This window comes from Phycodurus eques, chromosome 7, assembly GCF_024500275.1.
Source record: "Phycodurus eques isolate BA_2022a chromosome 7, UOR_Pequ_1.1, whole genome shotgun sequence".
NCBI classification, from domain to species: domain Eukaryota; kingdom Metazoa; phylum Chordata; class Actinopteri; order Syngnathiformes; family Syngnathidae; genus Phycodurus; species Phycodurus eques.
In genome coordinates, this window is record NC_084531.1 from 10,815,716 (window position 1) to 10,930,263 (window position 114,548).

At 41.5% G+C, this 114,548-nt stretch overlaps 3 protein-coding genes across 15 annotated transcripts in view; all 3 read right to left on the reverse strand.

Annotated features, from left to right (window-relative positions):
• Nucleotides 1-18,018, reverse strand: part of ankk1 (ankyrin repeat and kinase domain containing 1) — an 18,172-nt gene extending 154 nt beyond the window's left edge. Inside the window, exons 1-9 of one of the 2 annotated variants that reach the window (XM_061681210.1) lie at nt 17,695-18,018; nt 15,573-15,645; nt 11,954-12,105; nt 11,698-11,747; nt 11,096-11,251; nt 8,729-8,853; nt 7,050-7,083; nt 6,489-6,729; nt 1-926 (exon numbers count right to left, since the gene is read on the reverse strand). The exon at nt 1-926 is cut by the window's left edge and continues 154 nt beyond it. In XM_061681210.1, the coding sequence (XP_061537194.1) occupies nt 1-926; nt 6,489-6,729; nt 7,050-7,083; nt 8,729-8,853; nt 11,096-11,251; nt 11,698-11,747; nt 11,954-12,105; nt 15,573-15,645; nt 17,695-17,888 (1,951 nt within the window). In that variant the 5' untranslated portion in view covers nt 17,889-18,018. Of the gene's footprint in view, nt 927-6,488; nt 6,730-7,049; nt 7,084-8,728; nt 8,854-11,095; nt 11,252-11,697; nt 11,748-11,953; nt 12,106-15,572; nt 15,856-17,694 lie in introns of both variants that reach the window. The other variant, XM_061681209.1, reaches the window with a different exon arrangement.
• Nucleotides 18,019-45,564: 27,546 nt separating this feature from the next.
• Nucleotides 45,565-76,002, reverse strand: ttc12 (tetratricopeptide repeat domain 12). Of its 3 annotated transcripts, none has more exons than XM_061682050.1 (21): nt 75,761-76,002; nt 75,322-75,476; nt 75,200-75,221; nt 74,965-75,042; nt 74,729-74,850; nt 74,062-74,121; nt 71,752-71,823; nt 69,495-69,555; nt 67,692-67,880; nt 64,625-64,694; nt 62,364-62,452; nt 61,751-61,919; nt 59,882-59,977; nt 57,721-57,784; nt 57,495-57,629; nt 53,929-54,021; nt 53,727-53,795; nt 51,964-52,065; nt 50,383-50,482; nt 49,984-50,212; nt 45,565-46,489 (listed from the first exon to the last, which is right to left on the reverse strand). In XM_061682050.1, the coding sequence occupies exons 2-21, from the start codon at nt 75,421-75,423 to the stop codon at nt 46,420-46,422; spliced, it is 1,992 nt and encodes a 663-aa protein (XP_061538034.1). In that variant the 5' UTR covers nt 75,424-75,476; nt 75,761-76,002; the 3' UTR covers nt 45,565-46,419. The 3 variants fall into 3 exon arrangements, with proteins under 3 accessions (XP_061538034.1, XP_061538032.1, XP_061538033.1); XM_061682048.1 differs by having other exon boundaries at nt 75,757-76,002; XM_061682049.1 differs by having other exon boundaries at nt 46,418-46,489; nt 49,949-50,212; nt 75,757-76,002.
• An 815-nt stretch (nt 76,003-76,817) lies between these two features.
• Nucleotides 76,818-113,426, reverse strand: si:dkey-103g5.4 (uncharacterized). Of its 10 annotated transcripts, none has more exons than XM_061682042.1 (27): nt 113,191-113,426; nt 112,955-113,117; nt 112,561-112,749; nt 111,047-111,221; nt 110,029-110,159; nt 108,366-108,542; nt 107,259-107,380; nt 107,036-107,193; nt 106,588-106,815; nt 104,796-105,134; nt 103,649-103,797; nt 103,321-103,561; nt 100,528-100,698; nt 99,443-99,600; nt 99,235-99,351; nt 97,975-98,116; nt 96,614-96,768; nt 96,398-96,523; nt 95,099-95,315; nt 93,542-93,580; nt 93,393-93,467; nt 91,614-91,768; nt 91,406-91,492; nt 87,823-87,969; nt 84,977-85,165; nt 84,732-84,839; nt 76,818-77,147 (listed from the first exon to the last, which is right to left on the reverse strand). In XM_061682042.1, exons 1-26 carry the CDS (start codon nt 113,424-113,426, stop codon nt 84,765-84,767), a joined length of 4,161 nt encoding a protein of 1,386 aa, XP_061538026.1. In that variant the 3' UTR covers nt 76,818-77,147; nt 84,732-84,764. The 10 variants fall into 10 exon arrangements, 8 of the variants coding, with proteins under 8 accessions (XP_061538026.1, XP_061538024.1, XP_061538031.1 ...); XM_061682040.1 differs by having other exon boundaries at nt 93,542-93,583; XM_061682041.1 differs by lacking the exon at nt 76,818-77,147 and adding an exon at nt 78,061-78,339 and having other exon boundaries at nt 93,542-93,583.
• Between the last annotated feature and the right edge of the window lie 1,122 nt (nt 113,427-114,548).

Sequence of the window (114,548 nt, forward strand, 5' to 3'; positions counted from 1 at the left end):
GTGCCTTAACAATGGGTATGTTGCCATGCTGGGCAGCAAGGTGTAAAGGTGTCGCTTTTTCTGCGCTCGCAGCGTTCACATCTGCGTGATGAGAAATCAAGTGCAGGACACTTGGGAAGCTGAGGCTGGCACAGGCGACGTGTAACGGCGTCCACCGTTCGCTGTCCTCGATCACGTTCGGGTTGGCTTGGGCGGCCAGGAGCTTGGCCACCATTTCGGCCTCGCTCTGGTGGCAGGCAAGATGCAGCGGAGTCCAATTGCTCTCTCCAGGAGCATTGACGCTAGCACCCAGACTTTTTAGTTCCTCCATGGTGGTTTTGTGTCGCTTTATGGCAGCCAAGTGCATGGCAGTCCAGCCCTGGTGGGTCCTCGCGTCCGGGTTGGCCCCATTCGACAGCAGCTGCCTGCATATGCCTTTGTGGCCATTAAGAGCCGCGAGGTGAAGCGGAGTGTGTCCTCTTTTGTCTGCACCATCGACCACAGCCCCGCTCTTCACCAACTGTCGTACAATTCTGTTATGCCCTGCCTCGGCTGACAAGTGAAGAGGAGTGGACAGGGAGCCGTCAGTAGCGTTGAGATCGGCTCCCTGAGAGAGGAGCAATTTGGTAATATCGGTGTGTCCGTAAACAGCAGCCAGGTGAAGCGGCGTCCTCTTCTGCACCTCCTCCCCCTCCCCTATCACCTTGATGGACAGCCGAGTTAGCAGCAGGCGGACGACCGTTTCGTGGCCGTTCTGGCAGGCCAGGTGCAGGGGCATCCAGCCCAACTTTTCACGGGGATCCGCGAGGGCTCCGTTGTCCAACAGGAGTCGTACGGCCCTGTCATCACCGTTCTGCGCCGCAAAATGAATGGCCGTCCAGTGGTCCTCGTCTCCCTGCGTGGGATTAGCGCCATGCTCCAGCAGCAAAACCATGATATTGTGAAGCCTGCAGAAATTAATCTCCCGTGAGCTTAAGCAAAATTTATGCCTTGTTGTTAAGGTTATTAATTTTCACAATGCAGTGAAAACAATGTAAAAGAAAAAAATCCCATAAAAACAACCTTGCTATAGCCAGTAAAATAATGAGTATAATTATTGTGAAAGATCTGGATCAACAAATGAAACGACCAGCATTTTTTAAAAAGTGGCAGTTTTTTTTTTTTCAATTGGCAGCACAGTTACTGAGTGGTTAGTCTGGCTGGCTCACAGATAAAAGGTTCAACTTTGAATCTGTTGGCTCGGGTCTTTCTGTGTGGCCTTTGTATATATTGAGTATGTAAAGTGCCATGGAGTCACTGATGGTGTAGTGGTACACTCGCCTGACTGTGGTGCAGGCAGCGTGGGTTCAGTTCCCACTCAGTGACGGTATGAATGTGAGTGCGAATGCTTGTCCGTGTCTATATGTTCCCTGTGACTGACTGGCGACCAGTTCAGGGTGTAGTCTGCCTTTCGCCCGAAGTCAGCTGGGATAGACTCCAGTGCCATGTGACCCTAACCAGGATAAGCTGTGTTGAAAATGGATGGATAGAGTGCCATAAAAAAAGTCCCCTCAAATTATTTTTTCCAGTTTCCCTACTTCAAGATCATTAAACAAATGTAAATATCAGCCAAACATAATTCAAGTAAAAATAAAATGCAGTTTTTAAATTATTATTTTCTTTATTAAAGAAAAAATAACTATTCAAAGCTACCTCACCCTGTGTGAAAAAGTAATGCCCCCCCTTGTTAAATTATGAATTAACTATGGCTAATCACTATTTCTGGACAGCTGAGCTCATTTTCACAGACCCCACCCAAGCCTGATTGCCTCCAGACCTCTTCAATCAAGTAATCACTTAAAGGTCAGAGGACAAAGATTTAAAAAATGTTCTTGACAACTCTAGAGTCCCTTTACAAACCACCGCTGGCATTTCAAAGTGATTATGTAGCAGTTATACAGCAGTTAAATCGATATGATGCAGAATGCGCCTTCCGGTCTTCGTCTCTTTCCGGCGCTGTGACGTCACACAAGCCAAACATCCTGTTCATTCAGCGTTGTGTGCTATTGTTCCATGCTGTTGTTCCCGGGGAAGAAATGTGGTCAGCTATGGGTGCCTAGCAAACATTCCAAACTGTGCTGAGCACTTCGAACTGGCATGTTTTGAGTAAGACTTAGCAGAAAGCATTGGATAAAGAGGCAGAAGCTGAAACCAGCTGCGGTGCCAACTATTTTTCCTACAGCCATTTCTAAAGCTTTAGGACTCCAGCGAACGACGGTGTGAGCCATTATCCACAAATGGAGAAAACATGAAACAGTGGTTGAACCTTCCTAAGAATGGATGGCCTACAAAAATTTGCCCAAGAACTCTTTCAGGCGGTCACAACGGAACTCAAGGCAACATCTAAAGAACTGCAGGCATCTCTTGCCACAGTTAAGGTCAGTGGTTATCAATAAAGAAGAGACTGGACCTAAACTGGTGACCAGGTCCAAGGTGTAGCCCTGCCTATCTCCAAAAGTCAGCTACAAAATGCTTCAACTCACCCATGACCCTAATAAAGACAAGTGGTGTGGAAAATGGATAGCTACCTTATCCACTTCCTAGTTCTCAACCAATCGCCAGCCATTTTCATACACCACATTCACAGAGAAGGAAACATTGACAACGGGCCAAATATTCAATAACCTCCTAACGACGACTGTAAACATCCAACAAGTCTTTAAAACATTTTTCTTATTAGGGTGTATCCAGGAAAGTCCTTTGATCTGCTTGATTGACTCGAAAATGCGCACTACATTTCTGTTCTGCAAATTTGCACTCCTATTAAAGCTGGAAAATACAGTGGGTACGGAAAGTATTCAGACCCTCTTAAACCGGAGACAAATTCCTTGTGTGTTTTTTGGACATACTTGGCAAATAAAGATGATTCTGATTCTGATTTGCTAAAATCATTTTTCCTCATTAATGGACTCGCAGCACCCCATACTGACAGAAGAAAACAGAATTGTTGAGATGGTTCTACATCTTCATTGGACTCCAGCTGTGTTTGATTTTACTGATTGGACTTGATTAGGAAACCCACACACCTGTCTATATGAGACCTTACAGCTCACAGTGCATTGTCAGCACAAAGGAGAATCATGAGGTCAAAGGAACCGCCTGAAGAGCTCAGAGACAGATTTGCGGCAAGGCACAGATCTGGGCAATGTTACAAAAAGATTTCTGCTGCACTTCAGGTTCCTAACAGCACAGTGGCCTCCATAATCCTTAAATGGAAGACATTTGGGATGACCAGAACTCTTCCTAGAGTTGGCTGTCCGGCCAAACTGAGCAATTGGGGGAGAAGAGCCTTGGTGAGAGAGGTAAAGAAGAACCCAAAGATCACTGTGGCTGCGCTCCAGAGATGCAGTCAGGAGATGGGAGAAATTTCTGCAGCCGCCCTTCGCCAGTTGGGGCTTTATGGCAGAGTGGCCCGACGGAAGCCTCTCCTCAGTGCAAGACACATGAAAGCCCGCATGGAGTTTGCTAAAAAAAAAAAAACACCTGAAAGACTCCAAATGGTGAGACATAAGATTCTCTGGTCTGATGAGACCAAAATAGAACTTTTTGGCCTTCATTCTAAGCGGTATGTGTGGAGAAAGCCAGGCACTGTTCATCACCTGTCCAATACAGTCCCAACAGTGAAGCATGGTGGTGGCAGCATCATGCTGTGGGGGTGTCTCTGTGACTGTTCAGCCAGACCCCTGACTTAAACCCAATTGAGCATCTCTGGAGAGACCTGAAAATGCCTGTCCACCAATGTTCACCATCCAAACTGACAGAACTGGAGAGGATCTGCTAGGAGGAATGCCAGAGGATCCCCAAATTCAGGTGTGAAAAACTTGTTGCATCATTCCCAAAAGGACTCATGGCTGTATTAGCTTAAAAGGGCGCTTCTACTAAATACTGAGCAAATGGTCTGAATACCAATGGCTGTATGATATTTCAGTTTTTATTTTTTAATAAATGTGCAAAAATTTCAACAATTCGGTTTTTTTTTCTGTCAGTATGGGGTGCTGTGTGTACATTAATGAGGGGGAAATAAATGAAGTCAAAATGATTTTAGCAAATGGCTGCAATTTAACAGTGTAAAATGTAAGGGGCTCTGAATACTTTCCATACCCACTGTGAGTAACCTGACATGCAGCATCTGTCATTGCTGTGTTGAGCCTCCAGTTAACATAATACAGGCAGACTCACTAACATAACAAAGAGGAGCTCATTCAATGAAAATTCTGTGACTCATTTTGGAATGCCGTCGGCAAATGCATGATCCAAACAAAAGGAGCACACAGTATATCGCCCTGAGCCACAACATGCATGGATAGCGTTGCTAAGAAGATGTCCACCATCTTCAGTTATGCCGTACAACATTCACTATCATTACACACTATGGGATATTGACTTCTTGGGTTGGATTGAGGCCGGTTCGTATTCACACACCAAACAAATGGCACCGAGTCCGTTTGGAAGTTGACCAAGACCACCTCAAAAAGGAGGTCTCAAAGCAGTTGTTTGGTGCACATCAGGATTCGCTTGTGTGTATTCACACCAAGGTTATTGTCCATCCATCCATTCATCCATTTTCTTCACCGCTTCTCCTCACTAGGGTCACGGGCGTGCTGGAGCCTATCCCAGCTATCTTCGGGCGAGAGGTGGGGTACACCCTGAACTGGTCGTGAGCAAATCCCAGGGCACATGCATATAAACAAACAACCATCCCCACTCACATTCACACCTACGGGCAATTTAGAGTATTCAATTAATCTACTATACATGTTTTTGGGATGTGGGAGGAAACCGGAGTACCCGGAGAAAACCCACATAGGCACGGGGAGAACATGCAAACTCCACACAGGCGAAGCCGGGATTTGAACCCCAGTCCTCAGAACTGTGAAACAGATGTGCTAACCAGTCGCCCACAGTGCCCCAAGGTTATTATGGTAAACAAAAACTAACAAAATAACTAAAACTGAAATTGGAAAAAAAACAACATTTAATTAATGAAATAAAATGTAACAAAAAAAATTTTTTTAAAATGATACCTAAATGAAACAACATATTATGTTTACGAAACTAACTAAAACTAACTATAATTATAGCAAAAATGTCTTTAGTTTTCGTCTTAGTTTGATATTTCATACGTGAGCCTTTGGGGTTGATTGAGTTAGTAATTTCAGTATGGCTGTACTGAACAAGGAAGGTCAAGCAGTGGTTTGAGAAGTGTAGTTCTTTTACTCTGTGTCACCGAGAAATGACGTCATTGGGTAGCAGCCAATAAAAAGGCAGTGATTAAAATTTTGTGGAATGTTATGTATGTAGTTGATTTGTGGGTGGTTGTTCATCTATTAGTAAGTTAATACATTATTAAAATGGTATTTTTTTTTTATCTCTCACACTTGACAAATACCCTGTGTAAAAAACTGATACTGAAACTAAGAAAAACTAAACTAAAACAAAGCATTTTTTAAAAACAAATAACTAATAAAAACTAAACCTGCTCTAAAAACTTATTAAAACTAACTGAATTAAAAAAAAACTAAATAAAAATATAATTATATAATTGAATATATAATTGAAAATCCCAAATTTTTGTAACCCTGATTCACACCTGCACAAAAGGTCCAGACCAAGGGGGAAACGAACTCAGGTTCGTTTAAAGCAGACCAAATGTGGCAGGTGTGAATACACCTTTAATTTCACTGTTGTTATTTTAGTCTTAGTATTAATCGCAGTGAATTCACCGGGGATACATTCAGTGTGCTTTGTTCCTTCGAAATAAAACAACCACAGTTCCACTTTTTTTTCCCCCCTCCAACTCGAAATTGCCTTAGGTAAGAATGTGAGTGCTAAGGATTGTCAGTCTCTTCAGTATATGTCAATCCTGTCTACCTGACTGCACTCATCATGCCGTCTGTTAAGAGACAGATCGTCAATCTCTATTTAGCAACAACAAAAAATCCCCTTCAACCACAAGTACTGCATAATGTGTAGTTTCTGGGAATTAATCAAATGCCACCCATCTAACCATTAGACACATATTGAGATGAAATTTTTGCCACAGATTTAATTGTTTTTAAGACTACATCATTTCAATTTGGTATTCCTACATTTCATTGAATAACAGTGCGACATCTGGAATTGTGAGAAAGCAGCATGCAATGCAGAACCAGAAAGTATACCTTCAAAGGTTGAAGCATATGTTGTTTTCAAGATTCTGTTTCAAGGATTCAAAGAATGTATTTGCCATACCAACACATATTGAGATATCGGGGCTATAGAGCACTGTTCAAGTTTAATAGTCTAACAACTTCCAGAAAACTGTTCCTCAGCCTGGTGGTCCTGCACCGGATGCTCCGTAGCCTCCTTCCCAAGGTTTTCTACGCACTGACTTGAATGTTTCCCTTAATAAGTGTCTGCCGCTTTTTAAAAAGTAAAGTTTTTTTTTTAAACACATTTTATAGTGTGTACAAATGCGTGTCAGTACAGACCTGTTGAGGACAGCCACAATCAATGGCGTGTACCCTTTAGCCATCACACAGTTGACTTCAGCGCCCAGAGTCAGGACGTGTTCCACGCTCTTTGCATCCCCGCTGGCCACCGTGTAGTGCAGGAGACTCTTTTTACCGTTAAACTGTGTGCTGATGTGCTCCCGTTTCACCGACGATCGGAAACTACCGAAGTCCTTCTTCAGGAGGAGAGAGAGCACGCTGTCCTTGCTGCATTGTTCGTCTGTCAAATGAGAGCAAAGGACGTAGTGGTTACAGGAATGTGATGCACTTCCAGTCAAGTTGTTCTGGTATGTTGTGCACAATGTAAACACTGGTAAAAGCTAAACTCAGTGTTGTAGAGTGGAATGTTTCACCGTGTGTACAGAAGCATTTTATTACTGAGTCGAGGTTTGTGGATCATTGCAGCGATACTTGGGATAAGAGCTCATTTTATTTTCTTCCATGCACTGATTGTTGACTCTACAGTCATGTAGATGTGACACACTTTTTAAATAGCAGCCCAGCTGGCTGAGGATCCATCATGCTTTGTTCTGTGTTTACCTGCAGGAAGGTTAGGCAACTGAGGAGAAGAAATCTAAGAGGGAAATGACAAGAAAAGATATGATCACAAACATCATTTTGTCTGTGGTAAAGTTCAGCAGCTAGCTACTCATTAAAGTTAAGACAACACAAAAATAAAACACACATTTATGCAGTAGCTGGTAGACCTTGATGTGTTACTTTTTGTCCCCCCGAAGCAATAAAGGCTACAGTTGGCTTGTTATGGCTCTAAAACAAAAATAGCAAACAAAATAAAAATAATATGCTGTCCTACAGTATATCTGTGGAGGAACACTTTTGTGCATTTCATCTCACCTCTGCATTCCCAAAGAACTATGGTTGCGCTAAAGTGCAAAAATCTTGTGCACTAGACTGCTGAATGCAAGGAGCTTTAAGAGCACACAGGTAGGCCAAGGTACTGAAGGTACATAATTCCTGGCCATTTAAAATTGGTGTTTTTTTTGTTTTGTTTTTTTTTTAAAGCATTTTCATGTTACAATCAATAACAATACTGCTTCCAAAGGGTATCTGACACAAGATGAAATTTTTTTTAGTTTAGCTACTATAAACTATTCCTGTGAAAAATTGTCAGGAATGCTGCGGGAAATGACCTAATATCCATTAAAGTCCCTGTAAAGTGAAACCTCGCTTCTAAATTTGACACACCGCATAGAAGAGTGTTGTTAACAACTCTGCCAAATTTGAATTAAATTAGATTTTTTTTTAAAATCACCAAGTATATAAAATGAGATTTCAAAATTGTGAAAAATCAAACCGCTCTCAAACGCTGTGAGCATGTCTGCTGAATGCACAGAAACCATGCGGCGCTCATCTGTCAATCAAATATTACTACTAGTCCTGGAAATATGGATGGTATTTCATCATGCATTTCTCTAATGCCTACACATAACTACATGTTTGAGCCACGAAAATATATCTGCTTAAATCATCCGGTGGCTGGAATAAATTCCACCGGGTTATCTATCGCAGGGCTTTTCCATCCCACGCAACAACGAGGCACTCTAAATGCCCATGCCAGCCCGAAGCCCATTTCAACGCTGGCTCTCTACACCTCGAACTGGTCGCCAGTCAGTCGCAGGGCACATATAGACACGGACACCCATTCACACTCATATCCACACCGTCGCTGAGTGGGAACTGAACCCACGCTGCCCGCACCAAAGTCAGGCGAGTGTATCACTACACCATCACAATTATCTAACATGTATAATGTATTTAGAAACAATTCCGAATTCAGTTTACAGGGTATTTAATTAATTTGAAAATTGTTAGGAATCAATTCCAACGATATCTTTGTTCAACTTTCTATGCCAGTGACATATAGTGACAAGCAGAACAATGAAATCCTCTTTCAATAGAATGCAGAAGCTACCGGTACAATAAACCTGTGGAACCACCTGTTGGCATTCATACAATAGAATAAGGCATGGCTTCCTGCGAGTACATCAGCTTTGTATTCAATGAAACACACTCAGATTTCACATTGAGTAAGTCAATTTGGAAGTACATTGAAATGGAATCATCATCAATACTCTTGTTATGGAGATTTTTAATCTCAATGAGACACTATATGGCTTGGCTCAATAAAGGTGGGAAACACTGTACTAGACAGTATTGCATGCTATGTACTGTATTTACACTTATCAAACTAAATTTACTTCATAGGTGGGAAAAAATGGACTTCGAGATTCCAAACTGTATTGGTTTGCGCTGCTGTTGTGACAATCGATTGGTCCTGGGATCTTCAAGACTTCACTTAGGGCCTCCGTTTTCCTCACAGTTTCTGCAACAACACAACAGCAGTCAAGAACGAGCATGAATTTGCATAATTAAACCAAATTATTCATTTGCATGTGGCTCTAAAACCCCATAGGGATCTTTTCATCAGTGTAGCCCTATCATAGAACATACCTTCACGCATGACTTGCAGGTTAATGCTTACATAGAGTCAATGTTATTAGCTGCTGTTTATGAATGAAGATGACTTCTTAAGGTGTAAGAGCTTGTCTGAGCTAAAACGGCCCAGATGTGTCATCTGATTCCCTTTAAAAACACACATTTTACTCATGCATAACATGCACTGACAAAAAAAATGTTTAGCTTAGGGGAAAGCAATTAAGCACTGTTGACGGAGCCAAGTGCATGTTATTCGTGCTTCTCACGAGTCTTTTGTCTCATCTTGGCAACTGACTCCTACTAATACAAATACACTGTATTGGTGTCTTGCACAGACTTGTAAAAACTTTTCAGAATGCCACACACAGAAACCATTTTTCTAATGAATACATTTGACACAAAAATTTAATGTTGTATCTTTTGTATTAGCAATTGTCTGTGTGTCTACATAGATAATAGTCGTCCTTAAAATACCCTTGAGTTTTTGGGAATTTAGCTTCTTTTCAGTTGCAGCCACAAATAATTACCAATGCTGAAAATAGAGGACACTTTACCTGGAGTATTTACAAAACACAATACACTATATGAACCAAAGTACTAGGACGTTACATCAGTGGGAACTGTAAATATGAAAATGTGTGGTTTCTTTTCTTTAAAATTTCTCTGAGGTCCACATTTTGTCATGTTTTGTGTGTGTGAATGTGAATGAGCATACTGATTTTCTGTTGTACTGTATGTAAATGGGAGAGACTGACATATAGTGCATATGTGAAAAGAGACTGACGCTTACATTACGTACAGGTATGTGAATGGACAGACTGGTGTTTATAAATCACGCATGTGGACAGACTGACGTACAGTACACTGTCATAATTGTTTGTTTGTGAATTGACAGACTGGTGTTTCTACTGCATGTATGTGGATAAACAGATTTATACCTATTGTGGAAATGTAAATGGTTAGCAGTATTGTACCTGAACAAGTACTAGTTCATATTTTGGGCGAACGTGAACTGAACTGCGTTTATTTCTGCCTAATGAACGTGATTGAGAAGGAGCTTTTTCTGGTGCCTGTGAACGGTTCGGAAGGTCATTTTCATTCAAGACCGCCAGGATTTGTTTCGGGACTTCCAGGACAAAATCTATATCCACAAGCCTCCATATGTCGCTGGAGAAACGCCATATCAGGCAACAAATTCAGTGCGGCCGCCATTCATGTTTACATGCGCAAGGTGCGCTCAGTGACAATCCGTAAATGGGAGCGAAAGTGTTTTGATTGTGTGCATTTTGACCGACTGAAGGTAACATGATGCATGTATGTGAATGGACAGACCAGTGTTAATATTAAGTGTAAATGTGAGTGAATGACAAATTGATATTTACATTGTTTGTATTTATGAATGGGTGTGTTCTAGAAATGCAAATACGTGTGTCATTGAACAGTTTTACAGCATATGTACGGTATGTGAGTGAACAGATGGATGAATGACAAATGCATGTACAGTACTGTATGTGAATCAACATTACATGAAATGTATAGGCACCACTACTACAGTAGAAACTGCACATTTTTGAGTGGCCTTTTACTCTGGGCAGCCTAAGGCACACCTGTGCAATAAAGGTGTTGCACAGTGTGAAGAAAATGGTGGTAACACCAGATACTGACTGGTTTTCTGCCCTCCCCCACCCCACCCCCAATACAGTAAAAGTGCATTTTTTAATTGCTTTTTATTATGGGCAGCCTTAGACACACCTGTGCAATCATCATTCTGTCTAATCACGCTTCTAAGGTGAATGGATTACTTCGGCAAAGGAGAGGTGCTCAATAACAAAGATTTCGACAGATTTGTGAGCAATATTTGAGAGACATAGGCCTTTTTTTGTATAATAGGAAAAGTCTTATATCTTTGTAATCAGCTCATGAAAATTGGAGCAAAAACAAAAGTGATGGATATGATATTTTTGTTCTGTTTACATATGAATGGACCAAGTGATGGAAACCGAGTGTATGGACAGATTGCTCACTTGATGTAAACAGACAGATGGATTCATGATGTGACCAATTTTTGCCACATTCTACTGTTATTTTGAGGATTTTTTCTTTTTTTTTTTCCAATCAGTGTTTCGTACCTGAGAAGGGTGGCCTCTTATTTTGCTCCTGATCCCAGCACTGCTTCATGATGCTGATCATCTGATCGCACTCACGTGGCCTCTGCTCATTGATGAGCGCCACGCAGGGTCTCCTGCCATGTGACACATTTAAGAGCACGGTGGTCATGCTGCACCCTGCATCCACAAAATAGATGTCAGCCAAGACGGTGAAGATGGTGCAAATGTAATTGATCATGCATGTCCACACTGACCTCAAACTCTCAAGAACCCATTTGTGTGACGGTGGAAGGCAGCACTATCTCAAAATGGGATTAAATACTGCCTTTTTGGCACAGAATCCAATTTACATGGCGTTTATGAGAGATGCTGCCTCCTTTTATAAAAATGAGCAATGCATTTGTAATGCAATGCTCAGACTGTATTTGCAAAAGGTTAGGCTGACAATTGAAAGTTTGGTGAGTGTGTGTTTTTTTTCTTTTAAGACGGTGACATTAAAGTGTGTACTTGTTTTATCTGGTATTGTTTGAAATGATAAACATGAGGGAGTTCAAATCTTTTCTTTTTCTGTTTTTTGTTTTTTTTAAATTTTTTCACATTTATTCAGTTGAATCATTTCCTACCTGTGTAAGGTTTCCGTTGAGTCAGAATCTCCCAGATTACAATTCCAAAACTATAGATGAAAGGAGTGAAAGAAAATGGAGCTTTAAATTACCGGTGTCATCTGCTGTGCGTGTAATATAAATCAAATCCCACGTGAGGTCATTTAGATACATCACACTGAAATATGAAATTAGTTTCTGTCTGTAAAAGAGTACTTGGTGAATCAGGCATGCTGTACAATATTGAGTTACTATGGCTGTGTGATTTGAAAGTCACCTATAAACATCGAAGGAAAGTCCAGGAGGATCACAGTACTGAGAGAAGATCTCAGGAGGAATGTAGTTTATGTTCCCTCTTGCTGTCAGATGCTCCATGAACAACTTCTTCTTTATCCCCTCTTCCCAGTGGATCAGACCAAAGTCTGAAATCTAAACAGAATGTTTGGAAATGTCTTTTTGCTGGAGGAGTTCTCTGTGGGGATAATGATTCTTGCCAATACATTTTATATTGTTGTGATGTAACGTGCCAAATCTTCACTGCCTATGCCAGACAGTTTATTCACCTGTTGAGTGACCAGGTGCACGTCCAACTGTTCAATGTTTTAGTCCTTTTTAGTCATGGAATTGTACCAATTTATTCTTACATCTTCTCTTTGAGGTGACAATGGCGTGGCCACTTTAGAGCGCCTAGTTGTCGGCCGTCAGTGCGTACGTCACCCAGAGAAAAGGTGGAACAGCGAGGTGAAAAATGTTTGGTTTAAAGTCTGACTTGAAAACCAACATAGACCGGGGCTTCAAGCTGGTGTAGCTGCTTTAGTGCGCTTCGTTGTTGATCGTGATTGCTCACATGTCACGGAGAGAAGGGACAGAAGAGCGATTTTGAAGCCTCATTTTATCTACTTCTTTTTTTTTTTTTTTTTTTTTTTTAAACTGTCCAAATTGGTTAGCAACACTCTTCTCTGTGGTGTGTCATATTTACAAGAGATATTCATTTTCATTTTACAGGGACTTTAACCAATCAGATTTCACATTTTTTTTCATGGATTGGTCTGAGCAAGCCAACTTTGACAAGCAAAACACATCCGGAGTGATCTGCACACATTAATACATTTAATAATCAGCATCTCTGGTGAGTATGATGTATCTTTTTTTATTTGCAATTTTAACACTGCTGATAGATATTAATTCTGAACTGTTCCAGATGTACGTGGCACAGTTGCTGTTATATTGCGGATTTGCTTCGTATTGATGGTTTCACTATTTCTGATGTGATAGTGGAGGCAATTTGAAAAAATAAAACACTTTTCGTCCTATTTGTTGAAAGTCCCCTTCCATCAGAATAAATTTTTTTGATACTGTTCTATGCATAACATATGTCAAAATGAGTTTAAGGTTGACATTTATGCGGTTTGTCGATTGAATGCAAAAGTCAATACACGACATAAGGCTTGCAAAACGGGTGGATTTCAAATCACAAACTTTGTGTGACAAAGTTTTGTCAATTAATATTCAAGTACCTGCCTACTTCGTGGAAGGTACCCACCCATTCAACTCAGCTGAACTGCAACATGGCATTTTCAGGTTTTCCAGAGTCTCAGTCACTGCTGAGCCATATAAATACAGTATACATATGGTGTTTTACAACCCCAATTCCAATGACGTTGGGACATTGTGTTAAACATAAATAAAAACAGAATACAATGAGTTGCACCTCATGTTCGACCTATATTTAATTGAATAAACTACAAAGACAAGATATTTAATGTTCAAACTGATAAACTTGATTGTTTTTAGCAAATAATCATTAACTTAGAATTTTATGGCTGCAACACGTTCCAAAAAAGCTGGGACAGGTGGCAAAAAAGACTGAGAAAGTTGAGAAATGCTCATCAAACACCTGTTTGGAACATCCCACAGGTGAACAGGCTAATTGGGAACAGGTGGGTGCCATGATTGGGTATAAAAGGAGCTTCCCTGAATTACTCAGTCATTCACAAGCAAAGTTGGGGCGAGGTTCACCTCTTTGTGAACAAGTGCGTGAGAAAATAACAGTTTAAGGACAATGTTCCTCAACGTACAATTGCAAGGAATTTAGGGATTTCATCATCTACGGTCCATAATATCACCAAAAGGTGCAGAGAATCTGGAGAAATCACTGCATGTAAGCGGCAAGGCCGAAAACCAACATTGAATGCCCTTGACCTTCGATCCTCAGGCGGCACTGCATCAAAAACCGACATCAAAGTGTAAAGAATATCACCACATGGGCTCAGGAACACTTCAGAAAATGTCATGAACGGAACAGAGGATAGGACCCAAAAATGCACGACTCCAAAACAAATGGACAGTTTCAAAAAAGAGAGGTTTAATATACGGGCATAGGTCGGTACACAGGCAGGCAATCCAAAAAAGGCAACAGTATCCAAAAACATGAGGCAAAAAGGCAAGGTCGATAATCGGAACAGGGTCAATTCTTACTGTGAGTCTGTGACGTAGAAACAAGGAATGCTGGAACGCGACGACAAGGTACAACGAACTGGCGACGAGAGCGAATGAGACACGAGGTTAAATACAAGGGGTAATTAGGGTGAACAAGGCACAGGTGGTGAAGATGCTCTCAGGAGCAGGTGTGTGTGAAACAGGGGGAAGACAAAAACCGAAACACACACCCATGACAGAAAACCAATGTCAGTAAATACAGTTCGGCGCTACATCCATAAGTGCAACTTGAAACTCTACTGTGCAAAGCAAAAGCCATTTATCAACAAGACCCAAAAACGCCGTGGGCTTCTCTGGGCCAGAGCTCATCTAAGATGAACTGATGCAAAGTGGAAAAGTGTTCAGTGGTCCGATGAGTCTACATTTCAAATTGTTTTTGGAAATTGTCGACGTCGTCTCCTCTGGAACAAAGAGGAAAAGAACCATCTGGACTGTTATAGACGCAAAGTTCAAAAGCCAGCATCTGTGATGGTATGGGGCTGTGTTAGTGCCAATGGCATGGGTAACTTACGCATCAGTGAAGGCACCATTAATGCTGAAAGGTACATACAGGTTTTGGAGAAACATATGCTGCCATCCAAGCAACGTCTTTTTCATGGATGCCCTTGCTTATTTCAGCAAGACAACGCCAAACCACATTCTGCACGTTTTACAACAGCGTGGCTTCGTAGTAAAAGAGTGTGGGTACTAGACTGGCCTGCCTGCAGTCCAGACCTGACTCCCATTGAAAATGTGTGGCGCATTATGAAGCCTAAAATACGACAACGGAACTGTTGAACAGCTGAAGCTGTACATCAAGCAAGAATGGGAAAGAATTCCACCTACAAAGCTTCAACAATTAGTGTCCTCAGTTCCCAAACCTTTATTGTTGTTAAAAGAAAAGGTGATGCAACACAGTGGTAAACATGACCCTGTCCCAGCTTTTTTGGAACGTGTTGCAGCCATAAAATTCTAAGTTAATGATTATTTGCTAAAAATGATAAAGTTGATCACTTTGAACATTAAATATCTTGTCTTTGTAGTGTATTCAATTAAATACAGGTTGAACATGATTTTCAAATCATTGTATTCTGTTTTTATTTATGTTTAACACAACGTCCCAACTTCATTGGAATTGGGGTTGTACAACAATAGCTAACCATATTTATAATTTATGATGTAACAGTGGATGAAAACGCAAAGCTTGCATTTATTGTAGCCAGCAATGATTATGTTGGCAGGTTCATCTCCAATGAATGGGAGTGGATGACGAGAATAAAGCTCCAAATAGATATATATTTGAAGCTTTATTCTCCATTCTTTATGCCAAAGTACTAACAAAACCGCCACTGTTCCACACCCAAGGATGATTGGGTATCGCCACAATTGTCACAATGTTATCTCTGCACGCAACTGACCTTGACATGAAGATGGTCATCCAGTAGGATGTTGGATGGCTTCAGGTTAAGATGGAGGAGCGGGGGTCGCAGGCTGTGGAGAAAATTCATGCCCATGGAGGCCTCATGAATCATCTGGAACTTTTTGGGCCACATCAGACTGTGACTATTTAGGAGATTGCTCAGCGATCCATTACTCATGAACTCCATTACAATGGCAGGCACGTCATCGCACAGTCCATATACAGACACTAAGTACTTGAATTTCACTTTGGCTATGTTGGACGCCACCTCCATTAGGTTCCTGAAACAAAATAATGGTCTTCAAAGAGCACTTTGTGGTACAACACATACCGTATTTCAACGACAATAAGGCGCGCTTAAAAGTCTTAGATTTTCTCTCAAATGGACGGGGCGCCTTATAATGCGGCGCGCCTTATGTGTGCACCGAGTTCCAAAATCTGTAAATGTTGTTGTGTGACTTTAATGGGTGCTCCGCTTGACTGACTGGGAGCATTTCCTGGCGGCACGCTGGTTATCTAGAAGGCGGACGTGACTGAGGACAGCATGCGGACGTAAAGGGGGAAGGGTGCGCATGACAGAGGATGCTAAAGACACACCCCCAGTAATATATAGTTCCGGTATGTGCATCGGTTTGGCTAAGGACCCCCGAAAAAGACACCTACGAAGAGACACGCTTACGAAGCACAGTTTAAAATTTCGTTTAAATTTAAACTGTGCTTTGTAAGCGTGTCTATTAGTTACGTGGAGGAACATGGTAATCGAGCAGCCGCGAGAGAATTCAAGATCAACGAATCAATGGTTCACAAGTGGAGGAAGCAGGAAAACGAGCTTCGCCAAGTCAAGAAGCTGAGTTTCGACGGAAACAAGGCGAGGTGGCCCGAGTTGGAAGACCAACTCGAGCAATGGATTAATGAGCAAAGAACAGCCGGGAGAAGCGTCTCTACCACCTCCACCATTCGACTGAGGGCAATAACGCTTGCAGAAGAAATGTAAATCGAACATTTTCAAGGAGGTCCGTCTTGGTGCTTTCGTTTTATGAAACGGCGCCATCTATCCATCCGCGTAAGGACTACCGTGGCGCAGCAATTTACGGCAGATTACAAGGAAAAGCTGGCCATCTTCCGCTCCTACTGCAGTAAAAAGATTGCCGACAAACACATCCAGCCCAATCACATCACCAACATGGATGAGGTGCCACTCACTTTCGGTTACTTTCGACATCCCGGTGAACCACACTGTAGAGAAGAAGGGGACCACCACGGTAGCGATACGCACAACGGGGCACAAGAAGTCGGCTTTTACTGTTGTGCTTGGTTGTCATGGTAATGGACAGAAACTGCCACCTGTGGTGATTTTTAAGAGGAAGACGCTGCCTAAAGAAAAAGTTTCCAGCCGAAGTCATCGTTAAGGCCAATCAAAAGGGCTGAATGGACGAGGAGAAAATGAGAGAGTGGCTGAGTGAGGTGTACGTAAAGAGACCAGATGGTTTTTTCCACGCGTCACCGTCCCTGTTGATCAGTGACTCCATGCGCAGCCATCTCACAGTCGCTGTAAAAAAAACAGGTACAACAAAGACTGGGAGGCAACACCGGGCGAGTTACGCGACCATATGTGAATGGATTGTGGATGCTTGGGCTAAGGCATCTGCTTTGACTGTTGTCCGAGCTTTCGCGAAAGCCGGCATCATTGCTGAACAGCCCAACGGCAACGAGACTGACTCTGACAATGACGAGCGGGAACCCGGCGTGTTTGTTGGAGAACTTTCCCAGCTGTTCATTTCGGATACAGAAGATGAGGACTTTGATGGATTTGTGGATGAGGATTGATAAAAAAATAACGTAAGTACATTGTTAAATACTTCAATAAAGTACAACCGAACTTAGTTTTGCTCCCGCTGCCTTTTTAAAAACATTGTTTTCACGTGCATGCATGCTACCGTATGTTTTAAGATAGCGTATGTTTTACCATGCCTGCGCCCAATAATACGGTGCGCCTTATGTATGTGTTAAATGCAGAAATAGACCCGTAACTGAGACTGCGCCTTTTCATACGGTGCGCCCTACGGTCGTGAAAATACGGTATTTGCAACTCTCTGCAACATAACATTATAGCTACCAACCTGTAAAGGTTGTCGTTACCCACGGTTGTGTCAAAGACTTTCAGGGCACACGTTTCCCGCCACAGCTTCATCTTGACTTGGTACACTTGGCCAAATTTGCCTTCCGCCAATTTAGTCCAGTCTGTCTCAAAGTCGTTCTTCTTGAAGTTCCTGCGCTGTCCAGGAGACGCGTCCAGATAATCCAGATAATCCATGAGTGCTGTCCTCCACTTCACACAAACCCAACTAGCTCTCTAATCCCGACCATCAACAGGGTTCCTCCTCATAGTCCCATCGATCGGCGTCACGGGTGCAAGGTGCAAAACATCAATGCACAATCAACTGTATGGCTGAAAGGCGCATCAAGTCAACTACTGTTGAGATATGGGAGGAGCCGAGCCGTGAAAACTGGTTTGCACTGAATGTTGCACAGCCGGTTTCTGACTAACAACAGATCTCCTTTTCGGTCTTGCGGAAGTAGCAACACATATTTGCACAAATCACTCATATTCTGTGATATTTTAAAGTGGTATATTGTATTAAACCATGACACCAACAAATCTGGCCTCTTGGAAAAGTAATTTCGGCCCTCTGCATGTTCCACATATATTGAGGAATGACAACAAATAAATGCTACCATACCATAACCTATACCATACCATAAACTTTGGCAAATGGTGAACAATTCTTCAAAAAAAGAGGGTATATTTGGCATACCAGGGAGCAGCATAATGGCCATTCAGTTGATGCAGTGTGACAAAACCTGTTTAATTCTTTTAAATTATATTTAATGGTGTCATTACTGTATGTTTTTATAAAGTACAACATTTTGACGTGCTATTGTTTCCTCATTAAAATACACATTTTGAAGTCTTTTTTGGGGTGGAAGGCAGGAATGCCATTCATCTCAATGGGAAAAGATGAATTGAGGTACGGGTGTTTTGAGTTACGAGCATGGAGATGGAACGAATTGAACTCATATCTCAAGGCACCACTGTATACAGTATGTCACCGAAAACAAATACTATATATTTTTTACGTTCAATTTGCGTACTGTGAATGGTGAGGGTCATATTTGTTCCATGAAATTACTTTGTTACGGACTATTTTTCTTCATTTCTTGGCTGCACTGCTCCAGTACGTGTACGTTACGTGGATGTTGGATTCTTTTGTCCAATCCTATTTCTGCCTCTATCTGTTGCCATCTCAATATAATCTGCCCAGGGCCTTCTGATTCAGTAGTGTTGGCTCATGTAATTTCAAGTATTAGCAATGGGAGATGTTGCTTTAACCAATCAGATTTCAAATACATACTCCTCAGGCAGGCAAACTGGCCCTGATGATGTACGTAGCGCAGTTGTGTGTTGTTCTATTGGTTTTTTTTAAATAGTATTAATGGTTTCGATAATTCGCCATTGCATACTATAGAATTGTTTTCACTTTTTTATCTTGTTGGACAATTTGAGCCCCCCAAAGCTAAATGAATAAGTGTTGCATATCATTAAACTCAAATGATATGTTCATACTATATTTACATATTACATTTTGTTTAATGTCTTCTCTGTATTGCTATATTTTTTTCACAATGCTATTTGTCGAATCTGGAAGGGGACTGGCCCACTTGCTTCTGATCCAAAATCATTATTGCTTATATCCATCATGTTTCATCTAAAGAAACCTATCAGCACCGACACTCGTCATCAATTGTTCCAATTCCCTTTATCATAAGTGTGCATACGCAGGATACATTTATAGGAAATGATGTGCTTAATGGACCAACCAAACTGCACTTTAACAAGGCACTTCACCCCGACTGCTCCGAGTAAATGCCTCACTGGTCTACACTTCGACTATTTCACATTGAAACCATTCAGGGTGTGTGTTTTCGTGTGTGTGTAACGACTTGCGCCAACATTGTTGCTCTGAACAGCCAAAATTGCATAACTTACAATTTCCATCCATCCATCCATTTTCAAGAAAAATGTCATAATGTCATACTTTTTAATGCTGAGAACATTGGCACCTATTTTATTGTTTGTGGATTTAAAAACTTTGGGAATAAATCCCCCCAAAACAGACTCAGTAGTTATTTTAGGCTTGTATTCTGATGGTTTCCAGCAGATTTTGACCAGCCAAAACTGCGTGATTGGCACACCGGCCTGGTGTCATCAGCAGCAGAACAATGCCAGAACATTGCAATGTGTTCGTGGTTACTTTGGCTACATGTTCTTGGTTATATTCTCATGAAATTTGAAGAATTAAGCAAGATAAAACTAAATGCGACTGACCAACCGAGAGGAGTGTAAATTGCAGCGATCATTTCAATGATTCTGATTCGGTTTTGGTCAGAGTTTGGAATTAAATGGCTCCTGGTTGAAGTACCAGGATCCATTAATGTACCGTGGCTAATGGTAGAAGCCAGGTTGGTTTACAAGTGTCTCTGTGTCGGTGCTATAAATCCTCGCTGACTAGGACCAGCTGCCTCCTTTCCAGCTAGCTATCTGGCTGGCGCAGTTCTCATCATCTGCCACACTTTTTTGGCTCCTGCTCAACATTCTCCCATTGATTCTGCCGCAGTCAGCGTCCACTTTCACCGATGGTTCATTTCCGACTTTGGTTGCGGCGCTGCCGTGAACGTCCGTACGGCTCCTCGGGCTCGGCTGTCGAATGCCTCCTTCCGCGGAGATCATTGTCTTGGTGGAGGGCTGTAGACCTCTTCACCGTAAACACTGCAGCCACAGAGGCTCCCACACCCAATGCTCAACACTGTAAAGCATTCTTGGGTGTCTTGAAAGGCGCTGTGTAAATCGACTTTATTATTGTTGAAGAAAAACAGACCCATGAGCGCTCAATAAATGAGAGAAAATGAAGGTAAGCCCCTCACTTCCTCATTCGCTATAGTGAGCACCTATGGAGAGAGCTATCGTTATGATATTTTCAGAGGTTGAAAGGCGCATAAGTATAGTTGTAGTATTCATCACAGTTTTCGGACATCAAGCGAGATACTTTAAGCATTCTAGACCATCCCAGTTGTCTCCATTTTATTTTTATTTTTAATGACATCACACCAAGACATGGCGGCATCTCTATTTTTGGGTTGCAAAAGGGTCATTCCTACAAAGGGGCATTCAATTAGTTATTCACTGATTGCTTCAAAACAGATTGAAATTATTGGAAATGACAGGCAGTTTAATTTTCTTGAGCAAAAAATACATAAATTGAACTTCTGGGTGAAATTTAGGCCATCTGGATGCTAACGCTCCTTTAATGAAGAAGATAACCGACTCTGTGCAATGAATTTGACTGTGTCTTTCTTTGAAGTGTTGGGATGAATGGTTAATTTAGGTTAAGATTAAGGGTTAGTTCAAGAGGCTGTAATTCTAGTACAGTCACCTGTCAGTATTTATTTGCAAAGGATGATACCTACCATTGTAGTGTAAAATGTATGTGAGCATTTAGGACTTGTCTGCTTTTGACAAAAAAAAAAAGTAATTTGTTGGAGTTGTCTGGTTTTGCGATGAAATGACATCATAGACATCTTTAAAAGACTTTTCGATAAATGTTAGATTTTTTTCCAAATCATCCTCTTAATTGCCTAATTTATATTAAACAACAATACATTAAATTATTAGCTTTAACGTGAAAACCAAAAAAAAAAGAATGATTTTGCTAAATTCACAAAACAATGGAGACGTCTGCTTTTGCATTTGATCACTTCACTTACCGTATTTAAACTTGGTGACTGTTGGTGCACTATCAGTGATTAATTTGCCTGACTTCCATGCAGGCAGTATAGGTTCAATTCTCACTCAGTGCTGGAGTGAATGTGGAAGTGAATGGTTGTCTGTGTCAATGTGCCTTGTGACTGACTGGTGACCAGTCCAGGGTGTAGTCAGCCTTTCACCTCTGGTAAGAATGTGTATCATTCAATTCCTTTTTTTTTTTACAATTTAAAGTCAAATGGAAGACAACCAGTATCACAGAACAGATTGTGTTTGAAATTGGAGGTTTCACTGTACAGAAAGGTCATTTTTCCAAGCAGTAACCCGGTTTCTCTTGGAACAGTCAACTCTACCTCTATACGCATGTGCTGCAATTGAGTGAATTTAATACACACTGGCGGGCGGAGTTTCTTGCTCTAAAAACTCACACAGACTTGTGGATTGATGGTCCAGTGCAAACCAGCCACTCGTGATGGGATTCCTGATGGGCTACCTGAGGGAAAGAAGTCTTTCTTCATGGATGGAAGCTGCACGTTGCGAGGTGGCCAATCACATTAGCAGGCTCCACCATCCAAGAGCGAGCTGACCGGCTTTCCCACTCGCCCCCCTATTAACTAACCAGTGTCCTTGACTCGTCTTGTGTCAGCTTTGCGGGTGCAAAGTACACCCAAACAACATTGAAGAGTGGCGGACACTGAAGAGACACTGCACTGTAGTACAGTGAATGCTTGGCGTATGCGAGTCACTCCATTAATGGGTTTCTGAAGAGCTTCAAATATGCTTTAATGAAATCAGTGTCCAGTACCAACATTTTTCCATGAGGATTTCTGAAGACTAATTAATATATGAGAGAACACTGTAAGGAATGTACAGGACATCAATATTCGTGAATGAAAATTGCTTCCTCGCCGTAAATCCCCTATTTCAGAGAGACTGATGGGTGGGTGGAGATTTGCAGGATGTTGAAAACTCATCTTGCAGTCTAAAATGGTCATGTTCCTATTTGTCCTTGCTGGTGCTGCTGGTTTCTGTACGTTTCCAGTCCTCATTGTGACCTTTGGGTGGGGGGGGGAGGGGGGGGGTGGAGCCTACGGCACCGCAACTGCCGCCTATTGTCATCAGCTGGGTACTTAGGAACGGAGGAAGCTGCAGAAAGGTGTCGGATCAAGGGTCACGCCCCCTTGCTTGCCACCACTGTGTCGACATTCCTTCTATTTCAGTATTTCTAGTCAGTAGTAGCTTTTTTTGCCAGTGTACACGCCGTTAGGTTCAACCGTTTGTTGAATGTAAGTACTTGTACATCTGTTTGCCTCTTGTGTTGTTTTGTTTTTAGGCCTTGTGAGTTTTGATTTCGGTTTGTAATATTTAGTACTTTGGTTTCACCACCTCTTTGTGTTTCTAGTTATTCACGTGTACATAGTCGCGGTGACCTTGTGTCCTCGTCGTTTTCTGTTATATGCTCTTTTTGATAGTTGTGTATGCTTTTTATGGTCCACATTGCAGCGCATTGCGCCCATCATAACAGAAATGTATTATGCAGACACATACTGTTTTACCATTAGTACACTTAGTCTCACACCAGTGTGCATGGTAATGGATAATTAGTCTTTAAGAAAAATATTAGATTGTTATCACGATGTCTACTCCCTATCTGTGGTTATTTTGCTGGTTCTTTGTTAGTCCAAGGGAGAATTTTTATGAGTTTTTAAATGAGGAGAGATCTGTTTTGATGATTGAAATTATATAATTAATCCCAACAGGAAATTGAATTTTCCTATTAACAGACTGTAACCAAAGGGATACCATTTACAGGGTAGGCGGAGTGGGGGAGAGGGGTTTCCTTACTTAAGGGCACCGGCATCTCTTTAGCCCAAATCTGAAACATTATACAAGCAACCAAGTCCCGTAGTGATTCACATATACGACACAGGATCAATCCCACCTCAATGTCCTATTCCTTCATTACCCTGGCACTCACTGGCGACCAATCCAGTGTATATTGGGCATCGACTATACAGTGGTGGTTTGAGATACAAGTGACCCCACTCACAAGATTTTCAAGATTTGAGCTGTCATTCAGACAGTTTTTTTTTTGTTTGGTTGTTTGTTTTGTTTTGTTTTTGCTTTGACTGGTGAGCAAAAACTTTACATACAAGCGCTCTACGGTACCGGTGAAGGCAACTCAAATCATTTCAAGCTGTTTCATGCCACTCCCAGTTTGAAGTTTACTGTCAGACTAAACATGAAACAGAATTACTCATTGTGTATTTAAGCCAACCACATAAAGTCCGCTAGCTTAATGCTAACACAAAATGGGAAACGTCATAAATGGGATAACAAATAGCAATAGAATGTGGACGAAAAATATGTTCTCATTATCTCTATTTTGTAATCGTTTCTCTTATAATTGGTGGAGTGATAGAATATTAATACAATTAAATACATATACATTTAACAATGTTTTGTTTATTTTAATTGATTAAGTTAATTTGCTTGATTCTAAATAATTTGATTTTAAAATGAGAATAAATGTTATATTCTTAATAAACCATTTTATATTTTTTTATTCATCATTATTTACTTTTTATTCATTTAATTAAATAATTGGTAACTGAGTTATTGTCAGTCAAACAATTGCTTGATTAATTATCAATGAAATAATTCTTAATAGCATTTAAAATGGGAATTAACAATTTTATTGGTTTAAAATTGGTCATTTTTATTGTGTTATTCATCTAATTGAATAACTGGTTAATAGAGTTATTGTAACTAAAATAAAACAATATGTTAAAAGAACACAATATTATTGTATTGTTAGAGGAAATAATTTTTTGATACACCGATTATTTCTTTTGACCGTATCTACAAATGACCTGGCCTATTTGTCAATTTTAAAAACCCAATGTAGCCCTTGAGAACAAATGTTTGCTCCCCCAATGTAGTCAAATTGGATATCATTTTTGTCATTGAATTGTAGAGCCAAATGTAACATCTTGTATAAATATACGCTAAATTAAAAAAGAAATAGTTAATTTGTAGTCAGCCAACTGAAATTTTTTTTCTCATCAGCGGAGACAAAATTTGACTGACTTTATTTTGGAGTGAGACCGAATAACTTTGTTTTAACCTGGGACTCATTGTGTGTTTGGCTTTCTCATTTTACTACAATGAGTGGCTCCAGAAAAACAAAAAAAAACAAAAAACTTTCAGGCAAAGGTTCTCAACCTCTCAATGAAATCCGAGGCCATGTACAACAACTAAGATTGTGTTATTATTGTCAATTGTTATTCAATGTTATTGTTGTTTTTACTGATGTTATTGTATTAGGTTTGTTTGATACATTTCATACAACTTGAATAATGTACCAGACCATAATAACAGCTTATCGTTGCCAGATACGTATCATGAGTATTGTGTTGCCTGAATTGGATTAATTAAAAATATATATATTGTTCTCAGGAAAATCTCTAATTAAGTAGTTCAAAAAATGTGTTTATGTTATGTTTAGCTTACGATCAACATAGAATGTTGGTCAATGCAGGTTGACATACAACTAGGCCAGTCTGAGATCTGGTTGAACAGGTGTCACCAGCTATGAGCATGCTGCTGTTGCCCCACCACTGTTAGTTGGTGACACCAGCAAAACGGGCATACTGGTTGCTGGTCTATTGGATGGTTTTCACCAGCAAGCAAGACCAGCAGCAAAACGCAACAAAAAACAGCATAGTCTGGTTTTTGCTGGTTTTCAACTTGCTGGTCTATGCTGGATTTTTTAGCAGGGCGGTAGAACTTGCAGGGGAATTTTCAGCATCAACAGGGGAAATGTGTGTTACATGAGCAAACTGTAGGTGTGAGATACAACTGTGACGGACGCGGTGTCGAAAATATGAACAAAAAGGATTGTAGGCAGCGTGAGAAAAGGGTGGGGGGCTGACAGGGTGAAACTAAGCAGATGAGGCACGTGGCGACGCGACGAGCGGCTCACGTGTTCCATGTGACCGTTTCCATGCTCACTTTGTATGTATGAACACGGCATGTACAAATATCTAGAAGTAAAGTCAATGTCATGTGTGAGCTACTCATCCAGTACTTCTGTTAAAAAGATTAATTCAAACCAAAACCGATGCGATGCACATAAGGCATATAAGACTCCAGACACCGACCCCTCGGGACAGTCAAGCTATCGTCTGAAACTTCTGTTGTTTTCATTATTACAAAGATGGCATCTGTCTCTGACTGGTTTGTTCCTATTGCTATTTACTGGTGCTACTGCTGCGTGCTACTGCTGCTGCTTACTTTACTTTTAATCTTCTGTATATTTGCCAAAATAATAGTGGTACTGTGTCTTTGACTCAGCAATGATCCTCTAAAGGTGCAATATTAGCCCAGCAAGCAAGTATTGCTTGTCAATGTACCATTTCTGGTTATACGTAATAGCTTCAGTCTAAGTTTTGTTTATTTTCTGTCAAAACGTTATAGTTATAGTTATAGTTATAGTTCCACCTCAAGAGTGTCACAGGTCTCCTGCTGGACCCACTGCAGTTTGCCTACCAAGCGAACAGGTCTGCGGATGATGCAGTCAACATGGGACTGCACTTCATCCTAGAACACCTCGACAGTGCAGGGACCTACGCGAGGATCCTGTTCGTGGACTTCAGCTCAGTGTTCAACACCATCATCCCTGAAATCCTTTCATCCAAGCTTCTCCAGCTCAGCGTCTCACCTGCCATCTGGCAGTGGATTTACAGCTTTCTGACAGGCAGGACACAGCAGGTCAGGCTGGGGGAGGCCACCTCATCCACACGCAGCATCAGCACTGGGGCGCCCCAAGGTTGTGTCCTCTCTCCGCTGCTCTTCTCTCTCTACACGAACGACTGCACCTCAGCGAACCCGACTGTCAAACTCCTGAAGTTTGCAGATGACACCACTGTCATCGGCCTCATCAAGGACGGTGACGAGTCTCCGTATCGACAGGAAGCGGAGCGGCTGGAGCTGTGGTGCGACCGACACAACCTGGAGCTGAACACGCTCAAGACTGTAGAGATGATCGTGGACTTCAGGAGGCATCCTTCGTCACAGCTGCCCCTCACGTTGTCCAGTGCCTTGTGTCAACCGTCAAGACCTTCAAGTTCCTGGGAATTACAGTCTCTCAGGAACTGAAGTGGGCGACCAACATCAACTCCGTCCTCAAAAAGGCCCAGCAGAGGATGTACTTCCTGTGGCTTCTGAGAAAGCACGACCTGCCACCGGAGCTGCTGAGACAGTTCTTCACAGCGGTCATCGAATCAGTCCTGTGTTCTTCCATCACAGTCTGGTTTGGTGCTGCTACAAAAAAGGACAAACTCTGATTGCAACGGACAAACAAAACTGCTGAAAGGATTGTCGGTACCCCCCTACCCACCATTGAGGACTTGCACGCTGCCAGAACTAAGACAAGAGCGTGCAAAATCCTCTCGGACCCTCCGCATCCCGGTCACCAGCTCTTCCAGCTCCTTCCCTCAGTTAGGCGCTACCGATCAATGTAAACTAGCAGACATTCCAACAGCTTCTTCCCTCTTGCGATCAACTTCTTAAACACCTAACCTACAATTCCATTACAACATGCTGGCAATTTTTTGACTTGAGTTCATTGTCACATTTCTGTGGGGCCAATTATGTATTACTCGTGCACTCACTGTAGTTGTCTCGCCATGTTGCACTATTTTCATATACTGGCCACTCATGCCAGAGAAGCATCTGCTCCATTGGCACACTGATTGAGGAGTATCTGCAACATTTGCACAACCAACATTGTCCCAGATTATCGCACTACTCGTCACTTTATACAGCATACACTCCTTGAAGTCTCTGCACCCTTTGCACAATGGTCATTGCACCGGACTATTGCAATATTAGTCATTCGAACTGCTCTAAGTGCAAGAGGACTCTGCATCTTTTTGCACAATTGTCAAAAAAAAAAAAAAAAAAGGTACCGGCATTACCAGATAACTAGCAACCCTTTACTGCTCAGTGACTGTTTTTTTGTCAATGTCTTTATGTCTCCAAAGTGTTCTCTGCCAATTGACTGTCTGTTGTCATACTAGAGCGGCTCCAACTACCGGAGACAAATTCCTTGTGTGTTTTTGGATATACTTGGCAAATAAAGATGATTCTGATTCTGATTCAGAGTGAGTGGTAGAAATGAAAAGCACACAAAAGTTCTTATGTATTGTTACATTTTGCTCAAATCCTTTTAAAGAAATGTATGAAATATGAAATTATCAATTAATAATGTATTAGTTGTAATAAAGCCTTAACAATAAAATACATGAAAATTTTAATTATACAATGTTAAAAAGCCCATTTCAAGAAAAATATAAAGATATTCATAAATCTCTCATCTGAATGACTACTTGGCCTGTCGCCCTGACATCTGTGGTCATGAAGTCCTTTGAATGCCTCATACTGGACCACCTAAAGAGCGTCACGGGTCCCCTGCTGGACCCCCTGCAGTTTGCATACCAAGCAAACATTTCTGCGCATGACGCAGTCAACATGGGACTGCACTTCCTCCGAGAGCACCTCGACGGTGCGGGGGCCTACTACGCGAGGATCCTGTTCGTGGACTTCAGCTCTGCGTTCAACACCATTATCCTTGAACTCCTCTCCTCCAAGCTTCACCAGCTCAACGTTTCACCTACCATCTACCAGTGGATTTATAGCTTCCTGACGAGCAGGACACAGCAGGTGAGGCTGGGGGACACCACCTCATCCACATGGACCGCCAGCAGCAGGGCGCCCCAAGGATATGTCCTCTTCCTACACAAACAACTGCACCTCAACGCACCCGGCTGTCAAACTTCTGAAGTTTGCAGACGACACCACAGTCATCGGCCTCATCAATGACGGTGACAAGTCTGCATATTGACAGGAAATCGAGCGGCTGGAGCTGTGATGTGGGTGACATAACCTGGAGCTGAACACGCTCAAAACTGTAGAGATGATCGTGGACTTCAGGAGGCATCCTTCGCCACAGCTGCCCCTCACGCTGTCTCACTGCCGTGCCCACCGTCGAGAACAAGTTCCTTGGAATTACAATGTCTCAGGACCTGAAGTGGGAGCCCAACATCAACTCCATTCTCAAAAAGGCCAAGCAGAAGATGTACTTCCTGCGGCTTCTGTTGAGGCAGTTCTACACAGCAGTCATCGAATCAGTCCTGTGTTCATCCATCACAGTCTGATTTGGTGCTGCTACAAAAAAAGGACACACTCTGACTGCAACGGACAATCAAAGAAAAAAAATAAAATAATTGTCGATACCCCCCTACCTGCCCTTGAGAACTTGTACGTTGCCAGAACTAAGACAGGAGCATGCAAAATCCTCTTGGACCCTCCACACCCTGGTCACCACCTCTTCCAGCTCCTTCCCTCAGGTAGGCACCATCAAACATCCATCCATCCATTGTCTTCCGCTTATCCGAGGTCGGGTCGCTGGGGCAGCAGCCTCAGCAGGGAAGCTCAGACTTCCCTCTCCCCAGCCATTTCCTCTCGCTCTTCCGAGGGGATCTTGAGGCGTTCCCAGGCAAGCCGAGAGACGTAGTCTCTCCAGCGTATCTTGGGTCATCCCAGGGGTTTCCTCCCGGTGGGACGTACCCGGAACACCTCACCAGGGAGACATCCAGGAGGCATCCTAAACAGATGCCCGAGCCACCTCATCTGGCTCCTCTCAATGCGGAGGAGCAGCGGCTCTACTTTGAGTCCCTCCCGGATGATCGAGCTTCTCACTCTATCTCTAAGGGAGAGCTCGGACACCGTGCGACCCACAGCTCGTGACCATAGGTGACGGTAGGAACGTAGATCGACCAGTAAATAGAGAGCTTCGCCTTTCGGCTTAGCTCCTTCTTCACCACAACGGACCGATGCAAAGTCTGCATTACTGCAGACGCTGCACCGATCTGCCTGTCGATCTCCTGTTCCATTCTTCCCTCACTCGTGAACAAGATCCCAAGATATTTGAACTCCTCCACTTGGGGCAGGATCTCATCCCCGACCTGGAGAGGGCACTCCACCCTTTTCCGACAAAGGACCATGGTCTCTACGCCTCGCTTGCACCTAGAAATTCTGTCCATAAAAGTTATGAACAGAATCTGTGACAAAGGGCAGCCTTGGCGGAGTACAACCCTCACTGGAAACAAGTCCGACTTACTGCAAGCAATGCGGACCAAACTTTCACTCTGGTCGTACAGGGACCGAACAGCCCGTATCAGGTGGTTCGGTAGCCCATACTCCAGAAGCATCCCCCAAAGGACTCCCCAAGGGACACGGTCGAACGCCTTCTCCAAGTCCACAAAACACAGACTAGACTGGTTGGGCGAACTCACATGCACCCTCAAGGACCCTGCCGTGGGTAAAGAGCTGGTCCACTGTTCCACGGCCAGGACGAAAACCACACTGCTCCTCCTGAATCCGACATTCGACTTCCCGATGGGTCCTCCTCTCCAGCACCCCTGAATAGACCTTACCAGGGAGGCTGAGGAGTGTGATCCCCCTTCAGTTGGAACACACCCACCGGTCCACCTTCTTAAAAAGGGGGACCACCACCCCAGTCTGCCAATCCAGAGGCACTGTCCCCGATGTCCACGCGATGTTGCATAGGTGTGTCAACAAGGACAGCCCCACAACATCCAGAGCCTTTAGGAACTCCGGGCGTATCTCATCCACCCCCGGGGCCTTGCCACCGAGGAGCTTTTTAACCACCTCGGTGACCTCAACCCCAGAGATAGGAGAGCCCACTTCAGAGAACCCAAACTCTGCTTCCTCATGGGAAGGCGTGTTAGTGGAATTGAGGAGGTCTTCGAAGTATTCTCCCCACCGATTCACAACGTCCCAAGTCGAGGTCAGCAGCGCCACATCCACACTATACACAGTGTTGATGGTGCACTGCTTCCCCCTCCTGAGACGCCGGATGGTGGACCAGAATTTCCTCAAAGCCGCCTGGAAGTCATTCTCCATGCCCTCACCGAACTCCTCCCACGCCCAGGTTTTTATCTCAGCGACCACCAAAGCCGCATTCCGCTTGGCCAGCTGGTACCCATCAGCTGCCTCAGAAGTCCCACACGCCAAAAAGGCCCGATATGACTCCTTCAGCTTGAAGGCATCCCTCACCGCTGGTCTCCACCAACAGGTCCGGGGATTTCCACCACGACAGGTACCGACTACCTTACGGCCACAGCTCCGGTCAATAGAGGCGCAGAACATGGTCCACTTGGACTCAATGTCACCCGCCTCCCCTGCGACATGGGTGAAGTTCTGCCGGAGGTGGGAGTTGAAACTCCTTCTGACAAGGGATTCTGCCAGACGTTCCCAGCAGACCCTCACAATATGTTTGGGCCTGCCACATCGGACCGGCATCTTCCCCCACCATCGGAGCTAACTCACCAACCAGGTGGTGATCAGTTGACAGCTCCGCCCCTGTCTTCACTCGAGTGTCCAAGACATGCGGCCGCAAGTCCGATGACACGACCACAAAGTCGATCATCGAACAGCGACCTAGGGTGTCCTGGTGCCTAGTGCACGTGTGGAAACCCTTATGCTTGAACATGGTGTTCGTTATGGACAAACCATGGTGAGCACAGAAGTCTAATAACACCACTCGGGTTCTGATCGGGGAGGGGTCAGGGGGGGGGGAGGGGGCGTTCCTCCCAATCACGCCCTTCCAGGTCTCACTGGCATTGCCCACGTGAGCATTGAAGTCCCCCAGCAGAACAATGGAGTCCCCAGCGGGAGCGCTCTCCAGCACCCCCTCTAAGGACTCCAAAAAGGGTGGGTACTCTGAACTGCTGTTTGGTGCATAGGCACAAACAACAGTCAGGACCCGTCCCCCCACCCGAAGGCGGAGGAGGCTTCCCTCTCGTCCACAGGGGTAAACCCCAATTTACAGGAGCCGAGCCGGGGGGCAATAAGTATACCCACACCTGCTCGGCACCTCTCACCGTGGGCAACTCCAGAGTGGAAAAGAGTCCAACCCCTCTCAAGAGGACTGGTACCAGAGCCCAAGCCGTGCGTGGAGGCGAACCCGACTATATCTAGTCTGAACTTCTCTACCTCACACACCAGCTCGGGCTCCTTCCTTGCTAGAGAGGTGACATTCCAAATCCCTAGAGCCAGTTTCCCTAAAGACACAGTCCCCCTGAACCCACGTTACCCTTTCAGGCAGGCCCGGCCACCAAGCGCTCGCCTTCGAGCCCCACCTCCAGGCCTGGCTCCAGAGAGGGGCCCCGGTGACTCGCGTCCGGGCAAGGGAAACCTTGATCCATTTAATGTATTCTTCATAGGGGTTTTGGGAGCCGTGCTTTGTCTGGTCCCTCACCAAGAACCTGTTTGGCATGGGTGACCCTACCAGGGGCGTGAAGCCCCAGACAACTTAGCTCCTAGGATCAATGGGACACACAAACCCTTCCACCATGACAAGGTGACGGCTCAAGGAGGGGTAGTGTTTTTTGTTTACATTTTGTTTACATGTTTGGAAGTTGTAATTTTTTATCTATATATTATGCTACAGTATTGTCATGTATATACAATTAGCCAAGGAATATGAGGTAGTTCAGCATTCAAAATAGTTTCAAAATAGTAATTGGGACACACAAACCCCTCCACCACGATAAGGTGACGCCGAAAGGAGAGGCATTACTAAATAATAATTTTTTTTTAAAATTATTCCTTCCTGAAGAAGTACTGTAAATCTACGGCCACAATTACTGAAGTTACTTATTTTCTTTGACTTGGCACTTCATTGGTTTTAGCTTTGTGTTAACAATTTCAATTTCTCTCATCGACTTCTCCCCTTAGTTTGTGTTTTATGCCCACGACTGCAGTCTTGAGTCCAAGGGTAACACGGAGCATTTATCTGTTCTAATTAGCACCAGAGTAAATACACTTGCATCTTGCCTTTACAAAACGTAGGTGCTTAATATTCTGCATTTTCTGAACTCTGTGAATCTCGAAAAACACTGAATTAGGGCCAGTATTGAGTTATTTCATTATTTGTAATGACTAAATTACTTACAATATGATGGTCATGATCCTGGGATCTAAAATCTAAAGATCAATATTGGACAGCATTCTTATTTTCTAGCAGTGATGAATTTCCTCTTACCCAGACACCCTTGCTGACCTGTTGATCAAAATGGCTCAATAGCAAGCCACAAATGGATACATATATGATATTAAAACCGACTGTATATCAACAAACTACCAATCTCAAAGTGCGCTTTCATTAAGTATTGATTTGTTTGGTCTGGGAACAGAAGAGCTTTACTTATTTTGGCAAGGGGTCGGGCAGTTCAGAAATTGTTAATTGTCCATTTGTGATTATGTATGAAATTTGACTGTAGCAGCTGTGTCACTTCCAAGGAGACGTATGAATTGGATCGCTTCTCATCATCCAGTCTGCTCTATATGGCTGTGCGTCGTATAGGGCTAATACGATTGACTACACCACTGTATGTGGACTAATGTAATTGTCTGCTGCTATTTTAGTAAAGGACATGATCTTCACAATTGGCGGTCGACCTTCCTTGGCTTTGGGAAGCTAGAGTATCCTTTTTGATAAGTAGAAAAAGAACAGGCTGAAAGTGAAGGTTGTCCAAGTCTCATTGAATTGAAGGTAGGTCAGCTACTACTATGACACAAAAGGAGCTCCCACTGGTCTAAAAATGCCAAAACCAAGTCCAGCTGTGATTAGGTTTGAAAATATATAACAAGAGAAGTGGTGTTGTTTAACCGTTGCTGTTAAAACAGTTTGGGAAGAATGTTGAACTCCAGTTTTTAATAGTAAATGGGCTTTCACTTCGAGGTGCTCAAAGCACTCCTCATTCACCTACTGATGACACAGCATCAGGAATACTGTAACTGGGGGTTCAGTATCTTTGGCATGGTCACAGGGGCTCCACAACACAACCTTCGAGTTAGAAGGTGACCATCTCTTTAAATGGACTCTTATGCCATCTTAATTAACATTGTACAGTACCATAGTATGTGATAATTGTTGTCCATTCGACATCCATTACAGCCTGGTCATCCTGAAAGGGGGATCCCTTCATCTGTGGTTCCTTCTCAAGGTTTCTTCTTCTCTCCCTAAATTGGGTTTTGAGGTTTCCCTTGCCCGATTAAGGGAATGTCATCAATCTTTGTCAACTATGGCCCTGTGAAACCTTTTGAGACTCTTTTGTGATTAAGGGCTGTAGTTTTTTTTTTTTTGTTAGGTCAAGCAGAATGGAAAATCTGTATCCCTTGTATGCCGGAACAGTTTTACTGTGTCACAGTGGATTTTTTAAGCTTCCGCTGTGGTTTCTTCGTATTATAATTAAGGGTTATTGAGAATCAGAGTCAATCAGTCGAACAGAGCAAAGTTTCTAGAGGGGAGAAAGAAACAGAGACAAAAGACAAAGCACTAATTCGAAACAGGATGAGAGAAGTAAATCATTACATTGTCTACAACATCCATCCATCCATCCATCCATTTTCTGAGCCACTTCTCCTCACTAGGGTCGCGGGCGTCCCAGAGCCTATCCCAGCTATCATCGGGCAGGAGGCGGGGTCCACCCTGAACTGGTTGCCAGCCAATCGCAGGGCACATACAAACAAACAACCATTCACACTCACATTCACATCTACGGGCAATTTAGGGTTGTCAATTAACCTACCACGCATGTTTTTGGGATGTGGGAGGAAACCGGAGTGCCCGGAGAAAACCCACGCAACAATGAAACATTAAATATGAGTGTTGCATGAGGCTGTAGTGCTACACCCTGTGAGGGAAGGACAGGACAAGATAGAACAGGACAAAGACAGTAGAAGAAGCATGCAGGAAAAGGTTTGTGATAACCCGGCCGTACAATTTAAGTGTGGTGGGATTAATTATGTAAATTATAAAAGTCTACAGGACAAGCGTGTGAGTGAGGGGATACACAAGCGATTTGCATATTCATGAGTTATTGGTCGCAGTAAGTGCGTGACCCCACACCCAGTGAAAGAGTTCCAGGGGTGTTGCCTACGGATACATGCAAGTGAGTTGACACTGTTTTACATGGACAAAGACTGACCGAAGTTTATTAGTAAATAGAAAATAGGTGTTTTCCTTTGCATAATTTTTCATGTGCTTATATAAATTTGTGTTTTTACTACTGTATCTTACAGCCTTTGTGTCATTTTTCGCCCGAAAATATAGCCATACAGACATACTCTATTTATTTTGTAAAGTTTGGTCACGAGTAACCTATGCTAATTTTGCTCAGATAGGAAAGGAAAGTTCATCCATCCATTTTCTGTACCGGTTATCCTCAGTACCGTCGCGGTCATGTTGGAGCCTATCCCAGCTATCTTCAGGCGAGAGGCGGGGTACACCCTGAACTGGTCGCCAGCCAATCGCTGGACACATATAAACATATAATTTAGAGTCTGCAATCAACCTTAACATGCATAATTTTGGGATGTGGGAGGAAACTGGAGTACCCGGAGAACTGTTCAAGATGCAAAATTAATAATTAATATTGAAAGAGAAGTGAGTAGCCCATCACCTAATTAACTGATTAATTATTTCAGCGATACACCATATTGCCAAAAGTATTCACTCACCTGCTTTGAGTCAGATATGAATTTAAGTGACATTCCATTCTTAATCCATAAGGTTTAATATGACATTGATCCCCCCTCTGCAGCTATAAAATTTTAAACTCTTCTGGGAAGGTTTTACACAAGGTTTAGGAGTGTGTTTATGGAAATGTATGACCATTTTTCCAGAAGCGCATTTGTGAGATTACACACTGATGTTGGACGAGAAGGCCTGGTTCTCGATCGCTGCTGTAATTCATCCAAAAGTGTTCTATAAAGTTGAGGTCAGGATTGTGCAGGCCAGTCAAGTTCATCTACATCCAACTCTCTCATCCGTGTCTTTATGGACCTTGATTTGTGCACTGATGCACAGTCACGTTGGGACAGGAACGGGTCATCTCCAAACTTTCCACAAAGTTGGAAATGTCCAAAATATTAGCCCCTGAGCTCCAGTGAAAATAACTTTGAATGCTTCAGCATACTAAGAGATTTTGGACAGTCAAACAGTTTGGGGATTACCCCTTCCTGTTCATGTCTGTGCACCAGTGCACAAAGCAAAGTCCATAAAGACATGGATGAAAGAAGTTGGTATGGATGAACTTGACTGGCCTGAGCAGAATCCTGACCTCAACCCGATAGAACACCTTTGGGTTGATTACGAGTGGACAGTGAGCCATGCCTTCTAAGCCAACATCAGTGTGTCACCCCACAAATATGCTCCTGGAAGAATCAGCGAAAATTCCTATAAACTCACTCCTAAACCTTGTTGAAAGGTGTTACAGCTGCAAAGGGCAGACCAACATCATATTAAACCATATGCATTTAGAATGGGATAACACTTCAAATCAAATGAGTCAAGGCAGGTGAGTGAATACCTTTGGCAACACAGTGTATGTTACTAAGACTTTTGGCCATTGTCCCCCTTAGGTGCAAATGCCTTTGAACATTTCATTATAAACCCATTAAACTCTCCTGTATTTTCCCACTGAAGGTTATAAGGCAAAGTGGTTGTTTCTCTCACATACACAGATGCCCATCTCGCAATTTCCTTTGCTGTAGCATTTTCCCATGCTTGGCTTGTTATGTCAGATAGATCATTTTGGTTTTAAGGCAGTTTTAATAATTGCTTCTCTCCCCTGGCAAAGCAGAATTCTTTACTTTTTTTTAAACATGGGACCAATGTCTATGTGACTCCTGAGATTGGAGAAAATAGCCTATGGTGAAAACAGTCCTACTGAAGACAGTGGTAGGAAAAGACAATAGAATAATGTAGTGTGTGAGTATGGAAAATGTCAGGGTGGCAAATGGGTAATTAACTTTTTGGAAGAAGGATGGGGGTCCTGTTTTTGTCTCAAAGATAGCAGGAGCAATGCAGACACATGGTGAATGCAATAATACAGATGCAGCTTTATGATGAATGTCAGAATGTTTACTTTGGGGTTTCAAGTGCAGTAAAATACTTTTCAAATGAGAACTGCAAAAGACAGATTTGGTCTTAAAAGGGACACTGTCTTTTAACCCACACATCCATCTGTTCCGTGATTTGTAATATAGAGCTTTTTGTTAGTGATATGTCTGAGAGAGTGGCATGTAGGCTTAAGATGGATTTGTTTGTTATGGGAAAATAAATCAAAAGAAGCTCAAGAAAGCTGAATGTCAGCACTCTTCTTGATGTGTTATTGTGCACCTTGTTTAAATAACCCAATGAAAAATAACTACAATAGTGCCACCTATAAGGTCACACTTACATCTAATTGCAGATCACTTTCCTAGTGGAATCGGTTTAACTGAATTGTGTGGTTTTTGTGCTAGGTTGCTTTATTTTCTATTTCTATGGTCATCATCATGACAAACACACGTGTAGTTAATACTTAAGTTGCTCATGGAGGATTGTAAGATATACAGCAGTTTCTTGAATAGGTGACGGGGAAAGTGACTGTGTTTATGCAACGTCGTGTTTTTTACAACAGTTGGCCGAATTTTGTTCAAATTCATCTTAGACGTGTTTGACTTGGCTACTTGGACAAAGATCTTGCATTTTATTTTCTCTCAAGCAACAGCCAGAGTCCAGACTACACGGAACTACTATCAAAACCAAAGTAGAGTTGCAGTTTTGTTCAATGCACAGATCAGCGTCTGCCTTACGCTACGGGTCACCCACATGAGTAGCCTGCTGGCCTGTTCTAAAAATAGCTCACCAAAGAGGGGACACTTTGATTTCCTAGAAGAGGTTTATAAAAATAAGGTTTTGCATATTGCTATTTATCTGTTTCTTACCTTGTTAAATCCATCCATCCATTTTCTTTACCGCTTAACCTCACTAGGGTCGTGGACTGCTGGAGCCTATCCCAGCTATCATCGGGCCGGAGGCGGGGTACACCCTGAACTGGTCGCCAGCCAATCGCAGGCCACACAGAAACAAACAGTCATTCACACTCACATTCACACCTACGGGCAATTTAGAGTCTTCAATCAACCTACAATGCATGTTTTTGGGATGTGGGAGGAAACCGGACTGCCTGGAGAAAACCCACCCAGGCACGGGGAGAACACGCAAACTCCACACAGGCGGGGCTGGGATTTGAACCTCAGTCCCCAGAACTGTGAGGCAGATGTGCTAACCAGTCGGACCACCATTTACTGTACAGTCCTGGCATCGTCAACTCTTTTATGGCTCTGACAATATTTCCAAAGGTAAAAAAATTACCAGGTCGACTAAATCCCCCCATTCTGTTCATACAGAGACAACCCAATTATACATAATTGTATATTATTGCATATAGTGTAAAGTTGTTTTAATAGAAATACTTTTATTGGGCTCACCACTGGGCTTCACAAAGACACACATGAAAATAATTCGAAAGCATTTGTTACATGACGTTCCCACATCATCAGCAGATAGCAGTTAATATCGGAACATCAACATCCCTTTTCTGCACTGCTGGCGTTTTACTATAACTTTGAAGCCCATATTCAGAGTGTATAATGACATGACAGATGTGTAAAGCTGCTTTTCTGAGCCAGTACATCACACCCCAAAACACTTAAGAGCGCTACCGCGATCGATGCGTCTATTATTCATTCTTTGCCCACTTTAAGAATAGCTCTTATCCCTTTTTCGAACTGAACTCGTCATTTTTTAATAACATCCTCCCTTTTTTGACGTTTCATACAGCAAAATATGTATGCCTCACTTGCAAGTAATACTCCTTCCGTATTGTTTCATCATATAATCTCCCATTTACACTACAGTATATCCCCGCAGTTACTCCCCTGACTATCATCCTCCTCTTTGCCGACTCCCTGTTTTCACAGCGTCGCACCCTGTGCCACTAAATTCAAATCACTCTTTCATCAACTCCCATTCAGTTCACCCACTCGCTACTGTCTTACCCTCTTACAGCTTCCTCAGGCAGGCCCTAAGAGCACAGTGAACCTATACTACATAGTCATTAATCATTTGCAGGAGACCAATGATGAAGCTGGCACCACTTGACAGGGCAGCAGCCAGCGCTGCGATCCCCGCCAGCTCCACGGCCAACCAAAGAGACCAACATAATCCCACAATACACCCTTACAATAGACAAAGGAAGGAAATTGTGATGCTGACCAAATCCCGCTGAAGGCACTGAAAAGGCAGGCTGGCTTGTAATCAATATCTTAAATTGAATTGAATTGAAAGGTTAAGAAAGAAGAAATCCTGTTAGATAAAGGTCGTCTTTTTGTGTTTTGTTTTCACGGCTGACGGTGCGTGTTCAGTTATCAAATATTTTTTTTATTTCCATTTCCATTTATTAGCTCTTTTTGAAGTTTGCAGATTTTAAGGGATATTTCTTAATTTGATTTCATTAATTGCATAATTTTACATCCACCTATAATCTGGTCAATGTTGCCTCACAGAAACACAGCAGCAGTCCTCCGTGTACCTGAAAGCGTCCGATTGAAATTGCTTGTTTCAGACATGTTTTATGACTATTCATAAATTTGAATATGTGATATCTATTTTCCACCATAATTTGCTGATAAATTCTTTAAAAATCAGTGTGATTTTCTGGATTTTTTTTTCTTCTCATTTTGTCTCTCATAGGTGAGGTATGCCTATGATGAAAATTACAGGCCTGTCTCATCTTTTTAAGTGGCAGAACTTGCACAATTGGTGGCTGACTAAATACGTTTTTGGCCCACTGAATTTAACTAAGAGGAGAGAATTGGAAAGTCAGGGCCAGTCGGGAGCGGGGCAAGATCATTACTTTTGACAAAACAGGGCGGCAGGAGTTGCAGGTGTCAAACTTCACACCCCTGTCCCAAAACTCTGGCTCGCACTACCTCTGAAGAAGGAATTTTGGCAGTCAAACTTTGTCCCCCGATTCAGTGTCTGTCCCATTTATGTATTAATTATCTAGCAAATAGTATGCTGCGGTTGCGGGTTTATGGGCTTTAATATTTTTCTGTGATTATTGCGTTGTTCTAAAAGCTATTATGAAAGCGATAGAAGATAAGATTTCACAGGTAGATTAAGATGATGTAGTTCTTCTCCTGTCTGTGTCGATTCCTGCTCCAGCTTGCGCTCCGCAGGCTCATGAACTGCTATCTCTCCTTTATCCACAACATGAGATGACCTGGTGGCATTTTGTCCTTCTAAAGTCTCAGCATCGGCTACGCTTTGATATAATTGTAGTTTTTGTTTGAGTTTTCCTTTTTTTTTTTATGGTCAAGAGTGGGTGCCTGGTAGACTTTTCGATTGTCTGTGCAGTTGTTCTTCAGGTTCGCTTAAAGTGACCTCTGCTGCAATAGCCTCCTGACTCCTGACTGTCAAAGGTCTCTTGAATTTCTTTCTGTTGTGTCCTGCACAAACAGACTCTATGCAATTCGCACACAAAATCCATTTGACCTCACAATACAAAAACTCCAGCTAAGGTTAAGACTTTCCAAAACAAGTCAAGGGCTCAGCACCCTTTAGAAGATGCAGCCTATACAGTCTTTGGTGGTCGTTCTTTCAAAGCATCTTTAAAAGTTGTGTAAAACCTTGTTAAAAATAGATTGAATAGTCTAGATTTCCTTGTTGTGCCACCATTTCTATTATAACACACAATACAGTACCTTCTTCTTTTCCTTTCGGCTTATCCCTTTAGGGGTCGCCACAGCGCGTCATCCTTTTCCATGTAAGCCTATCTCCTGCATCCTTCTCTTGAACACCAACTGCCCTCATGTCTTCCCTCACGACATCCATCAACCTTCTCTTTGGTCTTCCTCTAGCTCTCTTGGCTGTCAGCTCCATCCTCATCACCCTTCTACCAATATATTCACTATTTCTGCTCTGGACGTGTCCAAACCATCGAAGTCTGCTCTCTCTAACTTTGTGTCTCTAAAACATCGAACCCTGGCTGTCCCTCTGATGAGCTCATTTCTAATTTTATCCAACCCGGTCAATCCCAGAGCGAACCTCAACATCTTCATTTCCGCCACCTCCAGCTCTGCTTCCTGTTGTCTCTTCAGTGCCACTGTCTCTAATCCGTACATCGTGGCTGGCCTCACCACAGTTTTATAAACTTTGCCCTTCATCCTAGCAGAGACTCTTCTGTCACATAACACACCTGACACCTTCCTCCACCCGTTCCAACCTGCTTGGACCCGTTTCATCACTTCGTGACCACACTCGCCATTGCTCTGGACGGTTGACCCCAAGTATTTCAAGTCCTCCACCCTTGCTCTCTCTTCTCCCTGTAGCCTCACTCTTCCCCCACCACCCCTCTCATTCATGCACATATATTCTTTCTTACTTCGGCTAATCTTCATTCCTCGTTTCCAGTGCATCCCTCCATCTTTCTAACTGTTCCTCCAGTGAGGATTGAGGGCAAGAGTCATGTGTATAGGAACGGTGAAGTTTGCCAACTAGCACAGAATCAGCATCAGAATCAGAATCATCTTTATTTCTAGCAGTGCTAGTGGGCTTTAGCCTTCTTGCTTCCCATGTTTGTCAAGTCTTGCTAAAACTTTATTTACATGTAGTTGTTCCCTGTATGAAAAAGTAACATTGTACCTTGTTTTGATGCAAATAAGAGGCGAATCCTTGTGGAAGAGGTGCAAAACACATCATCCAGCACAGAGTTGTGAAATCAATATTTAATTATTTCAGAAAGGGTGGTCTAAGACACAAACACAATCTTGTGTTGTTACAACAGTGGCAGATGATTATTCTGAGGGTTGTTTCCACTCTATTGTATATTCATTATTGACACCACATTTAACTGGTCATTCTGGCTGGCCTCATCAGTGTTTGTTTTTGTGAACAAAGATTTGTAGACAAGGAATTCAAGTCATCAGGTTTATATACACTTGTTTGTATTATAAAAGCTAATCTGTTCATTGAATCACTGTTCTTTGCTATTTGCTGCCTAATTGCAAAGGAGCACTTCACACCAGAGGTCTCTTTAGTTTGCTCGCTGTCGCTCTCAATTTGGCTCATCAGCTATGCCTAACAATTACCCAGCATGGCCACTCACACTTTACATATTCAAGTTTGATTAAATATACATGCCTGGTATAAGATGTGCCACTTGGTCTTTGTCAAGGGTGGCCTGTAAAAAAATCCTTGTGATATGGCTATGAATACAATTACGTTTGTACACTGCGAGAAGTATTTGCTTTGACTTTTGAACACTCGGAACCTGAATTTGAGTGCCGCCGGGGAGGCAGTGGGTGACAAATTTTGACTGATGGCATTCAATTCAAAGAGCTGATTTAGTCGCACTAAAGTGAGGAAATTGATGCTCTAAGCTTTCATGAACGCGCCACTCTAACCTTTAAATGGCATACCCGAGTTCCAGGGATCGTTATTGGACTGAGTTTTTTTTTTGTTTTGTTTTGCAAGACAAGGCATAACTGCGCTGACATGAACAGCCAGGCCTGTGGGGAACTTTTAGGAGATGTGTTTGGGTTTAGATATATCAGAATACTGGTATGAAATAAGTTTTTATCAGTTCAACAGTGTTTTAGCCCAGATGGCTGCTCCTTGGCGCAGTGGTTCAACTATTTAATCAGATGGAGTCAGGAAGGAATAACGTGCCCTTAGTTAAATTCTAGAGAATTAGTAGTGCAGGCCACATCCTGTCCCTAGTTTACCAGCAGTGTTTCATGCCTTTATTTGCTATTACTTGGGTTTCAACATTAATTAGCACTTGACTTCTTGTCATTTGTTTATCTTTAACTTTTCTCAGAGAATGACGTAGGAATCCTAATGCAAACATTCAGTTTTAGTCATCAGTGAAAATGCATGCTTTGGTGTTGATTCTAATCAGGACCTGTGAACGAGGATTAGTATGCAGGACGGCTGTTTCACTAACCACACTGGGCAACAACAACAACAACCTATTGTTTACCACCCCCAAGGAACACATCCACCAAAGAATAAATAGGGAGACTCCACACCTGAAATGTTAGAACTGAAGAATCCTTTTGGGTTCAACGTCTTCAACAAACAAGAACAGTCCAATTGCCTTGATTCAACTCCTGCGGATTGGTTACAAATTCATGGACTGATTCAGACCAAAAAAGCGAACTATGGGTGTGAAAGCACCCATTTGTCTTGTCTTTAATATTACATTGGAATCTTTTTGAAGCTGAATATCCCTGAAGTCATATAATTGCGATGTGTACAGTACAGTATTTGGAAATGCAGCATACACTGTTCCAAATGGAACTATAATGAATATTGTATCATATGTTATAGTAATTCAAAGGTTTTTAGGAACTACTGTATACTATGGCATGTGATATATGAGACAGTACTTTTAGAAGTGCAGTCAGTCAGAAATGCAAATCTTTACTTCAGTCCATAGTACAAAGGATTAGCTGTGGCTGTGTTGTTTCTTCCAAACTTATTCCAAAAGATGAACTGACATCATGCAGGATGTCATCCAATAAAATCCCAACAATTCAGAAGTAGAAATCTTGGATCCTGAGGTGGTGTGTTTACCAATCCTGTAGGAACTAAAGATATTCCGTAAAAAAACAACTTTTTTAGTTTTAACTGTCCTTGTTTATCTGTCAGGCGTCTTACTTCAGGGAAGATTCCCAAGGTGCCAAAGCCAACATGGGTCCTTTTTGTCAGAACATGCCTTCTGACTGCAGTGCCTGATCTTCTTCTCTCGTCTTGACACATCATCCCTTTTTTTTTCTCATTTTTTGTTTGTTTAAAGTGCTGTTAGTCTCTCACTTTAGTCATGCATTCACCAAAGAAAAATTAGTGTCTCCTGCACAGTAATCTTTTAGTGACGTATCGCTCCCCCTACAAAAGGTCTTCTTGTTCTTGAAGAGACTAGTGACATAAACCCAATAGTGAGATTGGGGATTGTTTGAAACGTGAAAGGGAATAGCCTCTTCCCATCTATTAGCTGAATTAAACTTTGGATTATATATATATACATACATACACATACACATATATATATATATACATACACATACACATATATATATATATACATACACATATATATATATATACATATATACATATATATATACATATATATATACATATATATATACATATATATATACATATATATATACACATACACATATATATATATATCCATCCATCCATTTTCTGAGCCGCTTCTCCTCACTAGGGTCGCGGGCCTGCTGGAGCCTATCCCAGCTATATATATGTTTTTTTTTTTTAATGGCCTAAAACATGCAGTACAGTACAAAGTTATTATGAAGAAATATTTTTAAAAAAGCTTGAAAATTTTTGAAAGTTTCACATTTTATCAAAACTTACCATGCCGGTGTACTTGGTCATGGGGACATTGTTGACGTACAGTACTGATCATAGGCGAGTCGTTTTCATGAGCCGCAGGGAATTAGCGTGCTTCCTTGTTCCAAATCTGTTGTCAAAGGCGAACGGCTTGACAAAAAAAATCTGTTACTGTACCAAAAATAGCATGTTCCAGACTTGTGTTTTGTACTCCTCAGCGCTGTAGTCATGATGCTCTCTCTCTGCTCTATGTACATTAGATATACCATCGTTACATGGCCACCACGTCAATGCCCGACATTCAAAATGGCCACCACGTAGACACGAGAGGATAGTATTATTGTATGTCTGTGACCTAGAAATACATCAGTCCCTTTTTCTGCCAAACGTCTCGGAGCACATCTGATTCCCTAATTCAGTGATTTCCAACCTTCATGGAGCCAAGGGACATATTTTACAATTGAAAAATATCACGGCACAACCACACACAAAAATGTCACAGAAAGTGAATACATTAATTACTGTATGCAGTTCCTGCCATCTAATAGAAGAGCATTTATTTGTTCTGTCTGTCAGTATGACTCACTGGCATAAATAGATGAATAAAGATACATTATTTCTTGGAAATAAATAATTTTTCGAGCAATTAAGTAAAATTTTATAATTTCCCACGGCATACCTGAAGAGCGCTCATGGCACACTGGTTGGGAATAACTGCCCTAATTAACCAGGGATTAGGGATAGAGTCCTTTGTAACTCTGAATATTATTTCTTTTTTTTTTCCAAAACAGTTTGCACAACTGTGTGCTTCACAGTCTGGCGAAGGTCCTTTTTCCATGCCGCAATGCACTAAGAAAGTAGAGTAGCATAAAAGCATGAGAGGGTGATTTGGTGTAGAAAAAGTGACATCAACCCCTTCAAACGCCTTTGAGATAAATTATACCCCCACATATGCCATTCTGAATAAATCGTGATAAAGTCCCATGGACATACTTCACCATCTTGAAGATCATAATACAACCATGCCGTTATCAAAGAAAAACTTGGCATACAAGTCTGAAAGATGTCTTATTTTAATTTGAGAAAACTGTAGTCGGAACTGCAAAATAATCAGCCCTCCTGAGATTCATCTTTGCTGCACAGATGAGAAGTGGAACAAAGTTTTCTTTGATTTGCACCAGGATGCCTTAGTGATGGCTTTATATATATATATATATATATATATATATATATATATATATACACACAAATTCCTTGTGTGTTTTGGACATACTTGGCAAATAAAGATGATTCTGATATATATATACACACATACACATCCATTATCTTTACCACTTATCCTCACTAGGGTCGCGGGCTGGTGGAGCCTATCCCAGTTATCTTTGGGCAGGAGGCGGGGTACACCCTGAACTGGTCGCCAGCCAATCGCAGGGCACATAGAAACAAACAACCATTCGCACTCACATCTACGGGCAATTTAGAGTCTTCAATCAACCTATCACGCATGTTTTTGGGATGTGGGAGGAAACCGGAGTACCCAGAGAAAACCCACCCAGGCACGGGGAGAACATGCAAACTCCACACAGGCCGGGATTTGAATCCCGGTCCCAGAACTGTGAGCCAGATGTGTATGTATGTGTGTGTGTGTGTGTGTGTGTGTGTAAAAATAAAAAAATAAAATAAAACTGAAATATTATTTTACCTAAAAAATAAATGGAAGAAAATACAAATACATTAAAATATGATTAAATAAACAGAGGATGTTTTTCACAGATTTTTCCAAATTTTCCAAAATGTCTTTTATTTCAGACCACCTAATCTCACATCCAATTCATGCATCTACCGTTCACAATATTGATATTATGGGGAGGAAAAAAAACAAATATTTATCCCGAGAACAGTTGTCCAAATCCAAACAGGGTGTGCAAACATTATTCGTACAGGGACCGAACAGTCTCGTACAGGGACCGAACAGTCTACTTCTGACCACGCCCCCCCCGCCCCCCGTTTTTTTTGCAATATTCAAATAGTTCTTCTTTCATCTGACCCAATAAGTCCTTTAATAAAATGTTTACAATTTTTTTTTATCTGTTCATGATTAGTCCTCAGTTTTCAATTACATGCACATATGGCAAAGACATTTGTTTAATTTAAGAACAATTGTCCATCCTTTACCACCATCTACACCACTCAAACACCGGCAAACAAATAGTAGTAAAGGACTCAATTATTCTTAATATAGGCAGGACATAACTGTCAAATGATAGAACATCCTCAGAATATTAAAGATTGCCACAAACTTTAAAAAATATTATCGATCGATCCATCTATATCCCCTTGAAACTAGCAGCATTGGGTATGTTAAGCAAAAGGATGTACATTGTAATATTCCTTCTGTTTCTTGCAGCTTGGCTAATATCACTCACTCATATAGATATGCTACTGAAGTATTTGGGACAAACATCTTCCTGGATTAATGTATCATACCCATCATAATTAATAACATTAAGGCCTGTATGATTTTGGAATGTATCAATCACGTTAATATGGCAAAGCTGACTGAACTGGCACCACCGTCACTGCATCTTGGTGTTCATGAGTGTAGATTCCATGTGGACTTAAAAAACAAGGTCAGTCAAGAACACTGACACAAGTTGTAAAAAGAAAAAATCCTTATTTGATGAGCTTCATGCAGGAGTGCAGGATCTCAAAGCCGTGTAGCTCTCGAAGTTTGCTCACGAATCTGGATAAATAAAATCAGCATGGTGACAGGTGTGTTGTTTTATAAAGAAAGGTCAACATATTATTTGGTCTTGAGGGGGGGGGAAAAAAGCTAAAACAAAGAGACTCAGTGAAGGTGTTTCTCAGGTCGATCACATCCAACATGTGCTTGACTTTGGTTTTACGCAACATCGGGGTCCAATCAGCAGGGAAAATAACTGGCGATGAGGAGACTAATTGACAAGTTCTGCCTTGGACTGAATATAACAAGCAGCCATGTTTTATACATAAATACATTTAAGAACTTCTTTATTCCACTGTTCTGTCTGTCTTACTCTCGCCCATTACAGACTGGCACAGACTGAATCAGGGGCGAATTTAGGTCGATTAGTTTGGGTGGGCTGAGCCCATGCCCTAATTTTGGAAAGTATCCTTCTGAAATTTGATCGAACTTTTTAGACCTTGAAAAAGACCATTTGGTAGATGACCCATCGACCCCAACAAGGGTAGCCTTGCCATTAATATGTAATAATAATAATAATAATAATAATAGCGGTACGGTGAACGACTGGTTAGCATATCTGCCTCACAGTTCTGAGGACCTGAGTTCAAATCCGGCCTCGCCTGCGTGGGTTTTCTCTGGGTACTTGAGTTTCCTCCCACATCCCAAAAACATGCATGGTAGGTTAATTGAAGACTCTAAATTGCCCGTAGGTGTGAATGTGAGTGCTCATGTTTGTTTGTTTATATGTGCCCTGCGATTGGCTGGCGACCAGTTCAGAGTGTGCCCCCCTTCTCGCTCAGAGTCTGTTGGGATAGGCTCCAGTACGCCCGCAAGCCTAGTGAGGATAAGCGGTACAGAAAATAAATTAATGATTAATAATCCATCCATCCATCCATTTTCTGTACCGCTTTATCCTCACCAGGGTCGCGGGCGTGCTGGAGCCTATCCCAGGTATCTTCGGGCGGGAGGCGGGATACACCCTGAACTGGTCGCCAGCCAATCGCAGATGATTTAAAATATTAATAATAATAATAATTGGGTTAGCTTGGGCCCACCCAAAGTAAGGCTGGCCTCGCCACTGGGCTGAATCAAGGCCGGGCCTGCACCCATGGGGCCCGGCCGGGCACAGCCCGAAAGGGTAACGTGGGTCCCCCTTCCCATGACCTCACCACCTGTGGGAGGGGCCATAGGGGACAGGTGCAGTGTGAGCTGGGCTGTGGCCAAAGGCAGGGACCTTGGCGATCCGATCCCCGGCTATAGAAGCTGGCTCTAGGGACGTGGAATGTCACCTCTCTGGCAGGAAGGAGCCCGAGCTGGTGTGTGAGGTCGAGAAGTTCCAAATAGACATAGTCGGGCTCGGCTTGGGCTCTGGTACCAGTCCTCTTGAGAGGGGTTGGAGAGAGGTATAGTTCTTGCCCCCTGGCTCGGCGCTTGTACATTGGGATTCACCCCGGGGGACGGGTCCTTACTGTTGTTTGTGCCTATGCACCAAACAGCAGTTCCGAGTACCCACCCGTTTTGGAGTCCTTAGAGGGGGGGCTGCAAAGCGCTCCCGTTGGGGACTCCATCGTTCTGCTGGGGGACTTCAATGCTCACGTAGGCAATGGCAGTGAGACCTGGAAGGGCGTGATTGGGAGGAACGGCCCTCCCTATCAGAACCCGAGCAGTTTTCTGTTATTGGACTTCTGTGCTCATCACGGATTGTCCATAACAAACACCATAAGGGTGTCCACATGTGCACATGGCACCAGGACACATTAGGTCGCAGATTGATGATCGACTTTGTGGTCGTGTCTTGGACACTCGGGTGAAGAGAGGGGCGGGGCTGTCAACTGATCACCACCTGGTGGGGAGTTGGCTCCGATAGTGGGGTAAGATGACGGTCCGACGTGGCAGGCCCAAACGTATTGTGAGGGTCTGCTGGGAACATCTGTCAGAATGCACTGTCAGAAGGAGTTTCCACTCCCACCTCCGACAGAACTTTGCTCATGTTCCGGGGGCCTCCTCGGGGGACATCGAGTCCGAGTAGACCATGTTCCGCGGCTCCATTGCTGAGGCGGCCGACCGCAGCTGTGGCCGTAAGGTCGGTGCCTGTCATGGCGGCAATCCCCGAACCCGTTGGTGGACACCAACGGTGAGGGATGCCGTCAAGCTGAAGAAGGAGTCCTATCGGGCCTTTTTGGCCTGTGGGGCATGGATGAGATACGCCCGGAGTTCCTAAAGGCTCTGGATGTTGTGGTGCTGTCCTGGTTGACACGCCTCTGCAACATTGCGTGGACATCGGGGACAGTGCCTCTGGATTGGCAGACTGGGGTGGTGGTTCCCCCTTTTTAAGAAGGGGGACCGGAGGGTGTGTTCCAACAACAGGGGGATCACACTCCTCAGCCTCCCTGGTAAGGTCTATTCAAGGGTGCTGAAGAGGAGGGTCCGTCGGGAAGTCGAATCTCAGATTTAGGAGGAGCAGTGTGGTTTTCATCCTGGCCGTGGAACAGTGGACCGGCTCTACACACTCGGCAGGGTTCTCAAGGGTGCATGGGAGTTCGCCCGACCAGTCTACATGTGTTTTGTGGATTTGGAGAAGGCGTTCGACCGTGTCCCTTGGGGAGTCCTGTGGGGGGTGCTTCGGGCTGATATGTGCTGTACGGTCCCTGTACGATCGGAGTGAGAGTTTGGTCCGCATTGCCTGCAGTAGGTCGGACTCGTTTCCAGTGAGGGTTGTACTCCGCCAAGGCTGCCCTTTGTCACAGATTCTGTTCATAACTTTTATGGACAGAATTTCTAGGCGCAAGCGAGGCGTAGAGACCATGGTCCTTTGTCGGAAAAGGGTGGCGTGCCCTCTCCAGGTTGGGGATGAGATCCTGCCCAAGTGGAGGAGTTCAAGTATCTTGGGGTCTTGTTCACGAGTGAGGGAAGAATGGAACGGGAGATCGACAGGCGGATCCTCCCAGGTGAGGTGTTCCGGGCACGTCCCACCAGGTGGAGACCCCGGGAACGACTCAGGACACACTGGAGAGACTACGTCTCTCGGCTGGCCTGGGAACGCCTCGGAATCCCCCCGGAAGAGCTGGATGGCTGAGAAGAGGGAAGTCTGGGCGTCCCTGCTAAAGCTACTGCCCCCGCGACCCGACATCGGATAAGCGGTCGAAAATGGATGGGTGGATGGATGGCAAATTTGGATATAAACACATTTTTGTAGCGTTCTTTATGTTGTTGACAGTACACCGAGAATTTCAGTAGATGGCAGCAATATCAATATTTAATGCTCCTGCACTGAGACTGTACCACAAGACATTCTTCAATGAAGTCCACAGGGATGTGTTTGGAATGTGGGCTTTTGGTCTGTTTTGTTGTTTCTCATTACTTAATGTACGAAATACGTCAATGTAATGGAAAAAAATTAGCTAAACAATTATCATTTTTCTCATTATCATCTCGTCAATGAATGCTGCTTCAGAGCTCTTTATGTAACATAATCACCAGCATGTGCTCTGTAGAGTGAGGTGATGGGGCACCTGGGCTCGGATTGACACAGCTTCCCCAGAGCAACGGCTGCATTTTGCTGCACAGCTGTCTTCTTTGCGTCTCCGGCAGCATGACGTAGCAGCTGAAGCACAATATCAGTGCCCAGCAGGTTGCTGGCAATACCCTTCAACTCAAGGCAATGGGCCAGGCACAGGGCAGCATTTCCTGACACCATTTCATCACAGCTGGAGCTCAGCAAACGACGTAGAACAGACAGTTCTGTGTTAAACGATAAACAGAGAGCAAATTGGAAGAGAATACGAGCGTTCAAATATGTGATCCGTCATTTGTGAAATGACATGAACATCAACAGGCTTGCGAACAAACATGGATTTTGCATATTATTCATGCTTGGAAAAAGTAAAGGGATTCTGTCAGTCATCTCTTACTTTTGTCAGACTTTACCAGCTCCTCCCGAGCCAACTGGCTGGCAGTCGTGCACACCGTCAGAATCTTTAAGGCGTACTTAGTGGCAACCAAGTCTGCTCGCTGGCAGACGGTCAAAAAGACATGTTATTTGGCAAATACTGAAAGACATGTTTTTAAGTTATCCCAGAGAATAAGAAGAAGAATACGAAAATAGGAAATAGTGGTCAGAGGCACTGATATGAGCAAGGCAATGAATAAAAAAATCTCACCATCTGGTCAAAAAAGCCATTACCTGTAATTAAACAAATACAGTAGTGTAGCGTTTTTTGGGGGGACATTAAATTTGAGCTTAATTTAGAAGAAAACGATGAGTTGGAACCGGCGCCTACGTCACTTCCGGGTTATTGTAATTTTACATTAAAGCGTTATAAATCAAGACCTTTGATAGATATGAGGGGCACTACGTGATATTTTTACAAGTTTAACGAAATGACGACAAACCTTTATAATCTCTTAACGGAAGGTGGCTACATTTTAGGAATATTGAGTTCTCGACCGGCGGCACGGTGGACAACTGGTTAGAGCTTCAGCCTCACAGTTCTGAGGACCCGGGTTCAATCCCCGGCCCCGCCTGTGTGGAGTTTGCATGTTCTCCCCGTGCCTGCGTGGGTTTTCTCCGGGCACTCCGGTTTCCTCCCACATCCCAAAAACATGCATGAATTGGAGACTCTAAATTGCCAGTAGGTGTGAATCTGAGTGCTAACTTATTGTAATTAAATTACTTCACACAAACCGAAACTTTAGAGCATGATTCGAGAGAACGCCGCCATGTTTACGTACCACCATTAGTGCTAGCACTAGCTTGCTAGGCTATATAAAGTTTCTGTTGCCTGCTTGTGAGCCGTATCGTATTAAAAGTATGTGAACATACCTCAAGCAATCCTTGAATTAAAGTCCTCTCACGAGCACCGTTGACCACCAGCGCACATTTTCCCCCATTTTGTTCTTATAATACAAACGACGCGATCCATTGTTGTTGTCGTCGCCATGGTAACAAGTGTATCCGGTCGCGTTTGAGTTGACAAGATGAAGCCCAGTGATCGTAAAAGACGGGATGCGGTGGTATCGGAATACAAGATTTTATTGCAGTCGTCTGACATAGTGCAATCGTGAAAGACCACATTTGTCTTGTAGTCTGATCCACGCATGATGTGTTGTCTGTCTCAGATGTGGTGTCTGCCCCACACCGCTGATATTTTTTTTTTTTCTAAATAACTTTATTGATTGTCAGATATTTACAGTACTACGTCAAAAGACACGGGACAAGGCTAAAAATAAACTAGCTTTTGGATTCAAATATACTGTACTCGATGGCGATGGAGTAAATGGGATTGGCGAATTATGACATTAAAGCCGATCAGCATAAAATGCTAATTATCAGCCGATACCGATCAGATCGGTGTAAAGTCTAATATTCAGTATACTGTACTATAAATCAAACCTTTATAGCCTATACTAAATACAGTATGTTCTATTTCGGGCATCAGTAACCCTTGCCGTTTTACGACAAACTGATCCTGGTTGTGTGTACAGTCGGGTACCTTGAGCAGTCGCTGCACCATCTTCACCACATCTCGCTGAACAACATGATTAACAGCGTCGGAGGACTGAGGGAGGACGCCGCTCAACACACCCATGGCTCTCTGGAGGACAAAGACAAATGTTGGCATTATAGAGTCAATGGCTGTTCAGACAATAGGTAGAAAGAATAGAAAGTGAAGGTGATAAGAGTTTCAGACTGTGGAGAGTATCATGAAATGAGTCCTGTGTTAGGTGGGGGAAAAAAGCTACCAGGGAGCGAGAGTAATCAAAGAAAAAGACCTCTTGCAGGAGGACTGACTCATACGAAAATAGGTTACAAATTGATAAAAGATAACAGCTGTAAACTTCAATACATGGAATCAATAAGCATTCGAGAATAATTTAAAACAATCGAGAACCAAAAAGGTATTGTACAGATGGTGAGAGTTTAATGTTGTCGTGGCCATAAAACAATAAAGGCCAGGACAATGAAAAGAGAAAATCAAGTATTTAAGAAAGGCCCCAGGGACTCATTAAATTTGGAAGGCAATTTGTAGATTAGGGGCCAACCGTTGATGCAGCATCTCAAGATTGCTTTTGTATCACACAGCTTAAAGATCAGACTTTTTTTCTAACCTAGTTCTAACCTAGCCCATCCAAAACATTTTTAATCCACACACCCCTCTTCCGTATCCCACACAAACCCTCAACAACAAGGTCAAAACAAAGCAGTGTATGCATAGTGTTTGGTCTTTCAACCCCACAACAAGGTTTCACAAGGTCAGTAAAAAGTTATGGAAAATAGAATGCCAGTAATTTCAAATTTAGGGTTATTGGTTTACTGTTATGGTTAGTGGCATGTGTTAAGATTTGGGGGTTAGGATTAGTTAGGGTGAAGCGTTACGGTTTAGTATCAGAACTTGTCCAAACACCTACAGAAAGTGAAACTACAATAAATTATGCAGTTGGCCACATCTTTGCAGCTATAAGTGTCTTCCGGGAAGATTTTGTTGGCTCTCTGTGGGAATTTTTGTCCATTGATCAAGCTTGTGGGGCCTTGCCCAAGTGCTCCCATACCGTAAGAAGCATAGAAGCATATTAGATTCTGGGGGCCTAGGGCTTTAACATCACACTTGTTGGACAAATCCATCAATTTAAAAGGTGTGTCTCAAAAAGTTTGTTCGTAAAGTGTCTCTAAATCATGTTTCAACGCTTGGTGAAGCAATGTAAAAATGGGCATCGGTAATTGCTTCTAAGGGGACAATACTTGGTATTTATTCTTGAGGGATTTTAGCAAACCGAACAATGTGTTTAAAAGGCAGCTAGAGAAGATTGCACAAGGAGAGCGAACAATGTCAAAAAAAGGATGTTGACATGAGGCAGCAGGGGGGAAAAAAATAAGCCTGCCAGGCAGCCGGTGCACACTAACAATGAGTGACGAGACAGAAGTGTGGGACACTAAGGCGCCTGTTGAGGCAGAGTGGAACTGTTGAAGCAGCCATTAGCGCAGACAACAGCACCTGGAGCTGGAGCTTTTAATCAAATACAATGACATATATACAACACCCCCAGAACATTGAGAAATACAGTTTCTACACTAGGGCTTTGTTGCTAAGAGAGTTTACAAGCCAGGAAATGACCCACAAATGTCATGTGGTTTTTGCTTTGGAAAATTTAACCTTTCTGACTGTTAAAAAAAGAAAACCTAAAGGAATTTGGGCACTTTTTATGTATTTTTTGTCTCTTATTGTGTTTTTAGAATGCTATAAAAAAGATTACTCACAGTTACAACACCTCTGTCATCATCCTTCAGCAGGTCCAGGCAGCAGTCACATAGTGAGACAGCATTTCCCTACAAATTAACCTCTCACCTCTTAATACAAGAAACCACGCATCACAATCAACAAATACATTTATGGCGCTTTTTTTTAAAAAAAATTTTTAATGTAACTCTCAAAAAGGGTGACATATGAGGATGACCTTACCTTTATGACAGGTGAGGTCAGAGTTGAAAGGTTGATGATCAGTCCAAGGAGAGGGTAAAGTATCTCATTATAACTGCTTGCAATGCATTGCTTCTGTAAGGACATTCAACAAAGTCAGACAGCCAGCAAAAAAACAACAGCAGGCTGAAATAAATAACAATAATAATAAATGGGTGCTTTTTAAAACTATATTTTTATGTTTTAATCTGTGTAATCTAGTTTGATATAATTATATGTTTCTATTAGTTACTATAGTAAAATATGTTATATATATTTATATACTTGTGATGTTTATGTGCAGTATTTATAGCAACACACATAGATACTGTATTTAAACATTTGAAATATGTGCAATATTTATAGCAACACACATATACTGTATTTAAACATTTGAAATAATAGTTATTTTAACATTATTTATTTTTAATTAAGCTTCAATTGGGGTTGCAAAATTATAAACACTCCATGGAATTAACAGGAAGTTATAGAAATCAAAGTGAAATCTGCTAACTTAAATCTATCCGTTTTTGTGGGGGGTGGGGGGACTAAAACACCTTGGAATAGAGCCTCACGGGAAATGTTTTTTTGTATTTGCCATTCCGCTGTTTGTTGAAAGAGCTTGATTTAAAGTACTATTCAAAAACAAAACAATGAAAATTAATGGAGTTAATTAAGTGTACAACTACCAACTTGGAATCTTGGGATCTAAAACGTTTTGAACATATAAAGTATGCGGCACGGTGACCGACTGGTTAGCACATCTGCCTCACAGTCTTGAGGACACGGGTTCAAATCCGGCCTCGCCTGTGTGGAGTTTGCATGTTCTCCCCCTGCCTGGGTGGGTTTTCTCCGGGCACTCCGGTTTCCTCCCACAACCCAAAAACATGCATGGTAGGTTGATTGAAGACTCTAAATTGCCCGTAGGTGTGAATGTGGGTGCGAACGGCTGTTTGTTTATATGTGCCCTGCGTTTGGCAGGCGACCGGCTCAGGGTGAAGTAGATTCTGTTCATAACTTTTATGGACAGAATTTGTAGGCGCAGCCAAGGCTTAGAGGGGGTCCGGTTTGGTGGCCTCAGTATTGCATCTCTGCTTTTTGCAGATGATTTGGTTCTGTTGGTTTCATCAAGCCGTGATCTCCAACTCTCACTGGAGCATTTCGCAGCAGTGTGTGAAGCGGCTGGGATGGGAATCAGCACCTCGACATCTGAGACCATGGTCCTCAGTCGGAAAAGGGTGCCGTGCCCTCTCCAGGTCAGGGATGAGATCCTGCCCCAAGTGGAGGAGTTCAAGTATCATGGGGTCTTGTTCGCGAGTAAGCGAAGAATGGAATGGGAAATTGACAGGCGGATCGGTGCAGGTGGAGCCTGTATAGGCGTTTGATGCTGTGTATATACTATATATATATATACTTGATCACATTTCTTAAACCATAAAAAGATAGATTAAGAGTTAAGGAAGAAGCAGGTTGCTAAAAAGAGAGGATGCTGGTGAAAATTAAAGGGAACGCGTGGATATTAGCAAGGAAGCTGCCGGCTTCATTAATTTTTGAACGTACCGAGCGAGGGATCTACCTTGCATACATTCTGGTCACAAGCTATGCTTTTTCATTGACAGGCACATTATACATTATGAATATAGTTTAGCATTGATGTTAAACAACATTTGATGCTTTACGTACTATTTATATGGCTTGACCCGAGGTGACGCGGCGGCACGGCTCGCAAACCCTTTAGCAACCTGCTTCTTCCATAACTCTTAATCTATCTTTTTATGGTTTAAGAAATGTGATCAAGTACAATATATTGTATACACAGCATCAAACACCTATACAGGCTCGATGTTCAGGGCGTCCGTATATACAATCGCTATTTGGGATGGACATCACGTTCCATCTGTGTAGCCTACCCTTGCCGCGATGCAGGAGCCAATCATGTTGAAGCAGGGCGGATCTTGCCGAGAAAGGCCGTGGGATTTCCAAGAATGTCTGTGTAATGGGCCCCTCCCTTTCCAGGGTTCCGCAATTGTAATTTGTTTCGTCTACAACCCCAATTCCAATGAAGTTGGGACGTTGTTTTAAACAAACAAAAACAGAATACAATGATTTGCAAATCATATTCAACCTATATTTAATTGAATACACTACAAAGACAAGATATGTAATGGTCAAACTGATTAGCTTTATTGTTTTTAGCAAATAATCATTAACTTAGAATTTTATGGCTGCAACTCATTCCAAAAAAGCTGGGACAGGTGGCAAAAAAGACTGCAAAAATGCTCATCAAACACCTGTTTGGAACATCCCACAGGTGAACAGGCTAATTGGGAACAGGTGGGTGCCATGATTGGGTATAAAAGGAGCTTCCCTGAATTGCTCAGTCATTCACAAGCAAAGATGGGGCGAGGTTCACCTCTTTGTGAACAAGTGCGTGAGAAAATAGTCGAACAGTTTAAGGGCAATGTTCCTCAATGTACAATTGCAAGGAATTTAGGGATTTCGTCATCTTCGGTCCATAATATCATCAAAAGTTTCAGAGAATCTGGGGAAATCACTGCATGTAAGCGGCAAGGCCCGAAAACCAACATTGAATGCCCGTGACCTTCGATCCCCCAGGTGGCACTGCATCAAAAACCGACATCAATGTGTCAAGGATATCACCACATGGGCTCGGGAACACTTCAGAAAACCAATGTCAGTAAATTCATCAACAACACCCAGAAATGCCGCTGGCTTCTCTGAGCTCTGAGCTTAATCTAAGATGGACTGATGCAAAGTGTAAAAGTGTTCTGTGGTCCGAGGAGTCCACATTTCAAATTGTTTTTGGAAATTGTGGACGTCGTGTCCTCCGGGCCAAAGAGGAAAAGAACCATCCGGACAGTTCAAAAGCCAGCATCTGTGATGGTATGGGGCTGTGTTTGTGCCAATGGCATGGGTAATTTACGCATCTGTCAAGGCACCATTAATGCTGAAAGGTACATGCAGGTTTTGCAGCAACATATGCTGCCACCCAAGCGACGTCTTTTTCATGGACGCACCTGCTTATTTCAGCAAGCCAATGCCAAACCACATTCTGCACGTGTTACAACAGCGTGGCTTTGTAGTGAAAGAGTGCCGGTTCTAGACTGGCCTGCCTGCAGTCCAGACCCATCTCCCATTGAAAATGTGTGGCGCATTATGAAGCGTAAAATACGACAACGGAGACCCCGGACTGTTGAACAGCTGAAGCTGTACATCAAGCAAGAATGGGAAAGAATTCCACCTACAAAGCTTCAACAAGTAGTTCCCAAATGTTTATTGAATGTTCTTAAAAGAAAAGGTGAGGTAACACAGCGGTAAACGCGTTGTGTTTTGTTTTTGTGGTTCCTGAAATGTTAGTGTTTCGTGTTTTGTTTTTGTGTTTTCTGAAATGTTAAAGTGTTTCACAATTAGTTATACTGTTTTGCACTTCCAGGCCACCGTAGTTACCGCTCCAACTTTCTTGACTTCACTAAGCGGCATCTTAAAACATAAATTTCTTGCAGTTGGGTCGTTTTCAACACACGTCCATATTATGTGATGGTACTCACGATGCCAAGCAGGAAGCCTTTCCAACACTCTGCATCATGTGCAAGTGTGTGACGGATGACGTCATCTCCTATCAGATTGTCTACAGCTGATAAAAGTGAAGGGACGACATGCCGATTGTCCGTGCTGATATTACTCTGGAAAGTGAAGCAATTTGTGAACGTGATATACAGGCACAAATGTAAATGCTGCATGATTTTCTTTTTTGTTTTGTTTTTTTAATCTCACTATTATTGTTGTGAATGGCTCAGCGACAGAGTCCGTCAGCACATTCGTTAGCTGGCGGCAAAATCTGCAAAACATTTTAACACCCAAGTAAGATAGACATATTGATCATGTCACTGTATGTTATGGGTAAAAATTGACAATGAATGTGTGATTGAGTGCAAGATGCACATGACCTTGAACGCACCATATGTTTTACAATGAGGAAATCTAACCTTGCAAGACGACAAATAGGTGCATTAAAGGACCATCTTGTATTCCCTAATTTACAACAAATGTCAGACCAATTAGGAAACATATCTCTTATTGTATATTTAGTTATTGCCTTCGAAGATTAGCCTTGGCATCCACACAGTGAAGTAGATGAAGAATACATTTTATCCATTTCAATCAATTTTCTGAGGTGCTTTTGCTCATTAGAATCTCGGATTAGCTGGAGACTGCCCAACTGGTTTTGGGCACGAGGCGGAGTACGCCCTGGACTTTTCGTCAGCCAATCAGAGGGCACTATGTATCTATATTGAACACATATTTTGTCAGTATATTCTCACCGAATACTTGAGTAGGAACACCTGCAAAATCTAGACCAGAGTTTGAACACTGTGCTTAAATATAGGAAAATAAAACAAAACTTCAATAATGATTAAACTGTTAGGCACATAAGTTTTTTTTACATTACATAAATATAAGTTTTAAAAAAAGTTCTTAGATGTATTGTGCTAAAAAGCTCAATATAAGAGAGTTGTACTTGGGTGGTGATTCTTTTGCATACCACTGAAGGGAGCCCGTATACTGCTAATGGCACAATACTTTGTGAATCACTGATCGATTCTAGACACTCCCCTAATACAGCATATGTGAATTTGAGCACTTTCATCCTCAGCGGTTGTCCAACGTAATTAATTAACTAGCTATCTATGCCTACACCACAAAAATGTATCTTCCCTTCAGATAATTCATTGGCATGGCCACTTTTTTAAAAGTACGATTTGACAGCAAATGTGTGGACCCGGGGGCTTCACGCTGGTGTGGCCGCTTTAGAGCGCCTCGTTGTTGCGATGTGGAAAAGCCCCGCGACAACCCGCTGGGATCAATTCCCACCACTGGAGGCTTTAAGCGGGCATGTTTTCGTGGTTCAAACATGTTGAGATGTGTATGCGTAAGAAAGATGCTCGACGAAGTTGCATCCATTGTCCAGGTCATAACATTTGATTGACAATTGACAGCTGAGTGAGGAGTGGTTTCAGTGCATTCAGTGGACACACCCACAGCGTCCAGGGGGGAGACAACAGCTTGTTTTTGAAGCCTCATTTTAGATACTTGATTTTTTTGTAATGATTCAAATTTGGGAAGGTTGTTTTAACAACACTCTTCTCTATGGTGTGTCATATTAAGAAGACATTCGTTTTCACTTTACAGGGGCTTTAAGATCATAATGTTCATGCTTGTGGTAATCTAAGCACTGCACTGCATCATATTGAGAGGTAGTAATAATTTAGAAACATCTTTTAGGAGTATACCAAGCAGTTCTACAACATTTCAAAGTTCACCAGTAATGAACATTGTGGAATGAATACCTGTGTCAGTCTTTACTGAGCATTCTTATTATTTTAAAGGCAGATTTTTTAAAAAGTTAATTTCTATTGGAAAGCAATAGTTTTTGTGTGTCTGATATTTATGGCCGGTAAGTCCGCAAGTAAAAAAAAAAAATAAAACTAAATCATGATTTTTATTCTGCTGAACTCTGTGTCACATAACACTCAGAGGAAAGGACTGCGGAAATTGATCACCCCATTTCAGTGCCTGGCACGTCAACTTATTTCCTGCTGTGTTCAAGAGCCCCAGTTGTCCTTTCATGTCTGTTTCCATGAGGCTTCAAAAAGGTGAACAGCTTGAAAACAGGCTTTTACCTTGAAGAGACATTCACAATTGGGCCGCACATTGATTTATTAAAGATGCTACCTTTTCCATTTCTCTGAGCACCTTTCCTTAATGGAGCCAGAATCTCAAGTGCTTTTAATATAGATATGATACATGGAAGTATAATAGAGTGGCCTATGGGTCACAGTCAGACTTCTAGGTTGGTGTATTTCCTTGTTCGGAAATAGGAATAATTCATTAGGATGTGAGGAGAATCGTGTTTTTTATAGTGCGGTGCTCGTACTTTTTTTCTCCCGCCAACTTCTGCAAAATGAGGAGGGCTCTGTTCTCCCTTTGCTGCCCTGACCTCAAGATGCACGCCATGAGACTTCTCGTCAACCTTTAGAGCCAGAATAAGGAATGAGGGATAGGAAAGAAAGTAAAAAGAAGGGAAACAAAAGGGAGAAATAATAAACCGTTTCAGCAAATGACACCTTAACTTGAAATTGCATTCCCTCAGAACTGCACGGAAATGCTAAGAGGTTGTGCTGAGGCAAAATGCCAGAGAAATACAACCCCAATTCCAATGAAGTTGGGACGTTACACATAAATAAAGACAGCATACAATGATTTGTAAACCATGTTAAACCTATATTTAATAAGACAGAATACAATGATTTGCAAATCATGTTAAACCTACATTTAATAGAATACGCTACAAAGACAAGATATTTAATGTTCAAACTGATAAACTTGATTGTTTTTAGCTAATAATCATTAACTTAGTATTTTATGGCTTCAACACTTTCCAAAAAAGATGGGACAGGGGGCAAAAAAGACGGAGAAAGTTGAGGAATGCTCATCAAACACCTGTTTGGAACATCCCACAGGTGAACAGGCTAATTGGGGACCGAGCTCTTCTAAGATGGACTGATGCAAAGTGGGAAAGTGTTCTGTGGTCCGACGAGTCCACATTTCAAATTGTTTTTGGAAATTGTGGACGTCGTGTCCTCCGGGCCAAAGAGGAAAAGAACCATCCGGACAGTTCAAAATCCAGCATCTGTGATGGTATGGGGCTGTGTTCGTGCCAATGGCATGGGTAACTTACACATCTGTGAAGGCACCATTATTGCTGAAAGGTACATGCAGGTTTTGGAGAAACACATCCTGCCATCCAAGCAACATCTTTTTCATGGACGCCCCTGCTTATTTCAGCAAGACAATGCCAAGCCACATTCTGCACGTGTTACAACAGCATGGCTTCGTAGTAAAAGACTGCGGGTACTAGACTGGCCTGCCTGCAGTCCAGACCTCTCTCCCATTGAAAATGTGTGGCGCATTATGAAGCCTAAAATACGACAACGGAGATCCCGGACTGTTGAACAGCTGAAGCTGTACATCAAGCAAGAATGGGAAAGAATTCCACCTACAAAGCTTCAACAATTAGTATCCTCAGTTCCCAAACGTTTATTGAATGTCGGTAAAAGAAAAGGTGCTGTAAACCAGTGGTAAACATGACCCTGTCCCAGCTTTTTTGGAACATGTTGCAGCCATAAAATTCAAAGTTAATGACTATTTGCTAAAAACAATAAAGTTTATTAGCCTGAACATTAAATATCTTGTCTTTGTAGTGTTCAATTAAATATAGGTTGAAAAATGATTTGCAAATCATTGTATTCTGTTATTATTTATGTTAAACACAACTTCATTGGAATTGGAGTTTTAGATCAATAACGTGAAGACTGCAATATTTCATAGCATATCATACCTATCTCCAGATAACCTACCATGCTAATATGCCCAACATTAAAATTGTATCACAAACCTATGCTAAGTTATTAAGATTTTAATTAGGCCAGACTGGAACTGCATTAAAACAAATACTAATTGTTTTGGAATTAAATTTAGCAGTCACACATCCATCCATCCATCCATTTTCTGAGCCGCTTCTCCTCACTCGGGTCGCGGGCGTGCTGGAGCCTATCCCAGCTGTCATCGGGCAGGAGGCGGGGTACACCCTGAACTGGTTGCCAGCCAATCGCAGAACTGTGAGGCTGACGCTCTAACCAGTCGGCCACCGTGCCGCAGCAGTCACACATTGACGATAAAATAAATAATTCAATCACATTTGAAACAGCGCACCAAAAGTTTCATAAATTGAAAAATATCATACATGGGAACATCCAAGTTGTCAAAGAGAAGATTTCTGCCATGTGCAGTATGCGAGTAGAGACATAAAAATTCCAGGCACTCCTTCTGCACTGCGTCATGTTCAGATGAGATCATGGGAACAATGGACTTTTTGGACGCTGGACATGTCAACAATGTTTTCAGGTTTTCCTCTGTAAAACACACAAAGAGATGTTTATATCAATACCAGTACATGGAACTATACGGACAAAAGTATTGGCACACAAGGCGGCAGTGAAAATGGGGACTATATAAAAGTTGGTTCGTATGCAAATACTTTCTATGACTTTGGAATGAATTTGTGTGAATGTGTGTGTTCTTCCAGTGTCTAAAGTAAGAGCTACATCGAAAGGTAGACACAAATAGATGACTCAGTGTAGCATTCGGGATTTTGAGCCAACTTTGCAAAAGAGAGGTTAGGTGGCAGCATAGCAGTTGTGCAGTAATGACACAATGTAATATTTACAGATTACATTTGCATTACGATTGTTTTTTTCTTTTTCTTTCTGTTTGCCTGGCATCAAGGACAGCAGGAGTCCCACAAAAGCAAAGGCAGAACACTGGGTCGTCTCAGGGTAATTTCCTTATCGACATACCGTTTCCTCTGCAAGTGATCGTCCAAACATTGAGAATGGAAACGCACAAGTCTTGGCTGCACTGGTCATTTGCTTCCTGCAACAGGCAACTGTGGAAAAAAGATAAATACATTTGTTTTCATCTAATTCATTTAATTTGACTTTTGAAATGTTTATTTTGGGGCTCTTTGAGATGTTTGCCCACCCGTTAAAGTGTGAATTTACACAACCAATAGACATTTTCTGGCATTTCCTATGCCAGAAAATGTGTCTTTAGGCAAACCGCTAATCTTTTGGCCCTATTGTGATGTCACAATCATGCTCATTTCATTAATAATATCCCCATGCAGTTTCTCCATCGATGACTTGGCAGCTACCTGGTAAAATATCCATCACCTTGTTTTCCTGCAATAAAGTGGACTATACGAAACCACTAATCATGTCGAAATTAAAAACCAAGCAGAGCTGTAGTGTTGTTGGATGCACAGCTGTTAAGTTAGCGTTCAGCATTATTAGTGTTAGCTTCTAACCACCACATAACTTGGCATGGTAGCAGTCACAGGCGTCGCTGCCTCAGCCAGAAAAACCTAGATGAACTTTGTGTGTCCACATACATACATAAAGAAACGCAAACAGATATTAAGTTCACAAAAAGAACATTCAGTTTTGTTTAATAAACAAATGATGAATAAGATCAAAGTGGGGAGTCGCGGGGTTGCATGTGGTTAGTGCATCTGCCTTACAGTCAAAAGGTTGAGCATTTGAATCTCGGCTCGGGCCTATCTGTGAGGATCTTGCATGTTCTCTCTGTGTTCGCATGGGTGTTTTCTGGGTACTATGACTCCCTGTCACATTCCAAAAACATGCATGTTAGGTTCAATGACTCTAAATTGTTCATAGGTTTAAATGTGATTGTGACTAGTTGTCTGTCAGTATGAGCTGTGTGATTGACTGACTGTCCATCGTGTACTCTGCCTCTCACCCACAGACTGCTAGGGTAGGCCCCAGCTAAAAATAGCACTATATAGTAAATTATACAGTATATTTTAAAAAAACAACGGCAACAACATATTATCACTGTTGGGCTGAAACCTTCGATCTCCAAATTTGTTCAAGTTAATATTTTACCAATTTCTAGTTGCATCTCCCTGACACTCAGTGTTCCCACTTTTATAACGGCAGTGCTAATAATGGATGCGGATGCGACAAGTTACCGTAATTTCTCGTGTATAATATGCATTTTCCCCCAAAGAATTGTCAAGTCAATAGTACGCATTATACATAGGTATAGGGGAAAATGAAAAAAAACTTTCACATTTTATAAATGTATGCCGCCATCTAGAGGTTATGAAAAAGCGGTACAATTTCATTCCAATATGTCACCGCCACCTAGAGGTGATAAAAACGCTGTAGCCTCCACTTTCATTCCAATAGGACAGAGCTACATATGAATGCATATATGTAGAATTGTGCTCATAAGTTTACATACCCATGCTGTATTTATGAAACATTGTTTTTGTTTTCTTAAATATGACTAATGACTGAACAACAACCATCATTAATTTCTTTATGGTTATGTTAAATGATAATGCTTTTCTGAAATACTTGACAGTTTAATTTGAATCCCATTAAAATAGAATTAAATGTGTTTTGCCTGGCCCTTCATGTTTTCTTTAAAGAATTGTAACCATCTTGCAAATTCTGCCTGGGTAATCAAACATATGAGCGCAACTGTGTGTTTTCTTATTTATTAAATACAAGTAGGGCTGTGAATTTCAAAATAAGAGCAACTAAATAAAAATTACTTGTTAAAATAAAGTGCTTAGCTTCAGAATAATTATTTGAAAAAAATAACAAAATACAGATAATACTTCCTGTTTTGATCATATGGGTAGAAGCAAAATCATGCATTGTAAAAATGCATGATACATAGGTTGAAGGGTTTTCCAGAATTTTTGGGTCAACTTTGGGGGTGCGTATTATACTTGGGTGCGCGTTATACACCAGAAATTACGGTAATTAATAACCTTACTGACATGACATGAGGGGGTCAAGATTTGCAGTTTCTGAGAGAAAAGATGGAAAAAAAAAAAAAACTCTTAACTTATTTCAATCTCCTGATTATAATCTTGTCCTCTTTGTCACACAACAGGAGCGAAGTCGGGTCAGGAAGAGATCTCGCTACACTTGGCCATCATTGTCTGCGAATGTGCCTATCTGCTGCTCCATCTGTCAAAGCTCTGCTGAAAACTGACAGTGAACTCTCCCTCCAGTCTCCTTACCTCCTTGTTGTGTCATTGCTATCGATGATACTGAAGCCATTGTGCAGCCTGAAAAGTGTCTGTCCGCTGCCTGTTAGGGAGAAAGCAGTAAATGACATGAAGTGACAGAGTGCCATATTTCATGACAGTATGTATATGGAAGCTATAGAGGGTGAGGGGACATGGCAGCTCTAGACTTTAGTTGCATTTACCTTGTTGGCCGCGAAGAACATGAGGGAAAAGAGTGAGATTTTAGGAACAACGGTGTGATTCCTCGCTAACAATGAGGTGCATTACACAGAAAATTAAACCAGGAGTCGAGCCATTATTATACAGTACATAGAGTAAAGTCAACCTTGATGAGATACTTTCAGTGGTGAGATATGTAAGTCTTGCCCTTTTCTACTGAATGGCACCGTGAGACAGGTAATATATCATTAGGCAGTCATCAGAATGAAGAAAAATAAATATTGGATGAGAAACATTAGCCAGTACAAAGGAAAATATACTACAGTAAAGTACAGATGTATAAAAAAAATAATAATTATTATTATGTGAAAGGAATCAAGTTCCATCATTATTGTTGTTCATGGCTGTGTTTATCATCTGTATTTATACTGGGGAAGGATTGCAAAAGAGTGTCAAAATTACCATTTAGAATAAATAAAAGTTAACATGATGCATATGCAAACTACAAAGTCTGCCTTTTAGCAATGGGTTAGGGTTAACCCTAACCCTAATGAAAATGAGTGGGTGTAAGTGGTGCAGACTTTTAAGTAAATTGTTGGGTCACAAAAACGGGGGTGGTGGTTGCTTTATGAGGGGAAACCTCGGGCTGAAGGTTATAGAAACAGCGTCACACAATAATAAGTCAACCAAACCTTACCCTTAAACATGTATAATCTATTTACAAACAAATCTCTGAATTTGCTTACAGGGTCTTTAATGTGTAATTTTGTACAGGCATGTTAGCATGGTGCTGATCGAAATTTTCCATTCCTGAAAAAGCTTATTGTGGACCCTTCATCGTATAGTGTGTGGCCGGGAGATATTATTTGTGAGGTAACACATTATTAATAGAGCACATCACACAAATAGGGGTACACAGGATAAAAAGTGTGAGGGGTCACGTAAACGTAATCATTACACAAAGTGGAGGTTAATCAATCCCCAGGCATTGCAACATTTTAGCTGACTTTTTCTTTAATGAGAATACAGAATAAGCATTAATCACACAGGTGTGCAGAAATATTGTGTCCTGTTCATTTCATGAATTCTTGTTATTTATAATCTCGTTTGTTTCATCGATTAAGAGTTGATGAGTTATTGCCTGGACAGATTGTGTCATGGCCCTGTGTTTCAAGTTGTTTTTCTTTGTGTTGCAGTGTCTGGGTTAGCGAATGTGGGCGTTGACATCGGTGACGCACCTGTCATGCATTGTAATCATCAGCCTTTTTAGGGGGCTGTTGATTACAATGCATGACAGGTGCGTCACCGAGCAGAATGGAGGATCTGTATCTCTTTTATGACGGAACACTTTTACTGTGTCACAGTGGAGTTTTTAAGATTCCGCTGTGGTTTCTTAGTATTATAATTGATGTTTATTGTGAATCAGAATCGATCAGTCGAACATAAAAAAAAGTATCTAGAGGGGAGAGAGAAACGAAGGCAAGACAAAGCACTAATTGTAAACAGGATGAGAAAAGTAAATCATTACATATCTACAACAATGAAACCTTAGGTATGAGTGTTGCATAGGGCTGTAGTGCTACACCCTGTGAGGGAAGGACAGGACAAGATAGAACAGGACAAGGACAGGGGAAGAAGCATGCAGGACAAGGGTCATGAACCCGGCTGTACAACTGAAGTGTGGTGGGATTGACTAGGTAAATTATAAAAGTCTATAAAACGAGAGTGTGAGTGAGGGGCTAACCAATCAATTTGCATATTCATGAGTGATTTGTCGCGATAAGTGGGTGGCCCCAAACCCAGCGAAAGAGTCCCAGGGGTGTGTGCCTGCCGACACATGTAAGTGAATTGACATCGTTTTGCATGCACAAAGACTTACAGAAGTGTCCTATAATTGCTGTGCCTGCACCACGCAGGCTGAGGACCCACCCAATCAATCGAGGGGCGGGAGCCAGGCCAGAGGTCCACCCTAGAGCAGCCCGGTGGACGGAACATGTCCCACACCGAGGCGCCCGACAACAGGCCACCCGGTGGAGGCCGAAGGGACCCAATGCCATCACCCCCCCCCCCCCCCCCCACCCACCCCCAGGAGAGCCAGACGCCCCCCCCAACCTGCAGGGCCCACGATGCAGCCAGTCACCGCCCAGCACGAGGGCGGGCGAGTGTCGCTTGTTTGTTGGCAAGGAGGGGGGATAGAGGCACCCAACAAGGGAACGATAAGGGGGGGGAACCCAGGGAGCAACCGCGGGTCATAAGAGGGGAGCCCCAATGCCAAGCAGTCATCCACACCGCCATGAAGCTGAGTGGGAACCCACCTCCTCCCCTGTTACTATAACTGACAGGTCCCCGACTGGCAGTCATTGGCCCTACCCTGTGTACCAGTGCCCCCCCCCCCCCCCCCCGAGTGGTGTGGTGCATTAAAATCTGTCGAGGTCAGTGAGCCGAGGGGGGCAGGGCTGCCAGACACTGCTGGCTCACAGCCAAATCCCCCCCCACCCAAGACCCACCATCCCCCAGAGATGGGTGTATGTGGTCCATTCAAACGTGGGGATGACTGTGTTTGATGCATTTAAAATCCAGGGGGGCAGGCAGGGCGAAGGGGCAGGGCGCACAGACCGGGAAATAGCACAGACGTGCTGAAACCCGGTCCGACACCCACACCTTCCTTACCCCATACCAGTCGCCCAGGAACCCTTGGATATGTATATGTGCCCAGATTTGACTAATGAGAAAAATATATACAGTGAGTGGCATGAGTGTGTGCTAAGTGAGTGATTAAGAGGCATGGCTCCATCAGGCCGGACAACCACAGACAAAGAAGGCTGCCCCACCCAGCCCCTGAAATTGATTCAGAGGAGAGAGCTACTTGTTCTAAGATTTTTTTAAAAGGAACACTCACAGTCGGTCATTGCTTGGGAGAGAATCTCCAATATTCCGCAGTAGTAGAGAAGCATCTGCCCAGGCTCTATCAGCTTCTCCAAAAGCTGAGGGATTAGTTTGGCCTTCTCCACTCCCTTGTCAAAATCTTGCCTTGCATTGAATTCTTGACTCTCCTTTTTCTCATCCAGCTCCATCCTGGTCAGGTATTCTGTGTTACAGGAATGCAAGAGTTATATCCTCACAAAGACCTCTTGTCTTCATGTGGAGATTACACAGATTTGAAGAATATTTGTTTCTTTAATTATTTTTCCATATATACTGTTGCTTGAAATGAGGCTACATTCAAATATTGCGAGCAAATTTGCATATTTCCCCTTTAAGATTGGCCCATGCTCTACTGAGTGCCATTTGATGTTATCTTTGCAAAGATTGAATTTCATTTCATTTACTCTTTAATTGCATCTTATTGGAGCTTATTCTTCCTTCCTTTTAGTTGCCATACAAGTCAAACAGGTCCACAGAGGATGCCACCTCTGCTGCTCTTCATCCAATTCTCACCCACCTGGATTCTAAAAACTAGCGTGTGAGTCGGCAGCAGCTCCTCCAGGACCATCACGCTGAGCACAGGGGCCCCACAATAGCCCATGCTCAGCCTGCTGCTCTTTATGCTTCTGACCTACAACGGTTGTAAACTACAGCACCAATAACATTATAAAGTTCATGGACAACATGACGGTGGTGGGCCTCATTACCAATAATGATGAGCCAACTACAGGACGGAGGTGAGCCTAAAGGTGCAGTGGTGTAAAAACAACGATCTCTTCTTCAATGGAGGGAAAACGGACCATTGACGGTGCTGCTGTGGAGAGGGTGAGCCGTAAGATTGTAACGATTAATCGGATAACTTGAATAATTTGATTACAAAAAAAAATCTCTGCCTCGAAGCTTCGCAGTAATAATTTTTCCACATGGACTAATGTTATTACTGCAGACTTAGCCACCACTCTGGGTAAAAATGTATTAGTGCAATGGCGGTGAGCAAGGAGGAAAGAGTGTACAGAAGACAATGTTGAAAGTTTGTTATAATTTCACAGTTAAAAAAGAAGACAAGGTTCAATGTGTCTCCTGCAAAGCAGAATTACAACTAACATACCACAACAACACATCTACGATCGCCAACACAAGGTATCGATGTTGGACAAGAACAGACACAATATTCTACATCAGCTGTTATTTCTATTTGCACAACTCATGTATTTTGCATATCCGTCTATCTTTAACTGCAGATATGCTGCTAATACATTGCACTACACGCCATATCCACAGTACCTGTACTATATAAGCTAAAAAATACAGAACAAATGCACTGTCTACATAACGTATTTCTCCTTTAAATTTTTTATATAGTATTTATTATTAGTGTATAGAGTATAATATAGTTACTTGTTACTAGAGAAAGAGAGAAACTGCATTCCGATTCTCTGTATGTGCTGGATATACGTAGCATTGACAATAAAAAATCACTGAATCTTTTAATTTGATTTCTTAAGGTTAAAATCTTCGTCAACCAACAGCAGTCAAAATACTGCTTTGGAAAGAAAGAAAGAAAGAAAGACCACTGCATAATAACTAGTTTCTCAGATTTTTCTATTTATAGGTAGGTAAAATGAACAGTTTTGTTTTATTCTTTTGGCTACTGATAATAATGCTGTAACTCCCAAACATTCACTTATAAATGTCATTGAAAGCATTTATTTGCAAAAAAATGAATTCTGGTCAAAATCAGCTTAAGAAGAGCAATGGGACATGACTCATCCTTTACCTTTGGCCATCTTCTCCATCTGGGGTTCAAGTTGAGCTATCTTTTCAAAGCACGTCCTGGACTGATAAAAACAATAAAATTAATAAATGAATAAATAAATAAGGAGAAGCATTTGTCTTATGCACATCGGAAAAATAATGTGATTATTTTCAGTGTGCATCTACACTCACAAAATTATGATCTTATTGTCTACCGCAATGTCAAAGAATGCCATGAAAGGCTTTATCCAGAAAAAGTGAGGAGTCAAAAGTCAATGAAATGTTTTTGCAATGTTTAATGAGGTTTTCAAGTACTTTTTTGCATTATTAATTTCCAACATTTCCCATCCTCACATCTCTTAATATTCCAAAATAACTTCACTTCCAAACGATATTGTTTGAACAGCTCCACAGTGCCTTCATAAATATGTTACCGATACAGAAATATGGATCACTGTTTCATCACTGAAAGCAAAGATCCAATAAGTTTCACATGAAGGCTGAAGAAAAATCAACACTTTCATATGGATGGACATCAAGTTAGACAGCTTACTCGTAAGCATTCAAAGCCTTGAAATCTTTTTCCTTGCTACTGTCTTGCTGGAAAAGTATAAAAGTGTCATCATGAAACATGTGTCCATCATAATTATACAACCCCAATTCCTATAAAGTCGGGACGTTGTGTTAAACATAAATAAAAACAGAATACAATGATTTGCAAATCATGATCAACCTATATTTAATTGAATACACGACAAAGACAAGATATTTAATGTTCAAACTGATAAACTTTATCGTTTTGAGCAAATATTCATTAACTTGGAATTTTATGGCTGCAACACGTTCCAAAAAAGCCTGGACAGGGTCATGTTTACATCATTCAATAAACGTTTGGGCACTGAGGACACTAATTGTTGAAGCTTTTGTAGGTGGAATTTTTTCCCATTCTTGCTTGATGTACAGCTTCAGCTGTTCAACAGTCCGGTGTCTCCGTTGTTGTATTTTACGCTTCATAATGCGCCACGTATTATCAATGGGAGACAGGTCTGGACTGTAGGCAGGCCAGTCTAGTACCCTCACTCTTTTACTATGAAGCCACGCTGTTGTAAAACGTGCAGAATGTGGTTTGGCGTTGTCTTGCTGAAATAAGCAAGGGCGTCCATGAAAAAGACGTTGTTTGGATGGCAGCATATGTTTCTCCAAAACCTCTATGTACCTTTCAGCATACATGGTGCCTTCACAGATGTGTAAGTTACCCATGCCATTGGCACTAACACAGCCCCATACCATCGCAGATGCTGGCTTTTGAACTTTGCGTCCATAACAGTCCGGATGTTTTTTTTCCTCTTTGGTCCGGAGGACACGACCTCCACAGTTTCCAAAAACAATTTGAAATGTTGACTCGTCGGACCATAGAACACTTTTCCACTTTGCGTCAGTCCATCTTAGATGAGCTTGGGCCCAGAGAAGCCGGCGGCGTTTCTGGGTGTTATTGATAAATGGCTATTGTTTTGCATAGTAGAATTTCAAGTTGCACTTACGGATGTAGCGCCGAACTGTATTTTCTGACATTGGTTCCTGAGCCCAATTTACACATTGATGTCAGTTTTTGATGCAGTGCCGCCTGAGGGATCGAAGATCACGGGCATTGAATGTTGGTTTTGTGCCTTGCCGCTTACATGCAGTAATTTCTCCAGATTCTCTGAACCTTTTGATGATATTATGGCGCGTAGATGATGAAATCCCTAAATTCCTTGCAATTGTACGTTGAGGAACATTGTCCTTAAATTGTTCGACTATTTTCTCACGCACTTGTTCACAAAGAGGTGAACCTCGCCCCCTCTTTGCTTGTGAATGACTGACCAATTCAGGGAATCTCCTTTTATACCCAATCATGGCACCCACCTGTTCCCAATTAGCCTGTTCACCTGTGGAATGTTCCAAACAGGTGTTTGATGAGCATTCCTCAACTTTCTCAGTCTTTTTTGCCACCAGTCCCAGCTTTTTTGGAATGAGTTGCAGCCGTAAAATTCTAAGTTAATGATTGTTTGCTAAAAACAATAAAGTTTATCAGTTTGAACATTAAATGTCTTGTATTTGTAGTGTATTCAATTAAATATAGGTTGAACATGATTTGCAAATCATTGTATTCTGTTTTTATTCATGTTTAAAACAACATCCCAACTTCATTGGAATTGGGGTTGTAGATGAGATGCTGAGCATGCCGTGGTTGCGCAAAAGCAATGTGATTAGATATAATGAGCGCTACTTATACTCACCTCACTATACTTCTTCAACCCAAGGTATGCCTTTCCCATGTGAAGGTAGGCCTTTATGCAGTTCTCATTACACTGATACAAAAGGAAAAGTACAGTATTAGTAAGGGCATGCCGCACAGATATCTTGCATTTTGATACAGTGAGATATGAGGCGTTGCCTATTTTACACCCGTTTGCCAACTTCTACACTCATCAGAATTAACATACAGTGGAGCCTTGAGATACGAGTTTAATTTGTTCCATGACCATGCTTGTGACTTAAAACACTTGTATCTCAAATCATATTTTCCCCTTGAAATGACTGGAAACCATTACAGCCTCCTGAAAAAAAGGTGTTTTTATTAAGAAAAATAGCACTCTATACTATTGTACTTTATAAAAGCAAAGCATAAATCTATTGTGCATTTTATGTCAAATGTAACAGTTGAGATGCTACTTGATGTTGATGAATTTGCTATTTTGTGTAAATTCTTTGTATGAGCTGTCCATTGTTTGTGACTATAGCTCATCGAAAATCATTCTTTTTTCCCCCCTCTTCCTGTTATTTTTTTTTTTTTTAAATTATCATGCTGTACTCAAAAAAAATATCAATTACATCATCAGTGACTGGTCGACGTAGACACAACTTTAATCCCGTTTTACACCGAGTACAACCTAATAAAACACTACTACCATCATCATGACCAACAATAAAATACAGTTGCATAGAAGGCCTAAAGGGACAACATGCAGTTTTCAAACTGATAGCAAGATTTGAATGTAGCCTCACTTCACAGCATCTCGGACTAAAGCCACGCGCAAGACTGCTGCTGGGTGTACAGACAGCGAGGGTGCAGTGTGTACCCGTGTGTGCAAATGATTGACAGACTATTTGGTCCCGTCTTCTGTCTCTACCAGTCTGTGATAATTTGTGAAAATTATAATCAAAATTAAATTAGAGGCATTAGATCAGGCAATCGAGAGATGATTTTTCAAAAGATAATGAAAGTGATATTCTACTGTCAGGTCAGTTTTTTGGAAAAATGCTAATCCTACATTTTTTTAATCAAAACCAAGGCAGAGGCTTTATTCTTTAAAATATCTAATAGTAAGTCATTTGTACGCCAGTGCAACTTTCTGCTGTTTGAACCTTGATACTGCATTGACAGGAAAATGAAAAACATCAAAAAAGAGTAATTAAAATATAGATGGGAAAAAAATTGCAACTAAATAAATATTTGAAAACCAACAGTTCTAAAAGATTTAATGTGACAGTTAAATACAACTGAACAGTACTTAAAAATTTACTGAACTGTAAGATGATGCAGTTTGAACATTTAATTCTGGGACTCTTTCACATACCACTAGAGGGAGCCTATGTACCACTAGCACCCCTTATGCCAAGGATGAGTTTTGGTGTGGAAGTACTGACCACACTCTAAAGTCTTATAACTAGAAAGTTGTTGAAAGTCTTCCAAGAACAGTGAAAGCTCTCACAGCAGCAAAATGGAAGACCGACTCTACTTCATCCTTGTGTCCCAACAGAAATAGTGCAGGGCTGATGCCCACATGAACACTGAGGTAGCCAACAAGAAACATTACAATTTCCTTCAGCCTTTGGCAAGCTTCCACTTCTACTTTACTGATGGGAGTAAAATCAGCTTGATTATGAAGGGAATATAGAATACTTTATATTCTAATATGTAACTCTAACTAGTTTGGAAGAGAATGTGTATTGGAGTATAGGAGTATATTGCAGGAAGGCCCCCATCGGGGGGGTATGTGGCCCCCATCAGGGGGTATTTGGAGACAGATGGCAAAGAAGAAAGGAACTGCGGGGAGCCACTATAAACATTGAATGCAGGCGACGTCTGGACCCAGATCAGATAGTCATCATTTGGCCGAACAACGATGACGTCAGATTACGGACCAATCAGACGACAGCGATTCCACACCGGCCTGTTTGAAACATTGTATAAGTCTGGGGGAGAGTCAGATAGTTTTGTTCGACTACGGTATCTGCTAAGGATAAGATAGGGTAGTTACAAACCCAGAGCTCTGCAAAATGTATAGACTCCTCTGTCAGGAATAAATTGGTTGTTTTTTATACATTGTTGTGAACGAAGTTCTTTCACGAAAAAGAGCACGCTTGGAACCACGGAAGTTAGGAGATTTTAAAACACAGGTTCCTTCAATTATCAATGCTAGCTGAAGTTAAATTCCACTTTTCCCAACAGCCCTCATTGTTTTTATACGACTGCTCCAGCTGACCAAAGGGTGGGATTGTATGACAAATGAGGCTGCAAATGACAACATCCAGCAGGACCTTACCTTCAAAGCCCATTCACAGTCACTGATGGCCTCCTCATACTTCTCCAGAATGATGTAAGCCTATGGAGATGCAAACATTAAGACCAGTAGGACATGATTGTCAAAAATACATCTGACATCACAATATAAAGATGAAATTACAACTACCTAATGTAACATTTGGTATACCTTCACAATCTTATATGAGTAATACAAGAACCAACAATTCCATTGTTACCATTGTTGACACAATGCCTCAATTAATAGCCAAATAATAATCACTTATATTATCATATTTATAATATTGAAATAATTATACTTTACCACCGATTTTTAAAAAAATGGTTTACATCATACACTCAAAATCCCACGATATGCATTAGGTAACCAGCAATATAGCAAGGGAACACTGTACGGTGTATATATAATATAAAGCAGGCACTGTATTAAATTTCATTCAATTGTGGAGGACTACCCCATGAAGTGTCCAATGAGTATGTATTTATGTATTATTTAATTTTGTACTTGGAAATCTGTACCAGGTTCCAACAATATCTGAAATATGAAGGTATTCTTACAGGGTAAGCAATGAAAAAAAGGCGGTCATTTTGCAGGTTATTATGTCATTTAATTTTATCTATTTTCTTTCCCATCACACAAAATTTAAAGGGTTTATAAAAGTATTCACTTGCGCTCTGTTGGTATACAACTGCTGCATGTCACGCAATTCAGCCAAGCCTTCACTGTAATATTTCACAGCAGTCTCATAATCTCCTCGGCCATAGGCTTGATTCCCTTTGTCCTTAAACGCTGTGCGGACAGAAAGCATACAACATTAAACAGGAAATACAGCTGGCCCCACAGACGGTACAGCAACCTGTCCACCTCCCGACAGCAGATTGAAGTGGCAGGGAACAAACACACCAGTGGCCTTTTCCTCTTGAGCGAGCCTCTTCTTCCTCCTGTCTTCCGCATCCCTCTCCATTAACCTCATGAAATTCTCTGGCCATAAAAAGAAAAACACTTCTATCGGCATTTATGTCTCCGACGTAGGGTCCCCGGTGGCATAAACAGTCAACAATAAAAAGAAAAATAAATAATCTGTTGCCCTTCATTACATGGGACATCAAGTGCAACTTTTCTTTTCTTTGGGCCTTACCTGCACTTTCAGTCTGTGCATTCTGCAAAACATGAAAAGGAATTTTAAAGATATTCTTGACAATGTATAGATTTTTAAAGGGGGAAATGTTGTTTATGTGCGAACAGTGACAATATTTTTACCACAGGAGTCTTGGGTGGTAGGCTTGTGTTGATTGTGGTCTTGTTGACTTTTGTCCTACAGGATCCATTCAAGGCAGCAATTTTGCTATCTGCTTTCTTCATAGCTTCCTGCTGGACTTCCACATCTGGTGAGTTTAGGTCCTTCACAAGCTTGCCTGAATAAAAAAGAAAAAAGAAAAAAAACTCCTATTTAAATATCGTATAATATATTTATACAATAAGAAACTAGTTACTAGTAATGTTGTCATACAGATGAAAATAGCACACAAAATTAAAACTATACACATCTACAGCACAATATTTACAAAGCGGTTGAGATTGGCAGGCAGTACGCAACTGTAGCTAACTCAGCCAAAACCTCAATTCTGCTATTACTTATTCTTTTTGACTGCCACAATTGTCGGAATTAGATGACCACATATTGTGGATACTTACTTACATCGTCGATATTCTTCAAGAAAACGTCCAAGTCTTCGGGCGAGTCCATGTTTATTGTTTGGCTTCACTTGTATTTTAAAGAATAAGTGACGTAGATCACACAGGGAACCTTTTCACCTTAACGAACTTTTTTTTTTTTTTTTAATATTATTTTCACACTAACGCTGTCAATTTCTTGTGAGTGGGGTGATAAAATCCCACCTTGTGTGTTTTTAATGTGACGCCAGCATCGATTCGTGGCGAGTTGTGACCAACCGCGTTGTGCTGTAAACACTCTGGGTTACCATGACGACGACATGCCTTCAAAGATAATTTAAAATTCCTCAATATCCGTACATAGTTGACGTTGTTCACGTAAAATTAAAGTTCGAAAATGACTTTGTGCTGATTTATAACGACGAGGCTTTTCGTAAGACATCCTTGTCAAATCAAATGCCAACCATATCCATTCCATATATCCTCGTGTGTGTATGTGTATATATATATATATATATATATATATATATATATAAACATATAAAAATGTATATATATATATATATATATATATATATATATATATATATATATATATATATACATTTTTGTACTTTACTACACATTTTACTTCCTGATTCCTTGTAGGAATTATTTTCAACTAGTTCTTACTCGTTCTTAATTCTTCTCGAATTATTTTCAACTAGCTCTTACTTGCACTTCAAATGATTACCAAGCTGTAGATCACACGCAGTGTTGACTTTGAAAGTGTGTGGTTGGTTAAATATATATTTAAACGCATACCTTTTCATTGTTCACATCGCTTGATCAACACTGCCCCCCAGTGTTTGTTTAAATATTATCATACAGTACTACTGTACACTATACTAGGCTCTACTACCTAAAATAAATTTGAAAAAAAGATGAAGTACCAACATTATGATTAACATTAGAATACAATAGTGTATTAGGCCCAAGTACTCATTAACCGAGACACAGGTTTTATTCTTAAAGATATACATTTAATACTATTGCATGCCACTCCAAAATGATGCAGTTTGAAAATTAGCACAGCACTTAAATATAAGACAATAAAAACTGCACTTAAATAAGAAGAAGAGTCACCTTTACTGTCATGAACATACATGCATGCACATGAAATTTGTTCTCTGCGCTTTACCCATCATAGTGAGCACATACACATGTTAGGGGAACACACTGGAGCAGGGGGCCGCTGAAGCGCCCGGGGAGCATTTCAGGGTATCAGTGTCTTGCTCAAGGACACCACAACTGTGAGCCCAGGGGATGTTGGTGGATGGTCCAGTCGGGGTCTTGAACCTAGGTCCCCGACGGTGGCAGGCGATGATCTTAACCATTGGGACACGGCTGCCCAATGATGCTATTCAAATGTACTGCACATAAAAGTAAAAAAAAAAAAAAAACGTCCCTAAGTATTTTAAAAACAAACTGTTATTAATGATTAAATGCAAATGTATTGTACTAAAATGTTCAATTACAACTGAACTGTACTTAGGCAGCAAGTACCACACTTTGACTGCACGACACAGTATATTATGTTGCACAACCCAGTGGTAAGAGACGAGGACAGGAACAAAGCTTAATGAGTTTTAATAAAAGCAAGTGTATTTTAAAAAAAATACTTACTTCCCTTTACTGTCACCTAAAATTGCTAATACTGTATGGATGAAAAGAAACCACAAATATAATTTAGACATCGTCTAAATTATATTTCCTTTTCAGCATACAGGAAGTCCTCAATTTACGAACGAGTTCAGTTCCTACGCTGGCGACATAACACGAATTTCCGCATAAGTCGGATTTCAACGTTAAAGTCGAAATTTACTTCTACTTCTACTACTACTTCTACTTCTGTTACGGGTATTGTCCCACGTGATTGTACATTAAGCTGCTGCACTTCTCCTTGTTCAGTCAAATATGAAGTTTGAATTTGATCAGGGACTTTTTAAAGGGAACTTTAGTGTTCCTGTTGTGGGAAAGTACATATTAATATGACAAGCTGTGGGCCTCTGTCAGTAAATCTGAGCACAACCAACATTGTCACAGATTTTCGCACTACTCGTCACTTTAAACCGCATACACTCCTTGAACTCTCAGCGCCCTTTGCACAGTGGTCATTGCACCGGACTATTGCAATATTAGTCTTTCGAACTTCTCTAAATGCTAGAGGACTTTGCATCTTTTTGCACAATTGTTTTTTGTCAATGTCTTTATGTCTCCAAAGTGTTCTGTAAATTGACTTTCTGTTGTACTAGAGCGGCTCCAACTACCGGAGACAAATTCCTTGTGTGTTTTGGACATACTTGGCAAATAAAGATGATTCTGATTCTGATTCTGATCTGATCTGATTCTGAATGGTATGTACAGTTTGCGAAATCAGGATGAACCAGAAATGAACCATTATGACTCCAGGGTGGGGGGAAAGTTCCATTAAGACTTAATATAGTGACTCATCCACCCATCCATTTTCGATAGCTCTTGTCCTCATTCAGGTGAAATGGATTCTCGTCCAGCTGACTTTGGGTGAGAGACAGGGTACAACCTGAAAAGGTCGCCAGCCAATCGCTGGGCGGAAATAGATAATGAAACTAACATGCATGTTTTTGGAATGTGGGAGCAAGCTGGAGTACCCGCAGAAAACCCAGGCAAGCATGGGAGGAACATGCAAACTCCACACAGGGCAACGGAGCCCAGCTCAAAATCACTGCTATGGACTTGAGTTCCCCCCCCCCCCCATACACCAAATTCATACCATACACTCAGTCATATGCAGTTTGAGGATACAAGTCTATCCCTCATAAATGAGAATAAAACGCATGTTAGTAGTGAAAACAAACAAAAAAATCTCAGTAATAGTAGTGAGGGTGATTTTTCTTGATTTTTGGATCAATAATCAATAGGAGAATCTATTCTTAAAAAGATTCGCTCGTGACAGCGCCTTATTACTGGGTGACTCAAATTCAGAAAATAAATTCCTCTATCTAGTTTTGTAGATGATAATGTTGACAACTGTAAGTGTCCTAGTTACGGCTTTTACTGTCTCCGTGTCTGCTGTAAAAAAGGTCAGAAAACAATGAAGCTGCCGTGAAACCTTTGTACATTATTGCTGATATCTTTAAAAGTTATTAAACTTGTACTGTTAGCGAAATGGGAAAGTACATTTGTTACTGCCATTTATGCTTTCTTGTCATGAACAGTGGTTTAATATTATTGTGGCATTGTAAATTCAAGATATGGGAAGTATGTGTGTTTATTGAATTCAGTTGAAAACGGACATTAAACACAATGATATCAGATGTGTAACTGTTGTTACCATTACAACCAGTGATAACTTCTGTATTTATTGTTAACGACTCATATAAAGTGTCTTGAAAAAAAGAAGTGGAGCTTGGAAGTCATCCTCGCTCTCATTTGCCCTCATTTGACAGTGCCAATGAGGATTAAATCATCCTCCCAGGGGGGGTGCAACACTAGGTATCCCAGAGCAGCTTTTCCACGACTTTGTCGTGAATTGCACCGTTCAATTTAATTGCTGTTTACACACCTCATTGCTCTTGCCTCAAACACATTCCATAGTGGCAGGCTTTAAAAGTCTTTGAATAGCAAGGCTGATATTTTTCCACAAGCATGACTTGAGAGGTCAAGAGATACTCAACAAGCACAAGGATGTTATGTAACCTGAAGACTTCCTGTAGTCTGGCTGCTATGTACAGTATATGGTTGTGTGTGAAAGAAGAATTTTGGGAGGAGCAAAAGAAAGTTAACAAAAGCAGCTATTTATTTCAGTGATGTCTCATTTTTCCGTGGTCACTCTGCAATGGCTGTGGACGCCATAGAGTTATGTCTCAGAGGACAGCAGCTCCTTTCATTGATTAAATCCTCCGCTTGCTCTTTATCTGCCCTTCCACAGAATCAATACAACCGAGGCTCTGAGTCATTTCTGAGGGGTTATCTCCAAAGATGCTCCCCCAGTCACTTCTGAGTCTGAGCCAGCGTACGAAGCGTTTCAACTGGGCCAAGGAGAAGAAGGACTGGACTGTTGGCCAGTGGTCCAAGGTCCTCTTTTCCAATGAAAGCAAAGTGTGCCTTTCATTTGGGACTCAAGGGCCACGGGTTTGGAAAAAGATGGGGGAAGAACAGAACCCAAGCTGCTTGAGGTCCAGTGAAATATATCCACAGTTAATCATTATTTGGGGTGCAATGTCCAGTGCAGGTGTTGGTAAACTCTGCTTTCTTAAATCCAAGGTCACCGCAACAGTTTTCCAGAATGTTTTAGGGGACTTCATGATTCCTTCTGCGTAGGATCTGTATGGAGATGCAGATTTCATCTTCCAGCAGGACCTGGCCCGTGGCCAAACCACCAGAAGCACCAAAAACTGGTTTGATGCCCATGCCATCACAGTGCTTGACTGGCCAGCCAAATTGCCGGATCTAAACCCCATTGAGAATCTATGGGGTATTATCAAGAGGAAAAAGAGGGACACCAGACCCCAAAACAGAGAAGAAATGACAGCAAGCATCAAGGAAATCTGGGCCTCCATAACTCCAAGGCAATGCCACAGGCTGATTGCCTCAATGCCAAAGCCCAAAGGGATTCCAAACCAAGTATTGAATATTAACAATCGTTCTGAAAGTACCGTATTTTGATTGATTTAATGTGACCCTAATTTCTTTCCACCATTTACTTCAAAAACTGAGAAGTAAATGGTGATTCCTTCACTATTCAATTTTTTTTAATTCCTAATTTTGTGGGTTTTATGAGCTGGAAGCCCAAATTATGTAAAAATAAACAAATAAATACTTGAAATTGTTTAAATTGTGGGCCCTGAATCTATAATCTATGAAAGTTTAGCTTTTTGTACGGAATTATGGAACTAAATAAACTTTTCCATGATATTCAATTTTTTTGGAAAGGGTCTATATTTTTACTTATATTTTAAAGCTTTATGCATAATACCAATACAAAGTATGCATGTGAGGTGCAGGTATTATTTTTGTCCACTTAGGGTCGCCATCCTCACTTTTGAAAGTGTAGTATCTGTGACTTTGAATGTGTGTGGCTTCAAAAGGCAGGGCATGGTCAGTTGAGAGACATGAGAGTCACCGAATGACAGTGTAGTGTTGGATGGCTGTTAACCAGGTAACCATTTTGTGTGTTGAGGTACTCGGTGTGAGTTGTGGCCATCTGCAGATCTGGAATAAATGTACTTATTAAGTGTTTGTTTTATGATAGTTTGTTCAAAAAAGCAATTGAAAGTGCACCAGCGGCTAAGAACACTTTGAAAACAATACAAACAAATATTGCAAGAGACTGGGCTCTGTATCGGTCAGACGTGGTGAATCAAGAGCTGAGCTGAAAGCCAAAGCTCTTGATTTATCGGTCAATTTCCGTTCCTACCCTCACCTATGGTCATGAGCTGAGGGTTGTGACCGAAAGAAAAAGATCGCAGATACAAGCGGCCGAAATGAGTTTCTGCCGCAGGCAGTCCAGACTCTCCCTTAGAGATAGGGTGAGAAGCCAGATGAGGTGGCTGGGCATCTGGTGAGGTGTTCCTCACACGTCCCACTGGGAGGAGGCCCCAAGGACGACCCAGGGCACGCTGGAGAGATTACGTCTTCTGGTTGGCCTGGGAACGCCTTGGGATCCCCCAGAAGAGCTGGACGAAGTGGCTGGGGAGAGGGAAGTCTGGGCTTCCCTGCTTAAACTGCTGCTCCCGCGACCCGACCCCGGATTAGCAAAAGAAATGCATGAATTCATTGATGGATATTGAGAGAGAGCAAGAGCAATGGATAACACAAAATATTGTATAAAAAATATTTTAAAAAATATCAGCAACTGCAATAACACAAAAAAGATTTGATATACCGGGACCGCAAAAACCGAACCGTGATATATTTTTTGCAATATGAACAAGATACTTTGTCAATAGCGAAAATCTGCGATATAAGATTTGATTTGCACGATTTAAAAATCCACGACACAGCAAAAAGCGCAACGTGATATGGCGAGGGATGACTGTATATAATGTATGTACAGTATATAAAAAATACATTGAAAAAAAATAGCATAGTTCCAAGATCAATATTGTAGCGCATGAATAAACCATAGCATTCATGGAGATCTGGCTGGCGAGCATACTGGTAGCCCTTAGCGTTAATCAGTACCCTAGAAGTAGCTCTCAGTTTCAAAAAGGTTGGTGAACCCTGCTGTATAAGGTATAACATAGAGGATATAATAGTCACAGTATATAATAATTCACAGTCACATTAACACCTATGGAAAATTTAAAGTCTTGAATCAAACATGCACGTTTCTGGAATGTGGGAGGAAGCTGGAGTACTCGCAGAAACCCCAGCCAACCACGTGGCAGGATCGAACCCAGAGGCATATGTGCTACTGTATGTGCATTAGTCTGAACTATTGACAATTTTAGTCTTCAATGAACCTAAAATCCATGTCCTTGGAATATAGGACAAAGCCAGAGTACCCGTAAAAAAGTCACGCAAACTACACAGAAAGGCCTCGGCCAAAATTCAAACCAGAACCTCTCAACTATGAGCCAGATGTGCTAACCACTACCCCACCGTACATACAATAGTTTTTACAGTGGAGTCTTGAGATACGAGTCACTTATTTGTTTTTTGTCATTCGAGTAATGTTTTGCTTTGAATTGTGAGTGCGAACTTGAGATATGTGCGCTGTAAGGTGGCAGTGAACGCAACTCAATTCACTTCCCAATAAGCAGCACTTTGACAAACAGTGAACAATCCTTCAAAAAAGAGGCTTCAAGCTGTTTAATACCACGCCAATCTGAAGTGTCAAAGTAAACATAAAACAAAGAGAATTACATGATGTGCATTTTCTAAGCGTTAAAATGCGCCCCCCCCACACGCCAACCGAAAGCCCATCGGACGCACTCTGGCGCCGACACTGATTTTTATTAGTATCTTACAGCCGCTTTCTTTGAAATGGTGCCATTGAGTGAGCTAATCGTGCAGAAATGTGAGAAACACAAATATGAGTCCTTTGAACATGGATTTATTGAGAGAGTTGTTGTAGTTTCTGCAAATGTTGAAAAATTTAAGTGTAATTCTATTTATTTTTTTAAGTTACTCGCCTGTTAAGTTGTGACTCAAAATTTCCCTTTCTTTCTTTAAAAAATTAATTTACATTATTATATTTTTTATTAAACAAGGTGGATTACATTTACAAGGGAAATAAACATAACAGGACGGTTAATGTCTAACTTCTTTGCAAAAGCTCTTACAGTCTTTTGTCAAAATACATCTGTCCCGCAAATAACAATGAATTTTATTATTCATAGCCTTGTTTTATGAATAATTTGGAGCTTTATTTTACGTACAAAGTAAAAGGATGCACCAGCGTCAAACGAGTGTGATGCTCTTGAAAGTGAAATGAAGCCGCTTCGGGGACTCCACCCATTCCATATAAATGGTGGCAGCTGTCACCCCGCAGCCACTTGAGCACTGAGTACGAGGCAGTATGGAGAGAGGACAGACCCATTCTGTGGCGCCCTCCTATTTGGCGTGGTCCATTTTCAACACTTTATGTTGTTGTCTGCCAATTGGCATTGCAGCTATTGTCTTCTCCTCCAAGGTAGGCCTTGTTTTCCTCTACTCACTCACTCTGCAACTCCAAAAATGAGACATTGTTCAAGTTGTTTCAACTGTAAATTCACTGCCGTAAATAAAAAGGCTTTGGTCCTAGTGATGACTAAATTCCCTGATTGGAGCTCTTGTTTAATTGAAGGTACAAAATGCCAACTCTACTGGGAACTCGGTCGCAGCTGCAGATGCGTCGAAGAAAGCCAAGATCCTTAATATCGTGGCGCTGGTGTGCGGCTTAATTTTCATCTCCATCTTCATCGCTCTCAAAATAATTGAAGTCAATGAAAGGAAGCATTAAAGGAAGGCACTCAATGGATGAGTCTGTGCACAAAGTATTTTGCTTCAATGACTTTTGTCTCTGAAACATACTTAAAACTTACTCTGAGTGTTTTTGTGTGTTCAAGTTTATGCAACTTTTTTATTTGTATTCCAATAAAAAAGAATAAAATGCAATTGAAGAATTCCAAGAAATTAAAGCAACTGCGATGAGAAACTTGACTTGACTTTTTCACTGAACACAAAAATTGTATTGAGCATTTACTGAAAGATTTCAGACCATAATAAACCATTTCACAAAAAAAAAAACACATACCATGTCGCAACATTTCAATTGATGCTAAATGATCAAGAAAAAAACCGAGGGATTCTTGATTTTGATTCTCATATTGATTAAGACTGAAAAAAAACTTTTAAAAAAACTGTTCGCCAAATAGTATAATTGCCCAAATCATTTTAATATAAAAAAAAATGTAAAAAATAAAAAGCTAAAGTTTTTTTTTTTCTTATTTCGATGTAGATTCTCAGTCATCCAGGTCTAGTAGTATGAAAAGTCTGAATCGAGGCAACTGGAGTCTTTTTTGTTGTTGTTGTTTTGCAACAACGTTCAGAAATTATGCTATTAGGCTTACGAAATGCAATTTTTGTAAACCCCAGAAGTACATTTTTTCGACATTTTTTGTCCAAATTAGCATTAAAGACTGAGGGAAGGGTGGCACGGTGTCCAACTGGTTAGCACATCTGCATCACAGTTCTGAGGACTGGGGTTCAAATCCTGGCCCCGCCTATGTGGAGTTTGCATGTTCTACCCGTACCTGCGTGGGTTTTCTCCGGGCATTCCGGTTTCCTCTCACATCCCCAAAACATGCATGGTAGGTTAATTGAAAACTCTAAATTGCCTGTAGGTGTGAATGTGAGTGCGAATGGTTGTTGAGTTGCATCCATTTTTTTAGTGGGGCGTGGTTTCACAGATTTAGCGGACACACCCACATTGTTTGAGAGCAAAGAGAACGGCATGATTTTTCATGGAATTAAAGCTTTATTTTATTTACTTGGTGCTTTCGGTCTTCTTCTGTCGATGTGTTTCATTTTCTTAAAACTCCTTCGAGTTGGGAGACCAGAGATGTTTCTCTGTGTTTCCTCCCAAGATCCTCCATGTCCTATTCCCCAAAGAAATTTTGTTACTTTTTACATGGCTGACATAATGCAGACAGTGTCAAACATTTTGACAAGAAAGGAGGCGTTAACACATGTGGCGAGCAAGTGGCGACACGGGCTTCCATGTTTCTGTACTCACGTGTTGAGAGAGTGGCGCTCTGCTTGCCTCCGTTAGATAAGCAGAGCGATCCCCACAGTCGAGCAGACTGAAAGACTTCGAGTGACCCCAAGAGGATTTGTCATCTCGAAACGACCAATGGGCTTCGTGTGCTGAGGAATCCAAGCTGAGTTTAGCCTGGAATAGCTCCCCAAGAGATGCCTGCAGTACCTACGGTGGCACACAACAACAGTTACAAGAGAGCTACTGACAAGTTCTAACATGACCAAAAGTTGTAGAATTGAGAAATTATGCCTCAAAGTTCAAACTAATTTGGGAGTTTGACCGATCATATTATGTAAGCCATCATCTCACCTCAGTAGACCTAATTTTATCCAGCATCTAATGATTTATCTATGTGTTTATATATATATATACACACACACATATATATAAATGGTGCTTGAACGCGCCATGCTCCTCCTTGTGGACATTCTTCAAGTGCCCGATCAAATTTGTTGTGTTGAAGCATTTAGATAACATTTCCCATGACGTACTTTAGTTGTGCACAGACTGCAAATAACTTACGTGTTGTTTATCTGAGACACCACAAAATAGTGCCACACCTACGACGTACTACCGTAGTGACCCAGCTACGGCCTCCGCCGGGTGGCCAGTTGTCAGGGCACCTCGCTGGGGCCGGCGGACTGCCCTGGGTCCCTCGATGTGGGACGTGTCCCGTCCACCGGGCTGCTCTCGGTTGGACCCCTGGGCCCGATCCCGCCCCTCAATTGATTGGGTGGGGTCCTCAGCCTCCGCGGTGCAGGCACGGCAATTACGGGACACTTCTGTCAGTCTTTTTGTATGCAAAACGGTGTCAATTCACTTACATGTGTCCGCAGGGACACACCCCTGGGACTATTTCGCTGGGTGTGGGGACACTCACTTATTGCGACAAAAAAATGTATGAACATGCAAATTGCTTGTGTCCTTGTCCCGTTCTATCTTGTCCTGTCCTTCCCTCACAGGGTGTAGCACTACAGCCGCATGCAACACTCATATTTCATGCTTCATTGTGTTAGCTATGTAATGATTTACTTTTCTCATCCTGTTTACAATTAGTGCTTTGTCTTTTGTCTTCGTTTCTCTCGCCCCTCTAGAAACTTTGTTCTGTTAGACTGATCGACTCTGATTTTCAATAAACTTCAATTATAATACTAAGAAACCACAGCGGAAGCTTAAAAACTCCACTGTGACACAGTAAAACTAAACATAAAAGGGACACAGATCCTCCATTCTGCTTGACATATGTTTGTATGGCAGTGTGAATAACATTAAAAACATTGTTGAACAAAGGTCTAGAGCAAGATACTGATGCTGCGTCAACAGTAGATGAATGAGGAGACAGTGTTAATGTGAGTTTAGAGTACCTTGAAGGTATAAAAGTGCTATAGGGGTGAAAACCCATTTACCATTTACCAACAGGTTAGTTGGAAGCAGGTAAGTGTCATGATTGGGTATAAAAGGAGCATCCCCGAAAGACTCAGTTGTTCATAAGCAAGGATGGTGCGAGGTTCACCACTTTGTAAACAACTGCGTGAGCAAATAGTCCAACAGTTTAAGAACATTTCTCATTTTAAAATTGCAAGGAATTTCGGGATTTCATCTTCTACGGTCCATAACATCATCAAAAGATTCAAAGAATCTAGAGAAATCTATGCATGTAAGCGGCAAGGCCGAAAACCAACGTTGAGAAACGTTGATTCTTCAGGAGGCCCTGCATTAAAAACGGGAAACATAATGTAGCCACATGGGCTCAGGAGCACTTCATAAAACCATTGTCAGTTAACACGATTTGTCGCTACATCTACAAATGCAAGTTAAAACCGTACCATTCAAAGCAAAAGCCAAATATCAATATCACACAGAAACGCCGACGGCTTCTCTGGACCCAAGCTCAACCGAGATGGACTGAGACAAAGTGGAAAAGTGTGCTTTGGTCTGATAAGTCCACATTTCAATTAATATTTTTTTTTTAAATCATGTACGTCGTGTCCTCGGGGCCAAAGAGGAAAAGGACCCTTCGAATTGTTATCAGCACAGAGTTCAAAAGCCAGCATCTGTGACGGTATGAGGGTGTGTTAGTGTACATGGCATAGGTAACTAGCACATTTGTGAAGGCAGTATTAATGCTGAAAGGTATGTACAGGTTTTGGAGAAACATATGCTGCCATCCAAGCAATGTATTTTTCAGGGATGCCCTTGCTTATTTCAGCAAGACAATGCGAAGCCACATTCTGCACGTTACAAATGCGTGGCTTCGTAATAAAAGAGTGTACTGTAAGTACTAGACTGGCCTGCCAGCAGTCCAGACCTGTCCAGCAAGATGTTAGAGGAGCTGATAGGCTTAATCAGCATTGTGTCATCTCCTGTCATAGTAGCTTGGGTAAAAAAGTGACGGACTCTAGCTGCAAATAATAATTCTTATTGAACCAGGAAATGTATTGGTCTACTCATGGATCAAATAATCTGTATTTTTTTTTCCTTCAGCTCCTTCTTCGAGAACAGCAAGTTGTGCAAAAAGTACTGAAACACTGAACAATTGGACCTCCATTCAAATATTTAGAGAAGGCCAAATTAAGCTCACTTGTAAAGGTTATAATGAATTTGGGGGTCATCCTGAAAATTCTTCAGAAAGCCAATTATCCATAACGTTTTGAAATTAATCCTGATGGATTTAACAAGCACCACGGAAAAAAACTGGGGGCTACCTTTGTGATACCTTTGAGATATAATGAAAGTCCTAACACACCTATTCACCAAAACAGTCAAACGTGGCCAAAAATAGAAAAGCAGGACTCATTTGCAAGATGCTTATTTCTTTGTACCTTACAGAAGAGTCTCCCAAAGGCAGGGGCGGAATCGTTGCTCATGTCTTTGGTTGCGACATGGGACAAACAGTGCAGCAGAAGCAGGGAAAAGCCCCCAACAGACTGGAGCCTCTGGCGTCGAACAAAGAGTGTCTCATCTGCTTCCTGTCAACATGGAAAAGTCTTAAACATGAAAGTGAGGACCATTATTCATTCATTCATTCATTTTCAGTTTTTTTTCAGCTGTTAGGTCAAACAGAAAGGAATACAGCCCTATGGGGGGGCACAAGCCAGTGCAAACTTTAGGCCAATCCCAAGCCCAAATAAATGCAGAGGGTTGCGTCATCAGGAAGGGCATCCATCGTAAAACCTTTCCAATCAAATATGAGTGTTCATCCAATGAATTCCATACCGGATCGGGCGTGGACTGGGTTAACAACGTCCGCCCCCGGCACCGTTAATCTGCAGGACGGCAGTGGAAATTCAGCTACTGTGGGTCGAAGACGAAGGAGAGGTGGAAAGTTGGTTCTTAGGCAGAAAGAGAAGAGGAGAGCACAGAGCCTAGAATTGAATGTGGGGACTTTGAATGTTGGGACTATGACAGGAAAATCTCAGGAGTTGGTTGACATGATGATTAGGAGAAAGGTTGATATATTCTGTGTCCGGGAGACCAGGTGGAAAGGCAGTAAGGCTAGAAGTTTTAAATTATTTTAAATGTTAAAATATTTTACCATGGTGTCGATGGGAAGAGAAATGGGGTAGGGGTTATTTTAAAGGAAGAGTTAGCTAAGAATGTCTTGGAGGTGAAAAGAGTATCAGATCGAGTGATGAGGCTGAAACTTGAAATTGAGGGTGTTATGTATAATGTTATTAGTGGCTATGCCCCACAGGTAGAATGTGACCTAGCAGTGAAAGAGAAATTCTGGCAGGAGCTAGATGAAGTAGTTTTGAGCATCCCAGACAGAGAGGCCAGTCACCCGCCTTGGTGCAGATTGTAAAGGACATGTTGGTAAAGGAAACAGGGGTGATGTAGAAGTGATGGGTAAGTTTGGCATCCAGGAAAGGAACTTGGAGGGAAAGATGGTGGTAGACTTTGCCAAAAGGAGGGAAATGGCTGAAGAGAACACTTTTTTCCAGAAGAGGCAGGAACACAGGGTGACTTACAAGAGCGGAGGTAGAAGCACGAAGGTGGATTACATCTTGTGCAGACGATGTAATCTGAAGGTTACTGATTGTAAGGTAGTGGTAGAGGACAGTTTGGATTGACAGCATAGGACGGTGGTGTGTAAAATGACTCTGGTGGTGGGGAGGAAGATTAAGAAGACCAAGGCAGGGCAGAGAACCATGTGGTGGAAGCTGAGAAAGGAAGAGTGTTGTGCATCTTATTGTTTTTAGCAAATAATCATTAACTTAGAATTTTATGGCTGTAACACGTTGCAAAAAAGCTGGGACAGGGTCATGTTTACCAACATTCAATAAATGTTTGGGAACTGAGGACACTAATTGTTGGAAGTTTTGTAGGTGGAATTCTTTCCCATTCTTACTTGATGTACAGCTTCAGCTGTTCAACAGTCCGGGGTCTCCGTTGTCGTATTTTACGCTTCATAATGCGCCACACATTTTCAATGGGAGACAGGTCTGGACTGCAGGCAGGCCAGTCTAGTACCCGCCTTGTTTTACTACGAAGCCACGCTGTTGTTACACGTGCAGAATGTGGTTTGGCATTGTCTTGCTGAAATAAGCAGGGGCGCCCATGAAAAAGATGTTGCTTGGATGGCAGCATATGTTTCTCCAAAACCTGTATGTACTTTTCAGCATTAATGGTGCCTTCACAGATGTGTAAGTTACCCGTGCCGTTGGCACTAACACAGCCCCATACCATCACAGATGCTGGCTGTTGAACTTTGCATCCATAACAATCCGGATGGTTCTTTTCCTCTTTGGCCCGGAGGACACGACGTCCACAATTTCCAAAAACAATTTTTTGAATACTTTGAAAGATGTATAAGAGGGTTTGACAAAAGAGGAAGATGGTGGTTGGCTCTGTGGTCAGAGTTCCAGCTCAAAAGTCATACTACTTGTGGTGGTTTTTTACTTCTGATTGTTTTGTTACACCCACACAGCAAGCCATATGAGCTGCATTTATGTGTTTGTTAAGTAATGCAAAAATACCCACATTTCCACTAAACCTGGTGGAAATGTGCCATGGGGCACAGAAGATTGATTCAATTTATGAGATCCAGAAATTTGTTGATTAACATTCTGAAAACTCAGATTCAGAGAGTGGCTCCAAAGTCCCTATTTTGTTTTGACCAAATTCTCAAATGAAGACCTTAGTGACATCGATGACGTATTTAATTTGCACACCCCTGTTTTATCATCGGCACGGTGACCGACTGGTTAGCACATCTGCCTCACAGTTCTGGGGACCGGGGATCAAATCCCGGCCCTGCCTGTGTGGAGTTTGCATGTTCTCCCTGTGCCTGAGTGGGTTTTCCCCTGGCATTCCGGTTTCCTCCCACATCCCAAAAACATGCGTGGTAGGTTGATTGAAGACTCTAAATTGCCCGTAGGTGTGAATGTGAGTGTGAATGGTTGTTTGTGTCAATGTGCCCTTCGATTGGCGGGAGACCGGTTCAGGTTGTACCCACCTCCCGCCCGAAGATAGCTGGGATAGGCTCCAGCACGCCCATGACCCGAGTGAGGGTAAGCGGTAAAGAAAATGGATGGATGTTTTATCATTACTACTACGTTTGTCCCTGTAGCATTAAAACTGCCACAATTTTACACATCCGTGTTGCGTTATAGATGGAGTCCCAAAAGTCACTATAAACTTCCTTTTTTAATTTCATGTCAGGTATCATTCAGATTGACGTGAGGCCATTAGTATTTGGAAGCTTAGGCTTTGCAGTTTGCCCAATGCTCACCAAGTGTCATTGGCGCAGTGTTGCAAAATTGCAGACTGGCAAGAAGTTGTTCTTTCCCAGACTGAAGTTCAGTGCCAGTTTGAGAAGCTTTATGGACGTCACACTGCTGCAACGCATAGTACAATTTAGGCCTACTAACACCACTGATGAAAACACAGCTCAAAAAGAGACAACTGTCCATGGCCCTGAGCATTTAGGGGGCCCCTGGCTTTCCGCACCCCCCACCCCTTTGACAAATAATATCTGGAATGAAAAGTAAATCACCTCCCCTGCTCACAAAAAAATGTAGGAAGTAAGTCAATTTGACAGTCAATTTGACAGTTAGTGCTTTGGAATTGCAAGAAAGTGACATGATAAACGTCTGTGTCTAATGTATATGAGTATGTTTAGTAATTTGCAAATCACTGTGTGTATTGTTTTGCAAAATGTGCGAGGCTGACATTGTGCTTATTGAGGTGCAAATCTGAGCCGATGTTTTGCTCCTTGAGAGTAAGGTTTTGATGATTGTGTAATGCTTTTGTGTTTATGCAGTCCTAAAAAACGGTAAAAAAAAAAAAAAAAAAAACATTACAAAAATACATCTTGCAGAATTAAGAAAAAAGTTTATGAAAGTAAAAATGGTAACATATTCCATATTCAACATGTATTTTGATGTAAATGAGAACTAAATTTACCTGATAAAAGAAGGAATTCCTGAAGGCATTGTTGTGGTAGTTGTTATCGGGAAGACTCGCAGCTAATTGGAGCGAAACAGTTGGAGTCTGTAGAGGAAAGCACAACACAACCATGTTAGTTACTGTAACATGTGCATACTCTATATGCAAATATAGGCACAATGTACTGCAAAATTATTTTAATGATAAGGAGTGAACTGTTACAAACCAGTTGCAGACCATGCAAGGTATGAATGAGGAAAAGTCCATGCTGGTACACTAAGAATTCTCTGGGGTTGAGGCCTGATGGGTTTAATGGGATCAATTCTCCCTCACATTTCCACTGACATTCCAGGACGTCCACAAAACTGTTGGCGCGCTTGTCTGAGCAAAACACAGAGGTGACTTATAAGTGTATAGAAATGTGTATTCATGTGTATTAGATGAAAAGATATAATGTATAGAAATGTGTATTCATGTGTATTAGATGAAAAGATATGAGGGCGTTCTGCCAAGTCTCAAGGGGTTTATGAAATAAGCAAACACTATTCATATCATTTCATTATCATTTAAAAAAAATCCTCAATCCATTTTTTTTGTTTGTAGGATTTGTCCCAAAATGTAAAAGGTTCTCACTCGGCTCATCCGTAACACTGCCACAAAGTTTCAGAGAAATCTGTAGTGTAATTTTATTCTAGCTCTGATAATTAACGAACCACCCCACTAGAAAGAAAGCGCTTTCTTTGATTTACAGCACTTATTGTTTTTGTGTAATTTCCTGCGCTTAAAAAAGAAAATCTAAATCTAAATGTTTAATCTGTCATGATTGTTTCTCATGTAATGGACCAATCTGTCTTCTTACTGCACATGTGCAAACTTGATTCAGAAACAGGATTACAAACTTGTTGTCACAATATGAGGAAAATAATGCGAAAAGAGTTATCCTTGTGGAGTGGAGAAGAGGAGAAGGCAAGAGTTATGAAAACTACCAAAGGTTTCAACTAGCAATTATTTTAATCGATTCATTTGCCGTTATGTTTTCTCAAATAATCAGATTTAAAAATTACATTTTTAAATTTTCATCCCTCTACTGAAAGACAGGACATTATTTCAAATTGACAGAGCAGAAAATGAAAAAAAAAAAAAAGAGATTATCATTCAGTTACTCTTTGGTCCGTAACGTCAGAAAACTGGCAAAAATGTTTAGCATTCCTTTCCAAAGTTTTTTTTTAATAATCATTCAGATTTCAAGGAGATCTACAGAAATTTAAAGGCTGAAATCCTGAGGATTTCAAATGATTTAAGTTAAACAATGTCTCTAAATGATTAATCGTTTATCAAAATTAATGCTTTAATTGTTGCACTTCTAGTTTCAACCTTTTTCAAGGTGACGCCGAATGTCTGTAACCACCAACAGCAAGAGCTATACACTGTTACCAGTTGCTGTAGCACTGCTGTCAGTGTCAGCCAAGGATGATGCAGTAGAGATGAAGTGGAGAGTGATATGAGTGATGCTTTTCATCAAGAAGATGTGAGTTTTAAAACAGTAAAACACTTTATTAAAAGTTGATCAATGTTCTTATGAATTACACTAGTAGAGTTGAGATGATTCACTTGTTAGATAATCCTCAAGAAGGATTTTAAGGACTTTATCTCGCTCAGAAAACAAGAGACGTTTCTCAAATTCACGTGAATGAACTTGTGACTAGTTGATGATAAACATTAATAATCAAACTCTTTGCCGTACATGACAAATGTTTTTTTGCATACGTAATCCTGTTAACTAACAAACAAACCAATGAGCAATACATCTCGCTTTTGCGCTTTTTGTAATAATTACAAATTCAAGTTTGAAAGGAGTCTTAAAAACAACATATTGTAATGTTCTAAAATAGACAGTAAAGAACTTATAATAGAGAGTGTCATAGACTTTGCTAGTCAAGTATTGTACAGTATGTGTATTTTATATGATGGGTGTGTGTGATGTACCAGTGATTTCTCCTCCCACCTTTCAGCTCTTGCTCCACTCCTTTCAAGACCTGGAATAGAGGAGAAACTTCCAGCAGCGTTGTCCATTCGTCCTCTGGGAATAAAGTCAACAGCGTATTGGTATTGAAATCCAGAATTATATATTTGGTTTTGCACTAAAAAGGCTACCTGGAATTGTCGGGACAGCAATTTTACTTGGTGGAGCACCTGCTATCAAGAAATGCAAACATAATTTTTACTGTTTTGAGCATTTGTCTGCTGTGACTATGGTGGAAACCCAAGCAAGCTCTTTGAGAGGACCGGCCGGGAAATAGCTAGAACATTCTATTCTATATTCAGCATTGAATTGAACTGCCCCACTCCCCCACCTCTTTCAAAGAGCAACACTACAGTAATAAACTGGATTGCATACTGTATGTAGTCATGAAAATCACGATGGTCAAAATTAACTGCAAAAGAAAGGGTGTGAAACTCCAAGTAGCTTAGGTGAATACAGAATAGAACATGCTGGGCAAGATGAGAAAGCACATGAATGCTGCCTTTATTGTATTTTGGCCAAAAAAGAACAAAGAACCATTTTGATTATATGGGCCATACTGGAGTGAAAACAATGTCTGCTTTTCCAACTACATACTGCAAAGCATGAAAATTAATAAATTACATCCTAATTTTTCAAGAATGAAGTGGTGCAGTCTTAACAACAGTCTTAACAACAGTCTGCATATTAGGAGAATTAGGCCAAGTTGTAATTGTAATTAAGTGGGAATATTAGGTGGAAAAAGGTTAAAAGATTATGACAGAAAAAACATAAAGTTTTTCATAAAGTGGTACTATAAGGAAGGAAAAGTAATAATTTCACATGAAAAAAACTTGTGATATTAATTCAAAAAAGGAATATTTAATTGATCAGGTCGAGCATTCCTCCAACAAGCTTGTTCTTCAAAATTGTATTAAGCTTAGATGGATTTTGAGGTCAGTGGCTCTTCTCCCTAAAGCTACAACATAACTCCTATATTTGGCTTCACCTAATCTTTGTCAAAAAAAATTCAAACTATCTTTTTAGAAACAGACTCTCTAATCATCCTACGTCTCACACAAGGATAGATGGGAGAATGAAAGCTTCGATAGTACCTCAAATGCTGGAGGAGGGGAGGCAAAGAGCGCTAAAAGCCGACGTTTTTGACTTATATAGGACTGTCGTCCAAGGGCCGTTATCCGCCCTCTTGGCTTCCCTTTTGACCCATAGGAGTATTACAGAACCAGTCAGGACCAATTCACTCTACTGCTCTTTTGAATATCTCTGTTTTTTAGTTAAAGGTGACTCAAAGGTTATTGTTTGAATAATTTATAGACCTCCAAGATACAATAGAACATTTATGGAGGATTTTTTCAGAACTGCTGTCAGTTATTTACAAGAATAAAGTGGTAGGATAATGGGGGAGGGGGGGCGGAGATGCTATGACCAAAAAAAAAGTTATTTTTATGAGAATAAAGTGGTCAGTCATACTGCACGTTTATGACGGTGATGACAATACACAGTATTTGTTCTCATTTCTGAAAAGGCCACAATCCTTAGTTGACAACAACAACAACAACAAAAATACACAAGTGGGTTTTAGATTCACGGTTATGAGAACGGGAAAAAAACAGATACTAAATCTCATGTTGCTTGAAGTCCCTTAATGTTTTTGACAAATGTATAATGATATGTAGGATGTTTATTACCTCTATCTGGCTGCAGATCAGTCCCAAAAGCGCACTGATGACTGGTGTTAGCCTTGAGAGTGACTTGCTGTTTATCACCCACAAATTGTTGGTTCATTCTTTCCAAAAGGGGTAAGATCTTCCATTGGAGCAAACTCACAATGTTCCCAGTCGGTCTGGGCTGACAAAACCGGATCAGGCCATATTCCCTGTACCAGAAGTTTCCACACAAGACTGCCTATACCAAAAAAAAATGCAACTGATGTTCAATTTTCCATCATTGTTTTCATTCAAATGCATTCTTATTCTAAAAAGTGGAAAACGTATTATCATAAGACAAATTATATTGTTCAAAGTTTAAAGTTCAAAGTCTAGGTCCCACCCCCCAAAATGTTTCCAGAGACATGATGACCAGCATTTTGTCTTGCTTCAACAGAGGCTAAAGATTCTTATGTCTATACATCTCTACATGCTTGAGCAGTGAAAATACTGTATATTCACTTAAAGCCTCCAGTGGCCCCGATATATATCCCACTGGGTCGTTGCGGGGCTTTCCACACACAATGAGAAACGCTAGACAACAGCTAGCTTGCAAGCTAACAGGCTTCCGTGGCTCCTGTCGGCCGGTGGACGGGCGGCAGGCTCGTCCGCGAGATCACCACCTTGCTTGGGAATTTAAATAATGACACCAAACTCTTATGTAAATTGAGGCATCCAGGAAAGATGTATTTTCGGGTTGTAGGCGAAGCTAGCTAGCAAACCGCACACTGTATTGGAAGAGATGGGAGTAGTAATAATTAAGTAACTTGCAGTTGTGCCGCATAACCACTGATGGAAATAAAGGCACTCAATTTTTATACAGCGGGGAGGGAGGGACTCATGCCGGAGGCCCAAGTGCATCTTTGGGCATGGTTTTAGCTCCTGCATAAAACTTTGAAAAGCTGAAATGGTGAAAAAACAGCTTAACGCCACACTCTATCGCCACAATTCACAATTGCGTATTTCTCAGTCTTTTCACGTTTTCATCAATTATCTTCAAATGTACGATCTATTTCGAAACAAATCTCTGAATTCACTTGACAGTGTCTTTAAAAGGGCAGAGTAGTACACTCACTATTTGGTTAGCAGTTGGTTATTCTGGTTGTTGAGCAGTTTATTACGGGTTTATGAGATTAAAAAAGAAAATGAATGCTCAATGCATATCAGATACCCTTATTGTAAGGTGAAAAAAATTGCTATAGTTTCCTATTCATAGTGCATTTTCTTTTTTACAAAATCCATCAAAATGCACTCATAACATGTGAGTGGATGTCCGCTGACCTGAGCTGTGTCACCACGCAGGTTGGAAAGGTGTCGAACAAAATGCAGCTTAATGAGTGCAACATCCAAATCTAACAATCTGGAAGAACATCGCTCCCAAATTTCTCCCAGCCTCGGCTCCCTGTCCTGCGGTGACAAATGGAATGCAACACTAAGAACTGTTAAGGCATAATAAACTCTTTTAGTTCCAAAAATATTTCACACAAAATTTCCAACCATAACATGGGCACTCGTTGTCCTCTCGTCTCCTTTTTGCATGCTCCATTTGTCCTGGTCTTGTTGGAGCTGCTGCATGCACACATCCACCATGTCGAGGCCTGACACCAACTCAGTGTACCAAACGCAGTGCTGATCCCATTCTTCTTCATCGACTACACAAACAGAACCAAAAATGGATGCCAGCTGTCAATAAGAGGTGTTTGTTTGTTTTTTATTTAAATCATGGGAGATTTAAGCAGAATTTATACCAGGGGTGTCCAAACTTTTTCTTCCAAGGGTCGCGTACAGAAAAATCTAAGTATGCAGTGGACACTTTGACTTTCTTCATAATCAATGTAATTAACATACTAAAATCAATTAATCAATCTAAATAAAGATATTCCAAGCAACTGCCCATCCATCCATTTTCCGAACCGCTAATCCTCAAGTGGGTTGCGGGAGTGCTGGAGCCTATCCCAGCTAACTTTGGGCAGGAGGCGGGGTACAACCTGAACTGATCGCCAGTCAATCGCAGGGCACATATAAACAAACAACCATTTGCACTGACATTTTGGGATGTGGGAGGAAACCGGAGTACCCGAAGAAAACCCACGCAGGAACAGGGAGAACACGCGAGGCTGGATTTGGACCCGGATCCTCAGAACTGTGAGACAGATGTATTAACCAGTTGACTACCGTGCCGCCCCAAGCAACTGTATTTTTTAAAATACATATTACATATATTCCTTTTGAAAACCAGCTAGTTGATGAAGCAAAAAGTCAAGGATTCACGCCATCTGTTACTAACTGAATTATGTTATTCATTGGAACATTATGTATAAAAAAATACAGTGGCGCCTTGCCCTACGACGATGAAGATTTCATTGGATTTAGTGATTTGGAGTGACACTGATGGTTTGGTAAACTTGTTAGCATGTTCTTTATGCTATATTAATCTGAATAACTGTTAATATGTTACGTTAACATACCAGGCACGTTTTCAGTTCGTTGTTTATGCGTCATGTAACTTTAGCTGAATGTGTTACGTTAGCATTCCGTACACCTATTCAGCCTGTTGTTCTCTATTCTATTTTTATTTTAAATTGCCTTTCAAGATTAAATGCCTGTTCTTGGTGTTGGATTTTATCAAATAAATTCCCCCCCAAAAATGTGATTTATAATCCTTATATGTGTTTTTTTCCTTCTTTATTATGCATTTTTTGGCTGGTGCGGTTGGCGACTGCCTCATAGTTCTGAAGAGCGGGGTTCAATCCCTGGCCCCGCCTGTGTGGAGTTTACATGTTGCATGTGGATTTGGTAGACCACATTCTCCAAATTTCCTCTATAAAATCATGACTGATGATGATGTAGCGTCATACCGAGGCTGAGGATGTTCACTAAATGCGGAGGAAGAATCAGAGCCAAAGTGGCACGCTGGGCCGCTCTCCTCTGGGCCTCAGCCTGCGCTAAGTCGTGCATTTCCACAGCGGCCTCCCTCAACGGCTTGCCTGACAACTGCACCTACAGCAAGGTGAACACACAATTAAGAAAGAAAGAAAAAGTAGAGTATACAAGACATTCAAGAAAGAAAGAAAGAATCTAGCTAGCCATCTTGATAGCTAGTTTGCGATCTAGCTAGCAATACATGAGGGTATGTGCTTAAATGTTTTCAAAGTGTAATTGAGTGACATGCGACCAGCAACATTGGACTTTTAAAAACGCTTTCAGTGATATAAGTATCATTTTCCTGAGACAAATATTAAGAAAGTTATGACTCTTTAAAACCAGTGAAAATGCATCAATTTATGATCAACCTCTTAATGCAAAGTCAATGGGGCTTGGGATTTTAGGTGTAACCTTTTTGGTTGAATTAGAGTTTCAAACTTTCAGAATTTTCTTAATCTTTATCTTAATTTCAAAAGACTATGTGTACATACTGTATAGTTCATAAAATATACGAAATTGCTTCAAATTAGCGTTAGAAGTGACAGAAAATATGAGCCGTCATACCGGTCACAGTAACCTCACAATGGACCTGGCTAATTGTATGAACAAAAAGTAAGACGACCGATTTACTTCAAATTTGGCAGAAACAAAGAAACGTATCCAACAAATTCTGTGTGTGAATTTGAAAAACTGGGCTACTCATGTAAAAGTTTTTTTTTTTTTTTCTTCAGAATCTGAATCATCTTTATTTGCCAAGTTCGACAAAAACACACAAGGAATTTGTCTCCGGTAGTTGGAGCGGCTCTAACACAACAACAGCCAGCCATTTGATAGAAAATACCTTTGAGACATAAAATCATAAAAACACAGTACAGAGAGTCACTGAGCAATGAAAGTTTAAATTTAATTCGGCTTTGCACACCGCTCCCAGGATCCGCACCATTATCTGGATGCGGACAAAAACTGAAATGGACTATTCCTTGTGCCAAAAGATTTATAAAATTCCCACAAAATTAATCATTTCAGAACCATGCAAACTAACCAGTGGTGACATATTCATGTAAAATGGTGAGAGGAATTTTTTTAAAATAATGATAAATTACAAACAATGACAAAGATTCCATTGTGGATGAATCTTTTACACGTTAAACCAGTTTCCCTCCCACCTCCTGATGGCAGACAGCTTCCGTTACCCTGAGAAAACACTGGAACACAGTTGAGTCCGCATCAGAGAGGATGTCCTCTTCCCGTCGTCTCTGCTGCTGCCAATAAGTATTCCGTGCACACATCTCTCTCTCTAGAGTCTCCACCTGGCATCAACACCAAGGACGATAATCAGAAACACAAAGCCTTGATTGGATGTGTGTGAAGTACTCCCTTTCCTGATCCCCCATACCCCACCTGCATGCTGTCAGTTTGATCCGCCACAGCCAACCAGTAGGAGGCTGTGATGGGTACAACTGTGTTGGTGAACACATCCAGCCTGGCACCAACCACTGGTGCCACCGCAGCTGTTACAGGATCAACAGCCTGAGAGCCATAACGGATCGCCACCAGACCTGCAGTGTAGATTCTATGAATGCTTCATTCAACTTTGTAGTGGTTCTTAAACATTTTACACCATGAACTCATAATTTACCAAGTAAATATACTTAGCTTTTACAGTAGTAGCATAGTAGGCATCAAAAAGAGAGTTTTATTCATAAAAATACTATTTAATGTTATTGTAATTATGCACAATTTGAACATTAACACTGTGTTTAAATATATTAAAATGAAAAAATAAATGAGTTAATTCAAATGCATTTCACATAAAAATTCAACAATAATTTAATCCAAATAAATGTTTTCAAAAATAAGTACCATACTTAAAGATTAAATGAAAATGTATTTAACTTAAGCATTAAATTGAACTGATCTAAGGCAGTGATTCTTTTGTGTACCACTAGTGGTATGCAGAGGTGGACTGTAACCCATTACATTTACTGTCACAGTCCTTGAGTAACTTTAGATAAATGTTACTTGTCAGAGTGGTTTCAGTACAACATGCTTTTTACTTTTACTTGACTATTTTTGTAAAAAATAAATTCCTCTTTTACAACATTACATTTAGCTTCATTTCGCTCGGTATTTGTATTTTCATAAACCTACTATTGCTTGCATAATCAACTGTATTCTGCCTCGGGCGCTCTCTATCACATGACTCTGTGTCACACATCCAATGTAACAACTGATGATGTTTAACTCTATTTCACCAATCAAACAGAGCCAGGCAGTCACATGACCACACCCAAGGCCTCGGCAGCTCCACACAGAAGCAAGGTTTTCAATTTACGTGAAGGTGAGTCTAATGTGCTGTACACATCCTCAATGCATGTCTCAGGCATTTCAGCTCTGTCAAATCTTTCACACGTAATTTAATCAGTAAAGCGCAAGAACTGCGTCAGATTTTCGGATCCATCTTTTTTTCCATCTTATTTTTTTACCATTGCCATCTGGGTCCTCCATGGTCCCTGCCAGCCCAACTGTTCTCCCTGAGACAAGGTCAACCTGGCACCCCAACACGGGTACACTGAGACCAGATCCCAATGGGTCGGGGTAGTCCAGCCCCAACAAGGCAGGTACTGTTGTGTCCGAGCCTGACAGAGCCATCTCTCCTGGGGTAAAAAGCAAACGATTGCTCAGGGTGTATGTAATAATAGAACACGGAGTGGACATGTGAGTCTATATGGCCTAAAACAATGAAAGAAGTGGTGTATGGAGGGTTTTGAGAGAACATAAATCTAGCCATTTTCTACCACTCATTAGGGTTGTGGGTGAATTGGAGCCTATCCCAGCTGACTTGGAGCGTGTGGGGGGGGGGGGGGGGCACATACAGTATAGACTAACAACCATTCACACTCACATTCAAAGCTATGGACAATTTTGAGTATTCATTGAACCTTTTTTGGGAACGTGCAAGTAAACAGTGGCACCTGGACAAAACCCAAGGAGGATTTGCAAACCCCACACAGAACAGTGGGGCAGAGAGTCACAGCTACTGTGCCGAAACATATTAGGCTGCAGTGAGAAATCATCAGGAGTGCTGTGGGAAAATGACCAAATTTACTTAATTGGTCTGAGAATTATTATTGATTTACTACACACATACATATAATCTATCTTCGTTCATCTATCTTTGCTAGCGACGTATAGTGACAGGCACAGTTACTGCAAATGCTCTTCCGCTAGATGGCAGAAGGTACGATTAAACCAGTGGTTCTTAACCTTGTTGGGGGTACGGAAGCCCACAAGTTTCATACACGCATTCACGGAACTTTTCCTAGTCATAAAAATAAAATATGGTTTACTTCAAATTCAAAATCAACTGTTTTTATGAAAATATACTTGACCTTTTCTAATCTTGGACCTGAAAAATACCACATAGTACAAAAAAAAAACCTAAAACTAATACAAACTGAGCTAAAACCAAGGATTTTCAAAAACTAAAACTTCATAAAAAAAAAAAAAACTAGCAAACAATTCTAAAATCTAATAAAATCTTACTGAAGTTAAAAAACAAAACGTCAGATGAAATTTAAAAAAACTAAACCAATGAAAGAACTATTATAACTGGCATCCACCTGTTGCCATGCATACAACAGAATAATAGATTTGTGTTCAACTAAGCGAGGTGTTGTCACTAAATTGAGTAAATTGAGACGAGTTCATTGTCGTTTCAGTGTAGATACTTTTTGTGACATTTTTGTTTGGTGGTGTGCCATGAGACGTTTCTCATGTAAAATATGTGCCTTGGCTCGATATAGGTTGGGAATCACTGCACTAGGCCACCGTGATGCCAGAACATAAAAATAGTTGTGCCTTGAGATGTGAGTTTTAATGCATTCCATGACCATGCTCATAACTCAAAACACGCAAATCTCAAATCGTATTTTCCCTCTGACATGAATGCAAATTCCATTAATCCTTTCCAGCCTCCCCAACAAAAAAGAAAAACAGCACGCTATAATATTGTACCTTGTAAAAAATTATTGTAATGACTGACAGTAATTAAATAAAATGTAAACAAAATTAACATTTTTGCCACATTTTTTATTACAGTTCAATGGAGAGTGACTCTGGACAGTTCAATGGACAGTGACTCTGCGTAATGTGTTTTTATGTTGTCATACTAGAGTGGCTCCAACTACTGGAGACAAATTCCTTGTGTGTTATTGACATACTTAGCAAATAAAATTGTTTCTGATTCTGATACTTGATTACTCCGATAGAATCCAACCATCCATCCATCCATTTTCTGAGCCGCTTCTCCTCACTAGGGTCGCGGGCGTGCTGGAGCCTATCCCAGCTATCATCGGGCAGGAGGCGGGGTACACCCTGAACTGGTTGCCAGCCAATCGCAGGGCACATAGAAACAAACAACCATTCGCACTCACATTCACACCTACAGGCAATTTAGAGTTTTCAATTAACCTACCATGCATGTTTTGGGGATGTGAGAGGAAACCGGAGTGCCCGGAGAAAACCCACGCAGGCACGGGTAAAACATGCAAACTCCACACAGGGGGGACAGGTCTGTTTAATGTCACGTCAGAAATAAAGTGAGAAAAAAGTAAGTCATAGCATAGCATTTTCATGGAATAAGTGAAAACCTACTATCAATTTATTTTGAAGGGGCAATACACCAACGCCCCCCCCCCCCATCCCCCCACTTCGACGATTGGCTTTGAAGGTGCAAACATTTTTATCAGCCCCCTAGTTTTCGTATAAAGGTTCAATGCACTTGTTTATCAAATTTGTTTTGATGAATAAATATGGATTTTAAAATATATTAAATATATAAAAGCAGTGCATAATATATACATATTAATGAAACAAATATATATTCAAATATATTTTTATTTTTGTTGGTAAAATGACTCGAAAGCACTTGAAACTCAAAGTGTAGGACTTGCGACTTGACTAGGGACTTGCATGTCTCGGCTTGAGACTTGACTCTGGACTTGAGGGCAAAGACTTGAAACTTACTTGTAACTTGCAAAGCAATGACCTCTGCTATCTGTCAAACAGCTGCTTAGAAGGGAGGTGAGTTGACTTTACTTTTACCATATAGCGCTTGTATCTCAAATTTTTGCTCGCAAATTGGCTGAATGATGGCTCGTATCTTGAAAAACCCATGTCAGGTCACTTGTACATCAAGGCACCACAATATTAGTAAACACATTTTGTATGATGTTGTAGATGGGCCTAAGACTATGCAGGTCTCGTCACACTCTCACCTAGGGAGCCTCCATTTTGATGCAGGCCCACCGTGGTGTCCAACATGATTTCCAGCCTGGTCTGGAGCTGCAGCTGGCAATGCTGACTCCTCCTCCAGTGCTGATGGAGCTCGATGGCCGCTGCACCGATACGATCTTGCCACTGACGCCCTCGCTCGCCTCCCTGCAAAACTGGTTCCAACCCCCACTCCTCACTCAGGGGCCTCAGGAGCTCCACTATTTTGAACATGAAAGTCAGAACCTAGGGGAAAGTGTTTGTTTTACAAGTGCTTCTTTTGACGTTGAGTCATTTCTCATGTTTGCTGTTACTAAATTGGATGAAGGGCACCTTGCTGTCTAAAAGAGTCTGGTATCCTCCAGCATGAGGCACCAACTGCCCAGCTTGAATGCTCGCACCTCCCACCCTCGCCATCTTCCCACTCAGGGGCTCAATAAAGGACTCACCCAGCAGGACTCCCCCTACTGGCAGCACAACACCTACACAAACATTTTAATGGAATAAATTGGTACGTTAATTGAATTAATTCCGTGACCAAACTCGTAACTCAAATTACTCATATATCAAGACACTTTTCCCCGCTGAAATTAAATTAAATTGATTAATCTATTCCAGCCCCCCCACCCCCCAAAACACTATGGTTTTGCTGTGTTTTTAATTTGCACTGTATTTAAAAAAAAAAAAACATAATAAAGGAAAATGTAAAGAAATAAACTACTTTTATTAAGTGTAATTAGGGACATGCCGAGAGTCACGCAACACTGATGAGCGTGTTACTCTAAGCATGCTTATTAAAAATGTTTACTCTTTCCCTATATTCCTGATAATTGCACCATTACTTTCCACTGTACGCTGGTTTCCAGTTGACTACCTTTACAAGCATATCAGTCAATAATTGACTCCTTGAATTGCTACTTCGGAATCGCTGCAAGCTCCCCCGCTGCTAGTGGCCGGAGGGCCCTAGCCGCTAGCTGGTCTTATCTGAGGCGCCTAGCCGCTAGCTGGTCCTATCTCCAGGCTAGGAGCAAAACACCATTGTACCATCCTTGGTCAGCTGACAGAAAAACGTCCTGGTGGACCCTCGGTATAAATCGACTCAACTCGACTTCATCGACTTGACTCATCCAATGTTGGCGGTTCCAAGGGGAGCAACCACACGTAAGTAGCCGTGTACTTTACCCATTCCGGTTTGCAAGCAACACCACTACTAAAAGCACTTGGTCACTAAATTCAACAATGTGTGCTCCTATGGTAGATAGTAAACACCCCTCCACTGTCGTTAACAGCACTCGGGCACTTGACTGCTGCTACAACACGTGAAAAACTATTTTATTTCACTTTACTCGAGCTGTGGCGTATTTGAAGGGAGCTCAATCAAGCGACGGCTCCTGACTCAAAAATATTGTAAGTTGGGACATTTGTAAGTAGCAGTGTTTTTTACCACACACGAGGATGTCATAACAGTCATCTCACTAACCTGTCATTGGATCTAGACTGATGCCAACAGTTAGCACAACGTTTCCTGACTTGGGATCCAGCATTGGATAGCCTATTTGGACGGGTTGCAGCAAACGGGTTATAGGACACAAATGAATCCTTCCCAGTGGGTAGACCAGACCAGTTTGTGGGTGGATGGTAACAGCTAGAACAGGCACTGGAACCCCAGTGTCTGCGTCTGCCACGGGGGCACTTAGCTGCAGTTTCTGGCCCGGTCGGAGGCCTCGCAGCCGGATGCTGGGCAGAGGTTGGTCTGAGTGGCAGGAGGTCGGGTATGGAATGAAAGGAATAAGAGGACTTTCCCATTTCCTGTTGTCTCCTTGTAAATATATAGGAGAAAAATAGAGGTTGCCCCATTAGAATAATGATTGCAGTCTTTCATGCGTAGGTTTTGGAGAATGTCACAGCTTGATCTAGCTATGCTGCATAATATTCTCTGTGGTCTGCCGAATTCAAAACATTCCAAAACAAATTGCTCCTTCTAGTCAGTTGTTGGCCTGGAACATGAACAGAAATTTGCAATACATGCACATTAGAAAGAAAAGAAAAACCATTAAACATTTAAATCAATTTAAAACAAAAACAAAAAGCTTCTTCCACAAGCAAACAGTTTCCTGGCCAATTAAATGAACTGAGACCTGATTGAAATTTCTAACAATACATGTAGAGTTGTGCCTTGGGATACAAGTTTAATTTGTTCCGTGACCACGCTCGTAACCAAAAACACTTGTATCTCAAATCATTTTGAAATGTAATTTAATCATTCCAGCCTTCCCTCCCAATTTTTTATTTTTTTTTGGGGGGTGGGGGCGGGTTAATAAGGAAAAATAACCTTCTATAATATTGTACTTCATTAAAAACAGTAATAACAATTCAACAGAATGTAAAGAGTAATAATTGCCTTGAGAATTACAATTAGTTTGTGCATCATGATTTAATGTTGCAATTCAATTCATTGTGTGGCTCCTTCTGGTGTGCCCAGTTTGACCAGCGGGAGTCAGTAAAATACAGCACAGTCATGCAGACACAAACTAAGAATAGTAATTCTTCTACCACTACTGTAAGTAACATGTTGTAATATTTGTTATTTTTAGTAGTGCAATCAATAATATACCTGTGTGCCTGGGTGTATTGTTATATTATCTGTCTACATGTGTTGCACCACAATTTGTATTCAAATATCCGTTACTTAAAGGGCTCTAAAACCGCAACTGTCAAGGCTAACCGTTAGCATGTCAATGGCTTTTTCCATTACGATAATGGGGCATTCTTAAAGCAACATTGTTTGGTTGCTTTAAAAAGAACAACAAAAAAACAACAACAAAAAACGTGCAATTCTCTGTGTTTTGTTTAGTTTGACAGTAAAGTTGAACTGGGAGGGGCAATAAACAGTTTGAAGTCTCTTTTTTGAAGAATTGCCCACTATCTGCGAAACTGCTGCTTGTTTTGAAGCGAGTTGAGTTGCGTTTACGCCACCATACAGCGCTCATATCTCAAATTTGCACTCACAAGTTCAGCAAAAGATGGCTGAATGACAGCTCGTAGCTCAAAACCTCTGGTGACTCGTATGTCAAATCACCACTGTATTTCTATTTTTGTATTTATGTTTTGAGATCTGCACAAAATCCAGGAGCAAATCATGTTCGACCTTAGCAGTTCTCCTGTATTCTGAATTTAAGGTTTGACCAGCTACAAATACATTTCTACTATGCACTTCCTTTCTATAATTAGAGAGTTTAGTCATTTAGTCAAACCACTTGGATGTTAAATACCTGCACACGGGTCAGTCGTGAACACCAAAGTGGAGCTTTCGGGGTCATAGGCAACGTTCCCAACAATGGGAAGAACACGGCCGGTTTGCGGATGCAGGAAGAAATCGGAAGGAATTGCCATAATGTGACCATTGCCCAGCAGCATGTGGCTGTGAGCATTTGGTCTAATGAGGCCTGTGACTGTGTCATAATGAGCTGGACAACAGTCTCGAAGGGACCCATCAGAACCTGGAGAAACCATTATGAACAATCATCCATCCATTTTTTAACATATATATAAATCACATCCATGCAGGTCGCAATAATGCTTCAACCTTGAATGTGCAACAAAAGGTACTAATTGAGCTCAGGGGTATTCAGGGGACTGCTGGTTGTTGCAGTGCACATAATGGCCAAGAGATGGCGGTGTTTTCTTACAATTCTCAAGTGAGGTCGAGAGGAAGCTCACCGAAGATGCTGTCTTTGTTCAGCACTGTGGCGCTGTCCGGACAGAGCAGTTTAGCCCCTGTGCCTTCGCCCAAGAGCCCCCAGGACCCCTGACGCTGGCATTCTGCTGATACCAGTCCCCCCATCTCAACCACCACGGACCTCAACCGCTGGATCAAACTAAGGACAGAAGAGTGTTAGCAATGAGAGTTTACGAGGAAAACTTGCCGTATACTTGACATTACATTTGTTGGCGCTCTGCATGAGATATCTGATTGGCCTTGCCCAGTATTCTGGTGCATTCTCGCATTTGAGCTGTGAACACACTGTGGACCTTTTGCTGCGCCTGCTGCTCTTGTCTCAGAACCTGCACGAACATCGAATGACGTCAGACCACTTCTGCTCAAATCACTTCAAGATTTCTTCATAAAAAAAAATGTACACACTGTAAATGGTGGAGGTGTGTAGCGGGTTATGTCTCCCGGGGACAAGCATACGACTAATTATTTCATCTTTAAATAAACGTGACATGGTGTGATCAATAAACTGTCACAGTTTAGCATATAGAGATTCCACTGGAGCAAACAGCAGAGAAAGAGCAAGAGGACAAGAGCAAGACAACACAGAGGCAGAGGAGCTGTTAGTAGGGCTGGGCGATTATGGAAATAAGAATCACGATTATTTTGATTTCTATTGAAATCAGAGCAGAGCAACTCCGTCATCCATCCGTAGAGATTTAACCTAAGCTAAAAGAAGCGCTATACTGATCGAGGAAAGACGACAATGTGGAGGCAGAAGAGTTACAAGCGGAGGTTCTGTACAATCCATTCATAGATATTCAAACACACTGAGGAAAGTGCACAGGAGCAGGAACCCATAGTGACTGAGCAAGCCCAGAGATTTATCCACTGTAAAAGCATCGCAAGATACACATGAAAGCAAACAGGAGGAAGGAAAACAGAGTAGAATGTTGAAGAGTTGCTGGAAGAGAAACAAGTCCACCATGGTAATCCAAGTGGAGCTAAAAACAACGCTAGACAGCTGACTGGAGGAGGAAAACAAGGAGGTAGAAAAGTTGCTTGCATAGCAACAAGTCTATAACAATTCAACTACAGCTAAAAACAGCGCTAGACACACTGCGGAAGGCAGAAAGAAGAGGAAAACATAAGCAGAAAAGTTGCCTGGGGAGCAACTGCGCAATCCAACAGTAGAGATTCATCAACAGCTAAAATTGGGAATAGTAGCAATAGTAGCAAGAATAGTTAATATCTGGCAGATGGTGTCTTTTCAATCCGAATCAACACATTAAACATGCTCTTTGTTAGACCGTATGTACTGTATATGAGATAAACCTGAAGCTGACTGTGGAGCTGCGTCCTCAGGTGTGCAGCCAAAGACCTCCTGCGGACCACCTCCTTCTCCACCTCTGTCCTCGTCTTGTCGTGAACCTCCCCCTTGCTCTCCTCATCCACCAAGCAAGGGTGGAGAAGCCGTAGTTTCTCCAGAACGCCCTGGTAAAGCTCCTTGACCTACATTTACCAATTAAAAAACATCCCAATTACAAAAGGATGCATTGAGGTCTAATTGTATGCATTTAATAACAATCAAACTAAGTTGTAAAGATGCGTTATTCGATAGCACGTCTCATCCCTCCCCAGCTTGGACAAACCTAAGTAACACTAGTCAGACGAGCATGTTTCTTGGCATGATCTCCTTTTACCACTTTATTACCTCCGCTGTCCTGAGGGCTGTAACAGCAACCACTACTTGGTGGTCTAAACAAGAAGAGCACAACGAAGAGGAATGGTAACATACAAAAACAGCCATATTCAGTGACAACCAACAAGAGAAAAGAAAAATTATTGAGCGGGATGACTTTTGAAAAAGGGTCAGAGGAGAAAAGGAGAGAAAATTGAGAAGTGATGGGATTAGGCCAATATTTGGGAAATACATGGCAACCTTTTCTCATTTTATTTAATAAATAAACAAATGCACTCTAGTAGCCATACTAACTTTTTGTGGAGCACTTTTGTATCCTCATTAGACTCACGAATGAGCTGGAGCCTATCCCAACCGACTAGGGTCCGCCCAAGACTGGTTCCCAGTTAATCACAGGACACATGGACAAACAACCATTCACTCTCACATTCACGCCTATGGACAATTTGGAGTCTTCAATGAACTTATATACATGTTTTTGGATTGCGTTTTCAAAAATGGGCAGGTAATGAAAAGATGTACTCATTTGTTTAATTTTATACTTGATGGATGGGCAGGCCTTCCAGAGACCCAGCTCTTTGCATCCAAACAATCAATACATTTTCTATAATATTCCCCCTTCAAGTGGACATAAATGTGTTAATCTGGTTTTATGTTGTCATACTAGCTGTAACAGTACAATATGGAATAATTTCAGTATATTGTGAAAGGTAATAGAGATACAGTGCTGCCTTGAGGTATGTGTTTAATTTGTTACGTTTGCATCTCAGAACACGTATCTCAAATCATATATCCCCATTGAAATGAGTGGGAATGCAATAATTTTTTTCCAACCACCACAAACAAAAAAATCAGAAATCAAGTGTGTAACATGATTTTTATAAGAAAAACTGCACCCAACAGGTATGCCGCTGTATAAACACAAAGTAATAACATTTACCTGCAAATACAGGAAATCATAAAACACAACGCTACTTAATGTATTATCCTTCCTCTTCTGTGAGCTCTATTGGCTCTTGGCAAACCAGCTTAAAGGCACGTTACTGCCCCCAACCGATATTGTCCTTCTACTGCAAAGAAACCAATGTTACTTGATGGTGGCCAGATGTTGTGAAGTTTGCGACCACCACCTCGAGCTTGAGGTATGAAGCACACTTGTATCTCAAATTTTTGCTGGTATCTAAAGACAAAAAAAAAATCAGCCAAGCGACGGCTTGAACCTTGAAGAACCCATAAGTCAAGGTACTCATATCTCAAGGCACCACTGTACACTATGTGTACAGTAAATGGGCACACCTCGGTGGTGAGCTGCCCCAGGCGAGCGGTGACTGACACGCTGTGTTTGAGCAGCAGGTTATAGAAAGTGTTGCTGCTGAAGGCCTCCAGATCCACCTGGTGCTCGTAATCCCAGAACTCCTCTGACGCCTCTGTACCGATACAAACACAAAGAGGTCAACTCCACTAAAGCAACCCATAAACTAGAAATTACAATTTCGGCAGACATAAAATCACAAAAAAAATTCATTCATTCATCACTATACCCACGTACAAATTTCCCTCCTGTGAAGAATCAAAGCAATCTGACTGGATGCTTCACAACTGTCATTCCATTGCTTTTCTATCCATGATCTTGCTTTTGCTTTTCTTGTGGAAAGTCAAACAAGTTGAAAAAATATATAATTATAATAGTATTTGGTTTGAGAAAAGCCCATTATTGGCTAAGCAGAATAGGCAGCGCGTTGTTGGAAAAAAGACATTATTTTACTATTTTTATTTCGAATTTAATGTGGTTGATATTAACATAATTACATATACCAGTACGGAGTGAGTTTACAGTATGTAATGAGTGTTTTAAATTGTTGCAAAAAAGACATTATTTTACTGCAGGTATTTCTATTTTTAAGAATGGATTTAATGAGGTTGATATTAACATTAATTAGATATACCAGTTTGCAGTATTTAAATATTTTTGATTATTGATCATTGAAAAGTGATCTGACTTGAAATTTCACACACAATTTGAGAATTTTAAGGGTTTTAAATTGTTGCTAAAAATTTCAGTCGGGCTATTTTGAAATTGGTCTTTAAGTGTTCAATACAGTTCTCTTCAGTGCACCCTTGCGTGACTGTGTTATGCAAGACACTGCAGAGGTGGGGAATTAACTCTCAGTACCTGTATGTACAATGTTCATACATGAATATTCTGTGTGTTTGTTGCAGGTGCACGTGGAGCAGAGGTTGCGTAATGTAGGGGCCTTCAGCATGTTCAAGTGTGTGTGTTTGGGGGGGGGGGGGGGGGGGGGTTTCTGTGTACCATGTTGAATGGAGCTCAACGTCATTGTGGCCTGTTGTTTTCTGTGAATCTTCATTTGGGAGATCACCCTTGAACCCTTTGATGCATAATCCTCCATGTGATAGGACATCTGCCCCGAGTGATACCGTGCTCTGATTGGCTTCTTCTCTGGCCAACCATACTCGTGGAAAAGGATCTGAAACGTGAGTTGGATCTGTTACCAAGAATGGTTAGCTTCCAAACACAGAATACCTGGTCCTTATACACTTCTAACAAAAAGTTAGAGACATTCAGCTTTGAGTTTTTTTAAATTTGAGGTTTTTTTAAGTGGAAAATGTACAATTTACACTATGTACACTACACTACACTACTACACGATGGGATGCTCGTGACACGCTGCGGGGGGCACAGTGAACAAACGTGACAGGTCATGACTGCTGTGGATGCCAGACGAGAACTGTATAAAAAATTTGCCGAGGCAATCAATTTGACCCAGTCAACCATAGTAAAATGGGGTGAATGCAATCTGTAATAGGATGTTTAAAAACTTGGAGGCGGCCCGTTTTGGGATGGGTGGCTTATGTATTCCCTTAGCATCTCACACTTGCCTTCTAGAACTCCTCTCAAGCTAAGCAATATGTTTATTTACCTACAGTGCGCACTGTGGCATACCTGTTTATAATGCTTAATGGTTGATGTCTGTGTGAGACAGACAGACAGACAGCGAGGACACTGCAATGTGTACGTGAATAACAGTCTCTTCTGTATGCTTTGGTGCAGGAGATGGCGCAAGAGATGGATTAGTGAATTAGTTTTCGACAGAAAAACAAACATTATCAAAAATTTATTGAGTAACGGTATGTGCCACCCAGTGCTGACACTGACACTGGAGCCAGGACCGTCAGGGGAGCTTCATTTGACTCTTCCGGGGCCACAAATGCGCTCGAAAGCTGCCCGGTGTCAATGTTTCACTGGTAGAAACCTTTGAAAGAACGTAACTGACCCCATCAGACCCTGACGGGCTGCGAGAGAACGCACTGGCATTCGTGGTAAACTGCGAGCCAAAGCCGTTGTGCATCTTCGAGCCTCTGGAACTCAGCAGCCCCTTCTCCCACTTCGTCAGACTTGAATATTCTCAAAACTTCGAAATGAATATGTCCAACTGTTCAGTGTTTTCGTACTTGTTGCACAACTTTTCTGAATGGCAAAAGTCACAACAGGTGTTTGATCCATGAATCGTCCAATAGATTTCCAAGCACATCCACTTCTTTGCCTTTCAGTTTCTGTATCTCTGTTGCAACCTGCTCATGAAACTGTGACACTCTAATCTCAGTGGCATTCTTGTTTGAAGCCTTGCAATGGTGAGGCACTGTTCATCACTTGTTATGTGTTGTCTTTGTCTCATTATGTCAAAATGGGAACAGCATGAGTAAGAGGATTGAACCAGGAACTGTATCTGTCAACTCATTTAGGTTCATCCTGAAATCTCACCTCAAAGCCGAATATCACTAACATTTTGTGAGTAATTCACCAACCAAGACTGTCACGCATAAACACAAGATGAGCGCAGCTCCAAACAGAAGTCCTCCCGTCACCAGCCAGTCGGGATGGAGTAAGAGGTTTCTTCTCCTCCTGATGCCCACTCTGGTCATGTGGCGTGGAATAGTTGCGAAGAAGGGCCCTGGCTCATAACACTGGCCACCCGCAGGCATCACCCGCACATACTGGTGAGGGATAACGGTGAAGGTCAAATCAACATAACCCACGGCAAGCATGGGGAGAACGTGCAAACTCAAAAAGCAAGATTAGAACCACAGACTTCATAGCTGTGAGGCAGACGTGCTAACGACATGATTACTGTGCGGTGCCTACTACATTGTTTCTGTCATATAACAACCACACATGCAACGCCAAGTTACAATTACTTACCATACGTTTGTAGTGATGGCTGCTGAGTTTAAAAACATACACTCCAGCCTGGTTAAAGACGAATGAAAAGAAGCTGGGAGGTGTCCACGACAGAGTCAGCTCCTCTTTTAGTTTTCTCAATGTACCCCAGTCAAAATCACTGTTCGTGTTGTACAGGTTGTCACTAACAAACAATGAAGATGAATAATCAAGCATTATTTTGCAAAGAGACACGTTCCACCATGTTGGTCACTTACATATCATACTGAGGATAGTGACGAGTGGTGACAGTGAACAGTAGAACATCACCCAGGTGGAGACATATTGTTGGGTTGAGAATTCCAGTGATGCTTTCCCTTGATTCTCCCTTATTACTCTTATCTATGCTGCCACCACCACTGCTGATATTTTTCATTGTGTGCATATCCCACTGAAGTGCAGAAGCTTCGAGAAAGAATATGAGAGACCTTGAATCAGTGTTACACAACCTCATTATACTCGCTGGACACAACAATAAGTACGCCGAACCCGACTTAACTGTTGCACAGTGTGCTGGGTTCAGCAATTACTTTTCATGAGTGGCTGACCGCCGGCAACTAGTTTTTCTCCGATTAAAAATGTGAATTGCCGATGTAACGGCCAATCTAAAATGCCATGTCATGTATTCATGAGCATTCACAGCAACAACAAAAATTGTTTCTGGGTATAAGCGAGTGTTTTACAATAATACTTAACATTTAGAATTCTCCGTTGCAGCGAGATGGTTTACAGTATTATTCCGCACTGACAAAAACAGCAAGAACTCCAGTGAGCAGAAAGGGTAAAAAAGGCTCAGTACTAGACTGATGGACCCAGTGAGCATGGGATGGTCCATATCAGGGGTCACCAACATGGTGCCCGCGGGCACCCCCATGAGTAGGCCCCAGGCCTGTTCTAAAAAAATAGCTCAGTATGGGACATTGTAATTTTCTAGGAATGTTGTAGAAGTGATTATTTGTGAATGTAAACACTGCCAGAGATTTGTAGAAATAAAGTGAGTTAATTGTTGTGAGAAATCATTGACATGATCAGTGTATTCACAAAATGAATATCATTATTAATAATAACAATAGCATATTAGTATAGGTAATTTGAGCAAATGTGTGATTTCAGAAGTTGTATCTAACTGGTAGCCCTTTGCATTTATCAGTGCCCAAGAAATAGCTCTCATTTTCAAAAAGGTTGATGATCTCTGGTTCACATGTTAAGGATGGAAAATATTTGACTCATCCCGGTTACTGGGCGATCAACATCCCGTTTTGGAGTGGCTGTCCTTTGTGGCTACGGCCAGCTCTCGGAAGTTGGGGCCACAGTATTGTGTGTCTCTGTGTGTGTTAGTATATGAAATGAATATATATATCATATCTCATATCTCTTAGAGTCTGTGTGCGTCATGGTTGTAGCCAGCGTCTCCAGTTGGTTCAACATGCAGTCACTCGCCTCTTAACTGGCGCACATAAGAAGGAGCACAGGCGTAACTCTTATTTTGGCCACCGTGCACTGGCTGCCTGTGCATTGTAGAGTTCGTTTGAAGAATCTATGTTTTCACATCTCAAATTGGGCTACTCCATCCCTA

Excerpts from the sequence above, each read along its gene's own strand:
- ttc12 (XM_061682048.1), bottom strand. The coding sequence starts at position 75,808 with ATGGACTCGCCCGAAGACTTGGACGTTTTCTTGAAGAATATCGACGAT. Across the intron at positions 62,453-64,624 it reads AGCAATGACACAACAAGGAG|TTGCCTGTTGCAGGAAGCAA; the intron begins GTAAGGAGACTG and ends TTTTTTCCACAG. Across the intron at positions 59,978-61,750 it reads GACAACTTGGATGTTCCCAT|GTTGACGAGAAGTCTCATGG; the intron begins GTATGATATTTT and ends CTGGCTCTAAAG.
- si:dkey-103g5.4 (XM_061682040.1), bottom strand. The coding sequence starts at position 113,426 with ATGAGGTTGTGTAACACTGATTCAAGGTCTCTCATATTCTTTCTCGAA. Across the intron at positions 113,118-113,190 it reads CACTATCCTCAGTATGATAT|TGACAACCTGTACAACACGA; the intron begins GTAAGTGACCAA and ends ATTGTTTGTTAG. Across the intron at positions 91,769-93,392 it reads AGTGGAGCAAGAGCTGAAAG|ACAAGCGCGCCAACAGTTTT; the intron begins GTGGGAGGAGAA and ends TGTTTTGCTCAG.